Source organism: Serinus canaria, chromosome 2 (assembly GCF_022539315.1).
Source record: "Serinus canaria isolate serCan28SL12 chromosome 2, serCan2020, whole genome shotgun sequence".
Taxonomy (NCBI): Eukaryota; Metazoa; Chordata; class Aves; order Passeriformes; family Fringillidae; genus Serinus; species Serinus canaria.
This window is the reverse complement of record NC_066315.1, coordinates 9,129,362-9,273,540: the sequence shown is the minus strand read 5'-3', so window position 1 is coordinate 9,273,540 and position 144,179 is coordinate 9,129,362. Positions and strand designations below refer to the sequence as shown.

The 144,179-nt window shown below is 40.2% G+C and overlaps 1 protein-coding gene across 1 annotated transcript; it reads left to right on the top strand.

The window, feature by feature from the left end:
• Window positions 1-32,631: 32,631 nt before the first annotated feature.
• LOC103813070 (protein tyrosine phosphatase receptor type N2) lies at window positions 32,632-137,202 on the top strand. Its single transcript, XM_050970455.1, has 13 exons — window positions 32,632-32,739; window positions 33,464-33,592; window positions 33,694-33,999; window positions 54,235-54,429; window positions 77,653-77,800; window positions 85,260-85,333; window positions 93,488-93,565; window positions 105,598-105,717; window positions 106,860-107,026; window positions 112,636-112,689; window positions 114,703-114,767; window positions 130,729-130,802; window positions 135,492-137,202. Exons 1-13 carry the CDS (start codon window positions 32,632-32,634, stop codon window positions 135,561-135,563), a joined length of 1,590 nt encoding a protein of 529 aa, XP_050826412.1. The 3' UTR covers window positions 135,564-137,202.
• The last annotated feature ends 6,977 nt before the right edge of the window (window positions 137,203-144,179 follow it).

Genomic DNA, 144,179 nt, shown 5'->3' with positions numbered 1-144,179 from the left:
GTCAGTTTATGGTACAGAAATATTTTATTCTCCAATGCTAAACCACACTCTGTGCCTCTACCAGGCTTAAGGAAAATTTTACTGCTCCTGATCTAGAGCAATCTAGACTTCTCCTTTCTAATTATATATGTTCTAAGTACACTGTATCTATACAGTTTAAAATTAAGACAGATTTTAAATCTAAAAATAAAGATGAGGTTTTTGAATAGTCTCAGAAAAGAACAAGTTATTTTCAGAACTCATTCAACTTTTATGATCACTTCCATGTAATAAATTAAAGTTCTCCTAAAAATACTGATGTACCATTACCTAATTAAACTATTTCACGCAGTACAACCTCAGAAGCCTGGATGCTTCTAGATTCAATCTCTAGTAAATGTACCTTCCCACTGACAGAGCAGGGAGTTGGGAAAATACCTGATTTCAAAAAGGGCTGCAACTGAAATTATACAGTGTCTCATGCTAATACAGATCAGTCAGTATGGATGGAAATAGAAAAGGTCAACTCAAAAAGAGGAAATTTGTCGTCTTGCCACAGGCCTTTATTTGCATTCCAATTGAACCTATTTTGAAGATCTTTTTCTGTGAATCTAATGAACTCTTGTACAGACCTGTATAGAAGTGTGGACTTCAGAAATGTCCAGGGGGCTCAATGGAATGATAACATCTTTCCTGGGGATAGGATTCAGCCTTTCTCAAGGACTAGACAGAGGACACCTGGTATCTGATTACATGCCACAAATGTCCATGTTTAACTAGGATCTCATGGGCTGTTCTTCTGGGATCTCATGGGCTGTTCTCAGAAGGGATGGATATGGGGCAAAAATTCTCCCAGAAAATAAATCAGCTGCACCTTGATGTCTTATCTGTCTGATTTCTGCTAACTTTGCCTTCTCTTGGTCACAGACTCTATAAAGAAGGTGTGAAGGCATCATAGAAAGGCCTCAGTGGCACCACCAGTCTGGCAAGGTCACTTGCAGGTGACACAGCACAGTTCTGTGCTCAGGTGGGCCATCACCCCAGGTGAGCTCAACAGCCAGGGACAAGATGTTGCCCCTCTGGCCTCTTCTGGTCTGACCAGGAGAGATCAGCTCTGGCTCTTGGCACCTGCACACCTCAAAGAAAGGGAGTACCTCCTAATCACGACCTGCAAGGGTAGTGCTACTGCAGTTCTTTTAATTGTAATGTATTTTGTTTTTATAAGTAGTCAATGGCATGCAAAGATTAATGCTTAAAGCAGCATTTGCTGGCTGAGTGTTAGGAGTAGTGCTATTAAAAAGTGATAGTGCTCCAGCTATAAATGGATGCAATTTAATGGATAGTATTAGTAGCAGAGCTGTTCAGCTGAAGCCATGGCTAAAGGGACTCTGGTTTAATAACTTTCTAATTACATCTGTATAAGCTGGGTCACTTAGCAGCAAACTGACAGGTTTACATTTCTTTATATACTAGGTATTGCTCTGTGTATTAGCCCTACACTAGAATTGCAAATAGAAAATAATTGGGTTGCTTTTTTAGCCTCCCCAAATGGTTTAAATTAGTGGCAGTGCAGATCAACACAATGCCTTCATGTGTGTGACTTTAACCTTCATTGATTTTCACAGTTCCAGGGCAGCATGACATTGGCTGGAGAGCCATGCTGATGTGGTAGCTGCCGAGCTGAAAGGAGGCTTAGGCAGTATTAGATTAGTTCCTGGTATTCAAGAGCACACATTACAGAAAACCAAAGGCTCAGTTCTTCAAATTCTAAGTGTTTGGTGTCATTCCTCAGGGCACAGAAATTTAGTGTCATTCTGTTTATGAACGGCTGGCAGCAGCTTTGCACACAGGTTTGAAATCCCTGAAGGAAATCTGATTCCCGGCTGAGAGGCATCAGGAAAGTTTTCAGATAGGATAAGCAGGAAGGCTGCAGTAGCTATAAACAAACAGGTGGAGATTGCACCTACCATCTTCCACATATAGTGCACTTTAAATTGTATTAATTGCAGTCTTGCCTGTTACCATGACAGCTAGGTGCTGCAATTACCTCACACCTCGAGGAATTTCATGCTTAGTACAGCATTCAGAGTCTACTTCCTGCTATTTTGTTTTTATTTTGCTACTGTTCTTGTACTTTGGAGAAGTGTTGTAGAAAGCAGAGCAGAGATGTGCCTTGAAAGAAAAATGCATCTTTATACTCCCAAGGCACTATGAGCCCTGTTTAGCCATGTCCTAAGGAACCAGTAAAACATAATGATCTCTGTGGGGATCAAATGCAGTGACTGAGGGTGAGTTATCCCTTGTAACTGCCCAGAATGGCCAGGACTCATGAGAAGAGCTCCTCAGTGAGAGGGACATGCTGCACTGTAAAATGACTTTGACAAAAAGCTTTACAGGGTGAAAGCCACAACATCCCCTCATCCAGAGGGATTAGCCTGAGGTCTAGCTGTGAGCTTCTGCATAATCTAGGTATTTCAGCTTCAGGGTAAGGCCACAGCAAAAAAAAAAAAAATATTTAGAAAGAATGTCCTTTTCAATTGGGATGCTTTTGAATTGGAAAGCTGGTTGCAGTAACCAGGTGTGCTGAGCACTGGGGTATCAGAGCAGGGCAGGGACCATAGTGCTGCAAACCCAGAGACAGAAGGATAGGAGAGGGAAGGAGGCTCACTCACAGTGCTTGAGAAAATACATCTGTTAATCCCTTCTTTAAGGTGTTAAGCAGGCTCAGCTGTCATGCAAGCCTTGTGCTGGTGATCCACTACAGCATATTTCCACAAGTAGCTGATTTGAAGCTCACTTACTGTACAGTATCACTTTGAAGAGTGTTGTAAACAAAGAGGTATGGGCTAGGCAACATCCTCTGGGCAAGCATGAACCCTTTAGACTGAAGCTGGAGATCCAGGCATTTACACCCAACCAGCCACAGTTCATGGATCAGGTTTCCAACCTGCCGTAGCAGCAGTGCTGTTTTATTTGAGTCTGTCAGCATTTTCACATCATAAACCTCAATGTTGCAGTATATCTCAGCTGTTTCTAATCCCTGAGAACTGAGACTTGGCACATAAATTGCTAACCCATATATTAATTTGAGTAGAAGAGGATAAAGCTATGTCTAAGTTATACAAGGAATTATATTGATTTTTATTTCAGTTACACACACGCTGTCTGCCAAAACATATAAAATATGTTTTTCACTACAAGGAATTGCACATTCATTATGTTTTACTTGAATTGATGTATTTTATATTGTTTTAAATGGTTTTGAAATAGCTATTTTGTTTACACCAAATAATCTTTGGCTAATATTCTATTTTGTACATCATTACTCACTTATATTAGAATGGCAGCCATGAACTAAATGTAGATCCTTTGGCTTTGGCCTTGTTCTGAATTTACATAAAGGTTTGCTAAAACTGTCTTTTGAATCTGAAAGCCATGTATCACAGTATTTATTGATAAAAATGCACATGTCAGTGAGAGCCAAAAGATTATTCTTGTTCAAATGTCACAGCATTCAAATATTGGAGAGATTTCTAACAGAAATAATAAAAATACATTTTTTAATCTTGGGTATTTAAAGAACATTGGTTATGTTTTTGACCTTAATCCAGTTGCTGGTACATGTTTATTTACCTGTGTGCTGGGAGGAGACTTGATTGATTATTTCTTTAAAAAGGTGGAGGAAAAATCCCTGGCAGACAGAAAAGAACCTCCAGCAAACAGAAATTACGTACTTAGGATATGCAAAACATTAGTGTGCTCCATTCTGTATGTAACACTGCACTCACATGATAGCTTCACAAAATCAAATTTACTTCACCTGCCTTCTAATGAATTTTTCTGCATTCTAAAGAGATAGTGCTATTGTAGCCAGAGTGAGTAACATTTGGTATATTAGCATATACCAGTCCAGAAGCCACTGTGTTTTCTCATGACTAGGGAGCTTTTACAGAGATGTGAATTCAAACGTCACAATTGTGAGACAAGTCAGATTCTCTGCTTATCTAAATCAACTGAGGGCTTTCTCTTCCCCTCCCCCCTCAACCTGTACAGCCTAAACAAACTACCAAGAAATAGCAGTTTTCAGCCAAAAAATATCACATGTCAAGTCTTTGGGATGAGCTGTCAAGTAATGGGTGATCCTGAGCTCCAGGTACTGTTACTTAGCAACTTCTAAGAATGGATTAACCTTCTGTGGGCATCCCTTGCACTGCTTTTTGTACTTGTTCATATAACCAGGTGTAAGTCTCCTGCAGATCAATCAAAGATTTCCCTGAAAGAAATCCAAGTATTGCATTGCACAGCCTGTGCAGTGAGCTGGGTGCAGCTGAGACAAACTGAGCAGCAGTCCCAGCACAGCACAGTTCATCTGCCCATGAACAATAATGCAGATGTACCTCAAACACCTTTTCCATGTATAGATCATCTTACTGGGCATAATCCAGGGCTTCACTACTATAACCATTCTTAGTTAAATGTATTTCAGTATAGCTGATAATGTATTTGTCATAGCACATAAACCAGAATAATCTGATAGGTGTGCAGTTACTTTTTCTCTCAGATTTCCAGGCTATGCTTTGGTCAGTCTCACCAACTGTTTAAAAATCCTCAGCAATAAGCCAGCTCTCCTTTTCTTCTGCTGCACCCCCAAAAGAGTGTACTTTGGAAAGTCATATGTGGCAAACTATGTTAGATTATAGAGTGTGGTGTGGAGACTGTTTGAAATGATACTCACTTGTAGGTGAGCATTGTCTATAATTTTGTTATCTGCTCTTCTGATGTAAATATAAAATCCCCATGAATATTAATGGTAGTTTCTTGAGAATTGTCTAAACAGGAAAGAACGGGCACTACAAAAATCAATTCATTTGACATGACTGGTAAAATTCCTTATGCTGTAGTAATTTGTCAGAACCATTCTTTATCCCTTAGAACAAAATTACTGCTTTCACAATAGCTATACTTTTTATTACCTTTTGTGTAAATACTTATATTCACCATGTTAACTTCCACTTAACATTATTTGGGGTCACAGAAATGGTGATTGGAAGGGACAGAGCACTCCTTGGCCAAGCTCCAGTTCAAACTGCAGCTACTGCTAATGCATTCTCAGGTCAGTCCTGGTTTGGTTCTCCTAAGTCTTGAAAACACTAAAGGTGGAAATTTCACAGCCTCTTTTGGGCTGTCCTAATCTCCCAGGCTATAGCTGGTGACCACTGTCCCCATATGTCATCTACCCCTGCTGCAGAGTTTGGCTTTGCCACCTCTCTCCTTTACCCTTAGGTAGCTGCAGGGTGCTATAGATTGTCCTTTTAATCCATCTTTACCAAGTGGTCAATTGATTTAGGAGTACAAGCATGCCTAATGTGCTTTTTGTTCATGTTGTTGTTTCTGGCCTGACTGTTCAATTGCTGTGTATGCTCTGCTCAAGCCACTAAGGGGAATTTTCTCTTGGTACAGCTTGTTCCCACAGTTTCCTGTACTACATCTTCTCTGGTGCCTGTTGGGAACAGAAGGCTAATCTGTGCAATCAAAATGTTCCTCTACCCTCTGATAACTGCTTTCAGTAGGTGGAGATAAAGATTTCAGTGATAGCAATAGGAAAAGCCAGGCCCACGTTGTAAATGCAAGTTAAGAAGAACACCGCAGTAATATTTTGCTCATCTGTTTTGGCACAGAAACAGTCAAGAAAGATTAGGCTCAAAGGCTTCCTGACTTATTTTTCTCCCTGCCTTTCATTAACCTGGATGGCCAGCAGGTGATAGCAATTTATGCAAATCCTTTTCTCTATACAACATTTTACCTTTTGACAATAGACAACCAAACAGCTTCAGACAAGAGGGTTTTGAAGACCCAGTTTAAAATCTGAGATACCATATATTTTTCAAAAGCTTTTCTAAGGATAAGATAAGGGTATAATCCTTAGTTTGGTGCAAATATTTTAAGACTTTGTGTTTCTAAAATCCAATTTGAAATAGCCTTGAAATTTAAAGCTGTTTATGTCTACTAAACCAAAAGGCACTGTGTGATGCATACAATAGAAAGTATTGTACAGTTTCTCTATTTCTCCTCCCCTTCTGACACTGGTCTATATTATTTGCCAAGAAAATCACCCAAAGGCAAAATGTCATAACTTCAGAAAAAAATCTAAAAGCTAGTCCCTATGCAACAAAGGACTTACAAAGCTTCCTTCTCCTTAGGCTTCTCTAGTCTTACAATTTATTAGGAACTCTTTGTCATCAAATATACTTAGAATAAACTTGACATTTTGGGTGAAGTTATTTCCAATATCATGTTATGTAAAATGCATCTTGATGTTCAGAACAGCTTGGACAAGTCTGCTGCACCTTTGAGAATCAGCACTTTGGGAATCTGCGTGCAGATGTGGCTTGTGAGAGGAGGGCCCAGCATATAATGAGATGTTGTCTTGCTCTCACTCCAAACCACACATTATTTGAGAATCAAGAGGAAAAGGTTGGGCAAACTTTCATGGATTCCTTCACTCCCAATCAGCCTGCCTGTAGTTTTGCCAGAAATGGGCTTCTCTGTCAAAGTTTGCCTACTTTCAGGATCTATCAATTGTTCACAAAACTCCTGATACTTTAGGCACTGGAGTAAATTACCTCTTTGTGACTTAGATTATTCCTTTAGATATAATACAGCTTTAATTTCTCACCAATGTGGTCAGAATAATGGTGAGACAATTCATGAGCACCATTTCTGAAAGTAACTTTCTTCTATGTGTTTTTAGTTAAAAAAATTCTCAGTAATGACAACTAGTTATTGACCAAGCCTATATGAGAGAAGCTCACCATGCAGGTTACTCTTTCAGTGTGTAGGGTTTGCAGATCCTGTAGATGAACCATAAAACTGACCAGGAACTGCCTAAGGAAGCCAAAGAGGATTAAGTCACATATATTTAAGGAAACAAAAAATCAGGAGATCAAGATGGGAATTAAAACCTTGGGGCTTATTCTGCTTGTAGATTTTTATCCATCAGACAGATTTCAAGGAAAAGAAAACAATAGTAGTTGGAGATATTGTCCATGGACAATGTCTTATCTTCTGTAGATCACCAAGAACATGGGACAACCAGATTCAATTTCCATGCTTTGAGAAATATACTGACATGTCTGGTCTCCTGGAAGTTTGTAACTCACCAGCATGTTCTCAGATGCTTTCTTTCAAGCTGTCCTGTTGAAGTTGTTCCATTATACATGGAGTAATTAAATGATTTTTGGGCTGGAAGGGGCCAGCATAATAAAATCATGTATTCATGGACTGATTTGGGTTGGAAGGCACCTTAAAGATTACCTAGTTCCAAACCTCCTGCCATGGGCAGGCACAGAGGGGCCACCTTCCACTAGATCAGGTTGCTCAAAGCCCCATCGAACCTGACCTTGAACATTTCCAGGCATGGAGCATCTACACCTTCTCTGGGCAGCACATTCCAGTGTCTCATCAACCTCCTCATAAAGAATTTCTCTCTTATAGCATATCTAAATCTATCCTCCTTTAATTAAAACTGTTACCCCTTTTCCTTTTATTAGAACTTTTTTCATCTCTTTTAAATGCCCCCTTTAAGTACTGAAAGGCCACAGTAAAATCTTCCCAAAGCTTTCTATTCTTCAGGCTAAAAACACCAACTCTCTCAGGCTTTCCTCATAGGAGGGGAACTCAACCCCACAGATCCATTGTTAAACAATGTGCCCATTGCTAAACAAGTATACATGTGGCTAAAATAAGATAAGGTAGGAAACTGTGGCAGTGCCTTTGACAGCCTTTAGAGTGGCATCTCCCTGAATGTTTTTTTTTATTTCAAAATTCATTTTAGCATGGATGGCAATGTAGACCCTATCCTGGGTGTCACCAAATCCCTTTTAAAAGTTGCAAGGATCCTCCTGGCAGAGCACAATGAGCACACCTGCTATCTGCTTCCTACATCTGTAGGTGATGCTTCTGTTCAAGGGCCAGTACCTGGTACAGCAACTTTGGATTAAAGAGCAGAGATGACCTACAAACTGGTGGCTTAACAAAAGAGACACTTAAAGCAAATGGATAATCAACAAAGCTTTATTTACAGGGTACCAGGCCATTATATTAATGTTTTAAATATATGGCTTTTTGTCTCATTCATCTATGCCCAAGTGGGAAAAAAATCTGTAACAAGTGTAGCTGCCTAATGAAAATAATATGAATAAGAAAAAATCTTCTTAGCTTTAAAAGTAAATGTCATGATCTATGTAAAAGTTAGTCTTTTGATACTGTTTGTGAGACCAACATCTTATTGAATTACCTTTGTGCTACTTTTCCACTCTCTAAACCTCACTCTTCAAAGCTTTGTGGCTGCACATTGCTGTGTGAATAGGCTTATGGATGCTATGAACTCTTAACAAAAAATCCATTATAATGATACTTTGCTGTTTCAGGGATATTCACTGTATAACAATCCTAATGGTTCTGGTGAAGCAATAGGTATGGAAATGCTGGGTAGAAGATAGCTTCTCCCTACTTGAGTTGCTATATGAAAGGTTCTGGCTCTGGTTATTGATGATCTAACCACCTGCAGCACTTAAACTTGCTTTTTACTTTTGTCCCCAGCAGTAGTCCCATTGCATTCAGTAGGACTGCATACATGATTAGTCTGATCAAGGTCTAATTAGTGAAAGAAGGGCAGCCACTGGGGCTGCAGACAGAAGGCTGTTCCCTGAGCCCGTCTTTCAGACACATTTTTAACCCCTGTACCTTTATCCATGCACCCACACAGGCACAAGCTGCATGCAGAATGTTATTCTGAACAAGCATTTAAATCCAGATGTAAAATAGTTTCATAGTTTGCATCCTCTGGAGAACCAGACAAAAAAATGTCAATTTTGATTCTAGAATATTTCAGCAGCCTAATCAGGATCATTTGGTGAATGCAGAGATCCCTTTCAAGGGGAAAGTAACAAGTGAATATTTATTTGTTCTGCTTTTGAAACAAGACCTTCTTCAGGCAGCAGTTAAGGGCTCAGTTTGTCCATGAAGTGATCAAAGAGCAAAGTTGCTCTGGCCCTGTGTGGAGCCACTGCAGAAAGGACAAGATATGTATCCTCAAAACACTTTAGCCCACAGCCAGGGCAGACTCATTATTTTCCATAGCCCCAGTAGCCTGCAGAAACTAGTTCCCCAATTTAACCAATCAGGGAAGGTACCTCAGGTTGGATAATCTCAGTTTTTCAGGTCTTTTGCTGCTAAGCTCCATTGCAAATGCACACTGATGGTAATGATTATCTGCAGTATTTAGCACTGCATGTTTTGCAGTATAAATAAAAAAAATTTTAAAAATAATAAAAAGCAGTGATTGAATTTTGGGGTCTGATGTGCCAAATATGCTTTTGTCCCATTTCCTAATGTGAAAGGATATAAAAGGCATTTAAGTTCTTGGGGAATTATTAAATGAATGTTTTAAAGGGTTATTATTTCTCTGTAAAAACTGTTACCTTGTAAAAAATATATTCCAAACTAAATTTTTATTCTCAAGATCCAAATTAGGATGCAGATGTTAAATAGTTGGAGTAAGCACTGGGAGTAAACTGTAGAACTGGCTAATGGAACAACTGGGAAGTAGGAGAGTTGGCTGCTGAAGTCTCATAGTACAAGTGTACATTACATGGGTAACTGCACCAAGCTGACTCCATAAATCATTCTGTTCATGAAAATGCTGGTGAGTCCTCAAAGCATTGTGAGCTTTTGTGGGCACTGAAAAGTCATGCTAAGTGAATATTCATGATTTGGTGTTGACAGTGACTTTCTTTCCAACCTTTGAAAAATTTTACTCATTCAGGATAAGGAACATAATACTGTGTTAATTAAATGCCCAACTAAATGACACAAATTGTGAGTATGTGATAATTAAAAGGAAAAGTTTGTAAAATAGTTCAGATAAAAATTTTCAGACTGAATATTTGGAAAATATTTATGAATTATAAATGAACAGCTAGAAAATTAATTATTGACTTGTGAATTATTTACTAACCAGAACAGATGTTAAAGTTCTGCATTATTTATTATGATGCATTTATTTCAGTGCTGAGTATAACCTATGAAAATAATAGTGATATTAAAACTGTATTATTTAAACAGGTTGATCAGTTGTAATTATTATCCCTATTTAACAGGGGAATAAACTAAAAAACACAGGGAGGGAGATTTTCAAAGTACCCAGGGGGTGAGGGTTCCACAAGTCTAATAAAAATTAATGAGAGTTGCACTTCTGAATCCCTCCGGTGCTTATGAAAAATCTTTCACTGGGAGGTTAAATTGCATTCCCAGGAGAAGTTAAGAGCTTTAAATAGAGCTGATCCCAACTTAAATTTGCTACTCATTGTATCTTATGTCTCCTCTGTTTTGGGGCTGGGTTTTTTTTGTCATGGTACTGGAATGTAAGAGTCTTTAGATATCAGGCTTTCCTAGCTAGAGCAAGCAGTTCATCCCTCTGACCCACCTGCAGGTAACAAATCCATTGTTCAGGTATTCATATGTTTGGGGTTTGCCAAGCCATTATTATCTCTTTATTATTTTCTTTCTCTCCAAAACTGCATTGAAACAGAAGGTTCTTTTTGTCATTTTTTAATGAAACTAACTATCCCTTAGCAGATTTCTCATTGAACTTTAGATTTTTTTGTCTTATGGGTAAAGTTGACTTTGCATATCCATGACATATTATAAGATCTGAGGAAGATTATGAAATTGCTGTGGTGGCACTGCAATGATACAAGGAACCATTCAGCCATCCTGAAGATCTCTTAGAATCCTCAGACACAAAACAAACACCTCCCACCAAAAAAAAAAAAAAATCATTTTTGTCCCTTAGTGTTTTGGTTTTGGTGTATTTCACAAAGACACCTTTGTTTATTCCTGCTTTGTGGCATTTGTTACAGGAGTCTGTCTGAACATCTGTCTATCAGCTGTGCTATTTAAATTAACTGCACTGTGTCCCTCTTGCTTATTGTTCATCCAGGGTAAAAATACTTGCACATCTTGCTTAATTTAATTTTATTTTTTCTGTGCCTGGTCCTAATTTCAATTTTTTGTTGGTAGTATCCTACCAAAGTCTTGCAGTAAGCTTGGAGATCTGAGCTGACATTCAGTGAGTTCATGTTACTTCTGTTTGCTAGAAATGCACGCAGACCAGAGGCAGCTCTCTTTGGTGGTCCCAAAGGGGAGTTGCACTTTCTTCAAAAAGGATGTGCCAGTTTCCAGTACCCACCTATAACTTTTCTGCTTGGACCACAAAGAAAAATGTAGAAAATGGCTATGGTAGCACAAGAAAAGCTGTATATGTGAGGGGTTTTTTTTCCTGCTGTTGCAATCTTCACCATTTATATGGTAACTTTTGGCTAAAAGCTTGACTGCATCTTATAAATTTTAATGACTTGAACTCTACAACAACCTTGTGAGGGATTGAAGTTCTGCCATGTCCATTTTACAAATAAGAAAACCGAGGAACTGATAAATGTAATAACAAGAAAGATTATACCAAGTGTCATGGGCAGACATGGGAAGAAAGTAAGAAACTCAATGCCCACTTATCACTTTAGCTTCCCAAGGTCCAAAACCATATGGAAATCTGTAGAAAAAAAAACCAGTTTGCTGACATTGCTAGCTCTGGAGGGCTTTTTATGCTGCTCTGATGAGATCTGGCTTGAATCTGAAGATGGAAATCAGCCTGTCCTCTTCTCATTCATCCTTTCATCTCCATCTGACCCACTGTGTGCCAACAAAATACTTTAGTTTGAAAAGGAGAGGATAATGTCTGAAATTAAGTATTTTAATTTGGGGATGAGCACCTTGAGGATTCAGAAAGGACTGATAAACCCTGTACTTAAGAAAGGTATTGATTTTCCTCCTCATCTGCAGTAGGTGTCCTGGTACTAATCCCAGCTGTGGATTTATTGGTCCAGCTGTGTGATGGTTTTTTGCCAGTGTGATTTGCCTTGCTGGCCAGGCCACAGGAGGATGAGCAGGGCTCTCCATGAAGGTGCCTTGTCCTGACCCCAGGCAGGCATCTTGATTTCTCCTTCTAGAGTCCCAATCAGCCCATAAAATCCACTATTCCCCTCCTATCTGCCTAAATGCCCCCAGCTTTAGCCTATAGTTACCAATAAAAGCCTATGATATCAACCTCTAGGCTTTAAAAGAAACCTCCTGTTGTTGTTGGGCTGGCAATACATAGGCACATGTAAGGAAATAAATAAAAAGTTTGCATCTTTTATTTTTCCAGAGGTCTTTGTAATCCTCTTTAATGTCAGTTGTTAAAAAGAAGATCCCATCTTTTCTTTAAAATCAAATGGAGGCCTATTCTTATTGAAATGAGGTGCATAAATCATTCTGCCAGGACAAGTTGTTCAGATCAGATCATCACAATAAAATAATAATAATATGCTATAGAGAAATTAGTGTGAGCACACATTTTCTACTGTGAGGGGCAATAGTGATCTACAGCAAGGAAAAAATCTCTGCTGGGATCCTTTTTAATAAAGAGAAGCAGCAAGCCACTGGAGAGGTGTTAAAAACATAGCACATCTTAGTCACAGGGTTTGAAGCTGAATTCCAACAAAAGAGATATTAAGGAATGGTTTGGTGTTCCTCTAAGTAAAATCTGCTTGCACCACACATATTTCATAACCATTTAGAGAGTTTTACTGACAAATAGATTGATATTAATATTTTAAATTAATGTATAACTAAGAGTCCTTGATTTTTCTCAATGATAAATAATCCAGCAGTTCAGTAGATGATGAATGTCCCTGCTCTGAGAAGCTTGAGAGCTGGCACTCTGAGGAAAATGCATAATGCAGCTGCTGCCCCAAAACCTAGGGCTGAATTCAGTGCAGGATTTAGGAGCCTGCATCCAAAACTGTAGTCCAGCTGCCCTCACTTCTCTCTCCTTCCATTATATCCATTTCTGTGTGACCATGAAGGTCTTGCAGCATTTGTGTTTGGTTTCTTCAGTGGTCACACACAGTCAGTGCCTGGTGAGGGCAGCCCAGTGCCTTTGGGAAGGTTTATCTGCAGCAGTTGAGAGCACAGCATCCAGTCTGAATCTGTGCCTGCATAGGAAAATATCAACTTTTTTAACTGCATCTGCAATTATTTGTGTTATCCACATGAGGTCTCTCTGGCAGTGGGCCTGGCTGGCCAGTTTGCCCCGTGGTGGCCATGCAGGGTTTCTGCTCAGAGGTGGTGATGGGCTCCAGCACTCTGAGTGAGAGACCAAAGCTGTGCTCAAGCACAAGCTCTCCCCACTCCACCCTTACACGGTTTTCTGATGCATGAGTCTCAGCATGTGCCAAAAAGACACTTCTGGGTCTGAGCAGCTGAGAGCAGCTTTTAGAGGCACAGAGGATGGTTCCAAGGTGATGCTTCTCTGCTCCAAGTGCCTTGATGTGCTGGAGCAGAGTTGGGCTGGAGCTGCAGAGCTGCCTCCTGCCCTGCTGCTCAGCGCCGTGCTGATCTCGGCTGTGCGAGTTCCTGGGAAGTCGTGACTCCCCTCCCTCTGAGCAGCATCACGTCTGCTCCCAGCAACCTTCTCTCTCTCCTGAAAAAGGGCACAGCTCCAGTGCCTAAGGAGCCCTCCCCCAAGGAAACACCGTGAGGGAGAGGGAAGGAAGGAATGCCCCCAGCTCTGAGCAGCAGGAGAGGAGCTGCAGCATCCCTGCAGCCCTGTAATTAGCTGTTACCTGCTGGTGCAGCCACAGCAGCCGATGGACCAACGCTGGCAGTCCAGGTTTCCTCAGCATGAACCTGAGAGACACAGTAGCTCAGCCTGTATTCACCCTTCAGGGAGTACACCCTTGAAAATTATCATTTGCAATTGTAGCTCTAAACCACACACCATAACTGTGAGATAGTACAGTCATCTGATTTCTTCCATTTAAAAAGCCCTTTGGATTTATTCCCTTTCTTAGCCATTGGGAAGAAATTTATAACATTATTGTTTCCTAGCTCTATATTACAATGAGGTCCAGCTCTCTGGCCAAATGTAGAGTTTATTTTGTTTAACATCCATTTTGATAAATGTGTTAACAAAATTGCAATCAAAACTGTATTTTGTTAATACACTCTTTGGAAATTCCCTTCCTCTCCTTAGCACATCTTTAGTTAGACACAAAACCAGGACTAAAGCCTAACTTTTGGATCTCTTAATTCAGTGTTGTAATGGGGTATAAAGCAGCAGAGGCTTCATAGTCTTGGATCCATAGGCTTCTCTTTAAATTCTGTTCTGCACAAGAGAAAGCTAAAGTCAGGGCTCTGTAGGAAACCCACAGAAGGACAGCAGCTTAAAAATAAATTATGACCTTGATGATCTGTTTGTTAGGTTTTCTGCTCATTTTCCTTCAGGCAGATGAATTGCCTTTTAAAATCTAAAGTGGTATGGAGAGGTTGTTTCAAAGATGTAAGTGGTGAGACGGAATGCCAAGAGAAATTAGAAACTGGTCTGATGTTCTTCTAGGACTTGTCTGATAGGGCAAAGAGGCAGAGCTTGTTCCTAAGCATCTCCCCTCTACTGCTCCATCAGCTGAAGTAACCTGGGCTTCAGAGTAAAAGCTTTGACAGAACCAAAGTCCTACCAAGGAAACTGAATAATATGCTGTATTTTAGCCTAGCTCTGCATTTATTGCAAATAACCAAGTGCAGTGGGGAAATTTCTTGTAAAAGAACCCAATTGTAACAAGGAGTCCTAGTGAAAGAAGAGCCGCATTAAATGGTTAATGCGGCTCTTAATGATGAGAAGCCATTTGTAAGCCTATCCCACCTCTTGTTTCCATGTGGATCAATGCTCAAACTCAGGAAGAGTATGTAGGATTCACAGTTTTCATGGATAAGACAGGAGAGTTCTGGTCTTCTTCCTGAGACATTTCCCATTTTGAGGGATCGCTCAAGTTGAGAATGGGGATCTCTACAAAGAAGCTTGATGTTCTTGTTTTAAGGCACTCATGTCAAATTCCTATCCTGAAGGAGTGGCTTTTCTAGAAAGGCTGGGATGAATCAATACACAGCCACTCTTCTGCCTCTCTGATGCAAGGGGATCTTTGAGGACCTGCCTACCCCAGCCCTGCTGTTGGTTGAAAACTGCAGTGTCACAAACAACTGAAGTGGGCCAAGATCCAACACTCACTCATGGATGAGATCAACTGATACATAAAGATACCATTTTTCCCATTTTTCTTTGCCCTACATATGATAGTCATGTTTCCAAACCCTGCAATTTCAAAATTGTGTAATTTTCATATAATGGTAATCATGGTTGTTACACTGTGTTATGTCTAGGGGGAAAAAAGGGAAGGAAATTTGTTCTGTGTGAAACTACCAGATTAAGGTATAGAGCAGACACATGAGCTTGTGTCTACATAAATTTACCCACTTGACTGCTTCCTAAATTTCATATCTGTTCTATCATCCTCTTAATTAAGCCCTAAGTAATTTAAAGCTTTGAGGTGGACTACTGTTTTATTTCTAGCTATGGTGCATGGAAGTGTGATTCATACGTGTGAATAAAAATAGATGAGGACAGACCTTCCCCAGTGTAAACTGTTACAGCTCCAGAGATTTGTCTGTCAGAGAGGAGACAGGAGAAGTGGCATAGAGATTTTTGTCATGTTTTAGGGCAAGGTTTGTTACTCATACATGGCAGAGGTACAGGACCACGCAGAAGGGGCTTCAGGGCTGAAGTTTTGAGTTAATCCCATTTTGTATCTATCTAAAGGCAGATGAATGATGAGGTAAACAGAGAGAAATTTTCACAATGGAGAAGTTAAATACATCCAGCTGAAGAAACAAGGTGAGGAGGGCTACTGAAGAAACTAGCACCTCCCTTTAGCAAATTTCTCACTTCATGTAAAAATAGCCTATGCTCAGGTGTGTGGTCAGTGGGAAGCTCTCTGCCAGGGCAGCTTCAGCACGTTACTCACCTCCCTTTGATATCCAGATACGAAGTCCAGCTCTCATAGGCACCCCAGAGTGTAATGGCACTGGGTCTATAAACCAAAAAATGTGTTTTGCTGTTCCAGACAATGCTGAGCAACTGCGTTTTGAAACAAACAGATCTATCGCTATGTGAAACTCCTTCTGTGGCACTGAATAGAAGCATAATTACCAAAGATTTGAAATCAACTTCCAGCTGAAAACCTGCCACAATATGCTTGTGTTTCATAACTAAACCTTTCCCTTCAGTCCATGCTGGCAGTGGCAAATTTCTGCCTCTTGCTAATGCCTAATGAGCAAAGCCTGTTATCAGCATGGCTGGGCTACAGTTTGGGGTAAAATTCAGAATATAACCCTTTATGAAATTGGTGCTGGTGAAAAATTATATCCAAGTATATAAATGACATCTAAATATTTCCAAAATCTGTTCTCTCATTTTAGAATAGTAATAAATTAAATCAGAAGCAAGATACCAAGGATACCTCAGTTACAGCTGAACTATGCACTGCCCTTCCTGGTTTTAGGATGAAAATACTAAATTTATCTTTCTGAGTGGCAGGAAATTTATAACCAAATCTTTAAGTAAATTTAAAGAGTAGGATCTCTTCCAGAATATGTTTGGTGTCTTCTACATCCATCTGTCCTGATAAGATACTGCTCCTCACCTTCACATAATCTCAGTAATTCCTTGGGTTCATTCTCTTTTTCCATGTCATATAGTTGAAGTGGGAACACAAAATCCAATTCTGATAGCAGAAAACCTAAAACTATATTTTAACAATCAGAGCATGCTGATTATATAGATTACCAAGTGGGTAGTGGCAAGTTCCCCCTGAACATGAGGAAGAACTTTTGTGTGAGGGTGGCTGAGCAGTGAAAGAGGTTGCCCAGAGAGTTTGTAGAGTCTCCTTCTGTGGAGATATCCAAAAGCTGTCTGAACATAATCCTGAGTAATTGCTGCAGCACAACCTGCCTGAGCAGGAGGTTGGACTAAATGACCTCTATTGGTCCCTTCCAACCGTCCCCATGTTGTGATTCTGTGTAAAAAACAAACAAACAAACAAGAACTAACAAACTAAACAATGAGATAATGTATTTGAAAGTTCTCTTTAATATGGAGAAGCTTTGCAGCATTTTTGGCAAATCTATGTGCTTGGTAGAAGCGAAATATTGAAAGAAAGAAAAATAGTTTTGTTTGGTGCTTTTTTTTAACTGGGTTTATTGTTTTGCTTATATCTGTCCTCTGATGGGTTTTTTTTCTCTCTTTTATTAAGGGAGGAAAAAATAGAGAAAGCAGTAAAAAAGAATGGAAGAAATAGGGCTAAGCAAAAATAGGAGGACTTTTACCACTAAAAATTCAGAAGCAAATTTCTCAGACTCCCTGCATTAAGAAAAATAAATGGAACATTTTTATAAAAGCCTGGAGAACAAAAAAAAATAGTTCAATTTTGTTGTTTTTCCTCATTTTCAGGTTGGCTCTACTACAAAGAAAATGAGAAAACTGTCATTATTATCATTAATCTGGTTCCATTCAGCCATGCTGTTTATCTACAGCAGACCCAGTAATGCAAAGGGAAGGCACAATGCCTTTATATTATTATCTCCTCTAAATATGCAAGAGTTTATGAATAAACTATTTATCAGCTTTCTTTGTGACCAGCTCTGAATTTTCTTTAAATTTACATTATTATTACTTGTGAAGCACCTTCCACTTTGACTACAGCTTATTTTCTTCTGCTTCCATATGATCAAAGTGTCTAATGCAGAAGGACCTTCTTCTGCTCTGCCAGAACATGTCAGAGTTTGCCAGCTATGCCATGGAAAGAGGATGGAGCAGCATTGTATGCGAGATTAATGTTATGCTACAGATTGGTACAAAGAAATGAAAATTAAGTTAGAAAGCCCAGTAGCATGGCCTGGATTACATTAAATTAGAACATTTTTCAATTTAAAATTTTCTTACTTTAAGATACAACATTAAAATTCTTTCTGTCTGCACTGTGTCTCATTTCAGACAATTTTCTTTCCATTCATCTTGTCTACTACCATGTAAATATGTTCTCAAAGTTATTCTTCCTTTCCAAGTAGCTTTTGTTGGCATTGCTTACATTCTGTGTGTTTTGTCACTCTTCATTTTTGTTCTCTCCTTCCTCAATCAGGTGTTTGAACAAGAGCCAACAGTGTTCAAGTTTTCTCTGGGGATGTAAGGTAGAAAAGATAAAATCAAAAGTTGGGTCATGACATTATATACATTTACTGAGACAAAAACATCTCTGTCCTAAAAGAGTGTATGTTTGTAGATGTATTTTTAAACTAATGACTCACTGGATGTGTTGCAATTTTTAATGGGGCATGAGTAATGCCTGGGAGTCTGTATTTAAATGTGAGGGAAATCTTGACATTTTTAAAGGGAATTCTCTGGTGTTGTTTCTATGGTAACTTTTCTAAGGGGATGACATTTTTTCATTTGATTTTTAATTGTGATCAACAGTAGAGTAACTAAAATATTGAACATAAAAGAAAAGAAATTATATTTGTTATAAGCCCTTTCAGACCAGCAGGAGCCCAAGGCAGTGGTTGCACCTCACTTAAGCCCTCAGCTTCTGTGATTCATGGACTTGGCCTGGAGTTTTGGAGGCAAGGGGGCAGGGTGAAAGGCACAAACATATTTTGGGGAACATTGATAGTGGGGTTACAGCCAAGAAATCCCCAGTAGTGCCAGTGAAGCTCAGTGAAGACAGGATAATCAATCCCAAAGCTTTATGTAGCTAGAGAAACAAAACTATTTGAACCAGTGAATTGGAGATAAAGAATATCTTCACACACCCTTTCATCAAAAGCACCTTCTCAATTTCCTTGAAGAGCTGAACAGTAAGGTTTTAAACTTAATTTTAATAATTAAGCTACAACTCTTAAAACTTTCTGTATGTGTATGTTTTTAAACAGTGCAATACTTTCAGGCATAGTTTCCTTTTTCCTGTGAAGTCACACCCTACAATGTTTTTTTCCTACCAGCAGGGCTAGGTAGAAGGAAAAGGTGCAAGCTTTGGTTGTGGCACACATTTCCTGGCCTCTGAGGTGCCTCTGGGAGAGTTTCACTTTCATGCACCAAACAATTGATCCAGGCACCAAGCCTGTAGCTCTTCCCTGGGAATATTTAAAATCTATCCTGAGATCTCCATGGTGCCTTTGGGAGCCCTGAGGTCTGGACCAGAGGGAGGCTGGAAGGACTTCCAGATGAAAATTTTCCATGAGTACTGTTCCCTATTAATTTCCTTGATTTTACAAGGAACTGTAACTCATAAAACTTAGGAGCAGCTGTGTTGAAGACTGTCTAATTCATTGTGGAAAACTAAACTCTAGATATAGTTTGGATGCTAAACCCCTGCATTTTCCTGAGCTCTGCATCTGAAAGGGCTGCATCCTATGTATTACTGGCAATTTAAACTTTGATATTGAATCAAGAGAAATCTTTAAAATTTATTGAAAAACTTTTTGTACAAAGTTATCATACACAGAGTGATTAAAAGGAGGGAAGAGGCAAGAAGGTCTTTCTTTCAAAGGACTGAGCAAATCACCCAAAAAAAAGTGATAAACAGAGCATCTCAGAAATTCTGGCTTTCCCTCTGCAATTAGCGTTGCATGAGAGGCTTGTCAGTGCATGTCTGCTCAAGCTTTGACATGACCCCTCCACTCTTAGCCCTTCTGAAACTCTGACAGAGTTATGGGAATACAGTGATGCAGCTCTTGGTGTCACTTGTAAGACCACAGCTGAAGATGAAAGCTTCTGTTGGTATAAATTGCGCCATTGTTCTTCTTCCACTAACAAAAGGAGACTTCCTGATAATCACTTCAAGCACCAAGTTTCTGAGTCCAGGTAAAAGCTCAGGGACCATATACATCTACTTGGGACATACCTGTGTCAGTAGAGCAGTGATTCTAAAGTTTTACTGGTTTAAATGGAATTTTGAATTTGCACTCTGTTTTGAAATCAACAAAAAACTCTGCTGGGAGTATATGTGCATGCCTCATGAAGGGGAAAACATAGGATAGGTGCTTTTCCAGCAACCTTTCTGATTTCATATGTAATCTGAAGCCACATATTTAAAGCACATATTTTTAAAATGACTATGTGACACATTCATGGTAGCACACTATCATTAGCATGCTATCACACATGATTGTTTATCTAGGTTTTATAGCTTGTGGTTGCATAAATTGATGCTGTCACCTTCTTTTTTTCTGTAGCCAGAAAAGGCAAAATTTTTCAATGTTCTCAAATGCTTGCATGACTCAGAGAAGAAAGGGACTTTCTGAAAGTTATGTAGTCTCTATCCTCCTTCCTATAAGTGTCAGGATCTTCCTTCTCTTTTTGGTAAGTGTTAATATTTTCAGGATTCTAGTTATATTACAAATGCCACAGACACAGTGCCCACTTGCTTTATTGGCTAAGGGCCTACTTCCAACGAAGAAGGGACATTTTGTCATTGCTTCAGTAGGAGGAGAAAAAGAGGAAAACCCTGGTAAATTGCTTTCTAAAATAGAGAAGTGGGTGTGAGTGGAGGTGGTGTCTTTATTAGATACAGTGAAAGTACATTTAGGATTTTATTGGGTGTCTGCCATCTTTGCCAAATCATCCATTGAAGCCCAGCTCCAGGACCGGTATTCCTGGTGATATTTCTAATGCTGCTCAGATTTCTACTGTTTCTGTGTGTCACAGCATAAAATCAAGGCTTTTATCAGGGACCCTAAATCAATGGTAGCATCAACTAGAAATCAAAATAAAGTGGAGTTCTACCAGTATAAGAACTTCAGTTGGCCAGACAGTGCTCTGCAATGCTGACTTTTCTCAAAATGTCTAAATGCTGTTTAAATGCTGTCTCCATCCATTTTCATAGAAGGCATTGCTGAATATTCCACAGAGATGGTTGTTCTCTGCAGTCAGAAATGGAAGGTCAGTGCCAAAAGAAACTCAGTGGGACTGTATGAAGCACATAAGAACTTTGTGAACCGTCTGCTTCAGAACTATAAACTATTTATGAAAGCATTTTATTAATTTAAATTTATAATGCAAACAATTTAAAGCTAATAAAAATGTTCTAACATCAGATTGAGGTAGGTTGAAAGTGAATTTGGATCAATATAATGAAGGACAATTTTCTAACGTAATCTGTGTTTGTCCTGAGGCTACCAGTATTAGGAGATAAGATAGAAAGAGCAATATCTGTGTCAAAGACAGAAAAACCACATCTTGATTTCAGATCTCCTTCAGATTTGCAGCACTAGCTGCTATTCTGAAAATACTTTTTCATAGTTAAACTGTACTAGTTTGTTTTCATCTCAGGAAAGAAGAAACAAACACCCTTTCCATTATGATATTAAAATAGCACTTTAACAAAGTAATCAGCTGATGTTACAGTAGAGAAAACTGATACCTCACAGTTCTCTGAATTCTTGGCACATACAGTACTGATGCATAAAAGGAGTCCAGCATTTCAATGATAGCCACATTTTGTTTTAACAAGATCACAGTGTAAAATCATGCATTTCTCATCATGTTTTGCCATTAAACATGTTTTAAGTTGGCATTTTTATAGAAGCTTCTTAACCAGGCTTTCATAAAATTAGTATTTAGTCTCATGTTAAAACAGTTTAATATTTTTATCTATATTCTGTGAATATAAACCTAATCACAATGGAATTAAAGTTTCAATAGTGCAAATTTTTTTTATTATTTTATTTTATTTTTATGTTTTTGTGAAATACCAATTTACATAAAGCTTCACTCTGAAAACATTTGCTACTGTGTTCCAGGTGCTATTCTGATTGGTTCTGTTGATGAATATTTGATTTCTTAAAATGAAGGGTGCAGGATTGAGCCCTGCAAAGACAGTCAAAATGTTCTATATAAGGGATAGATTTCAAAACACCTGCTGTGACTCCTAAGGTATTTTGAAACTTTGTCTTCAGTATTAAGTTTTCCTTCAGCTGATGCTGCTGCTCAAATATATGAAAGATAGAATTATTACGGAATTAGGTAGAATTACACTTGTTTTTTGATGTAGCTACTAATCAGACTCTTTTGCCTTGTCCTGTACTTTATCTCAAGAAAGAGGTGCACCTGTAAATCTAGAACACATCAGCTTTAATTAAGTTGATTATTAAAAATGCAATTTATCCACTGGTCTTTTAATATTTTGTTAGTGGATCAGTAAGCATCACAGGCAAGTGAATCAGAGTGATCTAACAGCTTTGGGGTTTTTTAAGTTACCTGGAAAAATGTAATACAGTAAAATCTTCATTTGTTTAAAAAAGTCTATAAATTCATCCAGTTTTATTTTACTAACTACCTTTATAAGCAATACATTATCAGGATGCCCCTTTTACAGGGCTACATCAGCCCCCTGGAAGACTGAACTGACCTTTTCAGACTGTTGGACCTCACTTCACTAATGGGAACCCCCAAACATTTCTGTATATCTTTCCTATTTAAAAATAAACAGTCAGGAGGGCCAATGTGAACAGAGAAGTAATCAACAAGAAAATTTGCATCTGAGTTTGTTTTGATGAAGCATAGAACTATTTTATTTATTGAAACTGTATTAATGTAATTAAAATAAATGGAAAATGCACTCTTTACTTAATTAATATTTTAAGCTGCCTCTGAAGAATAGTATGCAGCTTGAATTTAGTTATCATTTTTAAACTGCAAGACAGATTAATTAGATTCAAATCTTAGCCAGAATGAAATAATTTTCTTAATACAGCTAAGAGCTCTAGAATTTACTAGTAGAATGTGTCTGTTGTTGATCTTCACAGATGAGCATGAGAAGATAAGACATAAAACTCAGTGGAGTCTAGTGGTTAAAATTCTGCTAACTCTACTTTTAAATTATGGTCCTTGGTGTTGGTTTTATTTATAAGAAAGGTGTGGTGCTTTCAAGACATGGGAATTCTGCCTCTTTCTTAATACATGTGTTCCTAAAGTTAAGGTAATTTAAATGCATGTGGTATAGGAAGGTAACATTTGGAAAAAATGTTGTGTTCATCAGAATGAAGGAAATTCAACTTTGATTTCAATATCCACATAAACAGAAAATCTATGGAAAATCCTCCACAACATATTTGGATCTGTATTTAATGAGCAAAGCTCCAAAGGATAACTGATAAACAAAACAACAAATGAGATTAAATGGTGCTTTAGCTTTATCATACATGCTTTAAAAGAATGAAAATCTATTTCATGCTGTGCATTGTGCATGCTTTTGCAGAATGAAGTGGCTAAACTTAGAAGTGCAGACAGATCTGTAGTCAGAAATCAAGGCAAAATGGTCAGTGTGGTTTTCAGTGCCCAGTTATGAAGAATGGATTTTTAGGGAGTCCTGACAAACATTGGTGGTTCTCAAGCAAGAGTTTTGTTCTGTACAAAATGGGAATACGTCTCAGCATCATTTTCACTGAAATTGAAAGATTTAGAATATTTTGAGTTTAGGCATAGTTCAAACACAGCTCTTGAATTTGGATGAATGTTAATGTGAATCTTCAAAATACTGATATTTTTAGATGCGCTAAACCCAAAGAAACTGTCTCAAAGTCATTTATACTTTCAATGTCAACTTTTTTTTCTGAGAAAAAGACATGAAACTTTCTAGAAATTTTATAATGAAATGCTTTTGATGACAGGTTTTTTTTTGTTTTCCCATTTTTAATTAATTAAATCATATGAGAAAATTTATCAGTAAGTCAATTCACAGATATGTGACCAACAGTTCTATAGATACTTTTAAACAGATTTTAAATTTAAAATGAGTAAACAATTGAAAATTATTTCTTCTATCTCTCAACACCTTCTACATTTTTAATGAATAACACATTAAACAATCTATGTTTAAATAATTTCTCCCTGTGACATAACCCTCACAAGTATCTATCATTGCTTCAAAGGTCATATTTAGAATGGGATAAAAGTAATGAAAATTACATAAATGTGAAAAGTTCTTTTTTAATTTCACCAAAAATTTCTCAAAATCTCACTGTTAAAAAAAAACAAACTAGTATTTAACTAGTATTTTGCTGTCTCTTGACACCTGGCCAGTCAAATTCATGTTCAACCCTGACAGTTCTGAAAAGATCCAATATTTTTCCAGGAAATGTTAATGAATATATTTTTAAATACTAAATACAAACTACAAAGCTAATGGAAGTATTTATCAGTTTCAGACAGTTCATTAGAAGGATCAATATGCAAACACACGTGTCCTTTTAATGAAATCACTTGGCGGGTTCATTTATCTTTCAACTTAAGCAATGCAGGTTAGTGAGCAGATTATGCATGCTCTGGCTCTTCCGGGGGGCAGGAGAATATCAAACTGAGAGGGTCCTCTCAGCATGACAGACTGACAGAGCAATGCTTTCAGACCAAGCAATACAAACGTGGCTGAGGAAGTGTTTGGAGAAGTCAAATTTGTGTTAATCTGTGGGATCGTGAAGGAATTTGCATGAGCAGCAGCCAGGTGAGGAGAACCTCTCCTGCCTGGAAACCTTCTTTTCAGAAACGGTGGTGATGTAAAGAGCATCTTCCTCGCCCTGGAATGGGAAGGCTGGGTGTGGGTGAGATGTTAGTGGGGGTGAGCCCATGGCACAACCACTCTGCTCTTTCTGGACCCTGCAGAACGACGCTGTACAGGGAATGGTGATGACATTTCGATGCTGTCCTGCAAGTTTAACTGAAGTGTCACTCTGGGGCGGGGCTGGGATGCTCTGGGAACTCAGGTGGTGCTTGCCCTTCCTTGGCACCCCGCACAGGTGCATGTCCCTTACCCGGTGCCGGCTGCCGAGGGGTGCTGGAAGGATGAATCCTGTCGAGAGGAAAAGGGAGCAAAGGAATTGCTACCCGGCGCTAATGCGGTGTCCCCGGGACAGCCGCGAGGAGCCCGGGACAGCCGGGAAGGCAAAGCCCGCGGGACCGGGCAGGCGGCAGTGGCCGAGCCCCGGACGGCTGCCGGGACAGTGCGGAGGAGGCAGTGTGAGGGACGGGACGGCATGGCATGGCATGGCATGGCATGGCATGGCATGGCATGGCATGGCATGGCATGGCATGGCATGGCATGGCATGGCCGGTACAGAACCAGTCAGAACCACTGCCTCCTCCGCACCGTCCCACCGCGGGGGTCGCTCCGCGGCTGGGGAAGGCTCGGGCGGGACTGGGGGTCCCTGCCGAGGGGAGGCATGTGCAGCTGCCCGCCTGGGGGTCCCTGCCGAGGGGAGGCATGTGCAGCTGCCCGCCTGGGGGTCCCTGCCGAGGGGAGGCGTGTGCAGCTTCCCGCCTGGGGGTCCCTGCCGAGGGGAGGTGTGTGCAGCTGCCCGCCTGGGGGTCCCTGCCGAGGGGAGGTGTGTGCAGCCGCCCGCTCGGGACAGTTCTGCCCGGGCGCAGCCGCCGCCGCTCGGGCCGGGGCAGGCCGGGGCACAGCGGCCACGGCGGCGTGGGGGCGGGACGGGTGGGGAGGAGAAGGGGAAGGGAAAGGGGAAAGGGAAGAGGAAGGGGAAAGGAAAAGGACTGCCCCCTCCACGGACAGAGGAGAGCCGGCTCTGCCCTGATTGCCATCCCCAGCCGCAGTGACAGCGGGAAACAATGGGGACAAGGAAGCAGGAGGGCTGTCCACCGGCGGGGGAAGGGAGATGCAGGGACCTGTCACCCGCGCCCGGCAGCCCCCCTGCCGCTCCCCGCCCGCTCCTGTCCCGCTCCCGCAGCCGGGGCACTTCGTGGGCAGATGCTGGATGGGGGGGGAGGGGAGGGTGGTGCAGCGTGTTTGCAGGCGGCATGCGGGAATTTGGGGAGATGGGGAAGACTGCAGGGTCCGTTTCGTTACAAGGGTCGGTGCTGCCCCGGGCCCCTGCTCGGGAGCGTGGCTCTGCCTGGGAGTTCAGGGAGCGCAGCGCCGGGCCCGGCACGGCCGCGCTCACCCGAGCAGCGCCTGTCGCTATTTATCGAACTGTACTTCGTTACTGTCCTGGGGCTGGTCGGAACACACTTCTCCTTCCTAATTTCGTGTGTCATTTGGAGAACCAGGGCGAGAGGGGAGAAAGTTTGGATCTTCTTTGCTTGGCAATGTCTAGATTTTTTTTTTTTTTTTTGAGGAAAGTCTTTTCAGGAAGAAGCGTTGTGGTCTCCTTTGCCGTATTGTGATGCAAATGATTTGTAGCTTTTCCTTGCTGTCCTTGTTTGATTTTATTTTTGGCTTTCTGTCATTGTTCTACCCTCCACTTCCATCTTGCAAGAGAGACACCAAGGGAAAAAAAAAAGGAAAATAAAAAGGAAAAGATGGGGGAGGGCGCGCGTAAAAAATCAACCAAAAGGAAAAAAAAAAAAAAACCACACAAAAAACCCCGCACATCCACAACAGAAACCCCAAACAGCTTTTCCAAATGAGTGACACAGCCCGTGTCCATTCATCGCCGCACTCCGGCGAAGGGTTTCTGCACAGCCCAGACCTCCTCAGCCAATTGCTGCCAGCAACATGTGGAGGGGAGGCATCGCTATAGCAACCGGTGGATGGGCCATGTGCGGCAGCCGGCAGGGGCTGCGAGCAGCCCGATATAAGGAGGGCAGCGCCGGGGCGCGCCGGCATCCTCCGCCCGCGCCCCGCGGGGACCACCGGGCCGCCCGGGGCCGCCGCCTGCCCCCGCCGCACCGCGCCGGGAGGCGGCTGCAGGCTGCGAGGGGCGATTGTGCTGGCCGCCGCCTTTGTCTGCGCTGAGGAGGGGCGGGGGGGAAGAGGGGGAAGTTTTGGCACCGGAGGAGGATTGCTAGAGCCCGCCGAGGTGCGCCGACACCTCGCAGAGAGGGGCCCGTCCCGGCACGCCGGCAGCAGGTACATGCGGCGGAGGACAGGGTGGGGGGAGCGACCGCGTCTCTCGAGGCGGCCCGGCCGGGATTCGGGAGAGCCTTGTGCGCGGCGTGGGGGTTCGGGGGCGGCGGGGATGGGGCAGCCGCTGCTGCCGGTCGGGGCCGGGCCGGGTCTCGGCGGAGCAGCGCGGGCGAACGGAGGGCTCGCTTCGCCTCCGCCCGGCCGCCAGAGCCCAGCGCGCCCCCGGCCGAGCGCAGCCCCGGGGATGCCCCCGGAGCGGGGCCGTCGAACAGGCGCGGGCGGAGGGGGCAACGGGCCCGGCGGGGCGAGGACGTGTTCCCAGCTCGGGGCCCGAGGACGGGACCCCGCGGTGGGTGCGGGCGTGCGGCCGTGGAGCCCCGTCCCCGGGCGGGGACGGACGAGGGTCCCGACCCGGCTCCCTGCGAGACGGGGCGGCTGCTCCGCCGACGGATCCGCCGGCGCTTGCCAGCATAACCGAGAGCTGGCTCGTTTGCTGGCACTCGGCTGTAAGGGCGCCTTATCTAATCCCTGAATTATGTGCCTTCAGCATCAGCATTAGATCAGCACTGGCGCTGCGGCTCGTGTTTCTCTTGCTAGCTGAAGATATTTGATTAAACTCGGCTATCGCTGACCGACCTCTTGGCTCGGGCTCTGACACTCTGTGACTTAGACCTGCCGAGCCCCTCTCTTTCGCGGTTTTACTCTGGCTAACAAAGCCTGGGCTGCGGAGGAAAACCTGCTTCCTGGTGCACCCATTCTGCTGCTTTGCCCTAACTGCCCCCGAGTCCTTAGAGACGGGGATCGAAGTTTCTTCACCGTGGTTTCTTCACCGTCTCCCCGCCCTCCTCTTCTTGCTGTCACCTCAGAGGTGCTCTGTGCGGCTTCGGACAGGATGGGCCGCGCTCCTCCGCCTCCGACTCACCTACCTCTTCCACAGGCATGGATGTGGCTGTCCGGTTTCCTGAGTTGTGTGTTAATCCCTACACAGTGATGTCTCAGTGATGCTGTAGGCTTTTGTGCTTTACTCTTTTACCTAACCGCTGACTTCAAAAAATACCCAGATGCTCACGAACATCTTGAAGCTCATTGAATTTCCTCTTTCACAACCTTACTCCATCCATGCCACAAACTTCTTCGGGGTGCTTGGACATTCTGTCATTTCAGTACCACCTTGTAGTGGGATTCAGAATAATAGCTCTAATTTCTTGTAACTCTAACCAGAAACTTCACTTCTGTTTGCCTTTAGGAAGCCAGAAGAAAATATCTACCATTGATCAAGGGATCTTTGAACTCAGTGAATTCTTGATTGTATTCAGTCATTGTTCATGGTATTAATCCTACTAAAAGGTATAGAGACGCTCCAGAGTGCTTTGTGGTGTTGAAGGTTGTGGAAAGATCATTGTACCCCTACAGATGAATAGATCTGTGGCTTTTGCAGTGACCTTTCTCAGTGATTTGAATAAGCTGCAGTTCCCAGAAATCCATCTGCCTTTTGTGTTTGTTGATTTGTCTAATCTTTCTGACCCCTAAAAGCAGCAAAAAGTACCTTCCCATCCGATTTCATCCTCCCGAGTAAAAGCATTAAATTGACCTCCTTTCAGGTGATGAACTGACATTTGCTGAAAGTGATCCTGGCATCAGGTGAGCTTTCTGGGGAGAGAAGGAGGGGGTGTGAGCAGGGAGTCAGAAGGGAGCAGCCCTAGAAATCTCTCAGTAACTCCAAAGATAGTATTTAAAACACCAACAAGTAGCCTGGACCAAACAGCTTGGGAGTGCAGAGCTGAACTCAAGGGGTGTTACATACACAAAAGGTGAACATCCCCAGGCCCTGCTGCCCCAGCCTAACCTGACTGAGAGCACAGTAGGGGAGGAGGCACAACTACCAGAACTGGGAGACATGCAGCTGTTCCTTCTGCTTTGTTTTCTTACTTTATGAAAGGTAAAAAAATCTTCTCTGTAGCTTTCCTGGGGACTGATTATGGTAGCCAGCCTCCTCCTGACGTAAAGTGTTTCTCTGGTTTTCTAGTAACCTATCAAAACTTAACCAGCAGAGTATATCAACCTATGTCTCAGATAACCTCTGGGAGAGGGAAATTGCTAGAAGTGAATTTAAGTTTAGATTTATATAAATGAGCAGACATACAGGGATGTGTGTATACATACATATGAACACAGACACACATATTATATATATATACACACCCACACACATCCCTTTCTTCATGCTTTCTATATAAGGAAATAATATGCATATCCTTTATATTTTCATGTAATGTCAGTGGCTGCAACTGTTAACACTGGATATTCCTTAGAAAACAAACAAACAATGAACCAAAACTTATTTTAGATAAGTTTATTTTTAAGACTAATGATTTTCTTGTAGAATTCTTTTTTTCTGCCTAGGTACTTTTTTCCCTCCTTGAATGGCATATTTGCAAGTACAATTTCATCTGCACAGAGGAACAATAGCTTTCAGTTGCACAAAGGATTTCTCCCACCCTGAATCCAAACCACAATGCCTCTTGCTCTGATAATAGCTTCTGAAAAGATTTTGTAATGCACAGAATTAATACATGATTATTTCCGCCTCACTTCTCTCATTTATTAGATTCTGTAGTGAATTCCAAATTAAAAATAGCACCTCTTGAGTTTCTTAACATTCTAATATTTTGAAACAAATCATATTCTGAAGTTCCTCTTTTTGCCCATATTTACTAAGAAATCTTCAGTTTTTTGTTATCATTCAGAAACAAAGTTGTGTAATATAAATGTAAAAATCAAAGCATGCAAAAATTGCGGAAAAATAATAATGTTGAGTTGTTTAAAAATTAATTGTAGTGATTTTTCCATTGCTAACTGGAAGAGTGGTCAGGTGCAGTAACTGGCAAACTGGGTTTGAAATCTTTTTAAATTTATGAAGCAAAACAAAACCTCAACTTCAGTTAGAATTTTGCAAGGACCAGAATCATGCCCTATGTCCTAAAGTAAATACTGAAGTGTAATTCTGCTGAGGCATCTGGATGGTGAGCTTCCACATCACTGCATGGGGAGCTCCTCTCTGCTCTTACAAAGACTTTCTCCAACACTTCCAGCATAGGTGTGAGAACTTATTTACATGAAAGCGTACATTAAATATTTACTGACATTTGCCTGGAATTCGTTTGAAATGTCGACTGTTCTGCTGCATCATGGGATGACACCGCGGAACGGGACGCTGCTCTTTGATTAGAACAGTGATTTGTGACTCCAGTGTTATGGCTGCTCTAGTTAATGACTCACTTTTGGGTGTATATAAAATGTGTTCTGTCGAGGGACCGGGAAAGCCTACATGAGATCAGACACTAAGAATTTTCTTTCCTCTTAAAAAACCCACAGACCCTCACAGAAACAGTGTACTTCAAGTAAATACTGTGTGTGTTAGGTGTGCTGTTGTTCTTTGCTTTCTAGCATTTAAGCTAGGTCGGGCTGTTTCAAAGCAAGGCTGGATGAACGCCTCCAAAGCCTCTTCCGTCAGATTCACTTTCTAAGCCATTCATTTAGGAATTAGTTGTTTTTCCTTCATTGGGACTTCATTGATACTCCACACTTTTCGAAGGAGAAAATAATTCAGAGGAATGTCAATATATTCTGTTACATGAAGTTTAAAAAATGCATACTTACATGTAGCTGAGTTTAATATTTAATTGCGTGTAATTTATGTGGTCTATTTATTTGTTAAGTCTTGGGTGGGGAGGTAATTTGTTTTTCTTGTTATGCAATAGCTATTGTTCCTCTTCCACCCCAGGCACACGCACCATGGCACACGCACCACGGCAGCCCCAACCAGCACAGGGAGAGGTGTTCTGCTTTAAAAGACATCCGACTGTAAATGTCAAATTCATAAATATTTAAACACTTTTCTTTCAATTTCAAGTCAAGGCTGACAGGACGCCTCTAATTAACCCTGGGCTCCGTTTCAGGCTGGGGCCTTATTGCAGGGAAGAATCAGGGGGTTAGGCGAGGTGGGGAAATCTGTGCTCTTGGTTAGAGGCAGCGTGGGCGGCTGGGGGAGAGGCGGGAGGAGGGAGGGAGCTGATAACTAACACGTCGGATTAATTTTTACCCGTTTCATAATGTGATGTTTGGTCAGGCATCGAGCAGGATGAAAGGGCAGCGGTTTCCTCCAGCTGCTTTGGGGACAGTGCGGGCTGTGTCCTGATGGGACGTACCTGGGAGACCAGGCAAGCCTCTCTGGTTTCGGGTGTCCCCAGGCCGGGGTCCAGGGACGCCGCCGATGCGCGGCCCGGAGTTGGAGCCGGAGCCGAGCGTTGGGACTTTGCCGTCGGCCGCACCCGGCGCTTCCTGCGGGATGGCGCAGGGGACATCAGCCGCTGGTCCCTCCCGGGGGCGGCGTGGGGGCTGGCCGAGGTGGCCCGAAGCACCAGCCCCCCGCAGGCAGGGAGGGGAGAGCGGAGTCTTCCGGGCCCCGACGGCAGCGGCTCTGGAGCTGCTCTCCGTGAGGCGGGAGGGAGGAAAGCGATGGGAGAAGGGCCGGCTGCCCCGCGGCAGAGCCCCTCTCCCTTGGGCGGATCCGACGTGGCGGGCGCCGCCGGGCAGCGGGGAGCGGCCGTGCCCCTTGGCCCTTGGCCCCTCTCCCGCCGCGGGGCCTCCAGCTCCTCCCGGGGCACGGGGGTCGGGGCAGGCGTGGGCGCCGCTCCCCGTGGACGTGCAGGGGCTTTGCAAGCCCTCGCTTGCTAGAAGCCTGTCACAAGGGACAGGGCTACACAGACTCCCCCAGGGCAGACGCTTGCCGAGGTGTATGCAACGCCGAACGCCCTACGGAAGGTTTCTAACTCTTCCCCTTGCTTCAGGCTCCCGAGGGCAGCTGTACGCTAAAAGTATGGAGGGGGGGCTCTTCGAGCAATTCTTTTGTCAAGGGCAGCTAGCACTGGGGACGGTAGCCCCGGCTTTGCGGGGAAAACTGCCTGGCGAAGTTGGAAGCAACATCGAAAATAGCTCTAACTCCAGTGGGAGAAAGAGCCTGCCGCCCTTTCTCTTCTGCATGTTTACTCGGAGCTTTTGACAGCACTTTGTCAGCATCATTGTCATCGTTTCTCTCGCATAGCCCTTTCCCCGTGTGCTTGGTGCGGCTCTGTCACACGGCATCCGAAGTAAAGAAATCGTTTAAAACCGTGGTAGAGATAGCAGAGAAGTAAAGCTCAGGAGCAGTGCCCGAAACTGCCCGCCAGCCTCTTTCCTCCCGTCGGTACCCCTGAGCCCACCCGGGGGTCGAGGCGGCCCGAGCCGTCCGATGAGCGGGGCCGGCCCGCGGGGACTCCGGCGGAGCGGGGCTTGTCCCTGCCTGGCTGATGGGGGACAAACACCGCGGCGACAAGGATTAACGTCTCGGGGCGCAGCGCTCGGCGAGGGGGCGCCGGCACTTCGGCGGGAGCTGCCTATTGAGATGCATATTGCGACCCTTGGCCCCAGAGGGACGGGGCCTTTCAGAGAGATGCTAACGGCAGAGCGCAGCAGCCCTCTACCCCCCCGGGGCCGAGGCGGCGGGAGCAGCGAGACCGCGGTGGCTGCCGTCGGTGCTGCCCCTCCCGGTGCCCCCCGCCCGGGCGCGTTCCCCCCGGGGCAACCGGGGCAGCTACCCGGCTGGGGCCGCGGGGGCGGTGGCGAGGGGGCGGCCCCGGATCCCCCCGCGGCCAGGGCGGGGTGGGGTGGGGGTGCAGCCCCCTCCTCCTGGTGGCTGTTGGGATTTGGAGGAGGGGCCGGCTGCCTTGCAGGGGAGGGGAGGCGGCGGGCGCGGCGGTGGCTGCGTGGACGGCACATGGCCGGTGGCCGCGGCGAGCCCTGTGCCCGCCTCTCGCCGCCCCGCCGGGGCGCACGGACCGGCGATCCTCCTCCGCGCGGCGCATCCAGGCAAGAAAATCCGGGAGTCTGACTGAACCTGCATTTCCATTAACTCAGCCTCAGCCCCGGCTAATCCGCAGCACTGAAGGCAAGGAGGCTAATTAATGACAAGCTTTTACAGTCAAGACCAGCGATAATTGCTTTGGTGGCCTTTATGATTACAAGATAAAAATGGACCGGGCCTGACATAAGAGCCACTGTGTACACTGCAAGACAGGAGGAAATTAAGAGCTGGCTAGCTGAATACGGAGCAGAAAATTACTAATAGAGGAGAGATAATGAATAGGCCGGCTAGGCATTCATGGGGAAAAATCCATTTTGTTACCACGCGAAATTAGGTGGTGGAAAGGAGTTTGCTAATTGTTCTCGTCTTGTAGCAACCAGGACTGAGGCAGGGGCGTGCTTTTCAATTCATTTCCCTGGTAATTGTGAAAGGGGGAATGCAGGCCAAATGAGTCTTGCTGCAATTTGCGCGCCTGGTCTTTTCATTTTCATGTTGCGTTTTTAATTGTTGCTAATATAGGTTATAATGAAGCTAATGAGGGGAAATTATTGTACAACTTTTTAGCACATGGAGACAAGTGAAATGCACTAGAAGGATTCTCTCCTATTGCTGCAAAAATAATAGTAATCTGGAGGAGTTTGGAACTGTCGGGGGTTTTTTAAGCCGCTTCCCTCTACAAAAGACAAAAGGAAGGATCGCCACCCACTTTTCCTTTTTTTCCCTCTGTGTTTTATTTTTCACTAAGAAAAAAACAATACCGGATTTTCCCTTGCTGCGCCCCTCGCAGCCCCTGGCCCTCGATGCGGTGCGAGCGGGGCGCGGAGCCGCGGGGCGCTCCGCGGTGCTTGCGCGCATCCAGCGGGTCCGCCTCTCGGTAGTTAAGTGCGAGCCGCCGGAGGGGAGGGCACGGAGAGGGGCACGGCAGCGGTCCCGTCCCTGCCCCTCCGTTTGCCTCCCTCCCCGGCCGAAAGTTAGGGCTGCCGAGTGTTCCCCCCCCGACGGGATTCCCCCTCCGTGCTGCTCCGTGACCGCGCAACTCAGGCGCTGCCTCTCTCTCCTTCCCTGCAGAAAAGCAACGTCCCGCCGCTCGCGCAGCGCGGGGAAGAGGCACAGTCCGCGAAATTCCTCCTCCTCACCCTCCTCTCCCTCGCCTGCATCGCCGGGGTCCTGGCGGCATCGGGGGTCGCCTACTGCCTCCGCCACCGCGCCCACCACCGCCTGAAGGAGAAGCTCTCGGCTCTGGGGGCTGACGCCGGCTCCGATGCGCCCGCTGCTTACCAGGTAAGGACCAAGCTCTCCTCCTCCGGCCCTGCCCCGCTGCCCGGCAGACCCCCGGGGGGGCTCTTCTCGCGTTGGGAGTCGCGGGGGTGGGTTTGTTTCCGACGCTTCCCCCCCGCCCCCGTTCCATTCATAGTCCCGCGGATTCGGTGTAGCAGCTTTTTACTACTGGGTATTAATCTTGGCTATTCTGGTAGCTGCTGTAAATTCGTGCCTAATTAGAAACATTAAAAAAAAAAAAAAATCCCAGCCCTTGCCATTGAAATTCTCAGAAAAATAACATTAATATCCATAATCTGTCACCCCTGCCACTATTAATAACGAAAAATCTTTAACATTTATGAGGAATGGATTGCACGGTTATCTGAAGATGTCTCTCTTTTTGAGTAATCGACTTCTTCAGGGTCTGATATGAAAAGAGCCTTTGACCCGATCTGTTGCCACCTTCTGCCATTATTCAGATAAAATGAAATCTAATGCTGATAGATGGGAAGTAAACCAGGAGGACTGGTTCTAGGAGAACAATGATAGCAGATGTGTACCCAGTAATGCTGGAGGACTGCACTCAGCTTCTCAGAAATAAATCAGAAACCTCTGAGCTTTCTCTTTCAGTTTCAAAATTGTTGAGTGGAGAGAGACTGCATCTTCCTGAAGTTTGTTTTAGATCATAAGGCCCTTATTTCTTGGTGTGTTATTGGTGTGGTAGTGCATGTGTTATGGTCATATACCAGACATCCTTGGTCTGCTACCCAAAAATATTTGGAGTGTGACCAGGAAAACGAATCTGAGAATGTGTAAACATTGTTTCTGTAGTATCTCTGTCTATTGTGCACCCACAGGGCCTTGCTAACAGCACTTTTTTGTCAAGTTTTCTTTTACTTTCTTGTTCTCCTTAGGATCAGACATTCTGGCCTTTCTGCATCCTGGAGCTGAGATGAGATAGATTTAAATTGGCAGCTAAGAGTATTATGGGAATAAACTCATATTTCCTCACAAAGTTTGAATCTGTCTGTACCTCTTAGATATTAAAGATGTAATGCATTAAGTATATTTCCATAGGCTGGGTCTAGAGAGAATTAAGTGCAGAATAATAAATTTGGATGTTTCTGTAAGAATTAGTATTTTCAGGAATGGTTTTGGCTTTCACTTTTAAAGAAATGTTTACTTAAAAAAAAAAAAATCATTGGATCACATCTTTGTATTTAATGACTTCCAAAGCAAGACACTGTGAGAACAAGAGCATTTCCTGTAGACAAAAAAAACAAGTGTTCTCTGGGATGAAGTGTGAACAAAACAGTAGTTTGTAATTTTTGTTGGCCAGTGAGATTGTGCCCAGAAATATTTTTGTTTGATTTTAATAGGTGACTTGCTGTTGGCTTATTTAAAGTACAGAAGCAATAGGTAGGCTTTTTCTTCCTATTAATTGTGAATACAGGAATTCTTAATTTTTTTGAAAAGCCCTCCAGGTTCCAAAACCACACTTGAAACTGAATTTCTGATAATTAACAGGACAATCTTCCTACTGACAACTCTAATTAATAGTATCTGTAATTAAAATCGTGCCCTTCCAGCAGGAAAATTGTTTGAATTTCTTGGAGTGACCTTTTTTGCCATTTCTCCTGGGAGTGTAGTGGTTGATATTGATTTTATAATGAGCTCGGTTTGTTTAATAAGAATCTGTAATCCAGACATTAAATGAAATATGTGCTTCCTTTTTTCTTCACAGATTTTATATATATTCTAAAATCTTCACATTTAAATCTGGGAGTGACATTTTCTGTTTTGAAAACAACAACACTGCTTCGAGGTTGCTGCTCAGTTTTTCAATAGCAAGACTGTATTAATATTCTTTGTTCCTGACCTCTGGGCCCGGTCCTAACCACCTGACTTCTTAAACAGCTCCATTGGGTTTTCAGGAGAACTGTACTCATGAGTGGGAGGAAAAATGTTTTTCCTTAAAAACAAAGGTTTCTAAGAGCTTGGCTCTGTACCCATGGAAGTAAATGGGAATTCTGCCATTTGTTTCAATGACAGCAGTAGGAAGCCTTAATATAGGCAGACAAAATGCTCAGGCAGTTTTGATGCTGCTAAGTAGCATTTTATCAAAATGAATCACTGTCTCTGTATAATAAACTATTCCCATGGATTTGGAGGGAAATAGGATTGAGCCCTGTTTGCATTGTCAGAATCACCTTACGTTGAGCTGTGTTAAGTGTAATGGATATCTGGTGTGATGCATCTTTTGGATAACATCAATTAGGCCTCAGAAGGGCATCTGCTATCTTTTTTCATCTTCTCTTGTTACTTGTAGGGGAATGATGTAACCTGTGTAATACGGGGGTAGGAAAGAGGCAGGCAGCTTTCAAAACTGTACCTGCTTGGTTGTCCTCTGTTATATGTTTCCCAAGCAGCCACTCAGTTAACTCGATGTTTTTTAAAAATATGAAATATATCAGGGCTGCTGCCACTAGGCTTTGAAGCACGGTACTCCAATGTGTTGCTGCTTACAGCTGACATGACAATTCAGATTTTTATTTTTTTTTATTTGAAGGGGGAGAAATTGGTTGGTATGAAAGGGCCTGGTGGCCCAGTGTGATTCAGAGAGAACACAGAAATATCACTTCGATTCACATGCTTCTCAAAATGTCAGTTGTTTATATCTTCACATAAACAAGACTGACCTAAATTTTCAGCATTTAGTAGAAACATGTTTCATCCTAACCCAGTTTAGCCAGGGGAGTTCATTCAGGGTTTTACTCCTTCCTTACTTATCCTGTGAACTTGGAAGAGTTTTTTCCCATGGCTGTTTATTGGCAGGGCTTGAGGTTTTTTCCTTCCCTTTCTGGTTTGTGCAGGGAAATGCCATCTTGAGAAGGGGAAAACAGACAAACCACATTATCAGGGAAATAGCAGGTTGGCTGCTAAGTCTCCCCCCATACTGGAGGCGTAGCACTTGTCATGTAACATCACCCTCCCTCAGGCACGAGCACCCTCACACTTAGCTACTAACACAAGTATTTCTTGTGTAACTGTGTGAAGAGGGCAGGACAACCAGTACTGGATAAAAGTTGAAGCAGGCAAATTAAATTGCTGCAGTGCTCCTGATAAGCTGCCAAACCTGGTTATTCAGGTGTTGGGATAAGGCAAGCAGCTGGCCCTCAAAGTGTTGAAGTAGAGAAAGCCTATTGAAAGACTAAGTAACAGGAGGAAGGATAGATGCACAATTGAAACTTCATTTATCTTTGAATCACTAAGCAACAAAATTAGAGGCTGGTTTAATTAGACAGTGGCTTAGGAGCTTTTCAAAATTAATGGAAATAGTGTGTCTTGTAAAATGTTACGTTTTATCCATAAAGGCAAGCAGGTTTTGTGTCTCTCCCAAACACATCTCCTGTCCTTTCAAAGCACACGTGGAATGATTAGATAAGTCAGTGTTAGCATTCAGGGATGACTAAAAAGAGGCTCTTGGTGCCTCCGTGAGCCCCCGCGCATGCGCGCACCTGCACCCCTGCTTTTAATTGTTGCTGGCATTGCTTTGATCTTCTTTGAAAAGCAAGTTTAGCATTCTGCAAGCCCACTCTCTGGTCCAGGAGATTAGGGCAGAAGCGTTTTAGGAATTTTCAGCAGACGCTCTTTGATTTATTTCACAACACTGAGCAGATTTTCTTCATGCACTTTGAAGACTTTAGAACATAACCCAGAGAAAAACAGGCATTCAGGCATCAGGAGCAGGCAGCACACAGGGCCACTAAGTGCACATCTTACTTGTCACCGCTCCCATTAGCGAGCAATTTATTAATGTAATGAGTGTGTGGTAGTGGCTGCTACGATTTAGGGACGCTCTGTTTGATTCAGGGTGATGTATTTGTGAGTCCAGCTGAACCCTGGCTTTTGACCCCTGTGTGGGGAACGCTGGGGTGTGCATGTTAAATCATCAACATATTTTATACTTTGCACTGCAGAACTTTCCTATGAGCATGGTCTTCTGCATCACTGATAATGCTCAGCAAAACCTTGCCCATAATGGAATTAAAAGGCAAAAGTTAAAATGCTCTGAAGCTGGCTTCAGCAAGCTTGCCTTTTAATATTTTATGTCAATAACATTCTTTTTAATTTTCCTTCATCTCAGCCAAAAGAACTTCCTTTGAAAAGTGGGGAGGAAAAGACCAAACAGTTTACAATGAAGTTCTTTCTTAAACTGCCTGAGGTATTCGAGGTTACATGCAGATGGATTACATCATCAGCTGTTTTAAAAACTTGTCCAATTAACTTGATTTGGCAGGCATATAATTGTAAATTATATGTTAAATTCTACATTATTACATGTATTGTATTATGTATAAATTATATATTCCTTTGTCAAATACAGTCTTATTAATTACATTATCCTGCTGGATTCAAAGCCCCTAAGAACTTCTCCATGCTCTTACCGATTTGATCCTGCTGGTATTTTTTATTAGGGATGTTAAGAACACACTATTTGCAACAATTACAATAAATATTTTGCTGCAAATATTTTAAAAGGCTCCAACTGAAAGAATCTGCTGGAAACAAACCCTCTACTTAACCATCATGCATGGTTTGTGTGTTTAAATACAGATAACTCATTACCTCTAACATGGCTTGATATTTTACACTCTAGACTGAATTTCAAAAGCAAACTTGTTATTATGATATTAGATCTTAATGTTATAGTAGTACTGTATGTCACCTCCTTAGAAACTGGAATTTTGTAGACTAAGTGAAATGGGCGGGGAGGGGGAAAGGAAAATTTTGCTGTTCTTATTTATCAAGTTCTCAGTAATACTCCAATTAACATCACCCTTAGTACCAAGGGAAGCTGGTAAATGGGATAATTTCTACCATAAAGTATTACCTTCTACCTTTATAAAACTTAATTTTCAAGGACCCTCCTGTGCTTAAGCAGAAAAGATATCACTGAGGATGAGGTTATTCAGTACATGAGTATTTAGTAAACATTTCAGAAGGAATACATTTTGTAAGGATTTTGGATAGATGAAAATTTTGCCTTAAGGCAGAATGCTGTGAAGGGCTTGCTTGTGTTCTCTGCTGGGAAAACAAAGGGCATAATGCATTTTTAATCTTTTCTTTTCCTGTGTCCTTATTTAAAGAGGTAAAAAGAGATCATCTCATGACTATGTAAAGCTACAGGAAAAGCTGGAATTGTTTGTGATAAAGCATTTATGGCCTGGTATATGAGTTAGAAGAGTGTTCTTGTCCATTTGAGTCTGCTTATTGTGTATTATGTGAACAATTTTGTCTCTCTTTGATTGGCATTTTGTCTCAGAATAAATTCTCAGGAACCTGCAGATACTTTGTACATACAGTAGTTACATAAACCACTGTACTTTAAGGTGAGACAGTTTTCACAGTGTACAAAATATGTGTGACTACACAGAATTCACAGTAGTCACACATGGTGATTCTGGGAGAGAAGAAGAAGAGAGTGTTTAAAGGTGATTAGAAGAAGAGTTTGCCTTATGTTTAAACACTTCCTTGAAGTCAGACAAGTCAAAGCAGAATGAAGCAAAACAGGATGTGTACAAATCTGGATTTAACTTTTTAGTCAGTTTTTTATCTGATTAGTGTTCTGAGCTATCCTCCATTCCTGTGGTGCAGTGGACTCTGCTTTTCACCAACCTTGCTTCCTGTGGTAGCCACAAAATTGAGTTAAATGGTAGCAGTGTTCAAAATAGCATTCCAAAATACTGTATGAATTTATAAATCAGCAGAAATGTATCAAACTTGCTTGCTAATAAATCACGACACAAATAAATAGGGATTTTTTTGCTAACACAGTCTTTAAAATCACCTTCAAAATACTGATCAGTAAGAAATACTGCCCATCTTAAGGGCTGGAGCTTGATGTCAGAGATTTCAGAGGGAACTTCTGGAAGTCTTTATTTGAGCCTGTGGTGTCCCAAGGAGCAGGGCTCTCCTGTCACCTCCTGTCCCTGCTCTGCCCCTCTGCTCCAGCACACCCAGCCTGGCCAAGGGCAGCCCTGGGGGAACCAGGCAGGCCATAGGAAAGGGACTTGCTGGGCTTTTTACTGATGCCTCTCTCCAGCCTTTTCCTGTCTACATGAATAACTTCTGGGAATTACTCAGTGTTGGAGAAATGGACTAGCCCTTAAGTGGACTAGCTGCAGCAGTGACAGTGCAGCAACCCCTCAGAGTAAAATACTCTTTACATTAGAGTGAGCAGGTGAGAGAAAAGGCTTTTTGCAGGCGTGGAAAGAAAATGAGCATATATGCAAATCCTGGAGTGCTTGGATGAGAAAGTGCCATGCAGGTCTACATTTTCATTTAAAGTAGTTGTCCATTTTTCTGCAAAATGGGGCAAAGAGAAGGTGATGCTGACCCTCTCCTCTTAGCCAACTTTGTTTATTTTTCAAAAGTGCCATGCTTGAGCTTGGTGTTTAGTGAAACAAGAACAAACGTGCCCCAGGCATCCCACAAGATAATTTCTGTGTATCTAGGATGTAAGAAAATGCTAAGTAAAAATAGTAGGAGGCAAAATTTAGTTAGTGACTCATTTTAATTACTGGGAAATCCAGAGTCCTTACCCAAACAGGCATTTCTTAGAAAATGTGCTGGAGGTGCTCTGGACTAGCAGGCTGAATCTCACCTGGTAAATTAAACCAGTAAATATTTTGAATGGTCCTGGCCCCATTTCAGGTCATGCCACCCAACTTTCCCCAGTTTCTTAGCAGAGTAAGCACAAACCAAGAAAAATTCACTCAATAGATAGTTTTATTAATAATTTGGCTATAGCCACCTGGTTTTAGAGGGTGAGAATTCCTTTTGCTTTATCTGTCCTAACTTCCTGTCCTGGACCACCAAGGTCCAGGCTCTTGCTCCCAGGTTTCCAGCTCCTGAGCATTTTGCTCCTGCTTCTGAGCTCCTTTCACCCATCCCTGTGGTGCCACAGGCTGTTTGCCAGCTGAGCGTGGGCTGGTTCTGGATAAGTACAATGGATTGTCTCCCCCTGGTAAATTGATTGTCCCAGAGCCTGTATGTTATAAAGGAGCCAAAGATAACCACAGCCTTGCCTAATGGGCTGGAGAGTATTTGATTTGCAGTCCCAGGCTGTACATCATCTCAAGTGTCCCGATTTCTTTCTGGAATAACTATACTGTCTTCAATGGCTTTTTTTTTTTTTTTCCCATGTAATGTAGAGGATAATCAGGCCTGTCTTTCCTACACACTTCTAACCTTTTTTCTGTTTTAGGATTTTCCTTTTTCTTTTGCAGCATCTCTGTTATCACATTTCAGATTTGACACATTCTTCTATTGTATGTTCTCTGAACGCTCAGCAGCTAACACTGCAATCTGGCTTGCTGATCCTTTCATTTTCCTCCAGAGTGCTGCACTACAAGGAAAAAAAAATACATCTTTAAAAGTTTTTAACTGGAATGTTTTGGAGTTTTTTTTCAGGATATATCTTATACCAGGACCTCTGAAAGGGAGTAGAAATAATTTTGTATAAATAAGGAACTGTGGTAGCTGATGTTTGTCAGTTCTTGTAGGACCATGTTGCCTGTGAGCAGGAACAGGTTGCAGTTTATTCTCTGAAGTCTATAAGGTATCTAAAAGCATTCTTCCTACTGCTTTCTTCTTGGTGCATCTGCTCCTCCTGCACACCAGTCTCACAGGGTGGGGAAGGGAAGAGGGACAGGAATGCTGTGTTCCTTCCTTTCTCCTCTGCATGGGCAGGGAAGCTGTTCTGTGCTTGGCCCTGTGGGCAGAGCAGGGCTGTGTCCTGCCCAAATCTCCACCATCTCACCTCCAAACTCTCTGTCCCTGCTGCACTGTTTGTGCTTCACCTTTGGGAAGGGTTTGAGGCTGACTGCAGCCACCTGAGGTTTTGCTTTGCAAGCCCACATAGACTCGACTGCTTTGTGGGACGGATGGACAAAAGTGAGTCTCAAATCCTCCACTTTCCTCTGCCTGTAGTCCTGTAGGGATGTTGCCAAGTGGAATATTCAGACTGGACTGATAGCTTTGCTTGTTCTATTGTGCTATAAGCTATAGCACAAGTGTGGGTAGAGCAGGCTGGAGCTCTCCTAGGGCTGTGCTGCTCCAGTCTTCTTAAGGGCACAAGTGAGAGGTGACATCCCAAACAGCCTCGTGAGTGTGTGTGACATGTGAGGGCAAGGAGATCCATGGAAGGTCTGTGTGCTGAGCTACAGCAAGTCAGACACTGAGGGTGTGATTTGTACTGGCTGAACAAAAGGCCCAATTTAATCTCTCTCAACAGAGAAAAGCTCTGGCTCCAGGGATGGGGGCCTTCTATCCAAGATATTTTATTTCTCTTGTAATTTCATGCACAGCAAATCTTAAGTTTTTCTAGTGGTTTAAAGAACTGTAAAAGAGAATCTGAGTGATTTAATGCACACCAGCAAGGCATGATAAAGGACTGAGACAGCCCACCTGACTTCTTTGTTTTGTGGGTTTTTTGCTGTGACATGTTCTAAGCTGTCAGTGTTGCCCCTGTACCTTAATCCAGTTGGGGCATTCCTGCAGCTTTTCTCCTTCCAGTTCAGGTTTGCAGCTTTCAGTTCTTATCACTTGTATTCTCAGTGAACAACCAAACCAAGACTGAAGAAGGGAGACTGTAAAAGGATGTTCCTAAAAGTTAAATCCCTCAAAGAAACAAAATTAATTTGGAGGATGAGAGACAATAGCTTTTGAATGGGAGGAAATCAAATTTAGTGTAAGTGGCTTATCCAAAAGAGAAAATCCATGAGGTTTTCTCTAGCTTTGTTGACCAGTTTCTGTACTTCTTGCTAAAGACAAATGAGTGATGTTTTATTGATGGTTGTTTGGGATGACTGCATTCTGAACAAGCACAGATTTTGACCAGGGCAATTGTTTTTTAAATTTTTTAATCTTTCATATAGATAAAACCTTGTTGAATTTCAGTGCAGTTTTTATTTTCCTATCTAGCTGACAGTTGCAGGCTTCTTGATGATTCCAGCATTTTCCTTTTATATAGGATGGCTGTTGTTTTGCAGAACCATGTTCTGGCAGCCACTCAAGAGATCTCAGAAAGGGCTGATCTTGCTCTCCAAAGTGAGAACAGCTCAACATTATCCTGATAAAACTCACTTTTGGTATTGGGATTACATGCTTAGCTTGGCTGATTACAATCACTCTTTTTCCCCTCATCAAGAGTTGGGGAGCCATGCACTCCATGCAGGTTGGAGGCTTGTCCTTGGTCCCACTGGCAGCAGCAGAGGTGCCTGGTTTGAGGTGGCTGCACTAGAGCCCTAAGGACCAACACCACCCATTTTCTGGTACTGCTGCTCTCAACACCCCCCTGGCCTTCAGAAGTGTATTGGGGAGAATATTCCCATGGTGGAGACATGCTGATCTTCCCCATGCTTAGAAAAGAGCAAGGGAAAGATGAAAAGGTAAAATTTGCTATGTTGGTTCCTTTCTGACAGCGTGAGGAAAAGATACTTGGATTTTACTTTTTTCAGCTTCTCAACTGGAGTTCATTCTGGCTTTCTGGGAAAGAAAAATGCCTCAAATGGAGTGATTTGCAGGAAGAAGTTTTGCTGCAGTGGCTCAGCACAAGGTGCCAGTGGCTGGCTACTTACATCAAATGGAAGGAGAAATGTGATGGAGCTCAATGTATTTTTGGAAGCAAAACAATGTACACATATAAATTTATATTATATAGAGAAATTATGTCATACATCTCCCTCTGTACTGTGTGGTAAAAACATGTATAGTAACATGGGAATTGGAGCATGTAAATTCTGTATATTGTGACCCCCAAGAACAAAATAAAGAACTGCAGTTCCTGGTTATCCTCATGGGAAAGCACTTGGGTGTGAAGTTAAAACATACATAAGGGTTGCCTAGCAAGCTGTACCAAATTTCAGCTTCTTTTTGGAGGTCTGAGTCAACCCAATTGCTCTGCAGGCATTGTTAGCTAAGAATTCTGTTTGCTTCTTTGAGGGCTTTAGAAGTTAATTAGGGATAAATCAGTGCTCGAGGCTTCTGTGAGTGCTGGTCACTCCATTGCCAAAGGGACAATGCAGAAATGGAGGGAGCAAGGAAAAGGTGACAAGAATGATTGAGGGCATGGAAAATTCATATGAAGAGAGATTGAAAAGACAGATTATTTCTTCTAAAACAATAACAAGAAGTAGTGTAGAAAAGAAAAAAAAATATAAAATGAGAAACTGAAGAAAGAGTGAAACTTCTATTCTGTCTTTGGCTACCAGGACAAAGATTTTCAGTTATATTAAGAAAGGAAAATAAAAGACTAATAAAAGAAAAGCTACCAGCAGAATACAGCTGCAACAAGCAACACTTTCTGCAGAATGTCATTGATGCACACATTGATAGCAGGAATCTCAAAAACCAAAGGAGCCACATGAAATAAAAAATTCTGTGATAAAAGAGCTAATAATGTTTTAGGAGATGCCTGCAGCTTCATGCCCCAGGTCTTAAAATAATCCAGATATGAGTGTGACCATTTAAGAAATGGGCCTGCTTAGAACTTACCCTCCTGTGCTGTTCCCGTGGTGCATCTTGCAGACAAACTGGTGCTTGGTGGAGAGGTCCAAGGGAGAGCAGTGACCCCCTGTGCTTGTGTGGGTTGGAAAAAGAAAATGCAGAACCTCAGGAATGGCCAGGGAAGTCCTTTTATTAGAATGAAGGCACACATTAACCCCTTGCTGCTGCTGCTGCTGCTGCAGGGTGTTTAGTGCAACTGGTGCCATGGGACAGGTCAGGGACAGTGGAGAGGGCTGCAGGTCTCTTCTGGCCAGGCACTCTCAGGGCACAGCCCTGATCCAGCTGTACACAGCTGTACAGAGAGACACAGGAGAGCCCAAGAAAAACTGTGCATTTTTGCTGCTGTTGCTGTCTTCTCCAAAATATGAAGTCTCTCTCTGTATCTCTGACCATCAGTACCAACTATTAAATCCCTGTTAGTTTGTCCAGTATTTTCTATGACACCAATACAGTGAAAGTGTAGAAATATTGACCATTTTTTAATCCTTGAAGACTTTAGTGATGTGTGATAGAAAAAATTTCTGTACTCGGAGGCATGAGAAACTCATACATACTGTTTGTTCCCATAGATTAATAGGGTTTCTCTCTATTACCAAAGATTTGGCTCTTAATAACCTACTGTGACTTAGTAGCAACTTTGTTCTTTACAGATCCTTTTTAACACTTGTGCACTAAATTTGCATTTGGTCTTCCCAGCAGAGCTGATGAGGGATTTAATTTTTTTTCAGTGGAGAAAAGCAGTGAGTTTAGTTTTCAAATCAGGAGGGGGTAATGACTGGCAATTTTGACTGTCATGATAGATGATGTTATAAAAAAAAGTTTGTCACTGATGGCTATCTTTGCTAAATACTTCCTTTATCCTTGCATCACCTCTGGTGGATGTCGGCCTTCTGTGGAGAAAAAAATAAAGTATTTAGGGGTTTTAGAAGTTTTAGGATTTCTTTTCCCATTTCTCTGACTGCTTTTAGAAACTCTGTTACCATGAATGCAGTTACACAGATTTAGGGAGAAGCAATACTAGTTTTGCAGTGGGGTAGAATAACATTTTTAGACATAAACTAGTGGCTATTTTGTTTCTCTCCAGGATGGAAGTGTTCTCTGAGTCCTACTGGCTGCTGGGAATTCTTATTTCTAGCAGAAATGATCTTCCATTTTCAGTCCTGCAGGGCAATAAAATAGTGGACTACACAGCCTTAATGTATAGCTTTTCTGAGAAACTACAGCTGTCTTGGGACTGCATTTTTTGCCTACTTTGGGCCCCAGGCAACTATAAATGCTGGGAGTGAAAAAGGAAACATTTGTGGCAGTTATCTTTAAGAGCACTGGCATGTGCTGGAAGCTGGTCAGGCTTTGGGTGGGTTAGACAAAGTCAAAATCCATGATGGATTTCCACGTGGTTCAGCGTGGCCTTTCAGGTTAATTCAGTTGTTGCTATGGTTTATTTGTAACCCACACTGTGCTCTGTGGCTCTCACTGTGCTAGTGGGGAATTTTTTGTGCCAATTCATATTAAGGAGCAGCTGTGCCCTCATGAGCATGTATTAGAGTTAGTTAAGATGAACAAAACATGGCAAAGGTGAAGTTTGTTTTGCATGTTATTTTTTTATCTCTCTGGTTACTCCTTTAAGAAATCTTTCCTCTTCCAGATTCATACTTGCCATATACTCATATACTTGTAAAACATTACATGCCGGCACAGCTGAAATGTGGGAAATGCAATTTAGAAACCAGAACTGGTTGAAACCACTTTTTTTTGTGGCAGGTAGGTCAATGTGGTATACCATCACTTCCAGAATTGCAATTGCCTGAACTCCAAGGCCAGTAAAACTCTGACAACCTGAGAAAAAAAATTGGGTGCTTTTACACCAGTAGATCTCAGGTGACTTCAGGTACACAGTTTGCAGACATTTCCTATTCGGAACAGACACTGATTTCTTGGAGTCATCCAGGAAATTTTAAATTCTTTAAATTCTTTGGGAAGCTACCATGATGTCATCATGCAGAGAAGATACTCTTCCAAATCAGTCTAAAGAATCACAGCCCTTCTTTGTGTATCTCCTGTTTGTGAAGACCAGGGGGCTGGAGTCCTGTTTAGTCAGCATCTGTTTCATAAAACTTTTAGAAATAAAAGCTCTAAACTGTCATACTCATGCAGTCCCAGTCAGTGGTCTTTTGTGTTTTTGTATAGGAAAATATTCCCAGCTGAGTAACCTAAACATGGTCTTCAAATTTTACTGACCCTCTGGAAAGCAGTATTATCCCCAAAGATACCTGTGCTTTCCTGGCCTGGATTGCAGGGCAATATTATCATTATTTCAGAGGAAGAGCATCAGACTTATGCTGTCATGTCTTCCTTGGCAATGTGAGCTGTGTAGGAGATAGCTGCTTCCTTCAGGAGATTCTGGACTATTCAGATTGCTTCATCATTGATGCGAGGTTGCTGAAAGAATGAAAGTAAAGCTATTTTCTCAAGCTGTATTGCACAGACAGGATCTTTGGTTCTGTGCAATTTTCATGTCTGCTGGACACCTGGAGAGGTGTACAAGACCATGATGGCTTTTCATTCAATTTGGTAGGATAATACTGTGTAAATGTTTGAATTTAAAGAGAGGGAATAAAACAAAGAAAGCAAAGAAATTTTTTGAAAAAAAGGAAAAGTCATTTTTCATTTAAAGTTAGCCATGTTTTCTTTGCCTTTCCCTTTCTTCATGGCCTCGACTTTTTTGGGGAAAAGGGAATCATAATGACATGAGTCATCACCAGGAAACACACACAATGCTAAAATAATGGAAATTTTAGGTTTCACAGGTCACAATCAAAATCGAGGTTTTGTTAGGAGAATGATTCTCAAGCCTGTATTTGGCTGTGATGCTCTCAAAAAGAAACAGCATCCCTGGGTTTTAGAGCATTTAAAAATCAAGCAAAGTGATCCCCCCTGTCCCAAGGTTCAGAGTTATATTCAGATATACAGAGTGTGGTTCAAGAGGGCAGATAGTGAACTGAACTGGACACATGAAGGCTGCATTGACAGTCAAAGAAATTTATTTTGCCTTCTTCTTTTTTCTTTCTTTTTTTTTTTTTTTTGTTTCTGTTCCTCCCAAGATCCATCACATACTAGTCTAAATAAAAACGAATTGTCCAGAGTATGGATGTGTAATGATATGTTTGATGCTGTATCTTTCAAAATATTACTCTCAATCATTTTTTCAATATATCCCTTTATCCCTTTTCTGAAGGGACACAGATATCAGATATAGTTGCCTTTTCAGAGAAGGATAGAAAATATACATGCAAATATTCCATGTATGTAAACAGCTCTTTTATTCCTGGACAAAAAGTATGTTCAAATCAAGCTAAAGCTTGAAAGTATGTTTCAGTAACTCAAAAATAAATGGTAATAAAGCTGTAATTATCCCCAAAGCTACAAATAGAGTAAATAAGTTAAAGTCAAATTTGTAACACCTGAAAGCTTATCAAGTATGCAAAAGCAAAACAAAGGCAGCCAAATGACTTTAGCTCCACCCTGCAGTAACACTAAGCACATTTAGTTAGAGAATAATGATGTTGATAGTCCTAGATACATTTGTTAAAAAAAAGAGCTTCTTTTTTCATTTTTAAAATCTTACTGTGTTATGACTGCATCCATTGCAGAGCAGTGAAATCCAGGCTTAATGTGCAGACCTCAGTTCATCCTGTGAATAATACCTCTTGAAAAGGAGAATGAGACTTCTGTAGAATTAAATGAATTAAAGGTGAGGGGGGAGAAAAAAAAGGCATTTTAAAGGTCTTATTTGTCCATAGCTAGCATATAGATTACATATATTCTTAGTCTGCATTATACATTTTATTAGAAGGTATAGTCTTGAATAACTTAGAATTAATTGTCAGCATTTTAATTTGAAATATCTGCGAAATATATTTGTTTTACATATAAAATTAACACAGTGTTCTTGTGATCATGCCTGCTTAAGCAGATTTGTTTCTTGATTGATGGAATATTAGGCAGGTCAGGTTGGAAGGGCTTGGTGTACACTCAGCTATCACTTCTAATAAACAGTAATTTCTTTGTTTAGTGTCTCTGCATTTTCTTAATAATTATCCATGGAAAGCTTTATTCTCTCTTATATTTTGCTAATTCTAGAATAATTTTGCCACACTTGTTTCTGGACTAACTCAAGTGGTTTCTATTTTAATTTGATAAACAAAAAATTCATTAAAGTGTGGAAATGTTAGTCCCTATTTCCTGGGCCTAATTTTTGGTTTTGTGCAAATTTTGGGATCAGTTACAAAATCTATTATTTTCATTAATATATAGTAATGAAATTATGTTTCTTTTTCTAAATAAACTGAAAAGTTGACATTTCCATCAGATCCTAGATCTCCTGTTAGTCAGATCTGAGGTGACAGTGGCTGGGAAAGAAGAGCAGTGTTTTAGATATGAAGCTATTTTCGTTTGCTTTGGAGTGAACATTTATCATGCTCCTGGTGCCAGCTAGAAGAGAGTGATTCATGTGCCATCATCACTGGCTAGACTTGGAATACCTGAAGGTATTGCTTAGAGAATTTGCATTAAGTATTTGCAGCATCCTCTCTGGAGGCAGCATTTAGGTGGAATGGCTCGTGTTTAATGACTGCAGGGCTGAGATGAACCCTGGCCATGTCTTAACTGGGATGCTTCAGTCTGCTCTCTTGCCTGTACTGTCACCTGAGGTTCTCAAATTGTGTTTTTGCAAATAAAGCAAGGGGGAAAAAAATCAGTATTAGCCATTAGCCTCAGTTACATTGGTTTTAGTTCTACGGTTACCTATACTCATAATTCTTACCAGGGCATATACAGATATTTCTCTCTAAAACCAAATGTTTCAGTAAACTGTGTAGCTTCAATGGATTTTCCAGTTTCCTTAAGTGGATTTTCCAGTAGATGACAGATAAAAATTTCTCTGAGTTCTCTTTTGCTGCCTTGCCCTTCTGTGACACCAATGGCTGCTGTGCATCACAAAGTCACGTGGCAGAAGTCACAGCTCCTGTCACTGGCTGGTGACATGGCCTAACACTTCTGCTGGTGAGCAAGCCACAACTCCAAACCAGCCTGGACAGATATCTGTGAGCTCCATTTCTGACCAGACTTGATGCCTCCTTGTTTGAGAGTTAGAGTTTCTTACCTCTTCAGGTTCAGAGACCCACCTAACAAGACATGGTGGCAAGACTGGCTTTCAGTTTTGTCACTTCAGGAGGTGCAGCGAGTCTCTTCATGCCCTTCTTTAAATGTGGATAAGCTACATTTATGCTGCAGAGTGGTTCATTCACAAGTGGAGTGTATGGATTCAAAATCTATTTGTACCTGATGAAATAGCTGCACTTCATGCTTCTCCCTGTCTTTGTGTGGACAGCCAAGTATTAGGAATATTTTAGAACCTCATTGTGAAGAGGATTGGGGGGTTTGCAAGAATACTGTTTATGGTTTGTTTAAGGTTATCAATTGTGTGTCAAATAAAAAGCTCACTGCAGATGATCATGGTGCAGTACTTTGAACTCATTTAACTCAACATTATTTACAGAATATTTATCTTGGTTATGGCAGTTTTTGTCATGCAGCAATATTACTTCTCCATTATATACTGCATGTGACCGCCATATAAGTTTGATAATAAATGTTGGGAAATAAAAAACAGAGTAAGTGCCTCAGTATGATAGCAATTCCCATGTGATGGGAAATCATGTCATAAACTTCAAATTACCTTTTAAATAAATGTTTATGTCCAACCCATCCATTAGATCATAGCCTGAAGGTCAGGAGGATCGTTTCTTCATCTTTCACTGTATGCATTATGGTTGCTTTTTTAGGTGTAAATGATGTTTTTAAATGAAGAATGGCACTCGAACTATACACAAACAATGGCTAGACATTACTGAGTCTCAGCATGGCAGAAATAGCCTCAGCCACTCTGCTAAATATAGAAATGCAGCAGTAAATTGAATTCATTCTTAGAAAATATTTTTAATGGCTGAGACAATACAGAAATACAGTTTGTGTCATTCTCACAGTATGAAGCTTTGACATTTTAGTCAAGTTTGAATTCTAGTTGTGGTTTGGTAAATGGCTGATTTGCAAAATGCATGTGAGAGTAAATATTCTGGAGTAGAAGGCAGAGCATACCTGAGCATGCAGAGAAGTGCACAGGTAACAGATATTGTACTTATGACGTTCTGACCCATCCAGGGCTTTGTGCATTTTTGAAGAGATGCCAGCTCAGTACGTGCCAGGGGCTGGTGTGAAACACCCAACACTGTGAGACCCTCTTATTCCCAAAGCCTTTTGTAGGAGGGGAACACATAAAGACATTTCCCTGCTTTGAGCTGGATGTCCCTTGTCCGTATGTCCTGGAGGAATCCATATGGCTCCCCAAAACACCCCGTGCATCAAAGCTTTTACTTGTGGTGGTCTTGAACATGTTATCCCTGCAGTGCCAGGCTAGAAACCCAAGTGGGAGCTGGAATGGCTGGGCTGGCAGAGAGGTGGCTTTGGAGAAGCAGAAGCTGTAGCTGTGCTGAGGTGGCTGATGTGTGTGTGGGGATGGGGCAGGTTCCTCAGCCAGGGCTGGGCTGGCTGGGAGAGGGGGAAGGAAGAGCTGTCGAGGGCTGTCAGACTGATCTGGAAATCAACCCAAAACCTTCTGTTTACATGCAGGAGAAAACCCATTGTCATGGAGATTTAAAACTCCAATCAAGAAATTCAGGGGTGCTTTTGCTTCAGCTATGATTTGACCTTCCTGTTTACGTTAAACATTTTTTACAGCAGAATGCAGTGACGTGGTTGCTTTGTTTGAGGTATTTGACAGTTACAGCAATTCTGGGAATTATTTTTTCGGTTCAGGAAAGAAATATGTCAATGTTTGAGATAAGGTACATTTTTTTAACGCATTTAAATTTGTTATGATTCTCAACTTCACCTTCTTCCATGAGGACCATGAACATGTTAAACTTCATTTTAAAACATTTCTTAGTAACATATTAAATACTTTATGTCCAAAAGGATCTTTTAGTTAGAGGTTAATCTCTTCCAGAACCAATTGTCTATAATATTGTTTCTTTTGTCATTATAATTCATGTAAAAATGGTACATTAATTTCTTAGAGATCGCTTGATCTCAATTCTTTTTTGTTAACAGAGGTCTATAATCCTTTCCACAGCAACCACTTGTAAAAGCAGAGGATTATGACTTGAGGCAGGATATGAACAGCAGGAACAGATCAACTTAAAAACAAAGATCCTGTTTGAGTACAAATGCTATTGTTAGCACAGAGTTGGGGTGAGTCAAGTGGCAGGATGTCTATTAGAATATAATAAATTCAAATCAACGCCACATGGCATGCTAGCCAGAAGACAGATTCTTCTAGCAGTTATGTGATAGATTTCTTATTTTTATACCTTTACTTATTCTACTTTTGCTTAGTCCAATAAACCATTCCCTCTAGGAATGGCTGATGTCTAAACATCTGAGCAGCTTTTTGGTTTTTTCTAGATTTATTTTTCTGTCTAAAAAGCTTCCGCTCTGTTATACTTTTCCCAAAATCTGCTAAAAGCAGGGATTTGAAATTACACTACTGCAGGGTCATTCTGAGGTTAGTAATAGACATTGAGGACTATTGCTGTCCCTTCTTATGAAGTGTGTGATCCTCCAGAGCAAAGGAGAAGAAGAGGTTTTTTCTTTGTTCCTCTATTTAAAAATAACAGATACAATGACATTTTTTCCTTTATTAAAAAGTCTTGGGTTTAATACTGATAGTTTAACTGACCTATCTAACAGCAATATATGTGACTCAATTCAACATATTTTTGAATTTTATTTTTCTAATATTTTTCATGTTAAGGTTAGTAGGAAGCTAAAAAGTACCAAGTGACAGAATAGATACTACTCAAGTGTTCAAAACCCCTACTTTTGGTAAAAATTAGAAAAACTCTTTCATGGCCTAGACAAAATCAATAAATATACAAAAATGCAGTGATGGAGTCAGGTAGCAGTTTCACTTGTGACAGTCTTCTGTACAGTTATTCCAACAACTGACACCACATAGAATTAGTAATCTCTGCTCCCCAAGCTTCTGTTGACTGTATTTTTGTAATAGACACTGAAATATATTCTGTCTATAAATGATACAAATTTCATCTCAGTGTATCTTAATTTGTACATGCATACATACATCTCATTGTGTATACATCTGTGTATATATATATATACTGTATTAAATACTGTCAAAGTCCACATAAGAATCTCTAATGGCAAATAAGACAGAAGTTTTGGTAGAAAAGAATATTTTAAGGAGTCTTTAATCATTGTCATGTGGTGGCATGAGGAGACTCTATACCATGCTTTCAGGGAGTTTGTTTGAATGCTTGCTGCTGCATGGATTAGGATCCCCTTCAGTGTCCTGGAGTTTACAAGGTTAAAAAAAGCCCCAGACATAGTCTTACGTTATATTTCAAACTCCTGTCTGAAAAGAAGATTTTATTGAAGTTGATAAATAATGGGTTTCAGATCATCCTACTGATGGTACTTGGGCTGCAACTAAATTATCAATGAATAAGAAAACAGAAGCCATGGCATTCCGATGGTATGAATTTTTCAGCCTGTATTATTTTGTTAGCCTGAGGCAAAAGATTGTGCTCTTAGTACTCATCTGTGCAGAATGAGTAATCTGAGACAAATGTGTACCCACACTGTGTGTGCAATTTGGCCACATCCTATAGACTTGCCACGCAGCCAAGGACCCCTCGTGGACAATAGTCATATGTTAAAAATGATCATTTTATTACAATATCTGTGATCTCACCACCTCAGCTGATTTTAACAGCATTACAACATGATAGTGTGACTGTGGGTCTGCTCATTCTATAAGAATCAGAATTTTATACTATCGGGAGTTGGTTTTACCAGCAGGATTTTCTGTTACCTAACCAGAATTCTGTATATTTGCATTAATTCTGTGCATGAGAGCAACTGAAAATACGTATTCCCAGTGCTATCTATTTTGGTGTTTCAACATGACTTGCATTAGTGTGTGTGATAGCTTGAATTTTCTTTCTTCGCCAAAGCTGCTTAAACAATACAATGACAGATTTCTGCTTTTATTCTTCGTTAATGTCATTCTTCATCCTCTCTGCCCCACATCAGGGAGGAAGTGTTGCGAGTTTGCTATTTTAATGAAGAGAAATGAGGCATCTATCAACGAGGATTTACATTGGAGAGCACATCAATTCAGTTGCCTTGAGCTTGCTGAGTTTGCATATCCAGGACCAAGCAGTGCTCTCAATTACTCCCGTGCAACCCCATTAACTTCAGGAGGTTGTGTGGTTCAAAAGTGGCTTTGCAGAATGTGGGGGAGGAAAAACTATATATCTGCTAGAGGAGTCAAGCTCCAGAATATGATTTTTGGTTATCTATATGGAGATGTGCATGCAGTCATAATTGCACTTTTGAAAAGTTAGGGTAGTCATCGTGTCGTAATTTCATTGAGCATCCCTTTGTAGCTGTGCTTCACAGAACAGCCACCCAAAAATTACTGCAGTGAGGGGGAAAATACTTCCAGCCCTGGAAACATGTTGTAAATCATATGTCTTTAGTAGACTCTATCCTGTAATTACTCTTGACTGTGGGTTGTTTCCTCCTCTCTCTCTCTCTCTCTAGGAGCTATGCCGGCAGCGCATGGCAGTGAAGAGCTCTGACCGCCCAGAGCCCCTGCACTCGTCCCGAATCAACAGCGTCTCCTCCCAGTTCAGTGATGGGCCCATCCCCAGCCCCTCAGCCCGCAGCAGCACCTCATCCTGGTGTGAGGAGCCAGTCCAGTCCAACATGGACATCTCCACCGGTCACATGATCCTGGTAAGGCACTCCTGCCCTTGTGGCACAAGAAATTGCGACAGAATTTTAGGCACCTGCTCAGCTTTTGGAGCTTTAAATGACAGGGAAGATGTCTTTTCACAGGTGGAAAATATTCCTGAGCTTCATTGGTAATCTTAACTTTGTATATTTAAAACAGGCATTTTTATTTCCTTTTTTTTTTCCCTTATATTTTTGTTTTTCTTCTCTTGGGAACATTCTTTCAACGTGAACATATGAATTGTTTGCATGCTTGCTTTTAAGAAAAAAAAAAGCCCTGTGGTGTCCTCTTGTCCTATTCATGTTTAGCTCAGCTTGGACAACTGAAGAAAGCTCCCAAATTTCTGATCAGCTGACTGCTTTTTCTCATGTGTCTCCAGTGTGTGGAGGTATCTGAGCTGAGAAGGCAACAGAAGATTAGTGATATGGAGCAATTTATTTCTGTCACCTTAGAAAAGGGATCTGAATTTTGAGCCTTACCTGGGTTTTTTTTTGTTTTGTCCTTGGATGAATTTCTTCCAAGCTTGATTTCTCATGTTTGAAGTGATCTAAATATATTCTATTGATGGAGTCTATGTTGGAAATCTTGGGTTACTTCCAAGCACAGCTTGAGACCAGTATCAGTGTACAAGATGGACACATGAAGAGTTTTTTGTGTGTAAGAGTCAGAGTCCAGTGGTTGGGACTGGTGGAGCTTGTTTCTGTCCTGCTGGGAGAGCTGTAGAGTAATCCTCTATTTTTTGTGCCTTGTTTTCATCTTTCTTTAAATACTTACTGTCTCTCTAGAGTGCATTGGCATTAGCTGAGTAGAAGTTAGGTTGTGGTGAAGAATTTGACAAAAGTTGTGTTATTTTGCTTGGGTATTGGACTTCTGTTTCTACCTAAAGTAAGCATCCTTTCCAATTGATAGTTTGCCAAGTTTTTGGAAACTGCTTTCCATCATGCCATACTTTTGGGTCATAATTTTAAAACTTCTTTCTTTTTCTGGACTTATATTTGAAGGTTCTATCATCTGAGGTATTTTTCAAGTTCTTGCAAGCCAGCCTCACATAACGGTGAAAGGAATAAAGGCAGGCAAAACCCAAAACCTAAATTTGACCTCAGCCAAGTTACTGACCTTCAGCCTTGATCAAGTCAGCTATAAAAGAGAGCAAAAGCAGGGTAGGATTTTAAACCAGATGCTTCCTCAGAGTTGATGATCCTGGGTAAATACATTGCTGCCATCCCACTCCAAAAGTAATTAATTAATTATTATGTTAATATCTGGTAGACAAGTGCAGTTTGAAAAGGTTGTTCCCATAACAGAAAACCATTTGTTACAGTTTTTACTGTTCCACTGTTGCCAAACCATAATTAAAATTCACTTGATTTCCTTTCATAGTTAAGTAAAATACTTGGGGGCGGGGGGAGGATTGGGAACACCAAACATTTCCAGTTGCCCAATCTCAAAATAAATATGAATTCTGAGGCAAAAAGAGGTTTAAAAAGATCTAGGCAATATATTTGTATGGAAATTAGAGCAAGATTTCCTATGTAGATGGAAATATTCATTTAACATTTGCAAACAGTTTCAACTACTTCAAACTGAGCAAAATCGTTTTCAGTGATATTATTGGGAAACATAAAAAATCATCTGAAAATCATGCTTAAAGGAGAGAAAGTTGCTTAGGGGTACCACTTATTCTGGTCTGCAAATTTCTGCAAAATTGCAAGAAGCAATTGTCTTCATATGGCAGTAAATATACTTTAAAAATAGTCAGATTGGTCAAGATCATTGTTATGGTGCTCAGTGTCCATAATTCAGTCAATCCTGTTTAACCCTGGATGAACTCATACATGTGTTAACTATCTAACAGCAGATGTTATACCTTAGATGGTGAGGGTTCAAAGAAGGGCAAAGAAATGCTGTAGGGTTTTGAGAGCAAGCCACACAGAGAGAGGAAAACCAGTTAATTTGTTAAGTCTAACCAGAACAAACAAAAATCAGCGATTCAGGGGAGTCTGCCTATGTGCTGTGACATACAGGATGGGGAAAGATTGTTCTTAATGGACTCAGATGATACAATTAGGGAGAAAATATGTGTTGGCACCGAAATATGCATTTAGCTTTGCCATCAGGGCAAGCCTAATAGGAGGGTCAGGCAGGCAGTGGGATGTTTACTTAAGGAATCAGTTAAACCATAAATACAAGATTTGCTGAAGGCGAAGCTGGGTTAGGTTTACATGGAAGGATCAGCATCTCTCAGCTGCAGCTCAGAAGCAGATGATTGGGCTTGATCAGAAATGCTCATGTTTTGTGTCACTGGGGGTCACAATGAAACCAGAGAGCTGGCCCAGTTTATGTTCTGCTCAAAAATAAATGCACATCTCTGTAATGCCTTATTTACCTGAATTTCTCTCCTTCTGGGGATGCTGTGGCTTGTTGGACCTCAGCAACAGAAGCAGCTCGCCAGAGGTGAACTCTTCCTCCCTTTGCCTTGCAGATAAAAGTGGAGGAGAGTGAGGAGACAGTTTGCAACTTTTATACCATTCAATAAAAGACATTTTTCAGTTCTTCTAATTTCCCTCTGCCACAATCCTCTTCCTTTTCAATTTTTTAGATATTTTTTTTAAAAAATATCTCAGTGCCCCAAAAAGCCATGACAAATATTAGCAATGGGCCTAGTAAGAATGGCAAATACCCTCTGCTTTGCAGGGTAAATGCACTTAAAAGTCTGCAAATGTGTTTTTGTGCTCCACAATGTGCAGTGGAGGGGTAGTAAGCTGAGCTAAGGCTCCTCAGTCCTTATTGCTTATAGGTGCCAGGATCTCCCTAGAGAAAATAAAACAATGGATTAGTGTGTAAAGTGGCAGCAGGAAATAATTTCTTTTGATTCATAAACAGAATAAAACTTTAATGAAAATAGCTTAGAAGTGTGTGACTGCTGAATGACTCCATGTAATCTTATTCAGAGGTAGCATTGGTCAGAAATGTTTCTGTAAAGCTGTTGAATTTGCTGGAAAATGCTATCAGTCATACCTGCAGTCATATCTAAGTCATCTCAGCTTAGGGTTTGTTGGAGCTTAGGTTGGCTAAGGTACTGTTTTCTTGGAGGGCTTTCCACTTGTTAGCCCATTGTTTATAGTGCTCAAGGTGTGCAGAAACAGGGGGTCTTCCAAGCCCTGTGGCTGTGGGGCAGTCTCCTCACTTAGACTGAAACCAGCCTCCAAGGGGAAAAATCTGCATTTCTGCCACTTCCCTGTGCAGCCAGGCAATGCCTCTGCACTGCTGCCAGCAGTGTGAGGTGGTTTGAGTGTTGGCAGGAGGAAGCAGGGAGGGCTCAGGAGGCCCAGAAGGACAGTGATAACAACATTCAGAGTTTTTTTTTTTCCTTTTCACTGTCTTTTTCATCACATTTTTAACAGGAGGGTGGCGCATATGGCACATTTTGATTCTGTCTTTCTAAAAAATCCGAGCACTTTGGGAAGTGTAATTAGAGGAGCATGTTTAATGCAGTCATGTTTGTGGCACTGACTGGCTGGTTTCAGCAGCAAACAACTCAGGATGTGTGCCCTCCTTTTGGTCACCACTGGTTTTGCAAGAAAGCATCATTCAGAAGGTCACAACCAGGGAAAGAATAGGAACTTAAATTTCCACCCACTTTATTCTCATGTGTATGTCTATATTGCAGCTGACAAGAGAAGTTCTAATAAAGGGAAACAATTCCTTTTGCAGTCCAGCAAGAAAACCAGAGGGGGTTTAGAAGTGATCAGGAGAGATTTAGTCTCCCTAACTCGCGCTCCTGTGTTTTAGGCATTTAATGAAGTGTTGGTGTTGACTTGAGTCCATAAATTCCCTCTCCAGTTGATGAAGTGAGTAGGTGTCTCTGAAGGTCTCCAGAGAATTAGGAGACCTTGATGTTTGCAGCTTAGATGAAAGAGTCTCTTTTGTTTGTGCTGTGGCACAAGCTCAGCACCAAGGTGGATTGGATCCTACACCTGCTTCATGTATTACCATGCTTTTTTTGGTTAAAACAATTATGAAGTTTTAAATCAACTTCATGAAGTTTTAAATGAAGAAGAACTGCAAGTACTGCAAGAAAAGCATGTGTGCTTTTGGTGATAATATTATGAGGTTGTTATCTGAATACCATATAAGAGAGGGTATTTGGAGAAGCAGAAGTGATTTTCTGTGTTTTGCAGGATTTTCTGTGTTGTGCAGGTTTTTTCCTTGTAAAGACAGATGTGCATAATTTGGAGCATTATACATAAATTAGAATTTCAGGAAGCGTGAATTTACAAAAGGTCTTTTTCAGTATTTCTTGTAATCTGAAGTCTTAGGTGTCTTCTCCCAGAGGGTATGAAACTGCTTTATATATTGGAAATAATAATAATATGTAACTGTCTGTGATCGTGTACTTTTCAGAAGGAGAAGAAAGTTTCATACTTGGGCTGAATGAGGTGGTGGGAACAGATGAACTAGAGCCTGAAATCAGTGGCCTTTTACCTAAGAGATATAAATCTGCTTAATCCTCTTGCCTGAGGCAATATGCCTGTAACACCAGGAGGACACTCACCACAGAGAAGTGAATGGCCTCATGTGAGAACTTTCTGTCAAAGTCCTGGGACTTTGTGTCCATGTGTCACCTTCTGTGACACAACCTTAGCTGGGGACATGGGGTGGGGGCCTGGTGCTGCTAAAATGGGCAAATCTCAGATGCTGAATTTTACATTGACTTAATTTTGATGCTGAATCACTGACAGGATTGCTGTAGGACTGGGAAGGGTAACAGGGAGAGAATAGTTTCCAAGATTGAACCTGGGGGTTTTTGATGATATTGGTATCCTGTACTCTCAAATAGTAACTTTTTGATGGTTTCTTAGCAATTTCCCCCTCACTCTCATTTTTTGAAGTGAATTCTTTTTTAGATAAGCTCTATGGGGTAGCAGCTATAGATTCTTTTTAATTGAATATGGAAGAGTGTAGAACTGAGTGACTGAAGACACATTGCAACAAGAAAAGGTATTTGCTAGATCCTCTACTACATCTTGCTGAAATTCCTTCATTTTATCCCTAAAGCTGCAATAAAATTGGGAGCAAAAGGCAAATAAATACACTTCTCTAGATGAAGAGAGAAGCTCCAGTATGTAAGGACAAATAGCACTGAGCTAGAAGCAGGTGTACTTTCCACCTTGACCTTAATCCTTATACACACTGAGCATCTCCTGAGTGAAGCAGCATGCAGTGCACTGCCTGAGGACACAGATGCTGCAGAGGTGATTAATGCTGGCAGGGACAAAGGTGAGGAGTGCAGGTATGGAAAACAAGGTCTTTGTCACAATCATTTGTTTGATTATTAAATGGATTCTAATCTTTTTTTTTTCTTTTTTCCACCTTCTCCTTCTACCAGCATTAATACCTCTTCATGCATCTCAAAAATATAAATATCCTGTTTAAAAAAAGCTTGCCACTGAGAAAATGAAGAAGAGAATCCTCCCTCACATAGGAAGGGAAAAAAGTCAGTGACAAAGTTAAGCTAAAAGCATTAACTCCTTACAGATGTGCTAAGTGGATCTAAATCCCAACTTATCTTTCAGCTGTGCCAGTATAAATAGTTGTAGAAGTCTCACAAAATTAAGTCCCAAGAAAGCTTTGGCCCTAAAGGCCATTTCATCAAGAACAGTTGGACAGGAGGAGTCACAAGGGAAAGGGCTGTTATAAATTGTGTTACTCAGTGACAGGATAGCCAATATCCCAAAAAGACATAAACACTGTGGATGGGAAAATCTTTACCCATCTCTCCCTGAGTTGTCATGCTTTTAGGGACAAGCAGAGCTGGCTGCCTCCTGAAAGATCTTCTGCTGATGTAGTGTTTATCCCTTCATTTTACATCCTTTTTTTCCCCTCCCTAAATGTTGAAGTTGTTTTGAAACATTTGCCTGTGTTTGTTTAAAGCTGGGACTTGAGATTCAGGAGCAAAGAAAAGCTGCAAAGTGAAAAAAAAATCTCATGGCATATGGAAACAGCTCTACTAATAGAGCCATAAATCTAATAAATGAATGTATGTACTACATAGATTATATCAATAAAACTCAGAAAAAATATTCATGAACACGTTACCCTTTGATTCTTCCATTTTATTTGTTTCATAATAAGTTGCTCCCCATTTTCTATATTAATTTTGTTGAATGGGCCTTAGGAAATAATAACAATTGCAGAGTCAGTATTAAATTGAGAAAAACATTCCTCTTGAACATGGTATGAAATTGATTTCAAAACCTTTTTTTCCCTAAATTTTTCCATGCCAGTTGTTTTCCCCTAATGTATTCATGATTAGAAATAACTCACCAAATTTCTGTGACTACATCTTACTCTGTCATTTGACTGTGAAGTGTTTATTCCAGCTTTGTTTAAGCTGCTTTGGTTGAACACTTTTATCCAACTTACATCATTCCCTAGGGCTTTTAGTAGAAAGATGAAGAAAACATTTCCCTTAATATTCTAGATTAATGATTTTAAAAGTGTTACATTGGAAGAAATATGTGACACAAAAACTAGGTTATGCAAATGTGTGCACCAAGTAAAAAGTAAGGATCATTTTCTTGGTTGAAACAAATCTTGGTGGCTATCTGGACTTTCATCTGCTACACCCAGCTTTCTTGCATTTCTAGAGGACATCCAGGTAATGCCAAGACAAGTATCAGCTGTAGCAATAGATGGGGATTTAATGAAAATTATCTGAGTTTTGATACTTCAGGCTGAAGACAAGGAATCTTACCGTCTTCACATCTGAGTCCCATTTCTCAGTCATTGGATCCCACCACTCAGCTGCTTCTGAGAGTCTCATGAACCATGGAGTCTCCTGGAGATGAATATTTATCTGGGAGATCTTGTCTTTTGGCTTCAAATGCATCCTCAGTGATGAAGTGCTCTTGCTGTATTTTTCCTATTGTGCATGCTCACATCATGCATTAAATCCTTGATCACTCATTGTAGCAGATACAGCAGTTAATCATATTTTGGATTTAGCAGGTGGAAATGCCTGTTTAGAAGGATACTAGAAAGAAGGCAATTCAGGAAGACTTCTCAGGCAGGAGACCCAAGATGATAATATATGTTACAGAATATTTCTGAGCTGGTGGCAGAGTTCAGATGTGAGCAGGTGGTGAGTTTTGACTCACTGTGGGGTACAGAAATTGCTCACATGGGTTGCTAGACATGGCACACTGCTAAGATCAAATGACATGTGGTAAATGGGACTACAGCTTCAGAGCTCCTCAGAACGTGTAAGAGTTCAGGGTGGAAGTGGGACTTGCTTCATAACTTCCAAAGAGACATAATATTGGCTCTGTGTTTTTGCACTGCTGTGCCAGCTGCAGTTTAGGATACCCAGAAGAACTCCCATTGATATTTTGGAGAGCTCTTTCTCTTTGTGTGGGCCAGGCCAGCAAAAGTTATTGAATATGGCCTGGTAATTTTTAATGAAGACAGTTCAATCCCTCCACTGATTCAACAAAGTCTGATTCAACAAAGTTCTTCAGGGCAAGATTAAAAAAACTTGGACTTTGCTTTCTGCAACTCCTTCTGGGATTAGACCACAATTTGGCAGTGTTTTCTGAGTAAGGTAACAGAATTTGGGTGGTATTTGGAAAATTTGATGTGTAGGACACAGACAAAATGCTCCTGTGATGATCAAATTTTGCATATGCACCCACGACGCAGCTGTGGAAACATTTTTAAATAAGGAGATAAACATTAAAATAATCTGTGAAGTTTGCTTGGAAGTGGATGACATAGTATTTGCTGTTCAATAAAAGAGGACTGGTTTACTTTGTGGTCAAAACCAGGTAAAGTATTCCACCCTCAAATATTGCATCCTTACCCCAGTATGTCTTCATAAAAGACAGAATTTTACTGAGTTTGTCTCCTTTATGTAACTGTCCTTTTGTTTCAGACCAGAGTAATATCTTACTTTTTTTTTTTTTAGTTGGCAGCTCTCCCTCAATGCTGTCATGTCTCCCTTATCCTCTTCTCCTAAACGCATGAGCTAATTCTGCTTTAGGTTGCCAAGCTGGCCAAGAAAACCCTATTCATAGCAAGAATTATGAGCTGCCTCTTGTTGCTGGCTGTATGTTGGACCTTTGCATTGAACTGAGAATAGAAGGGAGGGGTGATAAACTGCCCACAAGCATCACCTCCTCCAAACACAACCTGCCATTGCTCTAGGAATTATTCTCTGGCCTTTTTCTTCCTGGAATGGTTATGAGGGTTGATGTCCAGGTCCTCCATTGTTTTTGTCCTCTGTCTGGTCAGTAGTAAATCCATCGAGGTTTGTTGAAGATGGTTGATTTTCTGGATTTAACCCATCTTTAAAAAATATTTCTGTGACTATGTATCACAACTGTGTTATTTTTAAGATGATTTATGTGAAGGCTTGCCACCTTCTGACTGGGCTGTTTGTAGCAACTAAAATATTCCCATGAACATCCAGAAACTCTACTGCACATAGCAACTAAGCTCTAGTAGCTGTCAGACTGCAGTGAATTGAAGCAAATTTCTGTACATCTTTTATTAAATATGTGCACACGCAGCACATTTCTTTAAGGAAAATAAAAGATGACAATGTCTCCTTTTTGGATGCATTATATTTGTACTTCAGCATTGAAGAGAGTCTGGTAATTATAAAGCTGTTTAAGCGATTTTATTTTAAAATTATAAAGGTACTGAACTTGAGAAAACAAATGCAGTCAGTTATTTACTACTGACTGCTTCTTTCATTCTTTCTGTATTTAATTTAAGTGGACTTTAGCTTGTTGAAAATAAAAATACTAAAGGACTAGCAGTGCACAGCATGATTTGTGTTCTTGCTGTCATGCAAATTCACAGAAAGAAGGAAACATATTAAAGAAATTTGATAAGACCAGGTGGTCTGAGTGAATAATTTCCCTTTCATTAACATATTCCCCTTATTAACTCTGTAATTAATTGTACATAGCTAAGGAAAGCTATGGAAATTGCATTTTGAGATGTATCAAAGCTGACTTTATGCTTCAGACTTCCATGCAATTTACTATTAATGAAGCAAGAGATGGAGGCCCCAAATCTATAATTATTACTTACTATTTGAATGACAAGCAAAGAATTTTATCAGCACAGTTTCAAATGAAAGGGGATTAGCAGCTAATGTTGAAATTGTTAATCTTTCTTATTAAAATAATTTTGACGAGAGTGTTTAGCCTGAAAGAGGTTTCTGGAACATCATTTACCATTAAAACAGCTATTTTCTGAGGCTCAGTATGAATTTGTCTAAGTTTGACAGCAGGGTGCAAATATTTTTTAAATGAATGAATATTTTATGGGAGCTAAGGCTGTTCATGTGTGAGCTGATGCTGAGCTGCTTGCTGTGTGCATATTCCTGGAATGTGTAGCAGGATGGTGGCTCAATATCCATCTCACCAAAGTGAAGATGTCTACTGAGATAACAAGGGGGGAAAAAGCTACAGCAGGAGAATCTGAGAGCTGAAATTGCACCCACGGCTGTGTCTGCAGACGAGTGATTAGCGGGTGGGAGCCCAGGCAGAATCAGGCCCTGGATCTTGGTGTTATATTTATGACACAGTGTTACTTCATGTTTATTTAGGCCTTCTTATGCCTTTAAATACTGATATATTTTTAGGGTTTGTATATTGGTTTTAGTATCATGTGCCTTGAGATGACTCTTCAGTGGTGGGTGCTTCATACCCACATGCAAATACCATGAAGAGCAATAGTATCCTCTATAGGTATAGAGAAATGTTTGGGAGCAGACATACAATATATACAACTTTTCTGTGTCAATGGAAAAATTTTTAGCATTTTAAATTTTAAAACTTTTCCTTGCAATATTTGCAATTTTAGTCTCTTACAACTGTGTATAAGTGAAGCTGACAAGGGTGTTTGTGCTCCTTGGGATGAGGAAATTGTGAATATATAGTGACATAAATGGTGAAAAGCACAGCAGTGATAATTTATAAAATTTAATTTGCAGTGGTCTCAGCCACATCAGTACTGGAGGAGATGTATGTTAAAAGAACCCTTTTAATCTGCCTGTGTCACATTACAGAGAAAAGCTAATGGAAAAGATGTCACATGTCTTTGCCAGTGACAAATTTTACCAGCAGAATAGATAGAGATCATTTAAATGCTTTAAGACATTATTTGCATGAGTAGATGGACTGTGTGTAGAAGTACCATCAATACAAAAACCCTCATGTACCTGCTCTACCATGAGATTACTCCAAGCTTTACTTCTGTGTGTGGAGCATGTGGAACTTGACTGGGCTCACCCCAAAAACTGCAGGATGCAGAACTAACCTTTTATCTGTGGTCCTCCAAGGTTCCTTGGAGCAGCCTTGCAGAGGGAGTACTGTTGCAGCAGGACATGTCCTGAAGTGTACATTCACTTCATTCATCAGACAATTCCAAAGGAGTTTTAGCTTAAAAGTAGCAGTTGATAAATAGCATGCAGGAATGATACCCAGAGAAGCACTTTCATATAAAATCATGTTTTGTATGTATTATAATTATGTGTCAGGCCAAAGGCTTCAAGGGTGCTTCTTAACCTGTAAGAATCATAACAAACCATGCAGACTGTGGCATTAAGAGACAGTCACCATGCCAGAGTGGTAGACTGTGGTGGACTTAAAAGATGGAATTTTTCAAGGATGAAGCTAATGCAGAATCCAAACCCTAAAGCTTTTATAAATGAAGGAGTATTTCTGATGCAGGTATTTATCTACTGCTTTATCTGCTGCTGGGAAGGCAGCTGGAAGGGTTGGGTTTATTAACCACTGCAAGCTAAGATGGCCAGGGCAGTGCTGGCTCACAGTAGAGGAGTGTCCTGCTGCTTTTTAGGTGTGTGTGTGTGTGTGTGTGTGTGTGTGTGTGTGTGTGTGTGTGTGTGTGTAATGCCTTCCTGAGAAAAGTGCTTTCTTCATTTTTCATTGCCTCCTTTGACCTTTTGGTGTCTTTATTTGCATTGGACTAGTTTGATTGAAAACATCATGATAGTGTCTAGTTGCTGTAGTAAATGTACTGATGGTGCCCAATACACTACTTCTTCTGGAAGCCCATAAATGGCTTATGTTTCATTTGAAGTTCTGTTGTACCAAGAAATCTCTGTGGTATCTGAGGGTATCCACCAGCATTTTACTTAGCATATGTGCATCCTCATAACTGAATTTTAGTCCTTCAGGTAAGATTCTGGGGCCTGACAAAAGAAATTTTGGGTAAAGTCACCAGGACCCTTTCAACTCACTTTAGTAACCAAAATAATAACAAGCCAATGCTTATTTACTGCTTTTGATCAGTAGAGTCAGAGCTCTTTTTAAAGGTTGCTATCATTATCCTGTTGTTTTAGTCCAGGAAACTCAGGCACAGACAGGGAAGCCTCTTCACCAAGACAAACCCTAAGGTTGGAAACAGAGCCAGGAGAAGACCCCCATTCCCTGGTGTCCCTGAGCTGACCTCTCACAACTCATCCTTTTGGCTTTAACAGAAAAAGGATTGTACTGAAGGATAATACTTTTGCCCTTTTGTGTCACTCATTACCCTTTATTAAGACATGAAAATATAAAGGAATTCTGGACTTGGTTTTGTCAGATTTCATTCTGTGATTTTAGTTATCACCTTATTATCTAAGAGCAAAATATCACATATTTGGAGAGCTGACTGAAAGGTATTAAATACATACTGAAAAAGCTTGTGAAAACCAAACTGAGGATGTGCAGTCTATAGCAAATAACTCTATGATGGAAAAGGATGTCTTCCACACATTTTTTGAGTCTCTTCTGAATTGATAACAGTTTTCTTCAAGCCCAATCTGCTAAATCCTAAGCAATCATGCACATGCACCAAATTTTAGGTTCTTTTTCTTTCTGTTTTACAGTCAGCTGTACTTTTACTGTCTACCCAAAACGACTGCTGTCACCCCCTCAAAGTATTCTCCTGGTTCAGCAGTTGAAGGGAAAGGTTCCATTCCAAGGAAAAGAAACAGCATGCAGAGAAACGTTGAGAGTTATCAGTTATGACCAAAATTTGCTTCTTCCCATAGCATTTAGCTGTGTCCTGGTTTTTGTTTTTCTGACTTTCTTCCTTTGCAGTATCATGTCTTCTTTCATCATTTCACTTCTTTGTTGACCTCTAGAGTATGTTCTTGGCTTCTTCTTCTCTCCTCTTTCACATTGTTTTTTCCTTGTTCCTATTTTGCCCTCTGTCACTTCAAATGTTTTCATCTGTGGATTAGACCAGTGTTCCTCAAACTTCTTTAAAGTGTTATTCTTTACTGGCTTCCATGGAAACCCAAGAGTCCCAGGAGTAGGCAGGATGTCTTCAGCTTATGCACTTCTAAAGCTTTTCTACCATCACTTCACAATCCCTTTTGAATGCTTTCATGAGAAAAATATTTGAGAATCACTGAGCTAGGCCAGCATCAGTTGGAAATCCCATGGTGCATAGATAAAAGGTTACCTGAAAAATGGGACACTTCCTCCAGATTTGGGAGCTGGGCAGATGCCAGCTGCATCTTGCTCCCAGCCAGCATTGCTTATTCTCCTACTGCAGGTTGTTTCAACATGGCTGTGAGTGTGACATGGCAGGGGTAGAGCAGAAGTGTCTTCTCCCACAGTCCTCACTTTAAGTCCTGCAAGGGCTTCTGTGAAAAAAGTTTCTTCATTTCCTACTGTCATAAAATCATTTAGGTTGGAAGAGACCTCCAATATCAAGTCCAACCATTAAAAAATCAGGTTTTCATTCAGCCTGCTTTCTGAGCTGTCTTCTCTAGTCAAGCTCTTTGTTTTTACTGTTGCAGAGTTTGCTCTGCATCCATGGGACTGGCAGTTCACCAATTGTGTTGCTTCTCTGTGTGCAAACATGGAATTTCCAAATTTCCACGGTTCCAAAATGGTCCTTAGTGCAAGGATGTGGTCATTGAAGGTGTTTGTGGAGTTTGAAGTGTCTGGTCTCTGTTACAGGAGATTTCTAAGGAAAAGGCTGATTATCCAGTCTGTTCTTTCCCTGCTTTTTCTCCCAGGTAACCTGATGGTCACTTATGCTTAACTGCATAGCCTGCCTCTAGGCTGTGGGTATAGCATGAATTGCAAGACTTCTTGGATTTCATATTGCATGTTCTCAATTTTCTACAACCTCTGTGTGTGTTTGGGTACAAACTCTATCACTTCAATATCTTACCTTGCCCCACCACCCAAAAAAAAAAAAAAAAAAAAAAAAAAAAAAAAAAACCAAAAAAACCCAAAAAAACCCAGAAAAGCAGAGGGGCTTTCCTTTATGAGTTATTATTTTTTCCTGAAGAAGCACTCTTTGACTTTTATTCACAAGTTTAAGAGTAGCAGTAAGTAAGTACTTTTCCCTTTGCTTTAGCAGGGGTATTATGTCTGTAAAAGAAATATTTTCCTGTCTGCCCTCAAGATGGCCAGTGTCTAACATAGTGATATTTTTCCAGACTATCTATAAATCACATCATCTTCTGTATCACTTGGATATACTTGGTCATGGTTGCCTGGGTTTTACTGGTCTCATTATCTCTTCAGAACTTGACCATGCTTGAAGAGAGGATTATTTTTAAACATGATGTTTTTAGAATTCTTTATTTATCTCTTGGTAATTTTTATATATATAGTAAAGGAAGATGACTATACAAGTGCTCTGAAAAGAAACACAGACTGTAATTCATTAAAATTTAAATTTGAAAATACAGTATCCAACAGGGAACCCAAATTTAGATGCTTAATTGAGTTAGCAGGGCTGTGAGACGAAGCCAGGGAATTTGGTTTTATGTTTTCAGCCAGGTAATTAGTGTGCAGTAATATATTTTTAAAGTTTTCATTTCAGACACACAACAGACGTATAAATGAATCACAAATATGTCTTGGATTGTGGTATGGTGTTAAAATATTAGTAAAAAACGAAGTGAGAAGGGATCATTAGAAAAATTGAGTTAATGTGTAAGAAGAAAATAGCAGTTTTCTGTGAGAATGGTGTTGGGTGTCAATATTGACAAAGAGTCAAAGGACTTGATTTGTATATTGTTGTTTAGTTTTTCAGCTAGTTTTTACATGCTTGTGCTTTTACATTTTAACAAAGCTACCAGAAATGCTTCCCAAAATGTCTCAGTTGATGAATTCAGCTGACACTCTCCTTGGTGCCAGTTCCTGTACTGCAGAGCTGTCTTTAATGGGGAGGTTTGGGCTGAGTTTTTTCTTGTTTTGGATTTATTTTTGGTTTTATAAAATGTCACAACATATCCCATGCTGGGAAATAGCAGTAATTGGCTAAGAGGTTTATACCTTAATTTTTTTAAGTAATATTGTTCCTTTTTGTGAAGGCTATTTATTATTTGAGATTTTTGTAGTGAAATCTATTATAAGAAGTACAGAAATTTTAAAAACTGCTTTTGGATAATTCATCTTTTACATACATATTATTTACTTTGGCATGTCTTTGCATAAACAGCATTCAGCATGTGCATAAATTTATCTACTCACCAGACACTTAAACCATGTACTTCTAAACAAAATCCCCAACTCAAAATCTGTACCAATTCCATCACAGTCAGAACATTTGGTATACTTGTCATTACTAAAATGTTCTCAGATATGGATTCATTAAGGTGTCCTGACTTTTAGCCATGTCTATAAAAATGATCATGGGGTTAAAAAAACAGCTGTCCAGAATATTCCTGCAAAAATTAGTGTTTCAGGAGCATATTCTGTGACCCTGGGAAATTCATTTCAGTGATTGTGCCCTTCCATTTCCCATCTGTGAAGCAGCAGTGATACTTGCCTCCCTGCAGAAGTAATGTGAGCACTTTCAGACAGTTGGACAAGAAGGAGCTACAGAAACACAGGGATTGTAAGGGAGCAAATTATATTCCCTTTTATGGCAATCATCTTCTCTTTTTTGTTGAGGTTTATTTAAAGCAAAGTAATTGCAGAGGTGAAAATTCAGAGGCATAATTTAGATTTCAAGAAAGGGTTGGTAAGGAGGAGGAGGTGAGGGTGGTTGTATTTTAAGACCTAGAAGACACCATTAAGTAGCTGATATTCCTTAAGAAGGGATTCCTTGTGGAGTGAATTCCTTTATCTTCTGCTATATTTAGAGAGCCAGGTAGAGTAAATATTTCATAATTAAGCATTCCATTTTGTGAGTGTTTAACTTAGCATTTAACTTAGCTGCATTTCTTTTTTAAAGTATACCTGCCTCCACCATTCCAGTTGAAGCAGTTCTTGGCAGCACATGTATTTTCCAAGATCTCTTCCAGAGATGACAACCTGTGTCAGTCCAGACCAGGCTGTATCCATCCATTTCACTGGGATTTCATTGAACACCTTTGGCAGCTGGGAGCTGTAAGAAAAAGGATTAGCAAGTGTTTGTGTGACACACACTGATCCCAGCACCTGCTGATTGGATTGAAGTAATCCTTTTACAGGTTACAAAACTCTATTATCAGGGCATTAGGAGAGGGAGGGATGGTGATGTACACTGCATCAAGGGTATATTAATTTAGGCAAACAGAACATAGGTAGCCATCTAATATGCTTGTGAATTAGAGCCTTTCTTGCCAAAGTAGCACACCGGTCCAGTCTGGTAGATAATGTCATACACTGCTTACAGTGCAGAGGTGATACTTCTCTAGCAAACCAGGGACAAAACTTTAACATTATTTAAGATGGCATGCTGAAAGCACAACAGCTCTTTGTGTGCATGCTTGGGTATCTACAATGAGCTTTACATCTGAAAATATGAAACTGAAACTATGGAATGTCATTTTTATTGTTGGCTGGTATCACCATGGAAGTTAAATTATTTCTGAATAATACAACCTATTTGAAGCAATCTAGGGATATTATTCTCAACCACACTGAATAGTTGCTTTGTCAGTGAATTGCCTCCCTCTGGCTTTTTTTTTTAAGTTTTCCTTCATCACCTACCACATTATGTATTATATTAGTAGTGTTTCATGCCAAATTACAAGTAGAGCTCCATAGTATTTTTCAGTACCTAACTGAAAAGCTTCAAAACTATTTTTTTCACTGGTGTAATCATGTCCTGAGAAATAGGAGAACTATTAGTTCAAAACACATCATGGTAGTAATATGGCTGCAAATGGAGGAGGAAAAACAATTTCTCAGTGTCTTTTGCCAGAGAAAATACAAATTCCCAAGTTTTTATTTCCCATATTTTTTTTATTTGTGGTTACTGTGAGCAGGAGATCTGGGATGGCCCAGGACAAGTTACAAAAGAGAAAGGAGCCTTCAGCCTGAAATGACTGATTAATCAGGTGATGAAATCCTGGTTCCAGTAAAGAAGGGATGAAGAAAACTCCCTGGGATTGAGAGCATGTGAGACTTTATAGCCAGATGGTAATTTACTGAGATTTTTTCCAGATACAGCTTCTGTGAGATACTGACAATGAGCTGCCACTACAGAATTTTTCATTTTATATGTCTATATAAACCAAATATAACTACCCCTATAAAGTCACACTTCTTTGCAGTTAATATTGAGAACTTGATGTTTAAGATTAAAGCAGGTATTTCTAACATTTATAGATTGAAGCTTCAGAGATGGAGCTGGTCTTGGTTCCAGTTACAGGTTCTGCATTATTGGGGGTTGGTTGGATTAGAGCACCAGAAACAACTGTGAGACTTCCATGAAACAATTTTTTTTGGCAAAAAATTATTTTCCTAACAAGCTCGTTGATGGAAAGACTGAAATTGATTGAGACAGTGCATCCTCTATTTATTTAAGGTCTGCTTTGCTAGGAAGAGAAGTAGGAGAGCATGGGCATAGTTTCAGCACCACTGAAAGTTTTTTCATGGAAATGTGTGATGAGCTCCCAGCCTTTTGTCTGTGCAAGGACACCAGGGCAGCTCAGGGAGAAAGACTGATCTTCTGCAAGCAAGACCCCAAAGTAACTTCAGTGTTACTATGAAACTGTGCTGGGAAGTGAGAAATGCTTAAAAAGCGTAGAAAAAACATTGTGGTGCTCTGCAGGACCTGAATATGGCTCAGAGTTGTAATAGTGACTCTGATCTACTCTGGACAAGTTTGTGTGCACCAAAATAGGAGAATAAACTAATAGTTTTGTAAAAGAAGAGTGGGGAGCAGGAACAGAGAAGAGAAATGGACTTTTCTGTTGCTATTCCCCGAGTCCAGACTCCAGCCCTAGAAAATAATGGAGCACATATTAATAAAGGAGTTGCTGATTATCTAGAGAGAGATTTTTTTGAGGGCATAAAAGGAAATGCAAGGGTGTCATTTAAGAGGGTGGGGAAGGCTGGAGTCTTTCCTTTGTGTATTTGCTAATCTCCTTCACCCTTTCCATTGGATAGTTGAACAATGAGTAAGAATATGCATAATTTCTAAAGAGCAAATCTAGCCTGGACAAACCTGATTGCTTTTTATTTAAGTAAAACAACAAAACCCAGTAGATGAAGTGAAAACAATGGATGTTATACATACAAATTTTAATAAAGTCATGACACTGTCTCATGAATAGTTAATTGAAAAATTAATACCAAATTTTTAGAGGACAATTATGTGGATGGAAATGAGGCAAAAGGTTGATATAGAAAAAGTAATGATTGAAAGCCATGTCTAGGAGTGTCTGGCAGAGTACAGGAATTGCTCTTAGATCCAGTTATATTTAACTTTTTAAATAATGATGTGGAAATGAGTGGAAGTGACAATGACTTTCATCACAGTCTAAAGTTCTGCACAGATGTGATGACAGAGGAGTAATTCAAAAGTTTGAAAGTGTTAAATCTGAAAACGTATACAACAAAGAAATTATCTTTGAAGAAAAGAGTCACAAGAAGACATATCTATAATTTGCATAGATCCATTAATTTATCATCTGTGAAGACACTGGAATATGTACAAGCAGAAATTGTGGAGAACAGCAATATTCTGAGCAGACAGACTAAAGTTGAAATACATGGCTTGCTGAAAATGAGTAGCAAATTAAGTTTGAAATAGAAAAACAATGTTGTTGACATCCCTATTAAAAAAAAATCACAAATAAGAACTAGTGGTCCTTATTGAAAATATTTGTGTATTTCCAGGTATGCAGTGTATAGTTCAGAAGAGTCAGAGTCCCAAGAAGTACTATTGAACTGTGCTTTAGGCTTCTGCTTTAGATACAGAGCAGCCAAATGTTAGAAAGATTCTAGTGAAGTACAAGAAATGACATTATTTGAAGACCTGGAAGCAAGTAATCAGATAGGCTACTTCTGTCTCTGAATTCTATAGCACTGTGAGTAATATGAGTGGGAACAGAGAAATTTACTGTGAAGCCACTAATGATAAGGTATTAAGCCAGAAAATGGAAGGACAAGACCATATGTGTGCTGAAAGCAAATTGGATTTATTCAGAAAAGTATCCCTCTTGCATGTAGTCAATGCAATGTGTTCTAAAGAACACTAAGAAGTTCAAACAGAGTAGCAAGAATTCTGGGGCATCCTGGGCCAGAGCGATACAACCCATGAGTTAGCAAGGAACAAAGGCAAAAAACCACATTATTTAAATTACCTGACAAGAATACAAAACAAATATTTTCAATTGTAGTCTTTTTCTGCACAATTTGCTATATAATAGCTAAGACAAATTCCTCTAGAATTTCCTCTCCTCCTTCTGAGGAAGCTTGGGAAGCACAACAGCACTGCCTGGCCCTGTGCACCTCTGGAAAAAGCAGCAGCAGTTTGAAAGGAGTTTCCCACGATGTTGGGTGGTTTGAGCAGTCACCATTCACAAGGATTAAGATAATTTCACATCCACATCTTCAGCTGACATTTGAAATTCGATTAGACCTGTCAAGGTCTGTCAATTTGAGAGCTGCACATATTTTCACTGAAAGATGCGTCCTCAGTCATGGAAAGGGTTTCTACTCAAGTACCATATTGGAAGTATGTTGTCAAAAATAATTGTGGCAACTGAACATCAGCTAATAAAATAGGCATTTTTAAAACAAATATCTTGACAGATGCAAACCATACTGTCTCTGAAGAAAGTACTGTGTCTCTTCAACCAAGTAAAAAGTGATAGGAGAAGAGGAAGTGGCCTCAAGTTGTGCAAGGGAAGGTTTAGATTGGATATTAGGGAAAATTTCTTCACCAAAAGGGCTGTCAAGCACTGGAACAGGCTGCCCAGGGCAGTGGTGGGGTCACCACTATCTCTGGAGGCATGTAAAAGACATATAGATGTGGTACTGAGGAACATGGCTTAGTGGTGGACTTGGCAGTGCTGGGTTACCAGTTGGACTTGATGATCTGAGAGACTTTTCCAACCTAAATGATTCTATGATTCTATGATTTAAAGATTGACCAGCCAGTTAGAATTTAATAGTTATATTTTTAACCTTATTTAGTCACAGAGCGTGTGTTGGACACCCTTCTTGATAAGTTAGAATTTAATAGTTATATTTTTAACCTTATTTAGTCACAGAGCATGTGTTGGACACCCTTCTTGATAAAAAAGTAAAGAAAAAAATGAAGAAAACCAAAGTAGTTTGACACCCTATTACAACATCAGCTGCACACAGGAAGCTCTAACAAAGCCATGTTTTACCAAAGCCAAGCTGGGCCACTGTGCTCTGTCTTTGTGCCTGTGTTCAGGCACATAAAATCTGTCTTAATATGTGCCACTGGCAGTGTCTCTTCAGCCCATTCATTGTCCCTGGGACAGCTTTTCATCCTCTTGCTGAAAGCTCCCCTTTTGCCTTACAACTGGCAGGTCTCACACAGTAATAATGGATTTTATAATACATCCACTCTGTCCTCATTTCATCAGCACATCCTCCTTATCCCCACAGCATGTTTGGCAGCAAGAGTGTCTCCTCTGTCTAAACAAGAGAAAGTAGGGACTGGGCTACCAATTGTCCTCATAGGTCAGGCCCTGTGGAAGGAAAATTAAGGTTAATGAAATTTAAGGTGCATCAGAAGACCTGTGCAAGCAGATGGTGTTTGTTTAAATAATAGCACATAGTTGGGATTGTTGTGCCCATATTGGTGAGGGCAGACCTCTGCTTTTTTCAGCAGGCTTGAGGAGCATTGCAATAACAGTGGTGACAACCTCTGTTTGTTTTACCTGCTGCTCTGGGACGAGGACAACCATGTGCATGTTTGACACATTGGTAATGAATTTCTTTTGCACCAGGCAAACATTGCAGAATGTCTCATCAAAACATCCTAATTAAGGAGTGGATTTGAGTAGACGTACAATCTCTAAAATATCAGAAGTTCCACTCAATTTAATGTACATCCAGCAGCTCCCAAGAGAGTGTTTCACAATCACTAAGCTTCTGTTTAGCAAAGTGGGGATGAGCATAGGGGCTCTGAAAGACTGTAAATGAAAGATTACTTAACTCTGAGGGAATTGTCTGGCTCCTGAATGTTTTAAAGCAAGCTTCTTCCTCGGTAGCTTTTAAAAATGTGTGTAAAGTAGATGTCCAGATTGGGCAGAGCCTTCCATGGGTCCATTCAAATTGTCAAACACCTCCTCGAGGTCTGTCAGGAAGTGCCCTGTGAATCTGATGCATGTGATGCAGGAATTGAAACCACACAAGAAATGGTTGGTTAAAATAAAGATTTCAGTGCATTTTCATTTGAAAATTCATGTATTTTTATACTCAAGATTACCTGAAAAATGAAGGTAAAAGTAATAACTTTAAAAGAACATTGAGTTATTTGAAAGTTCATGTGGAATAAAAGCAGTCAATTTACCTTAACTGTAAACTTTACCTTAACTGTGACAGATTTGATGGTTTAAAGAAGAAATTGAATTTATTTTTAAAAGACAATCCTTGAAATCATCAGAGAGACAAGCTGGAGTAAACAGAAAGCTCCTTACTTCATTCAGTCCTGCCTTAGGAATCAAATGTTCATGGCCCTTTTCCTACAGCTTTGTGGGCCTACCAGGATTTTTGAGAGATTCAGTGTTGGCAGATCTGTATATCTGCATAAAATGTCCCTGAAGTCTGTGGGACATTGGTGATGGGCATGTCAAAATGAATCAGATTATAAAGCTGTGGTTTCAAATGGGAAGATGCTACGGGCTGGTCCTTGACTGCCTGATCTCTGCTGCATGCTAAATAGCTGCTCTGAAGCCTGCAGTCTTGGCTCTGTGGTATTGTAAGGTTTTGCTGTTTTTTCCCTTTGCTTCATAAAAATTCTTATATACCAGCAAGACTCTGCTCTGGAGGGATTATCCTTTTTTTTTTCTTTTTCCCCGATGATTTCAGTATGCATAGCCAGGCACAGAATTGCTAGGAGAAAAGAGCAGGATCTTTAGCCTCCCTCCTTTCCCCAGTAGCAACAGCCTTTTGACAAGGACAAATAAACTATTAGAGGATGGTTTCCTCCTGTTAACTTGCAAGTTAATGCTGGGAACATGTTACCAGACCCACACCCTGGCTCACACCAGGGCCACGCCGCTCTCCCAGCTCCACGTCCGTCAGGTCCCAGCTCTGTCCACTGCAATGCTTCTTCCTTCATTATAGAAAAGAAGCAATCACACAGTAGGTGTCTTGATTGTATCTAGGCCACCACTATTTTTTACCTCCTTTAGAAACCTTTCTAAATGCAATATCTTTCTGTCTCCTTAAAGACATCCCTTCGGAAGCGTCGCTTCTTGAATTGGTTTTTCAGTACCAGGTTTGATTTACAAACCTTGTGGAAAGACAGCTCCCAACAAACCCTGCACCAAACAAAGCTGTGTGTCAGGGGCTCTTTTGTCATCAAAAAACTGCAACAGAGAGCTGCATCCTGCCCTGCCAGCCAGGTGGGAAGCACAGTGGCTCAACAGATTTGCAGAGCTCCTGTTTGGTAGAGGACAAGCTGCAAGCTTTTTACACCTTCTGTTAAACCTGTAGAGAGGGCACGAGAGCCTTTCTTCTTTAAAGCACATTTAGGAAGAACAATTCAACATCAGAAAGATTGTCTATGGAAAGGGTTTTCTAAGCAATTAAAGTGCTTTTTATACTTTACAGTGAGTCCTTTCTGGGAGCTTTTTCTAGACAAGGTTTGCTGCGGATTGGACTGTATTAGAGAAGGTTCCAGCAATAACCACTGTGACTCATGTTTGGGCCAGAAGCTCTGCTATTGACCCCAGCCCTGAGCCTGTCTCCTGAACAGTCTGTCCTTGTTAAATCTGTTTAGGAATATTAATTTCAACCTACCTAGTACAGGCAATATGGAGTTTAATTTGCAAATATGACCAGGTATAATGTGAGATGGTTCTGCTGCTTGTTGTAGAAGATGGCAGGCTCTGCAAGGTAATGAGTCTGTATAAGCAGGCTTAAAGTACCAGGTGATCTCTTTCTTAATTTTCATGTCAAAGGGAGGGCAAGATTTCTGGGTTCCCCCACTCTTCCTCCTTTCTGCTCTCCTCCCTTCACATACTTGAGTTATTTTCTGATCCATAGGGTGAAGGAAAAGAGTTCCAGTTCACTTTTCTCAAATCTTTGGAGCTGAATTCCTATCTACTGCTGGAGCTCTAGCCTTGGGAGATCTGCAAAACCTTAAGACCAGCACCAAGACACTTTGAGGCCCATAATTCCTGCCACAGACAGTTTTCCTTGGTTTTCCCAAAAGAAACTGTTAACTGAATGCAATGTACAATCTTTAACAACATATATTAATATTAATTAACACCTCCTCAGTTCAAGGCCCTCTCTGTGCCTGTTCATGTGCAAGATGAGTTTCTGATGACCCAGTGCTTGAGCTACAACAGTTCAGCCTCGCAAATTTTTAATGCTTTTCAATATTTCTATCGCTGTTGTGACATGCATATGTGCTTGAACTTTAGTTGTAAAATCCTTTGTTTTGACAGAAGTTGTTGTTTGTAATAATTTTTGTCAATGGAATTTTGTTTCTTTTCCATTGCCTGATGAAAGAGACATTTGGGCTTACATTTTCTAGGTACTGAAGAAGAAATCATTTTCTCCCAAAGCTCAGTGACTGGATGTTTGATACATTTCCTCTCTGTTAGCACTGGTACATTTTATCATTCTCATTTTTTATAGCACAAATAAGCTTGAACTCAACTCTCTATTAAGTAAATAAATGAACCTTAAAACTGAGCCTCTTTTTTTCCCCAAAGCTCAGGATTCCCACGCTTTGAGAAACATCCTTTAAGCTTAGCTTTCAGCCTAGCTAAGCCATTGCTTAATGCAGTGTTCATTTCATTCCAGTCCTACATGGAAGACCACCTGAAGAACAAGAACCGTCTGGAGAAGGAGTGGGAAGCTCTGTGTGCTTACCAGGCTGAGCCCAACGAGAGCAGCGTGGCACAGCAGGAGGAGAATGCGCCGAAGAACCGCTCCCGGGCCGTGGTACCATGTATGTACACTTCTCTTTCCATCATGGCATTTTGGTTCTTGATACATTCCCCAGGATTCTTTGCACAGTGGTGTGAAAGCTGCAGAGGGCAGGTGAACAATGTGGAGTGGTTTCTGTGTGTACTGGAAAGCTGTGGCTGCGATTTTGGGCTGGGTGCATGTCCTGTTGTCTTATGAGACCCCGTTTATCTCCTTGTAAGTCTCATATATGTTACAAAAATGCACAACTGTGTCACATAACACTGCTGCTGCAGCTGTGCTGTCTCACCAAATTCCATAGCCAGAGGGATTGTCAGTGCTGGAATGTGCTGTCTGTACAAGAGTGGCATCTGTAGCTATTCAGTAGAAGTCTCTTCTTTTTCTGACCAAGACAAGTTGGTCTCTTGTCCATCCAGCAGTAACACCAGCAGTCTCTAGGCAGAGCTAGATAATCTGCTTATCAGATACTCAGCTGCACTGAAGGAGCTCCTTTAGGCTTCAGTGGATAAGTTTGCAAGCTGGCTTCACTCTGCAAGGCTTCTCTAAACACACAAAAATAAAAATATTGTAAAAAAAAAAAGAACTGAATTTTATATTCCTAGAAACTGCTCTTTCCTGTAAGCAGCTGCCTTTTGAGCTTGAAATAAAAGTACCATATTTTTGCTATGCAAACATATATATATATATATCTCATAGATTACATTGGTAATGTATGGACACATATTTCATTAGGCAACCAATGAAACAAAAATGAAACTGAGAATATATGCATGGTCCACAGCAATCAAAATGCTCTCAATCAGCGTGCCCACAATCCAGCTGGATAGCTTGGCAAACATATATAGCTGGTTTAATTTTTAAAGTGCCATGAAAACATTAATTTTCCCTAAGAGAGTCTTGAGTAAGTAGTATTCCTCCTTTAGGAATGGAGAAATGACGGGTAACACGTTAAGTAAATGTCATAGCCAGATTTAGAGTGAAGATTCTTTGGAAGGACATGGCAATTTAACTGAGCCCATCAGTCCCTGCATATTTGCTTCAGCAGGGTTTGTCTCTTTTGTTTATGTAGTGGCTCTTTCTGCAATACTTTTCTACTCAGGAGAGGATTACAGCAACTTAGCAGTATTAATTCTTCTGAGTAAATATGGTGCTGGTCAAAAGCCTTTTGGGCAGCAGCAGTTTGCTGACTTCCATGTGTTTTGGGATCAGGTTTGTTGAGAAGTTCTAAAGAAGTCACCATGAAAGTTAAAGTAGTGCAAGCCTTCTGTGCTCTTTTACATCCTGCAAAAAAAAAAAAAAGCACTTAACTGACATGATAGGCACAGAAAATTTTCCATGAAAATATGTATTGATCCAAGTTAATCTTCCTGCTTAAAGTGTTCCATCAATATGGACTTACAGTCAGACCATCTTAAGATATTTCAAGTTTCTGCTCATAAATGAAGCTGGGCTGGTTTTGGTTACTGCCACAGAGATAGCACGGGAGCTACAGATGTTGCCAGAAATCAGTGCTGGGTATTTGACTGATGTAGAAACTGTGTCTTCATGATTCAATTATCTGTAAGACAGAAGCCTTCAGACTAGACTTTTCTACCTCTGAATCCAGAAGTATCATGGCTGTGACAGTGCTAAAGAGCGGAGGTTTTTAACTTTGGTGTCAGAATCATTTGGGTTGGGAAAGACATCTGAGATCATCACGTTCAGTTGTTAACCCAGCACTGCCAGGCCAACACCAAACCTCATCTCTGAATGCCACATGTGCATGTCTTTTAAATTCTCTCAGGGATGGTGACAGGTCTGTCACCATCTGTCTCTTTTCATCACAGTGTATGTACCTCATGGATGTATCAGCCAGCCCTGACCAGCCTTTGTTTCTCTGCCATTGCTTCTTTCCTGGCATGTTGTTATGCCATTGTAGTGATTTGGTGAAGGTATTGGGACGTGGATAGGGTGACTGCAATTTATCTGAAGTTTTAACTATAAGTGTTTTAGTACATTTAAAAGGGTAAAATGATACATTTGCTTTGTTACTTCAGTGTGGAAATTTCTATTACAAATATTAGTGCCCTGGGAATTTTCCTTTTTGACTGAATTGCACAAAATTACCTGCCTTCACTTTCTGAGGTTGCTGTGCACTGGTAAACAGCTGTCATGTTATAGATGTTTAAACTACTTACTACTTTGTTGATGGGTGGAAATTATGGCATGGAGTTTAAACAATATTAAATTTTGATAAGGTGGTGGTTATTTTAGACTCTAAGATTAGACTGAGATGAGAAGGCCCAGTTTGCCCACTTTTTTTTTAACTGTGTTAGACTTTAAAACTATAGCAAAAAAGCCATAGATTTGCTTCATAATGTATGAAGAAGCAAACCTGATATGCTTTTGATATTCTACAGAGCTGTTATGCTACATTCAGTGTATTCTCACAGAATAATACCATGTTAGTGTTTCCTTACCCCTTTCATATTCATAATCACCTTGACAAGGTAGAACAAGATTGCCAATTCACATAGAGGATTTCCTCATAGAAAGGCTTCAAAGAAGCTTTAATATGTTGTATTTGCTTTCTGTTTTTCTTTCTGAACCAGTCTTGAAGTAATACAATATTATTTTTACTGATTATATAACTGATCTCATTTTTATCACAATTTTATCATAGCTTACTCTTGCACCTAACTTTTCTATTTTCTATACAAACAGCTTTTAAAAGACTTGATAGCAGAACACCTTGACACTACACTTAACTAAGTACTAGTTTAAAAAATACTAACAATTCAAGTTTCCTGGACCTTCTAGATTAACAAAACTGTATCCTTTTATCCAATCAAGAAGCAGATTGCTATAATTTAGGGCACATGGTGTTTATATTTAGTGCTATAATCTAGTGATGCCTATTTTGTTTATGAATACATGAGCAGCTCCAAAAAAGCTTTCCAATTTTTTTTTCCTCTTTTTGCATCTCTGAAAAGTGAACCCATCTCAACAGAGTCAATACTGAATGTTTTCATTTATGTACACCATTAATATATACAGGTATTTTAAACATCTGGCAAACAACTTTGTGCAGTGAACATCTATCAAAAACTGTCCACCATAGCCATATCCATGGGCTGTGGTGTATATTTAAGCAACCTGGTTATCTCTGTGCTTTGCCTTTCCTCTAAAGGAGAGCAAAGCTTTTAGGGGCAGAACCTGCACCCAGATCTGAGCCTTGTTTGCCTTAAGGGCACAGCCTGGGGCTGTGCACCAGAGATGGGAACACTTGAGCAGAGGGTTTGTGCATTATCCATGTTATGAATACATGTGCAAATAGTGCTCTGAAATGAAAGAACTCAAGCAGTTCAGAGCAAAGAAAAGTTCCATTTTCTGCAGATCATCTATAGGCAAAATAATGATAATCAGCAGATTATGATTCTTTGTAGTCTTCAGTCTGCACCACTTTCATTTCTCAGTAGTTCTTCACTTTCTTAATTCAGTGGAGCCTGTGTAGTGCTTTGTATTTTAAAAAAATCCCAAAAATCAGTCTAAATCTAGAAGGAAGAAAATGATGATCCAGGCAGGATGTGCCAGGTTGATTGTTCTAAGATTTGCCTTATTCTGTGATGCCTGGATTCAGACAACCCAAATTTGCCCATATTCCTCTTTTTTTCAACCTTATGCTGGTTGATTCTGTTCCTTCAGAAGTATCTGATTAAAAGGAAACAAAAGGCACAGGGAAAATGTGAGTCTTACAAGTTTTCAATCTCCATCTAACAACAAAAATAATCTTCATTAAGTTGCAGGGCCACTGTGAGAAGAAAAAGATTGAGAGAAGTAAAAGATTGAGGTGACATATTACTGTAGTATTGGTCAACATGAATTATTAATAATTAAAAATAATTATTCAGATAATAATTCAGATAGTAATGACATTTTATGCTCGACTAAGTCATTCAAGCAAAGGAATCCAGTTGTTTGAGATGCCCAAAGTACTCAAGGTAGCCAGGCAGAACTAGTAGGTGTAACACCAGCTCTGTGGGAGACTTGTGACTGTCCTGCCTGCTAGCCAAGTGTCTTTAGGACTCTCAGATATCAGTGGAAACCTACACTGAGGCATTGAAACCAAGTTTCTGGGCATGGGTCTGTGAGATTGTAGATCAGGATGCCTGAATTGAAGTGTCTCCATGTGAGCCAGGTGTCAGAGCCCCTGAGGAGCCAGTGAGGAGCCAGTCACTGCAGTGACATCAGGAGAGCTGTGCAATGGCCACAGCTGGTATTTGGTTTATAGTGAAATTAATAGCTTTGGGATGCCACTGTGTATCCTGTGTGAGCTTCAGATGCTGGTCTAATTGGGTAAAAATCTTGGGGGCCTCTGTCCTGTCTGTTTTCCTTGTGCAATGTCTCATCTACCCTACAGTTTCTCAAACAGTCCATGTTCTAGTTTACAACCTAAATCAAGCTCCATTAAGCACTTCACATGAATATATCTATGAGTAGACGCCAAAACATAGCTTTTACAGTCTGTAAATTGAGATTTATTTACTGCAAACTCATGTGTGTTTGCTTATATCATGTCCTTGATGCTCTATCCTGTATATTTTATCATTTATATTTTACATGTATACAAAATCCAGCATAGTGCTGGGTTTCTCAGGAGCTACAGGTTAATATTAACCTTCTTATTTAGGAAGCCTCTCTCTGCCACATGTATCCATCTGTACATTTTGCTTTGCTTTCAGCTGTGGCTTGGCTGGAGCAATAGCAAATACAAAGCAGTTCAGCATTCAGCAGCAGCTATTGCAGATACTTAAAATGATGCTGAGTTGTAGCTTGGCCAGATTGCAGTAGCTAGTAACAGCATTTGTCTTTTCTCTCACTTCCTTATTACCACACCTCTCCTCTCCTATTTCTTCATTCATCTTTCTTTCTTGTTATTTAGGTTGAGCTTGTGTATCTTCCTTTTCTGACATACCTTCCTTACTTCTATTTCCTGCTTTTCCTGCTTCTCACATAATCAATATGCAGTTTGCCCCCCCAAAAAATGCTGTACATTCAGCATTTTCCCCATAGTTGCTCATTGTTAACATAACAATCTGGTGTCCATGGTATTCTGTGGGTTTTTTTTTTTTCTTTTCTTCTTCCCCTGCTTGTTTCAGAAGAGCTATTATGCCAGTTCCTAGAAGCTTTGAGGTGATAACAGGCATAGACAAGCACAATCTGTCCATTGTCAATATGAATGTTTGATGCTGCAACTGAAGCACACATGGGTGCAAACTCCTGATATATGCAGAAAAACGTGTCCAACCTTTTTTGTACACTTCCTTTTTCTAAGAGCAAATACAAACTCTCAACACCTTTTGACTAAGCCTTAACATGTTTTGCCCTCTAATAAACCCTCCAAGACTGCAAGATAATGACATAGCACACTAAATCAGAGGGTCTGGATAAAACTCTATGTTTTTTTAAAAAAAGGATCTGTAAGTTACCGATCTCACACCTGACTCTTATTGGAGAGTCACCCTGACATCTGTTTGCTAAGTACTGATGAATCACTGTCTGCTCTCTCTCCTTCATCCCTCTGAAAACATTTCACACGTTTCCTTTGGTGATTAGTTCAAACACTTTGGCTATTCAATGAACAGGGTTTATCCTGAGTGCTTGCTTAGCTTAAGGTATGTGAGATCACATTTACTGCATGTAACCTGTGTACCTCTTGCAAAGCCAGAAGGCTTCAAAGCTGCAATTCTTCAAGCACTCTGTGACATTGCTCATTGCAAAGCCTCCTATAAAAAACATTGGGTAGCCCAAGATCTCAGGTGTCAAAAGTTCTCATTTATGTTTTGGATTTTTTTGTGCAGTGGTGCCAAAGTGGGGTGGAAATGAATAATGTTCATGAACGTGTTCCCTTTCTTGTCTTCTTCATCCTCAAACCTTAGCAGGGAATGTAATTTTATGTGAATAGTAAAGAATATCTCTTCAGTTATTTGACATGACTTGTTCATCACTAATCTTATTCCAGGAGAAGATTGCTGACACTGTTGGGTGAGATTGAGTGACTGTAAACAACACTCTTACAAACATCCCTTTGTCTTGCTCATCTGCTGAGCTGCCATGGCATTGCTGTTGAATAAACCTAAGCAGAGCCCAAACTCTCTGTCTCTGCCTTCCTGTATGATCTCCAGAATGTTTGATAATTCATTTAATATTCCTCATGATTATAATAATGATTGGTACTTAACAGCCAACTTGGAATCCTGGTGTTGAGTGGCGTCTCAGGCCACTAGACAATGTGCTCTTACTTTGTCTATTTGAAAAATCAGTGGAAAGATCCTTAATCCTTTCAAAACATCACTCTCTGTGTTCAGCTGTAGAGGTTACAGAAAGGGCAGCTCCACAACCTCTTTCTACCATATTCTGTGCAGGGTAGGTTTCCTGAGAAATATAAATTGTGCTGGTAATTCTTATGTAGACTTAGACATCTCTAAAATTATCTGAGTGGGGTCTGGGCTTTCTTTCTTTCTTTAGTCAGTGGAAAGAAATGGCATTTCTTGAACACAATTTGGCCTGTTTGTGACAGCTAAATCAGGATAAAATGATTCATCACATAGAAATATTTCTTTTATCATAGCAGAAAGTGAGATTGGAAGAGATGCAGATATCTGCATTGTCTCTGCCTGAGTGCAGACAAATAAAACCCATCCATTATACGTGTTCTGATATAGAAATAATTTTTTTAATAAAGGGGACTAGAGTTTGGGGTGTACCAGCTTTAAATATAATTGAGCTAGCACCAGTAAAATTACAAGTTAAAAAGTGATAAAATAATTGTGGTGATGGACAAACAACAGGAGTGAGTCTCCTTTGTCCAGAACTGCTGTTTTCTTTACTGGTGTCTGAGGTGTAAGATGCCTCCAGCTGTACTTTAGGTGAAATTGTTTGCATTTTCTCTCTCCTGTGATCATCTCCAAGTCAGGTTGTCTCCCCACATCACTAGTGGAACACCATACAGCACTGGTCTTTGACCAGGACACCTTAATTTACTGTCCAGCTCCATGTCCTGTACCTCCATGTCCCTGCTCATCATATTTTAGAGAAGCCAGGTGGACAAAGTCCCATCAGCTTCCCTCTTCCATGACCCTGCAAACACCGGAATGTTTGTTATAATACTGGGGGTTTTAGTGATTTGCCTGGTTCAAATCTTAAACTCCCTGAACAGAAGAGATTCTCTTTTTTCTTCTGAGTGGTTGTAGCACATCACAGTGCATCTCATGAAGGCAGGCTTTGTGATACTGAGCCTCTGCAATACCCCATTGTTCCATGCCTGAGTCAGGCTGTGATGCTGTGGCTGTATCAACCCTATAGCTAGGCTGGGAGTCAGAAGGAAATATCCTTGCTGATATTTTCCTGTCTTGGAAAATTAATCTGACTTTGAATTGTCTAACACAAAATGGGTAGAATACTGATATAGAAACTTTCTCCTCTTGTTTTCTCCTTTGCAGATGACCATTCCAGGATATGTCTGAAAGGTGAAAGTAGCCACGACAATTCAGACTACATCAACGCCAGTCCCATTGTAAGTATGGTAACCTATGAGAAGTATTCCAAATAGTTGATCCTTGCCATTCCTTGTTGTCAAAATAGGGTCACTCTAGGCACCTCACTGCTAATCTCAGGTTGAGAGCACCCCACAACACTGGTGCTTCAGCCTGTCCTTTCAAATTGAAGAGAAATATATATGCATGCAATACCCTAAAAGTTTATTTACCAAGAAAAAGTCACTAGATAACCCTCGTTCTACCTTGTAATACTGTCAGTTTTTCTGTACTTGATATAAGATTTTATTAACTTACAGATTATAAAATTCAATGCTTTACTTTACTTGGAGCTTTTCCTTCTCCTGAGAGGTAAAAATAGCTTGTTCTTTTTTGCGTTGTCCTGCTAGCTACAGTAGGAGGAATGGCTTCTGTAGGCATGGAGAGCTAAGCCCCACAGACTTCTGAGCTTCTTCTGCATTAGGAAGTGACATTTCCTCTTACCTTTCTTACTCTGTTGACCTAGTGAAGCACAGTCTGGTGGTTCTGTAGCTCTCCTGGTTCTTCCATGAGCTTGCTGTTTGAAAAGAACAGGATCCCCTAGCCCCTTTACATTCATTTGAATGCAAAGTAGGTCAGTCCAGTTTTTGTGTACATATACTCCAGGGTTGCCCAACTGATGTTTGCCATGACAGTGTGAGCTGAATGGGAACCCTTATCTTGTCCATGAAATGTGATAGGGAAAATGGTCTCTATTTGCAGACACTGAACTGGTACAGTAATTGCAGTGGCATTGCCCTGTCATAGCATCTCAATGGAAGGGTCAGGATATCCAAGTGAAGGGGGGGAAAAGGCACTATGTCCTTGACCTTGTGGGACTGCTGGTATTGCAGTTGCTTTTTCTCACAGTTCTTATTCACATTAATTAGCCACCAAAAAGTTATTATCGGGCAACTGTGAGAAAGAGCTTAGGATGGAGAATAAGATCTCACTGCAGTGGGCTGTATTTGCCATTACTGGCTCATTTTCCTGGGGAGTATCACTCCCCCAGTTAAATAACTTTGTGTGGGCAAGGCAGCTGACAATTTGCAACAGCATGAAATTACAGGCTGCTTCCTTCCAATGTTGTTGACAATACTTTTTTCTTTAAAAAAACCCCAACAGCTACATAAAAAGTGTTCCCTGATCTTTGTTTCAGCAGAGTTCAAAGCTTCATTTCCTTCAACACATAAAAGTGCTTTATTCAAAGAGTTAAAAAACACACAGAATCCAAAAAACACCTTTGGGATATTTTTGTCTTTGGTTTAGGTTAGAGGGGAAACCAAAGCACCTGCATGTTGAGGGATTGCCAGTTTCCATTTCAGAGGAGAAGGGTGGATAGGCACAGATGAGAGTTTTTGGACTCCTTTTAGGTGTGTCTCTGACTGGGCCAAGTTCTGTCTGGCAGCAGGATCAGGGGATCACAGTAGGTCATGTTCCAAGGAATATCCATTCTGCTTGTAAGATCACACACAGAGGTCCAGCTCCAGGGCTTCAGTGCTCTGCCTGTGTCTTTGTCTTCAGGACCCAGCTGGTGAGTTATGTTTGGTCAAGCCTTCATCTGATAGTAGAAACTGAGAGGTTTTGTGGGAAGGACAGGAGTGGGAAGTGATAACTGGAAGTGAGATATTGCATTCTTGTAGGAGCTTGGTTGTAACTCACATGGCAACAGCGTGGTATCAAAGTGGAATTACAGCATCTGTAGACAGTGCTAAGTCGGGTTCAGTGTTGTCAGCAGTACAACTGCTGGGTTTTTACTGAAAACTGGGCTTCTGCAACCTGCCCAAAAGTCTGTGTAGACACAGCTCAACTAGTTTTAGTTCAGAATTTTGGCTGGAGAAGGGGGTAAATTCTTGCATGTGTGTATATGTCTGTTGCACTTGTAGTTTTGGATTATAGTGTAACTGTTTCTTTAATTACACTGATGAGTAAAGTATTAGATTAAGTAGTGTTGTAAGTGAAGAAACAGGACTGATATCCCACTGACAAAGCTGGGAAGAGGTTTGCTTTATCAGGATTCCCAAAGCTCATGCAAGCACAGGGTCCCTGCACCCACAGCTTAAGCTCTTGTGTTTTGACAAAGAGTTGTAATCTTGGCTTTCCATCCAGCTCTTAATAAGGGTCCTTCTGCAGGGTTAGAACATATTTCTTTTTTTGTTGTTTTCCCAGACTCAAGAGTTCTATTCAATACAACAAGTCACACTGATGAACCAAAAATTCTTATGGCTGTCTTTGTATCTCTTACAGAAATACTTATATGCCCAGAAATAAGTGGGTTCACAAGTGTTTCATTAGATTGGGATTAGTGCCCAGTAACTTGCATAGCCAAGAAAAACTGCCAAGAAAAAAATGTCAAGTTCATCTTCTTCTTGGTAGGATAGAGACCCTCCTGTGAGGAGAGAGTGCCACCGCTGACATTTGTGTAGACCTTCTATTCCAAGGAAAGAGATGCTCCAGTTAGTTGCATGAGTTTGCTGCACTAAGCCAGTAGTCATTTGGCTGTTTTGAAAGCAATAGATCCAAATGTGTTTCCTGGAGGTGATACAGTGGGGGGCTGATAGGAGGAAATCCCTACTTTGCAAGCCCATGGTCTGGAAGGATTCCCTGCAAACTGCTGAATTTCGAGCCAAATTAAATGTCCTGAGATTAGTGTAAACATATTTGTTAATCTGGTGTAGTTTTTGTATCATGAGGTTGAATATAGAAATGGCAGAGATATTCAGTCTCTGTTCTCCCCACTTCCCTACTGCAATGTCGAATTGGGCACTTGATTCTGCACTATTTACTGAGTTTATAGAGCTAGTGAAGCCTAAGTTGGACATATGTGCTGTTTCTACTGCTGTTTACTTGAGATCTTTCCTGGTAGCAGGCACACATTTAGTGAGTGTCCGTGACAGCACACAGTGCATGGGGAGTATCAATACAACTGCTTTCACTCACTCTTGCAAAAATCCTACCATTTCTTTCCTTCAGACTCTTTCAACTTAAATAACCTCAGTAATTGTCCTGTCAATGCAGTGATGCTCCTGGTGCATTTGCTCCTTGCAGAGCCTGGGTGAGGAGTGAGCACTGTTGTGAAATGGGCATTGACAGCACAGGATCAGTACAGGATGAACGGACTGGAAGAGCCTTTTTCCTCCCTGTGTGTGGGAGCTGTCTGGTGCAGGAAGAGTGTAAAATAAAGTAATTCTATTTGAGCTTCAGAGAGGGAGGCTGCCAGTCCCATACATGTTGCTGGGTATCTCCAGCCTCTGGGTCAGTGGTCCAGTCTCCAGCTGGGGCTCACTCAACCTTCACTGAAGTCTAAATGAGTGCAGCAGCACACCGTAAAAAAATCCCCGTGCTAGACAATGAGTTGGCCACCTGCCCACATGTTTCCTCCTTTGAAAAAATGCTGCCCCTCCTCAATACCTCAACACTTCACAGTAGGACGTGAAAACTGGGGTTATATTGGTGGCCCCACTGCAGCTGGGTGAAGAGAATCAGGAAAGATTTAGTCCAAATTCTTCCCATATGTCTTTTATTTCGCTGTAGCATGAGGCCAGGCAAAATGAGTCCTTGGGATAAATTTGCAGGGTAAAAGTGAGGTAGAAATCTGTTTCCCTCCTCTCTGAAATAACATAAAGTGCTATGATAATAACTCTGGTATCGGCAGCTGAATGAAAGGCTTGCAATTACAGCACAAGGAGACCCTGACTGTGCAGAATAAAACTGTGATAATTACTTCTGTCATATTTGTACTTAGTCCTCATTAAATTTCAGGAAAATCATCCAGTAGTAAATAATGTGCAATCTTTGCTTTTAAATCAGAGGTCATGAAAGTAAATGGGAAATTCTGTTTTTCCTCATAGGGTGTCTGAGAGAGAAAAAAATCCCATCAACTACATTTAAAAACTCAGTTTGCTTATTATTGAAGACACCAGACTGAGGAATGTCATTAGCATGACAGTTTGTTCAAATACAGCATACAAATTTCATCAGCAAGAATAGACTCTGAAATTCATAATGGCATAGGCAACCAGATTTGCTTCTTTCATTCCATTAGGGGCTTAAAAGGAAGGATTTAAAAAATTGTTTTAAATTTTAATTCAAACACGAAGATGAGGACTAGTCTACCTTTTTAATTTTAATGCTGAGGTGAATGATTACAAAGTTCATCTGCATTTGGTGGATATGCTTTTTTTTTGCAAAAACAAATACACTTCTTCTTTAAAGACTGTCTATACTTTTTGTAATAAATATATGCATGGAAGTAGATTTTCTTGGTGTTGTAAACACATTAAGTCTGGAAACCACACAGAAGTTTGAATCCATACAAATTTTTAAGGTGTTAATCAGATTTTGACTACCTTTCTGTTATATTCAGTCTACTCTGGATTTCATTCTGATCTCATGATTCAGGAATATTTCAGATGGACTCAAGGGCTTTAAATGAAGGTAAATATGGTGTGACTGAGACCAAATCTCACCCAGCATCCTTCTCTGTGGAAAGTAAAGATCTGACAAGCTAAAAGGGAAGGAATTCATCAGCATTATCATTTACATGAAATTTCAAAATGGCCATTGATGCCTATTGACACTTTTGCTTCAGTTTGCAATTTTACAAGACTGCTTAACAAGAATCTACATGTACCACTCTCAAGGATTTACTTCTACAATGTATTGATTTTTCTGTACTTCATCAGCATTATCAGTGAAATCGTGCAGCAGCACAATCTCTATCAAAAACTCAACAAAATTCAGCAGTCTCAAGGGAATTCCTGCAAAGTCTTCGAACAAGGCAGCTGGATAATAGAACTCTTGAGGGAAGAATCAGCTTTTATTGTGCAGTAAAGCAAAGGTAGAATCCTGGTCTGATGTTAACAAGATGCAGCCAGTTGTGATAATGTTCTTCATGCATTTTCCTACTTTAGGGTACTGTAAGTCAATTTATGCTACAAAGTCCTGTAGGAAAACACAAGTTGTGCCACTGAAGGTTTCTCTAGTTTTTTCCTTTCCAAGAAGAAATCTCAGTGCTCCTCATTTTTCTTTTCCTTCACTTTTGATACTGGTAGTGATGGAAGTCAGTACAATGAATTGCATGGCCCGTTATAGTAATCCTTGACCCCTAATATAAAATCATGGAAAAATAGATTGAAACTTTATCACCAGACTTGCCTTTGCTGTGCTGCAGCAGAAAATGAGAATTCCACCATAGCAGAACAGTTGTAATAATTGTAGGTTTTTCTTTCCAACAATGGCCCTTCGATCCCATTCTGATGTAAGCCTTGTGAACTTGGAGCTTTAAGGGGGAAATAGAGGGAAAAATCGTGTTCTTTTTGAAAAATTACTGTTAGGGTGATTTCTGAAGGTTGTTCTGATGTAAAATGTTAGCAAACAATCAATTTTTGTTTTAATACTTGATTGTATGGAGTCTGGAGTTCTCCATTCTTCTCTGGAGAATACATTTTCTATTTTATTTTCATGAAGTGAGAAATCTGAGGGATCCTTGAAAGAAGATAATGACTACTGACATTAAAAAAAAGCCTTTTACTGGATCCTTGATTAGTTAGTTTGAAACCCATTACTGACTTTATTTCTTTATTCAAACTTCTGTTAACTGTGATAGATTAAGATGCCCTCAGTGTTCTTGCTGACCTTGAGAGAATAAAAAAGAACAAAGCAAAAACATTCAAGAACTGTCCCTTGCCATCATCTACTCATATGAAATTGAATGTGACCAGTCTAGGGATTCTTCACACTTTTTTTGAAATACATGGTCTTTTAAACACTGCATGTAATACAAAATTGATGAAACCAGGAATTTCATTTAATTAGTTTAAACTTTGCACTTATTTTTGTTCAGTTAAAGATCATTTAATAGTATGATAGCATTTTCTGCCATTTTCTATTTGCTCCAAGCAAGAAGAGTTTCTGCTCATAATTGTTTTTTTGTGCAACACAATGTGCTTGGAATGTAATAATTGTAATTGTCTTTTGAATTATTGTTAAACTGCTGATATACTTCAGCACTCTGTGCTTATTGTAATGTTTGCCACGTTCCAACAGCACCTTTGTGACAGAGGTTGATTAATGCTGAAATGCCAAGATTGGCCTATTCCTGATTTATCAGCTGAATGTTGAAATGTATTTCCTTCATGGCAACACTATTTGCATCATCTTTGATTTCTTCTGCCTTTGTTTTCTGGCATATCTACATTTGAAAAAAAAAATCATTTAGGAAAAATTCAAAGTAAATTATATTTTTTCTAAAGTTTGGTGTATTTACTGTTGGTTGCATTTCCAAACCAAGCTCTAGCCTGTGGAGAAGTGACATCATTTTTGAGTGGATGCAGCCCACAGGAATTTCCAACAGGAGTAGCACATCCTCCTCGGTGTAGGTCAATTTTTCTAAGTTAAGATTTTTAGTTCAAGCATAGGAAATCATTTAACCATAAATTTAAATCTTGTAGATCTTTGGGATTCAAGACAAAACAACAGCAAATCATTGCAACTGTAATGGAGAATAAATAAACCCCCTGCTTTTAAGCTTGACTTTGCTTGATCACATTTGCTGTTGTTTTCAGCTGTGTTTAGTTCAGTGTCTCAATTCTTGCAAAACAAAACAAAGCAAAATAAAACAAAATCAAAAGAAAAGTTTCCCCTTTTGAAATTTGTCCTAAGGGCTTTTTTGTTAACACTGATTTCTGAAGAAAGCTAGTTTTCCTTGGTCTCAAAATACCCACAACAGTAAATGTCCTGCTATCAGAATTGCTTCTGTCAAAAGGCAAAGAAAGCAAGGTTGAAATTTTTTTGTGATCAGTTGCTTGTTGGGAAGCTTTATTTGCTGATAAGAGAAGCATCCCAATGAAACTTGGAATAAAATGATGCTATTATAGACATCCTGGTTGAGGGTTTTTTTGTAACTATGGTGGTGAATCAGAAGTAAACTTTTAGTCTAAATTGATTCAGTGACTTTTACCTGTGTTGTGTTGTCATGGAGAATTTTAATATTAAGTCCAGCTTAATTATACATCAGAAAATTAGAAACATAAAAGTTTTCTCTTCCTTTTTGCAACATTCATCATATTGTTGTTTTGTTAGAATAACTTACATCTGTTCTTTTATGGCTCTTCCCTCTTTTATGTTGCACATAATTATGAGGTGCCTTTTTTACGCTGACATGTACCATCACTGAAGATTTTGATAGGCTATGAATTAATTCAGGAGATGCCTTTTAATGCAAATGTGACTCACATTCATTCTTATTCAGATCTTAACTTATAGGACAGAAGTGTGTCTTGAAACAAATTCTGCCTTCAGCTACATGGGTATAAGTTAACACTCACCGATTTCAGTGTCACTGAGTCACACCCACAAATCTCAGAGCTGAAATGGGTCTCTTTTCTTTATGTTCAAAGTTTTGTCCTGCCCAGTTCAGGGTTAGAATGAGTTTGTTTGTTTTTTAATCCTATCAGCAGATCTTCTTTTTCAGCAGAATGGGTCCTAAGATTTAGAACCAAGAAAACCACCTATCAGTTCGCAAACATTCATTGTAACACACTAATCCTATTTACTCCTGATGGCTTTGTTTCTTAGATTCTTTATTTTTTATGCTCAGTGAATTTTCTGCTCCTTGAATTAAACATAATAATTAAGGTCTTTAAGCAGAACTTCCTCCATTGAAGCCTAATCCATGCATTTAGATAAATCAGCTAACCAGAAAAAGCCAGAAACTGAATTTGTTTCCCAATTTTGCTGGTTTTTAGTTACATGTGCCCTTGACTGGCATGGTGGAAATGGAGAACATATTTAGATGTGGGGAGCATTCTTAACATTCAGTGTAGAAAAATGTTTCAAAAGGCTCCTAGGTTGCTATGAAACCTCAAGTACTGATCTCAAATAAATGCCTTTGTCAGCCACCATAAATGATCTTTCTCTGCATATTGAGGACATGGGACATTGCTCATCACATGTGTCTGGTGTCATCAGTCTTTTGGGGGAGAACTTCTCCTCTGAGCTTACAAATAGAAATAAAACACATTGCTTGCCAATAAAGGGTGGAGGGGCATGAAGTCCTTCAGGAAGTCCCTTGTTCTGCCCTCTCATACTTTGTCTCCTACACTACAAGGGATTTCCTTTAAATAAATCCAGTCTGTTCTTCTTGCTTGTTCCAGATGGACCATGACCCCCGAAACCCTGCATATATTGCCACCCAGGGCCCTCTCCCTGCTACTGTTGCTGACTTCTGGCAGGTAAGTTAAACATCTTTTTGAAAACTGAATTTATGTCACAAGTTTTTCTGTGCTTCTTGAAATGTAATTTGTATAAAGGTATATTGTGCTTGAGCCACTGTAGGTGGAATAACCTTAAATCAAATGCCTTTATAAAATCTAGTACATGGATATTCAAGCCATTTATGTGTAATACAAACCCTGCTAAGGAATGGTTTATCTGAAAATTATGCTGAGAACCTCTGGGCAGGGTATTCATATTTTAGTGCCTGGTCTCTGTAACTAAATTACTGCCAAGGATTCAGTGATTTTCAAAAGGCCTGAAGAGTGTAGCCACATTTCATTGTCATTCTCCAGATCAGAAAGGACCTAACACCAAGTACCATGAATTTTCTATTGAAATCTGTTCTACACATGTCCCAGTTCTCCAATATGCTTCAATCCTGATGCATTTCCCCTTCTACTGGCAGTTAGGGTCCAGCTGCATAAATTTAAGTAGGGGCAGAATTCTTTGCTGGACTGGGACTAAATGGAGTAATTATTGATGCACAGTCAGGAGCTTACTTTGCATGCAGGTGTTTTAGTGCTGGTGCAGCTCTCAGGTTTGGACGAGCACACATTGCCAAGGTAGATGTGTGTGATGGTGTGATGGATACGAGTGTTAGATATTCCTCTGGAAGTGCAGAACTGTGTCTGAAAGTTTACAGAAGCTGCCTGGGGAGAAGGCCAACTGGGGCTTATTATCAGCATGAACATATGCTTTTATTTTTTTGTTTTGCATTATGAATTTAGAAGTTTTTGTTCTGAAGATAAGAGACTGTCTGTGTGACAATTTCAGAAGTGTCATTGTATTTTAGGAGCTGGCATCTGTTGAAATCATCTCTTCATCTGCATCACTTGACCTATCCTTAGAAATTATTAACTGATCCCTATTGAAGACTCTTTTCATGTCACGATTTTTCTGATGAGTGATCAGGAGATTTTCAGAAAAGTTGTTGAATTTTGGGTGCGTGGATTTTGAAGTGCTCAGTCCAGGATATTCTGGGACTATTTTCTAGAAGGGCAGAGCAAATGCTTTCTGCTTGAAGTCAGGTGAGCTTTTGGTTTGGCTTAAATTTTCAAGTAGCTTGTGATTTTTGTCTTCACTATTTGGTAATTGGCTAGAATTGAGAAGGCTGATCTTTTTTGCTTGGCACATGAGTTCATTCTAACAGGCATGATACTTGAAAATGTATTTGTTAAGTTACACATGCAAAATCCAATAGTATGTTAGCTATTTTTAATGACATTTTATGATTTCTATGGCCCAGGTTTTTAATTGTTTATTTTTTTCATATTTGTACATCTACACTGTGTGTTCTTTGACCTGTAAATGCCCCTTTACACGTTGAAGAATATATGTTCTCATTTTCAAATATGTTCTCATTTTTAAGAAGCCCACTTTGCGTAAGCATTGCAGAAATCAGAGTAAATCATACAAGCATAGTATGAAGGATATCTTTTGTTCTTCTCCCACATCACTTTGAAAAGTTAGGCACCCTGTTTGCATGGTCACAGAGACTACAACTTTGTTTCTTTGTTCTGTGGTGCAATCTTCTTCATTCTACTTCATACTTAAAAGATGTCTTTCTTTACTTTCTTTACTCATGCTATGTTGTGTGGTAGAATCTTCACTTTCCTTCTGCTCTTTTTGCTGTTTCTCTTCCAGTGTTCCATCACTGAAAGTTCACTCCAGCTCCCCACCAGATTTGCTGTAAACGTCTCCCTCCTCAAAAGCTGTTTGGGAGCCGTGGTTCAGCTTTGGTTTGAGTGTGGTTGTGTGCATTTCTGATGTGATGCTCTTTTACTATTTCTTCTGTTAGGTTCCATAGAAAAGGTGTTTTTTGACATTTATTTTGATGATGTCTGTCACTTCAACATAACAGTCTACCTATGCCAGTGTCCTGGTTTGGACCGTGACCCACTTTTCTTAAACTTCCTGCAGATCAGAATTCAATGTGCCAGTTCTTGTCCCAAACCTTTTACACAGCCCAGGGTATCAACCAGATATAATAGACAGGCCCAGAGAGATGAGCTCCTTGCAGAACACTGTACCCACAACCCCTGAAATGAAGAAGATCCAGTGTACAAGTCAAAAGCCATGGCTTGAACGTTTTGCAGTTTATGCCCAGTTGCAGGAGAAAAGTTAATTGCTATTTTCACCTAACTGTGCCTATTTTAATGTAAAGCATAGGAAACCTGAACTTGCTGTGGAAAATAGTCTTAACTGCTGTCAGGGCACAATCAGTTGATACTTACTTGAATTCAGTTTTCTGTAGTTTATGGTGCTTCCATGATGCTGCCACCAGGGATTGTTAAATGATTCAATTATTCATTCCTGATACATCTTCTCAGTGGTTCTCCTCCCTCTCCCTCCTCCACTTAATGCCAGCTGTTGCAGAGTTGCGTTGCTGTTTTCCCCTTTTTGTGCTCAGTGAAGCAGTTTTCTGACTGATAGTGAGAAGAGCGACTGACTCCAGAGAGATCTGGTACTGTTCTGCTGTTCCTTGTCTAAATGCACAATGTCATGCTTTAGCAAGTCAATCAGAAACTCTTGGAGCTTGACATCACCTTCCATGGCAATATTTACTGGATGTATTGCTTCCTATTTTTGCAGAGATTTGGCTGCTGAGACTCCCAGCAGTCTGGGTGCACAGTGGGCATCAGCCACTTCTTTGTGCCTTGGCTGAAAGGTTGCCCCAGCAAGAACCTGTTGTAATTGTTTCCACTCCTGAAGGCTTTTCAAGCTGACTTCTAGAAAACTCTTGTCTACAGAACATTTGCTTTCCTTGAAAGTGTAAGGCAACTTTCTTGGCATTCACAACACAGCTGATATCCACAATGAAATCCAAACTGCTTCTGATCTGTGCCCACTGTCTGCATTTCATGCTCTTATTCCAGATACAGTTTCTAAACCGTCTTTCTCTTAAGCTTTCATTATATTCTCCCACCAGTCAGTGACTACCTCTACAGTAGCAAGCAGTCTGGCCTGCTATGAATGGATTTGTGGAATGTCACAATACTTTGTTGGTTTTACCAAACACATAATTTAGTTTTGGGCAATCTTTTTTTCTAGTTTTACTGGCAGGCCCTTCTAAAACCTGTTATGTTGATCCAGTGCCCACTATTTTAGTGCAAGTGCTGTTAGACACTTAGCAAGCAAATTCCTATTTGCAGTATTCGAGTTGCCCAGATCCAAGCAAAGATCATAGTTAGCTCAGTGCCTTTGCTTTCTCAAAAGTAGGCAGAGATTTTTCATACAACATTAATGGTGCTTGGTCCAGGCTCATGTAGTTTAGCTTTTTTAGTAGAGGTGGGGGCTTAAGCTGTACCAAGAGAAGTATAGGTTGGATATTAGGAAAAAGTTTTCTATAGAAGAAAGGGTGATAAAGTTCTGGAATGGCCTGCCCAGGGAGGTGATGGAGTCACCATCCCTGGACGTGTTTAAAAAAAGCCTGGATGTGGCATTTGGTGCCATGATTTAGTTGAGGTGTTGGGGCTGGGTTGGACTCGATGATCTTTAAGGTCTCTTCCAACCCAGTGATTCTGTGAATTCTGTGTGATCCAAGCCTAGTACCACTATGGGATTGAGAGGCACCAGTTCCATTCATCTCACTAGTGACCACTTCTTGGAAGATTGTGTCTTTTTGGTAGGGTGAAGAGCAGGTATCATTCTTCTGTACCATTTAACTTGAGCCACTAGAGTTGGTCATCAGTCTCAGAATTTTCTGTAAAATTTTCTATTCATTTGGGTTTCCAAGTTGACCTGAGAGATCAGCTTGACAGAAGATTTTCTTTCAAAGGCAGGATGTTTGAGCTGGAGATGGTCCAGATGCCTGGATGCTGGTTATTTTCAAATGGTGTATGTGTTGTAAGAAAAATAATGATGAAAAGGCAATAGTCTTACACTGACTCTTCTAATGGCAAAAATTATTGGTTGTCTGTGTCCCTGTGGTTTACATCTCCAGCTCCTTAGATTCTTGGCATAGCTTCTCTAAGTCTGCAAGTGCCAAGTTAGTTCCAACTTTCCTGGCTTACCTATTTCTTTGAAAACTTTCTAGCCTGCAGGAGTTGTGTTGTCAGTCATCTCATTGATCTGTTTTGCCACAGGGCTTCTTAATCTGTCTGGATGCTCTGTGTTTGCAGCTCAAGCAGAGATTTCATCTCTACCCGCTTGTCATCTCTTGGACCACTCTGGAAATTTTCCAGCCACTACTTTAATTAATTTTGAAAAGCCTCCAGCTGATTTAAGTCGTCTTTTAATTTTATCTGGTCTTGTTTTCATCTTTTACCAATTACTATTTCTGAGAAATACATCCTTCATTGATTCTATTCTTGTTCAGTGGGAATTCCACCTCACAATTCCCTTTCTCGAAAACTGGATGTCTGTCCTCACGTGGTATTAATCCATTTTTACCTGAGTGGTTAAACAATTTGTCAGATCTGTGGGTTGTTTTCTTCTCAGCTGGAAAGAAAAGTCATCCTCAGGATAGGGTTTTGCTTTGATAGAGTTCCATTTTATTTACAAAGAAAGAACAGAGTTTTATTTCCTTGAACAAAGACAGAATCAAATAACAGTCAATAACTTGTATTTTCCCAACCTCATTCACCCAGTGTTTTACCCCCAACCTCTCTTTCAGCTTTTCTTCTACCAGGATCACAATGCTAGTTTGTTGAGCTGTGCTGGTGGTTTCTTTATTCCTTTTACACATTTATGCTGCTTATCAGGATTAATCATCTTGCCTTGATTAATGCTCTCTCTCTGCATTAAGCATATCAGTTTCTAGAGAAACTCATGGGTCCATATGCTTCGTGTTTCTCTTGGTTTTGATGATAACTTCTGTAATTTCAGTTATCAGGCTTCATAAAAGAGTTTGCTTGTTTCTTACATTTATCTTGAATGAAAGGTGATGATTTTGTCCAGCAGCTTCAGTGAGATTTCACTCAGCTCTTTCACATAGCGCTATTAAAATTCAACATCTCTTTGAACATAATTCAAAAGAAAGAGGATGTAGAACATTTCTGATCTATAACAAGTTTTCACAGCAGGAGTTCCATGTTGTGAATAATTCTGGAGGCATAAAATTTTATTATTTTCAGTATGTGCTGGGTTATAATTCCACAAAATATTTGACGTGAAGTACATGTCTTAACTTGCAAAGTATTCTAAGAAGCAAGGGATGATAATATGCAAGAAACTATTTCTAAGAGTTAAGATACTTAGAACCAACTGTACTTTCACAGAAAAATTTTTCTTAATTATTCTGGTTTTATAAATTGCATGTCTGCTAAGGTTCATCATCTCCTACATTTCTGGGGAAGCCATAAATTTTCTCTCTGAAAAATACCCCGTATCATGTCTTTCTTTCATAAGTCTACCCAAGTTTGCCCTTCTTTCAATCCCTCCTTCTTTTTGGAGGGAAGTGCATTTTCCCATTTTTTTATTTTACCACATGAAGTGAAATAGTGGGAGGGAGCAAGCACTTACTACCATGCTTTAGTTGCCTTGAAAAATGAAATAATATGTGACATACATGCTTCTGTAAGCATTTGTTGTGCTCCTGTGATGTCCTCCCTCCATGAAGAACATAATTAATAATTATCTGAACATTCTAGAAGTTCTGTAGAAGGGGTAGAGAAACATGATTTTCATCATTTTGCAAATGCTGGGTAAGGTACAGTGCACCTAAGTCACCTAGTGACCTGTCATGAGAGTAAGTTAAATACAGTCCACATTTGTAGTGGATACACTTGTAGTTTAGACCAGAAAACTCCATGAGTTTTGCCTAAACAGATCTGTAGCTCAGGCTAAATAGATCCCCCAATGCCTCAGTGTGGCAAGGATGGCAGTGCAGACTGAGCAGCTCCAAGTCAGACAGGAGGTGGAAGGCAGACTTAAAGTGCTGCCCCTTTGTGGTTGCTGTGCTCCTCTAGGAAGCCAGGAAAAGCTTCATCATCCTCCACATTCTGAGTCAAACCCATGTTTTTCCTTACCCCATCTTGTCCTCCTTACTTCCACTACTTGTCAGTACATGAAATGGTCTTGAAACTGGAAATCCTCTTCAGCCTTCTTGTTAATGCTGCCTGTCTCTTGCTGACAAACAGAGAGGGACCTCACTGGAGTGAAGGTTTGCACTGTGGTGGCTATAGTGACTGGGGAAACCTCATCTCTGTTCCCTTGATTATTTCTTTACTTTTATTGCCTGAATGTTAAATGTAAAGTGCAGAAGAGGTCCCAAGAGTAAAGCCCTAATATGAGCCAGGCAGTTCAACTGCCATTTGCTTTTTGTTGCCCCAGTCCTGCATTTCTGAATCTAAAACTTTTTACTTTTCTCTGCTCCTGTTCAGGAGTAAGTTACCAGCATCAGTCAGAAAAACTGACTGTTGGTTTTCTCCCAGATCACAATGGCATATTAAGAATTGATTCCTGAATCACAGTCTTGGGAACATGATAAATCTTTGCATGTCTAATGAGCAACACTTGCTTCTCTCTTCCAGTTTTGGAATTCAGCAAAAGAAATACAGAATACTGTCAGTTGACTGTTTCCTCTGTAAAAAGGATTAGCCATCAGAAGTCTCCAAGGGGCAAATCCCAGTAGTAGGAGACCATGTCCCCATAGCTGAATGGGTATTCCAGACAAATCAGTGTTCTAAGCCCATGGGCTGAGTAAGAACAACTGTACCAAACCCTTGTCTGCTCTAAATGCTGGTTTCTGTGCTCCCAGTTCAGCGCGTTTTGTGAGTGCTGAAATTAATTTACAGACTAAATTATTCTTCTGCATTTTGTTCTGTGCAGGCACAGTGCTCTCAAGCAGTTGTGATTCCCAAGTTTTATTTTCTTTGCCTGGAATGGGACTTCCTGCATGTCTAATCAGTTCTCACCTTCAGAAAGAAGAGCAGATGAAAACCAACAGAAAGCAATTCAATGTGTAAAATATGCATATTTTAATTTAATAAAGGAAAAACAGCAAGGGAGACATAGGCACAGAACAGTAGCCCCCAGAGCTCTAGTAACTTGTCAAGCCATGAGAAATAAATATAGCATTAGAAATTCCATAAGCATTCAGTGAAGGAGTCTGCTTTTACCACACTCCCTCTAATTATGGCTCTGGTTGGAGAATGTACTTAGAAATGGTCCCTTAAAATTTGTATCCCTTTATTGTTCAGTTTCCACATTTTCAGTACTGAAGGAAAAGCTAATTCCTGATGATTTTGGTGGATTTTTGCTCCTTTATGTGGTTTTGTAAGCAGTGCAACTCTAAACAGAGCTCATATTTAAATTATTTAACAATAAGGCTTGTTAGGACTCTTCTGAGAAAAATAAGAGCAGTTTATGTCTCTATGAGAAAGCAGAAAGAGGAATTATTGCAACACATACAGACATCTTGAATTTGCCTTTCCCTATGACTTCCAAACAAGTGTTGCTAAAACAGCAGGGGACACAATACAAGTGTGTATTTATATATGATCCTCTCTGAAGACATTTTACAGCTGCAGTCAGATACTTTTTTAATGACATACAGATTGTTGACCATTAAACTTCCAACCTATAGATTTGCTTAACTGGCACATACAGTTATGATTTTGCAAATGGCCATTCTTACCTTGCCAGATTTGGCCCATTTCATATTAAAATTATCTCGTTTGCAAACAAAATATTTCAGAAAAAAAGTTTGTATGACTTTCTGACTGGCATGCATTGTAAAGCTCTAGCTGGTAACAAAAATCTAAATTCAACCTAATTTTTTCCTTCAGTTAAAAGATCCTCATTTTTTTTTAAAGCTTGAAAGACATCACAGTTGAGTTAGTTATTTTCACAATATGTAATGGGATTAATGTTATCTGATGCAGCAAGGGTTAGCACCTTGCCTTGTTTTTTTAGGAGTCCTGTTTATTCACATTGAGTATTGATTATCCTCAGAAATTATTGGGTTCTCTTTGATTGTTCATCTCCTTTTCCAAGTCTTTGCATTCACCAGTTATACCAATTGTATGGGAAGCCTAAAAGACTGAAAAGATAAATTCTGTATTTTGCTGGAGGTCTCTCCCAGAGAGCAGCTGGTGTGATTTGCAGGTTATATTTAGTGAACTGGCTGGATTTAACTGATTATCCCATCTATTTTCTACTTTTAAATCATTGCATTTTAGAAACTTCTCCATTAAATGAAGAGTGTCTGGGCAGAGCTCCTATCTTGTCATTTCCCCATCACAAAAATGACAGAAATGGCTGAAAAAGGAGTTTGGGGAGAACCATTTATTATAAAGAGAAGCTTCAAAGTGATGAAGTGTCTCAAAAAGAAAAGGGGGTTCATATTAACCATTTTATTTACAAGCTAGTAAACAAGGACATTTTAAAGTATAAGCTATCAAAAACTGATGTTTTATCAGATTTATGGCATTGTTGTAACACTGGTTCTGCTATTTGTGACTGTTTTTCTCATTACATGAAAAACCAATTCTGTGCTCCTTTTCAAGTAATTCTTACTAAATATAATTCATCCCAAAGTGGAAGCCCTTTATATGGGGCTGGCAATGCTGGATAACCACAGCATGAGGTCTCTACACTTGGTGGATTTCATCAACAGGGAATTCTGAGGATCACAAATGCTCTGCTCATTTTGGCTTGCAGGATTCAGCCTTTAATTTGCAGCAAATGGAACAGGATGGAGTTATTCTTGTCCAAGAAGTATTCTGAGAATGATGCATCCAGCAGAACCTCATTGAAGACCATTAACATGTTACTCTCTAGGCCAACAGGCTGAAGGTGGACATGTCACACAAAATCAGGCAGTGTCCTCCCTTTCCAGCAAAGAATGCACTGCAGGCTCTGCAGTGAGCTCCTGTACAGATCTCAGGCTTTATTGCACCCATCCACAGGACTCCCTTCAACATTTCTTCTTCTCCTGGAAGTATTACCATGAATTACAACCATGAGCATGCCTGTGCTAATTGATTTAAATAAAATTAGTTTTATATATTGCAAATATATACGTGTGTGTATATTATATGATGTACATATATATATATAAATATATTTAGTTTTTGTAGAAGCTTAGAGTCTAAGGCTTAGTTTTGCTGGGCTCTAAATAAAAAGAAAAACCTGCCCTGAGGACCTGATGTCCTCTTTATTCTTCTGTCCCATTGTGCAAGCATGCAAAGTTCAGAAATATGTGAATTACTGCATATTTGAACTTCTTCCTCCATTCTCCAAGACCATTCTCAAATGTCCCTTTGGCACCCACAGGCTCTTCTTCAGAGGTTGTGCTGGGATTGTGCAGACCAGGTCTGGGCTACCTGTTCTTTCTTTCCCAAGACACATTCTTGGGGCCACTTTGTAGTTTATGGGTGTGCCTGGACACTGAGCACAGCCAAGTGTGAAGCCCTGGGAGATGCAGCATCTGAAAACCCCATCAATTACTTAAAGATGGGGGGCTAAACAGAAGACAGTGCAAAACTCTGTGAACTGCCTTTGACTCATCCTGCTTCCAAGATATTTGGAAATATGTGGTAATAAATATCAGGCTGATGGTTTAATATTTAAATTAGCAAGAAAACAATGGAAATGCTGTAGTCCTCCAGTCACAGGTGGTGAGCCTTAGTGAAAATCCCATCTCAATGGTAAGCACAGGAGATGCAGGGACAGTTGCTTGTTACAGGAATGAAGCCACTGGATTGTATTGCCTTCTTGATTTAGTAGATTTGACTTCTACTTTTCACACAATGACCTAAAAGAAATATTACACCCCAGAGTAACTTTGAAATTGTTTGTTTAAATTAACTTTCATTTGGATTTATGCTTAATGAAATCTTCAGAGATGCAGCCAGCCCCTCTCTAATGAAATGCTCTGTCTTTGAACCAATGAACAGGGTTGCCAAACTGTAAGGATTCCTCTCTAAATGAGTGGGCTTTTATAATGTTACACTTGGGTGGCACAAGCAGAGTGCTCGATGATTAGTTTATGGTCTAGATCATTGTATTTTTATTACACTCATAAAAACTGTGTTTCTCCTCATTTTCGTAATGGCTTCAATGAGCTTCTATACCTTCTAGAGGCACATTAAATCGTTATGTGATGAAAGTACTGATTTAGTGGGGCTAGTTTTAAAGTAAGATGCATGTTTTGAATTCTTATCTTAGTCTGATTGCTGGCTGAAAAAGGTGAAACTACTTTAGAATGAAAGAAATCTGTATCATCTTCCTTACATATAAAGAAGGTTTCCAGCTGTGGCCTGAAACAAATGTAGTACAAAAAAGAAGCAAATGATAAATATACATCTGTCTGTAAAGTGTCTATAATTTTAAAGTATGTTTAAATGGCTTTGTGGCATTGTGAGATTTTAAAGTGAGGTGGACGAAATTACGGACATTTTTATTTAAAAAACCTTTTTTAAGGTGTTAAAAGAAAAAAAAAGATTAAATTCCACTGTAATTTTTTTACCCCACTTCTTTTCAAAATGAAAAATAACCCTTTTCTGTGTAAACCCTAGATTCATTTCTCTAAATAATTCTAAGCTGGTTTTAAAAGTAGTTTTAATTATGTTGCAAAATGAAAAAAGGGAAGAAAAGCGTTATTTGTTTCTCTATATGCAAGCTATTCTTAAAAGAGAAGACAACATCATTATCCATGAATAGGAAACCTTTTTATTTGATATGTAATTTAAAAAATAATCCTTGAATTGAATGTATCATCTCATCTTTGCTCAGTTTAGACAAAGGCCTTTTTTGTTGACAAAATTTACATGTCAATACAGTTGCTTATAAATATTTCTGTGAAATAAACATAACCCTTCACAAAAAGAGCAGTTTACTCTTCATTTAGTAATTTTATATGCTAGCAAAAAGACAATGAAAGTTGTATGCAAATATAACATCAATGTACAGCATAATAATAACAGTTTTTAGTGATTATACTGCTTGGTATTAATTCATAGGAGCCTTTTTGTTCAGTCATGGGCTGTGTTTGGAACAGAGATATGCCAGACCAGAGCATCTCTGCTTGTTTGCTGTTTGTGAGAGACATCCTCAAATCCTTTGGTTGAGGATGTGCTTGATTCTTGTATCCTGCTCTGTGGCTGGTCTAAATTATTAAGTGATCATGTTGACAGTGAAAATACTCTGTTTTCCTCTCTTGCTGTACCTGTGCTCTGTGAGTGCCCTCTCTGCAGCACAGGTTGGACTTTCCTTCTACCTCCAGAAAAAAAAAAAAGCGGGGGAGAAAAGAGGAAAGCAGAACTAGAAAAGAGAAAGAAGGGGAGGGGAAAAAAAAGAAAAATAAAATAGAAAAGAGGGAAAGAGAAAGGAAAATAAAAGGAAAATTTTTTTAAAAGGAAAAAGGAAGAAAGAAGACAAAGGAAAGCTGGAAGGAAAGAAAGAAGGAAAAAGAAAGTAATGCACATTTGCAACGAATCTTTTATAAATGTGTGTTTGGAGGCATGGCTTCTCCATCCAAAATGTTCCTGGAAAAACAGATTTGCTTTGAATTTTCCCTGCCTTTTCTTCATTTCTGTTGTTCAGATGCAACTTTTATGATTGTTTCAGCAATGCAGTGCTTTAATGGCTTTAGCTACTTGGCAAAGTGAAAAAAGACATGGGGTTGAGAACACAAACAGGTTTCAGTACATGTGACTTTAGCAGGTCTGGGCTGCTCCAGTGATAAATATCAAATCTTAAAAACATGGATGTTCTGCAAGCATCATTCAGTGTTCCTTCAGTGGATCTAAAAGTTTGCCAGAAAAGCAGTTGAACATGGTACCAGGAGCAAGGAGAGATTTTGGGGATGACCTGAATTGAAATCGCAGGAAATTCTTTAATATTTCATGGACGCCTGCAAAATATGGTGCCAGTTTATTCAGGGATTTGAAAGCAGCTGCAGAGTAAAAGTGTCTAATGAAAATGAAATAAATTTCCTGTGAATGGAATAAATTTTGATTGTGTGTCTGAGTGCAGTAATTATACATGTCACGCAGTAATTAGGCAGTCACAATGTGGCCACGGTGTCTTTCTTTGTCTGCAGATGGTCTGGGAGAACGGCTGTGTCGTTATTGTCATGCTGACACCCCTCGTGGAAAACGGAGTCAAGCAGTGCTACCACTATTGGCCGGACGAAGGGTCAAACCTCTACCACATCTACGAGGTACCTGCACAAAATTTCTGGTTGCAAACATGACAGTAAGTGCTGATTCCACCCAGGGCAGAAGGATGCTGGAGATGCTCTAAGGCGGAGGTCGAGCTGCGGACTCTGAAATACTCCTGGTGTGCCTTCGGGTAGTTCTGCGATTAAAAAAAAATTGGAGTGCAGCTTTAACAGCAAGGTGGTTTCCACCGAGTAAAGTATAGTAAATAATGAGTGAAATATTGCAGTATTCAAAAGGACAATAATGTTTGCATTTTGCATGGTTTTGCAAGTGGTTGATATATGAAAGAGTGTATTTATGTTTTATAGGAAATAGTATTTTTAGAACTAGTGTATTTTGCCTTAGGATAGCCATATGTAACTCTTTGTAGAAAAACCTCTTATTGCTGTAGTAATTAATCCTATCTATTTTTATCTCTTGCTTCAGTCACAACAACAAATATATATTTTGATTTTCTGCTGTGCATTTCTAGCCCAAAATATCCTATCACGAGTTACGTTACAATGCAACATTGACAACGACTGTCAGATTTTTCCAGTGGTCCAGCTGTGTAGAGGAAGAAAATAATACCACAATGACAAATACAAAGAAATGTAGAGAAACTGTGAAGAAATGCTGGTTTTTAAACTAAAATGGGAATAAAGTCATTTTCTGCAAAGATGAGCTCTGCAAATAAGCTGCATTTTTTAATGCTTATTTTTCTTCATAGCAAAAGAAACTGAATTTTTACTTGTCATGTGAATTCAACTCAGATTTTTAAGATCTCTGAGAGTGGGCTGGGCAATGCATTTGCGGACATTTCTAAAAAGAAAGGAACTGCCAGTCTAACACATTTTTAATGCAAAATATCTTTTGTATTCACATAATGTTATAAAGATTTAATTCAGTGAGTTTTTCTTTTGCATTAAAATTGTCAAGATTTTTCCTATGTTTTCAATGGAAAAGCAATGGCAGCTAACCCCTTTCTGACAGCTACATTGATTGCTAAATTTTTTTTTTCCCTTCCATACTGGCTAATTTGCTAATAAAAATAACATTTTCATGCAATTCCATCATCCCAGAAATCTTACACGTGCAATCCCGCAGACGTGACTTGCAACCAGAATTGCTGATCTCCGTTTGTTCCTTCCTGTGGGTGCAGGTAAATCTTGTCTCTGAGCACATCTGGTGCGAGGATTTCCTCGTGAGGAGCTTCTACCTGAAGAACCTGCAGACCAACGAGACCCGCACAGTGACCCAGTTCCACTTCCTCAGCTGGAACGACCAGAGGGCTCCTGCCTCCACCAGATCCCTTCTGGATTTCCGCAGGTAAAGCACAAAGTATGGCGCTTCTTCTAAGATGAGACGGGTCTGAGGAAATAGTGGTTTTTTTTTTTTCCTTTAAAGATTTTTGGGTTGAAAGGAGGCTCCTCAGCCTGTGATGCCGCAATGCTAAACTAAGAGAAGTATCTTCAGTAAGTTGATGTTTTTAGTGTTTCCTTACACAGAGGTGTTGCCTGGGTTTAAGACATATTCATTTCACATTTAGAGATCAATACCTTTCCTCCCTTTGTATAATCTCAGTGGTTCTGTATTTCTTTGTTTTTCCAGTATTTATTCATTTCTGCAACTTCCAGGCTTTTTGTGTAGCTCCCCCAAGATCCTTATATCAGGACTCTCACAAGTAAATTAGGAAGTGTGAGCTTTAAAAAAGAATCACAATGGAGTCATATGGTGATAGCATCATTCCCATGGTACCATTTGCTCATAAGGATCCGACAGCGAGGTCTGCAGACCTTTGGCTGCAGGAAGGTGGAAGCTTGAGAAGGCAGATGAAAATGTTGACAAAGCTTACCCTTTGGAACTTTAAAGAAAGTCAGTGTGGCTTTAAAATACAAATATGCAAAGGCAAAAGCTGTGAAAGTCCTTGCCACCTTCTCTAATGTTTGCTGTGCCTATCTAAATTTTAATTTGAAAATTAAAGCCATGCATGATAAATACTGGAGCAAAATAATCTTCATTTGATTGCAAACCGTGCCCAGTGCATCACGTGTAGGTGTTAGCGTGTACCAGCTAATCCACAGCAACGCGCTTATGACTAATGAAAAGAATCTCCAGGAGGTTTGGGGAGTTGGTACTCCATCCACCAGCGGCCTGTGGGATCACATGTTGTTCTCTCTGCTCTACAATATTATCTACAACCCCCCAAAGTGATTATACGGGACTCAGCGCTCAAAAGATCCAAACTTGTTTCTTTCAAGGAGTGCTGGGAGCTCTGACTGATGCCAGTCGAAGTTGTGCACCCGAGGGGAGGAACTGGCATACAGCCAACAGGAGCTGGTTGCACAGTTGTCCGTTGGCAAAATTCTACCCTTAAAAATTTAGGGCTAAATGCCACCCTTCATCTACTCAGTATTCCTGTACATATTGCAAGGCTTTTCAAAGCAGAGAGACATCTCACACGGTGCAGGTCAGGTAATGGAGTGCAGCTGCTCTGAGTAACTTGGAGCTATGGCTAGGTGAGGATGTAAGGATGTACTATAGAGTCACAACACAGAAGCAGTAGTGGAGCAAGGAAGCACAGCCATGGGATGGAGTTGAAATTGTAATTGAATTTTCAAGGTTTTCTTCTCTGGGTTGAACTTTAATATGATTTCTATAGGTTAATTTCCCTTTGCCTGTGGTACCGGGGAAGTTGCCTGTAGTGAATTTTTGTAGTGAGAATTGTGACTCGGTCCCATTAAGCTGTGTGAGGCTGCAGCACAGAGCCAGTGCAGCGTCCGGCTTTGCTCTTTTCAAAGTTAGTGGGAAATCTGCTCACAATTCGAGCTAGAGCATAAATGAGCCTGTACAGCCAGGACATCTGAAGCTCAGAGCACCTCGCCTCTGACTTGTTTCAGTAAGGACTGAGGTCCCTGCATGAGCTGCAGGATTAGATCTACAGTAAGTCACAGTTCACACCGCCAGGAAAGCGCCTCTTAGAGTGACATTGTGTAAGGGTTAAATAGCCATGTGGAAGAAGTGTTGTGCAATACTTTGAAAAAGAAAAATGATAACTAGATGAGAAAAGTAGCAGAGCTGCCATTCTTTGTATTTTAAGCCAGTATGGGAATGAACCTGTTAAGATTTAATTGAATTCTGAGTGTTCATTTCACATGTATTCACAGTCCAGTGCAGGGTACTGTAATCATTTGCTACGTGCAGATTTTGTACAATGAACTCATAGTACTGAATGCATAGTAAAATTCCGCCTAAAAAGGAATTTTGGCATGCACAATAGCCTGGTCTATGAATCTCAGTTTTCTTGGTCATCTGATCTTCTGGTTGTTTTTTCTTTTTTGTTCTTTTTTAATGACAAAAAATCTAATGCACTATCGCTAAAATAATTTATTTGGAATTCATTTATACAATACGTGTTTTGCACCTGAAGCTTTCTATTGAAAGTACAGACTCTGCTGGATTACAACAGCTGAGTCATAAAGCCCCCAGAAAAATGTCTGACAGTGCTACCATACTCTTAGTAGGGTAGTGCTAGGAAGGGGCTGCTCTCATTTCTTTTAATCTTATCTATGTTTTTATGTGCATTCAGTGTGTTTGTATATATATATGGATATGTGTGTATATTTATATATTCACATACATATATGAAATTAAGCATATACACAACCAACCCTCTATTTTTTCATAATTCATCACCAAGAAAAATTGGATTCCCAAAATTACCTTGCCCAGAGTCTGTGGAAATATGGACCTAAACATTTTTATTGAAGTAAATTTTGCAAGTCCGTTTGGAAACTGAAAGCTTACATTTCTCTTATTCTGTATCAGACAGTGATTTAGATGATTTTGCATCTAGCAGATACATTAAACCTTGCTGAATAATCTATCATACTTTCATAACGTAGGAATAAATTGCCAAAAAGAGATTATTCTATATACTTTACAAATCTGTACAAAAGACAGTCCCTGAGAGGTGAGGCTACTACGGAAACCACTGGTCAGTTTTAAATGCTTCTGGAGTCCGAATTTCATTTTGAACAATAGACCAATCATTATTGCTCTGGACTAGCTTGTTAGTCATGCACTGATATGTGTCATTAAATATTTCTTAAGCCCAGAGGGAGCACATTTACACTTTAAAGAGGGACTGCTAAGCTAAAAGATAATTAGCATCACATGTGAGGGCTTTGCTTAAAATATATATCTATTATGCTATCACTTCTCGCTGTGTGCAATGGCATTTACTAACACTGCTCACTTTAAAAATGGACAAATTCTTATTTTGCCAGCTAATTAGCGGTTGCCAGTGTCATTTTTGTGATGTTGCAGCTAGTAATATGAGCCCAGTTGCATAGTCACAAAAGTGATCATTGGAAACTGTGACTCTGCTGCAGGGACAATGTGGGAAACCCCTTTTCTGAGCCTCTAACGACCTCTGACCTTTGCTTGCTGATGGTTTGCATGATGATTTCTTTTTCACTCAATGAGCCAAGGGTTGGTTTGTATTACTAATCATTCTTTCTAAGTTAATTCTTCCTGTATATGTATATATATATATAATATATATTTTCTTCAACATTCAAGAACTTTGCTTACTGATGAATTTTCAACTCACTCTCATTAGCCAGAACTAAGAATGAAATGCGATGTTGCTGCACTTCTAAATATTTTCATGAGCTATATATAGACAAAGCTATGAACCAGCTGGATTGAAACCCTTTGTTTTAATGTGTTTTCTGAAATGTGTGATAATGAAAATGTTTGAAACGCCTTCAATAAAACTGACAAACATAAGGTGTCTTTCCCTAACATGTGTCTCTGGCTGTCTGATTTACTGAGAGGTCTGATAGATTTAGACCAAGTTTACCATTGAAATTATATTAGGACTTTGGTAGATGGCTAGTCACAACATGCAAATATCATGTTAGTGGTGCCACGCAAGGAACAAAGGAACCACACAAGCAGAAAGAGAAACGGTAAATACCCCTCTGTAGTGATCAGCTTTTATTTAATATTTGAAATGGAAAAACAGCTCTTTACTAATGCTCTTGATGGGGGTGGGGGGAGAGTGACCAGCTGCAAGTTGGGGAATGCAGGCTGACTGTATCAGATGTTGGTACAGACATTTCAAATATAATTTACTGTACAATTAAAAAAAAATCAAAACAAAACAAAAAAAAGCCCCACCAAACCAGGAGCTGATCTTCAGGAGATGACCATCAGGAATTGAATAGTTCATTCATGTGAAAACTCTGCTGTAGCCCAATTTGTTAAAGTTTTGTTTGGTAGTGCCTGTATATAGGCATATTTATGGACATGTAAATGGTCCATTTAACTTCTGAGGTCATGTGCTTCTCAATGACTTACCACTCTTTTAATAAGATCATTGTTCTATTGCATTAATTACTTATATCCAGGGAATATAAATAGAGACAGAATGTCTCTGCAAGTATGATTTACATAAGTAAGCAAGAGAGTAAGAATTGTGAAAAGTCCCTGAATTCAAATGTTTAAAGGGAATCCCAACAAGAACTTAATATTGTTCTCAAGTCTGGTTAGAATCTTAAGTAACAAAAATAAGAATGTGAAAACATGATTTCATGGGATATCACCAATACCTCCATAGCCCATTTGGGTTGAGTTCCAGGTATCCCAACACCCTGTCAGAAGTTTAGGCATCTTCAGGCTATACTGTAAGCAGTGTTTAAAGATATGTGCATGTTTTCACAGCACAGATGTTAGTGAATAGATGAAAAGCCAAGAACTAAATGATTCAGTAGGTTAGTTATGCTTTAAAATTCGTAATAACATCACACCACTTTTGTTAAATTTAGGCAGCTCCCTCCAGTTTAGTTATCAGGATCCTGTGTAGCCCTTGAGCTGGGGACTGTTAGAGCCCCCCTTGGAAGCTGCCCTATGAAATTATTTTATAGGAAACCTTCTAGCTCCAGTAAACTCAAACAACTCATCAAATAATTTGAATGAAAGTTTTTGATTTCCTGAAGCAATGCTTTCCCATTTTAGCCTTTATTCATCTTGCCTTGTTAACATATGTGTGCATATTTTGTGGATTTTTGGCCTGTAACGTTCTTGACATGCAAAATATATCCTAGAGCAAAAGAGAGTGCTTGGGATTTTGGTGTTTGTAACGCAATTTAAATAGATTTAAACCAATTTTGTGGGCTCTATTCTTAGACTGAGTATCTTGGTTTGCTTCAGCACTAATTAATTCCTTCATTGAATTTACTCATCAGCTGACCTGTTCTGTGGTTGTACTTCTATTGATTGATTTCACATATATTCTCTTGCCTCTGAAAATGTTTAACCAGGAAGCTGTCAAAGACAACAATGTGTAAATATTAAACATATAACACCTTTGCAATAGAACTAAAGCAATAGAATCAAAGTTTACTGATGGGTTTAGTTATTTTTACTATGATCAGATTACATTTTAGAATTTTTAAGAAGCGTTTCAGGAGATTTGGCATTTGCCTTTCTGGGAAGAAGTGGTGTTACAGATCAGCACACATTGTACAAAGTGCGGTGGAATAGCCTTTTTTAATTTTGTATTCAGTTTGATGACCCTTGATATTTCCTTGAGCAAGCTCATGAACTCAAAGTTTGCCTCAAAATCAAGGCATCTCAAGATAATCTTAGTTTTGGGGCTAAGAAATAAACCATTTGAGAAAATAGCTTATTTGTTTTGCCCAGACAACAGTAATAATGGAATGTTTTCTGGGATTTCTTGGGCAGCAAACCAGAATCAAACTTTAAAGAAGATTATCTACCTAATTGCTTGTTATATTAGGAAACTATCAACCTGAGTATTCCTTCAAAGACAGTAATATTTGCATTTTCTTATTGCTTATTTTTGACAGTTGGCAAAAGAAACAGTACATAATTTGCTTAATTAATTTCTTGTGTCTGTTTTATTTCAGAAAAGTAAACAAGTGCTACAGGGGTCGCTCTTGTCCAGTAGTTGTTCATTGCAGGCAAGTACAATTTCTAAAATAGCTTTAGAGAGATCTGTATGTGTAAGAATTTAATATAGATATAAACAAAGTGTGCAAATTAAAGCTTCACATGAATCACTAACCAGCGAGGTAGGCTAAAAGTTTTAAGTATAATTCAATTGAATTTTAATGCTATTTAATACTTAGGATCTCTTTTCATCATCAAATTATCCTTCCATGTGATTTTTTAGATGTTGAGCCATGTCTTAACAATGTATGGCCACGCCTTCTAGTATAAGTAGCACTTCAATTTCATACATCTCCTTCAAAATTACAGATGTTCTTTGCATGCCCTCCCAATTTAGTCTGCTTTATTTTATTAACACTCAATTATTTTTTATTTCTTCTTATATTTGTTTTTAGCAATCAAGGTAAGAAGAGGGCAATGCCAGGGAGTGGAAACCTGCCCAGAGATTGAGTAAATTTTTAAGCACAGAGTATTTTTAGGACTGACAATGTGGTAGATGCACACAAAAGCTGTCAGGCAGTTCAGTGGAAAAGTTTACCATAATAACATTAATGTTGGGTTTTGCCATTGGGGTTTCTGACTTATTTATCAAAAATATCCTTGTAGATAATGAAGACAGAAAAAGAGCCCTGCTAAGAGGCAGGATGTTTGCCATGTGTCACTTCATTTGGGATGGGAGCGAGGAGGGAGGGGATGTGTTTCTCACGTGTGGCTCAGCCGAGTGAGGATGCAAGGAGCTGAATGCTCCAGAGGGGGCTGCTCTGCATTGTCTTCAGGAAACGTGAGAAAGAAACAATTTGATGCACAATGAAGAGCCTTCAGATTTCTTGCTATTTTCTTACTATGATGGATGGAAATATCTACCATGAGCTCAGGAGTTTTTGTTTTTATTGGGCCTTATTGCTGTCTTGTCTCTCATTATTCAGCTTAACTAATAAGATTGTGTCTTTGTTCCCTTCATAGACAGAGAAAAAAAAATATTACCACTAGCTCCATTTCTCTAAACAGTGATCCAGTAACTGAAAGAAAAAAATCTCTGTCCACAGAAATTAAGTTTCATAGCCTGACTGTAAACAGAATGCAATAACATGCTTCATGCTGTTCTATTATTTTTTTCTTTCATTAATTCTTTTACACAAATTGAGCTATCAATAAAAATAATGGCTTAATTAATAAAACTACATACCAGCCTAATGGGTCACACATGCACCTTTGTAAAAATTTTGGGGAGGGAAAGAAAAAAAGCTTTTACTTAAAGTCCTAATTATGTTTGCTAACAGCAGCTCTAAAAGAGCATCACGCTGGCAATTACACGTTGCTCTCTGAAAGGGACACACGCTGCATTCAGATTAGGGAGCTTTGCCCCTCCCGAGGCTTGGTCTCACATCTCTGAGGAAGGGCTGGGGATACACAAAGTTAAAGACATTTCTTAAAATTACAAGATAATATTTCTTTCTGGTCATTGTTTCTAGGGAAGAATTAAAGGGAAAGGCACAGAGGAAAAACAAACCACTCACATAGTGGAGAAAGATTGCAGTCCTCAGTAATTAAATATTTGTTCTTGAACAGATCTCTGCATTCCCTCTGACCACTGTGCTCAAATGCAATCTGCAGCATTTTTGACTGTTCTGGATAATGTTCTAGTCAAACTTACTCTGAGTTCTTCATCTCATATATGTAAGTGACTGTAAGGTCACTATATGTGCACTTTTTTAATAGAAATGGTATCCTGGTTTAGGGTTTTCCACTGTTGTTTAAAATGTTTCTCTTGCATAAGGACAACTTGGCTTAAAAAAATCAAAACAAAGCCCCGCTATCCATGCAGGGTAGAAGTTAATCTTCCACAACCAGCTTGTGTTTATTCAGTGCAAGCTTTCTCTCCTGTCTCAGTACCCTCCTTTAACCCCTCATTCTCTCCTCTCCCACCATGTGTAACACTATAACATTAAGGGCAGGTACCTTCATGTTGAGTCTAGATGCACACTGATAGGCTTTATTTTTTCTGTTTCCTTTTCTGTTGGCAGCGATGGTGCGGGAAGAAGTGGAACCTACATTCTAATTGACATGGTTCTCAATAAAATGGCCAAAGGTGAGAATTGAAAGGCTTGTTACTTCCTCAGTACTGAAATATGTGCTTGTGTTGCCATGACAACAGTGGGGGAGCAATATTCACAGAAAATCTGAGAATAAATTAGAGGCAAATTGTACTCTTTCCTGAATGTTCTGTAGTTTTTCTTTTCATACCAAACAGAAATGCTTTGTGAATGAGAGGTGTGTTTGTGTTCTTGAATTTTTAAATTTAGCATTTAAAATAGTTATTACAGTTTTTACAAGAGATGCCTTGGGGCTGTACAGCCCTAATTTAGTGGCTACAGGAGCTAGCTCCCAGGCTGTGTCGTGGCTGTTGCCCACCACCACGTGGGTGTTACCTGCCCCACCATGACAGTCAGATGTGATTATTTCCCTTTTTGGAGCTGCCCATTGCCACCACCACGTGTAGAAGTGGTGGTGCCAGACAGGACCTCATGTCTGGCACGGATTTGTTTCTTACAAGGAAAAAGACTGTAGTGAACAGTCCAGAGAACTGAAAATAAATCTCCATTGCCAGTTCTGGCACTATCTATTCAATGTTGAACAATGTATTTAACTTTTCAAGTCTCATCTGTGATATGTAATTTTGTGATGTGGGAAATAATCTGTCAACTAAACATAAACTTGTTCTTTAAAATGAACAATCTATAGATTTTCTTGAGATTGGGATCAGTCCTTTTTTTTCCTTGATTGGTAAATTGTTCATGGTGTGAAGTACTTGAGATACTTGGAAATAATCTTTGTTAGAACTGAACAAATTTTTAATGGTGATAATGTCTTCAGAAGGAAGGAGGGTGAGAGTGAGCATGTAGACGTGACCAAATAAACAAAAAGAATTTTGCCTTTATTGATTCTTGACCTGAGTTTTTAAGCCGCATCTGGCATTATGCGCACACGTGTATTTAATGAAAAAGCATTAGGTGTAAGATCATGCTAATTTATAGAGAGAAATAATATTTAGTTCTTTGAATTCTAATCACTGTAAAGCATTTGTTTAATATCTTCTAACATAGACTTATTTTTATATGTAGTTTAAAAATACTCTCTCTATGCTTTGCAGTCATCTGCTGCTGCATCCTGAATATTCCAGTCCTCTGGGACATGGTGGTATCCGGTCCCTTCAGAAAGAAGATTTTAGCTTTTCTTTTTTTTCTCCTCAGATTCTGTTAACATGTCTCATCAAACATGGACTGAATTTTCTGCCCGCAAGCATCATGTGGAACTTGCCACTGATGCTAAAAGAAGTTGTATGTTTGCTTTCTCCTTTGCGCTGTACTGAAAATAAATTTTTCAGTGGGATGAGATTAGTTTTTCATGCTCGTTGGAAAATAGGTTTTTGCTCTGTGAAGGAATATGGAGATAGTTCCAATGCTTGTTACTTGCCACGTGACAACCTAGACTTTAAAAACAGAAGCAATGGTGCATCGTAAAATTAATGTGGACCTTTGTTAAGTGTTTGTTCGCTCATTTCGGCTATCAGCAGTGAGGAGCCATAATGAAAACCAGATTTAAAGTATATGCAATTTATTGGCATATAGAAGTAAATGAGGAGTATTTTCTAGCTCGAGGCTTTCAGCCACTTAAGGGAGGGTTGACTTTGTTGTAAAAGCACTGAAGAATGCCATTTATTGACTCCATTGTACCATGTAATGTCAAATTCCATTTTAAGTGTGGGCTTAGCGCAGCACAATGCCAGACAAGTCATGTGAAACTGGCCAGAGAAAGGCGTCACAGGGCTTTTTGGAGATCGGTCACCCCCATTCTGTTCTTGACCTGCTCCCCTCTGCCCGTGGGGGTGTGCGACGCGAAATCCCCTGACCTGGTGCTTTGGCTGGAGTTTAAATGAAAGATCAAAGGGCAGAGCGGGCATCTCAGCCCTGCTGAGGTGGGCCTTTCCCAGGCTGTCACACTGTGCGGCCGCCAAAGGTTTTGTTCGGGCGGGAGCTGCGGCCCAGCCTGTGCGGCCGGGGCCCTCTTTGTCTGGCCTGAGAAGCTGGAGGCCCAGGTTGAGGATCCAATGTTCATCAAATGATCAAAGGCCTGAAGCCCTGGACATGAAATCTTTCTTTCCATTTCCTTTTCTTAGAGAATGAATTGCACGAGTGGCAAAGAATGCCCTTTCCAAAGCTTTTATGTGCAGTGCGAGGGCTAACTTCAGAGTCCTTCAGAGCTGAACATAAAAATGTAAGTGCACTTTCAATCTGGGCCCAGCTGCAGGGCCAGCATCGAGGAACCCTTCTTTCAAAAAGGCTTTTAAGGATTAAGGCCTTCAGTCTTTCAAAAAAAAAAAAAAAAAAAAAAAAAAAAAAAAAAAAAAAAAAAAAAAAAAAAAAACCAACCCAACCCAAAAAAAAAAAAAAACCACGGACTTTCAAGAATAAACTTAGAATAATTTGAGTTTCTTGTTCCATGGTCTGGTTTATTAGAAAGCAGACAATAATGCATTTTTAAATCAAAGTAAATAGAGGAGTACTTAGTTTCAGCAGTGGGAAAGTAGAAAGCAATCAATAAATACCTTGGCTCTTTAGTGGGGTCTTTAATAGGTTGGGCAAAGGAGCTCCTTTTTCATGTAATGATTTACTTCCCTGCATTCTCTTAGACAGTTAACTGTAAATGCCTTTGTCATTTACAATTTCTTCTACTGCTCATTGAATTAGTGCTAACACTTAGTCTATTAAACGCGTTATAAATTCATATCTTCTACTACCCTGCTGTTGCCAACCCTCATATTATTTTAGATGCTGAAAACCACCAACAAGGGAACTGTTCCTAAAACCTAGAGCAGGGGAAAAGAAACCAAGTTGGGGAGGATTTTGTGTTTGACATCTGCCACATCAATTTGACGGCCCCAACCTCTCTGAGGAAGGGAATTTTGAGGAATGAAAATTTAAAGAAGCAAGGCATCTCAGCTCAGGGCACTTGCAGGACAGTAAAAGTTGGTAACGAGGGCACAAATGCTCCCATGGTGTTCTTGGGGGGTTAATTGAGCTGGTAGAAGGATGAGCAGGAGCTCATAGGGGCACTGGGACAGATTTGCTATTGGGGGAGGTTCTTAGTGAATTTCACTGTCTTTGGTGCAGTAAATGCAATGAATGCATCTGTGCACTTATTCCCAACATCCACATGAAATAATCTGAGATACTGGAATAGGCAGAGAGCAGCAGTGTCTATCCTGTGCTAGCATTCCTTTGTCATATGAGCTGGAAGGTTCAATGCAAAGTAGGTCCTTATGTTTCATTGTTCCAATAATAAATGTAGCTATTTATCATGTAGTTTATTACTATAATTCGTTTTTCTTCCTAGCTTCATGTGCTGTTGCCTTGAAAGTTTGGATGAGTTGATCCTTGAGGTCCCATTCCAACCTGGTGTTCTGTGATTCTGTGAAATGCAGAGACTGTGATCCTATATCCATCAAGGCAATAAGAAAAATGAAACAGTGTTGAATCTGACCTTACAGTAACATATTTTAATACTATATAACAAGTTTCAACTATGGTACCTATTTAACTATGATAACTATTTGTACATGGGTGTTAAAATTTTAAGACAGTTAGCAAATCACCTCTCATTTCAATGACAGCCATCTTAGGACAAGCTTTAATTTTGAGTTAAAAGCTGAGAAGTGATTTCATTCAGCCCATGTGCATTTCATGATTTAAATAAATACAGAAAATGATAATGGATTGTTTTTGTAGATAACAATGCTTGCTGGATTTTTCATAGGGACTGTTTCTCTGAGGCTGATTTCTGCTGAGAATTTCAATATCCCTGATGTATTTACAAGTTTTATCCTTTGTTACTAGGGAAGATAAGATGATTTAGATTTAGTCTACTTGATATTTCTTCCTCACCTCAAACTCACAGTACTGCTGAGCTGATCAGATTTTTTTTCTTTTTGTGTGATCTAGAGAAAAGTTGAGAATTTTCTCATTTCATGTCTTTCCCGCAGGCTTATTGTAGTGACTAAAAGTGTGATATATTGCAAGACATTTTTATTGAGTGTTTTTGGCACACAAACACACACACACACACACACACACACAAAAAAAAAAAAAAAAAAAAAAAAAAAAAGATTATGAGTCTTCCCACTTTCATTTTTCTGAACTGTGAGGCTTGGATAGTGTAGATAATAGTTTGATTTTTAGATATTCATCCAGCCAGCAGCTGCTTAGGGTTTGCTGACCATCCATTTTCTTGTGTTTGAACTAGCTGAAACGAGATGAGTCAAAGGGAAGGCGAATATGAATTTTAAAATCCTTTTAAAGTATTGATTTCCAAATTCTAAAACCCGGCAAAAAAAGATTTGATTTAGCAAAGCCGAACCAACGGTTTATTCTCTTGCATTCAAAAGCTTGGATTATAATTGATGAGCACACACACTCTGGCCAGGGCTGGCTGTGGAGGTTATCTCCCCAAGTCCTTTCCTTGCCCCTGCTACCCTATTGTCTGAGGGTCTTGTGAGTCAGCTCCTGAGCAGATGCAGTTTATACCGTGACATTTTAAGGCAAAACAAAAGATTCCTTAATTCGCCTTCTGACTCATCGTGATCAAATGATTTGGGCTAATCTGAACCCTTGCTGAGGTTTTGCTTATCTGCTGTTTGGATTTAACAATCATAATGAAGTTGTGGGGTTAGCTCCTCTCTGAAAGGATTTTATGAAAGGAAATGCTTGCCCCTACTCGTGTTAAAATGGATTCAATCTGCTTATTTTTGAGTCCTTATGCAAAGTCTGAGGAAATTCTATTGTTCTGTTGTTCTGATACAAGTCTAGAGCTGACTATTTCTGACATGCTTTTGGTGAAAGAGGGAATATTTCCTCAGCCCAGCATCAAGCTTCTCCCATGAAAACAAAATTTAACATACTGCTTTCCTTCAGAGATTGACAGAATATATAGTGTAAATGGGAGATTTCTTTTTTCCTTTTTTTTTAAGGTAATAATGGTTAGAGGGTCAAAAAGTGGGATTAGAAATAGGTGGTATTCTGGAAAAAAATTTACAGCAGAAAAATCCAGGACTTAAAAATACAATTGTTTTCAGGGTCTAAGTTTGAATTAATTACATGGCTGGTCTTTGAGATTTCGGTAAGACAGATTATTATCTCTAGGAACACAGAAGAAAAAATACAGAGCCAAAAAACTGGGGTTTGTTTTGTTTACTGTTGTGCTGTCCACAAGACTGCATCAATTCTCAGCAGCAGTAATGCCAGCCATGGAAATGTGAAATGCTGCAGTTTCAATTTCCAAAGGAAGTTGCTCGTGTCCATGTAAACATATCGTATGTTATAAGGCTGGTTTTTCCAATGAGCTGCACTTATGTATTGTAACTTTTATGTAATGAGTTACCCTGGAAACACAATTAGGCAAATAGTGCTCGTTCTTGCAGCCTTTCCCAGCAGATAATTAATCACTATGAGAGCTGGGCCCCCAGCTACATGCACAAGTGTATAGGGAATGTATAGGATAGTTTTTCATGGTCCAGCCTGAGGTGCTCAGCAAACTCTTACTATTTAGAAAAAGCTGTTTAAAATCGTGTTTATTTCCTTTGAAAAACACATTTGGGCATCTGATGCTTTAAAGCTTTTTGCATGTTATTGCCTGTATGGAGTCATCGATTCGTAGTTCATAAAAGGAAGATTGAAATGTGGCATGTTCTGCAATCTTCTGTTCTGAAATGAATTAGTGACCATGGGGAAGGTGTTCTTGGTTGATGCTTCCCACTGTATGTTGTATGGTCTGCATTTTTAGGTGGTTTCCTTTACAGAATATAAGGCTTTCAAGCAAAAAGCAAACATGATATTGATACAATATCATATATTTCTTTAGCTTTTTTTTTTTCACTATATATATATAATTTATTGGTCAGGGGATTACCCTAAAAGAGCCATATTTCCTGAGTTACTTGCTATTCTGAGGATTTTATTGGAAACTACTTGGGAGTAGGAAAGTATGGTAGAAAGCAATCCTAATTATCCAGGGTTAGGGGCAAATGAATTGTGAAGAAAGACTGATCAGGCATGGGCTATTCCCTGGGAGAGGGAGCACGAAGGGGGGTCCCCATAGAGTGCTGGAAGACCCTGAAAGAAATGTATTGATGTCAGTAAGCAGCTTGAGATAGTGACTAATTTGAAAACAAGAGGTCATTGACTGAAACTAAGGAGGAGACAAGTAGATAAGGAATTTGTGCGGCGTTTTTCCCACCATGGGTAGGTTAGGATATGGAAAGTGAAAAAGCTGGGTCATAGAAGTACTGTGCTGCTGCTTTGAAAGCAGCTGGGCACATGTTTGGGAAAGGAAGTTTATATGCAGACAGTAAAACCATTTATTTTTCAGTAGCTAATCTCATGCAGTGGAGGAGTGTTCAGTTGACCAGTGGTGGTCTTCTGGCTGTAAAGGGTACAGTTTGGTGGCTAAAGTGTAGTTATTGCACAGTTTCTAGAGCTGGACCCGTTTAGTCACTTTTAAGGATAAACTCTGTTTAAAGAGTGAATCCATAACAGTTGCATCTTTTATTCAGGTCACTCCATGTACTGTCTTGTGAGAGCTTTACCACCTACGTGCAACATAAAATGAAACAAATGTAAAATGTAGATCTTACAATTTAATAGATTTATGTAGGCGAGCTACTTCTGTGTCTCCTGGAAAGAAAATGCCTATTTTCCAAAGGGGACTTCAAGATTTTTTTAAGGCCAAGTGAGACATGTTTTCATAAATGTCATTTTTGCAATAAGCATCTTAACTTTGTTCGTGTTTGATTCATCACGTGGAGATCAAATGCCTCTCAGGTAATGTACCAAGAGTTTATGGAAGAGATACTAAAGGCAGAAAATTGTGTAAAACTCCATGGGAGCTGATCCTGGAGAACCTCTATTAGCAGGAAGTAACAGCACATTCACAATACTTGCTCTGTATGTGCTTTGTGTATATGTGTGTGCCTGCACATGCACATGTAAGTTGAATTTAGATGCATGTACTGGTATTTTCTACAGTGACAATAGGTGATTATGGGATATTTTACCCCATATGGAATAAAACTCATTAGCATCCATTTCTATAGCAGTTCTTATGTAGTAATTTAGGCATATTCATTTTACTTTTAACTTCTGGAGAGGGTGGAGGAAATCTAATTGTAAAAGAGAAATAATTCCTATCGTGTATAGAGTGTGATGTGACAATTCTCACACACAGTGGAAGTGAGGAAGGATTGGTCCTCGAATTAGCATCCATTTGCATTCAGTTACAGTGAGTGGTTTCTGCATGTTTTTTTCTGCGTTGACAAAGGATATTAACTTAAAAACTGACATGTCAGCAGTGAATTTCTATCCCTGCAAGGCTGTTAAAAATCAGTGTAAAACTTAGAAGCATTATTTTTCTGTATAATTTTTTTAAATATTACATTGTGCCTATGTCTTCCATCTGCAGTGTCACCTTCCTTTGGATTGTGTACTGATAAAGCCATATTACATTTGTACATTTATTACATGCAGTCTTAAAGTATTAATACAAACTGTGTAAACAGTAACACATTATGTAATGCAGATATGTAATGGATACTCTGTGTGTGCATGACTGTCACAATAATTTTAATTACCTCACTTTTATTACTTTAAACATTCCCTTCTCCACTTACATGCTTGCTTTGCCTATTTGGTACTTCTGTTGAAGTTGGTTTTGTTTGGTTTTCTTTTTAATAACGGTAATGAAATTTTAATTTGGGTTGTTAGGTGCATAGAAGCACAAACGTATTTTGTCTGAAATTACAGACAGTTCACTGACTCGGGCGTAGGCTTGGTCCATCCCTACCTACACACACATGCACACAGATTTTGTTCATCTCTGACAGTGAATAAGCTTATAATGAAAATGCCAACCCGAATACATTAATCTTTTTTGTTATCTTTAAAAGTGTACCCCTCACTAGGATTTTACTGATGCTTTTCTCTTTCCATGAAAATTGTCAAATGATCCTCCTGGCCAAGAGCAGAGCTACAGCAGTACAGAACTACAGCAGTACAGACATCTGGACAGCTACAAATGAAAATTGCTTTTATTTTTGTAGTTTCTAGCTGATGGTCAGGTCTCTTTTTTATCTCTAATACTTACAAGCATTTTTTATTTAGTGTGCACTTAGACAATGCAAGTTGAAGGAAGGAAATACTGTTGTTTCTTTGCAGCAGAGCACTATACAAACAGCAGTACTCATAGGACACCTTTTTCACTTCCATGGCCTTCACTACACTGTACTGCTGGTTTGTCTTTTCATTGTGGTTCCATGTTGCCTTTCCTCTGTCATTTCTCTCAAAATCACCAATGTGGAGGTAAGGGAAATAGGGAAGGCTACAGACAGAAAGCACAGATCTCAAACACCGTAAGCTTTAGCAGATTCTGGCATTTGTGAGGCCAGAAGTGAAGAGCAGAAACTCAGCTCTTTCCAGCCCAGGTTCATTCCAGCTAACTTTAGGCACATAAAACATCCAGTGTTAAGCATCTCACCTAACCTAGTTGTCTGGGTCTCCTCTGTCATGAAGGAGAACGATACACACCTCTGGAGGATAATTCTCAGGCAAATGAATTGCCCATCAGAGCTTACCCTCTCTCTCTTAGCTGTTGAGAGAGGAGATGACTAACTCCAATTCCAACTTCAAGGATGGCTGGAGTAGATGAGATGAGGTTGGGCCTTTGAGACTGAGCTAGTTAGTAAATATTACCGGTTTGCTATTAAAACTAATGGTCAGTGAAGAAGTGGTGTTACACTCCCCCTAGTTATGACCCTTTTCTCTTTAATCAGATTGAGTTTGCCCCTCATATGGTGTGATTAAATGTTTTGCTGCAACATTAAGTACTCAATGGGGCAAACACTTGCTGGGGCAGCTACATGAGCCTTCCTTTAGAAGCTCTCAGTGGGAAGCTGGAGGCATGTAGGGCTTTAGGAGATTTGCAAATCTACAGCATATCTGTGCTATGTCCAGCTACATTAGACATTGGAAACAGCATGGCTGTGACAGTGTAGTAGTCCATGAGTGCTGATTTACCCTCCTAACTCCCCAGAGAGCCCACTTCTGTCTCTATGCACTATGGCAGACAGAAGTGTAGATGGGTGTGTTTGTGTATTAGGCTCCTGACAGACCCAGAACTATTTACTGTCTATCCTTTGGTCACCATCCTTCACTATCCCCTTGCTGTGGCAAAGCTGAATGCAGAAAAGGGCCAGAAAATGCAGAGCCAAAGAAAGCCTCTTTGTCAAGGGGAGGAAAGAAAGGCAGCGTAAAGCCACTGCGCGTCTGCTCCGACCGTGACGCGCCACTTTTAGACATGAGTCATGCAGCCATCACCCAAACATGACAAACACTTGTGTTCTTCCTAAACACAGGCACACTGTGATGAGACAGCTTAGCTGGCACACTGTGTTGTTTCCCCTTATTTTCTTTCTCGAGTGTATTTCTGCTGTTTCACGTTATTACAAGTGCATCTCCCCCAGCACTCCCGGCTGCCTGGGAATACTGAGCCGTGCAGGATCCGAGGCTAAAGGCTGTGATCAGCAGCATCCTGCAACACTAATTGGCTCTTTTTCAGCTTCTAGCAGCAACAGCATAAAGAAGTGTAGCAGGGATTGTTCCTTCAAGATTTTAACAAGCTAGTTTTTAATCTTAGCTAACAAGTCCCTTTGCCCTTCAAGGCCTAATTCAAAATCTATACAATATAATAAATATAAAAAGATGCATTAGGCAGGTAATAGCTGACTAGAATGGAGCTGAATACTTTCTGCTACAAAAAAAAAGGTGTTTGACAGGTCATTTCTGCATTGCTCTTAGTACTCCATTTTTTTCTGTTGGGATAAATGCTTATTCCCACACTGATCACCATAATTTCCTGAAGGAGAAGTGGTAAAGGTGCTAATAACCCCCCTTTACAGCTGCTCAGTACAACTCCTAGCTCATATATTCAGTATTGTGATCATTTTATGGTCAAGGAGAACAGAAAGAGAGCTGAAAGGTGCAAAAGGTATTGGGAAAAAAAAAAAAAAAAAAGAGGATCTATTTAGGTCTTCACCTCTCTAGTGTCCAAGTACCTTATAATCATTAATGGATTTGCTTTCATAACAACTCATTAGGTAGGGAAAAAAAGGGTTCATTTTATAAATGATGGTGTGAAACATAGGGTGAATTTAATGATTTAGCCCAAGTGGCTGAATCATTTAGCAGGAAGTCAAAATCTCAGTCTGCAAGAGAGCTGAAATCTATCTAAACATAGCCCCCTAATGACCAAGCCAGCCTTTAGGAATCACAGTAACAAATTTATAGCCATTCTGCAGAGTTATAGTCATATCTTTTTGAGGCATATCTGGAAGTTTTTCCCAACTAGAAAAATCCTTTTTAATTTAATATTTATGAGCAAAATGTATTTGTGAAACATTCACAAAGAAAATTCCTCAGTTTGGGTTATTTAAAAGGAAACCCCCCACAAATAAGTGCTTTGATGAAGTATTTAAACATCATTTTATTTTTATAAATACACAGGAAATTCAGAGCATCTAGAATCTAAAATATTCCTTTTAAGACAGAGCTTTAATATAAAATTCTATCAGCCTCACAGAATCTACACTGAACTTTTCATTAGTACTGAATAAAATAGAACATTTGAATTTGCTTTCAGTGTATGTTGAAGCCTGTTACATAAAAATCTCAAAATTACCTTAATTAAGCTAAAATTTCTCATGCATTTATGTAAAAATGGTGATTGTTCTTATAACTGAAAAAAAAACAACCCAGCACATTTTCAGATGCACAAACTCTGTAGTTTGCTGAACCTGAAAAAAAACTTTTTTATGACATTCCTTCATTTTTTTCTTCCCAGCTGATACATTTAAAGATGTTACTCCCCTTGACAAACATTGTCATATTGCTGTGCCATCACAGTGACAGCAATACTGCTACAATGTGGAAGGGACCATCCTCCACAGAGTGTTTCTCATGTGTCTTGTACATAGCAAAATAGGACCCCTGCCATGTCTAGGGGAATGAGAAGAGAGGGAAGCTTTCATTATTATAGTCATAAAACTAACATTAGGTAATTCAGGGTGATTTTAAATATTGGGAGCTGCTGGTCACCTCATGGAGCCTATTGCAGCAGAATTGGGCTGGGTGGTTATTTATTGCAGGAGAAAAGGGGAATTTACCCATGTTTTTATGACATGCTGGATACTCCACTTACACAACTGTCTAAGGGCAAACACTTTAACCCCTTGAGATCTGCTAATCAGGAGCACCAGCTGTTAAGTGCCAGCATGCATCCAGCATTCATGCCTGAGGGGAGAGAAAGGCTTGCAAAGGATATGACCCTAAACTTCAGAAACCTCTTCTCTCCTTGGGGGCAAAATATCATTCAGCTTGCATCTTCTCCTGTTTTCCTTTAGTTTATCCAGTTAATGTTCCTGATGTGGGTTGCTGTGCACTCACTGTGAATGCTTCAAGCCTTAAGGAAGATGATGGTTAATTACTGAAGTTAAAATCTGGCTTGCACTGGTGTGGAAGTGCTTTCAGAGGTATTTACTCAGCCAGCTCACTGAGCTGCTAGGGGCAGGGGAAGGCTGGCAGTATCTGGCTCACAGTGAATTACTGCAAATGTATGTTCTGTTTAAAAAACAATAGCACATTGCACAGTCATTTTTCCCCATGCTGTTGGTACAATATTACCTCAGTCTCACACTAAGTTACGTTTGTATGTTCATTTAAAAGAAGCAACGAAATCCATCATAAAAAAACCTGTCACAAACACAACCCAGATTTATTCCCTGCAAAGTAAAATACAGGCAAAAGGTGAATAGGCAGCATTTATTGTTTAAATGCTTCTTCTTCTATCCCTCTCTTTAGCTTCTGAATCCAGTGGCAGACACATATATACTGGTGGGAAGGAAAGATAGAAAATACTGTATTTTTGACATATTTTGTTTTCTTTTCCAAATGTCACTTGCTCTCCAGCCTAGTATTTTTAACCCTTCCTGTGGATTATTTGTTGTATGACAATAAATTCACATCTGCATCTATTACTGGACTTAATAGTTTAGAAGCCTAAGCAAAACACTTTGAATAATTGGATATCATTGGAATCAGTGGATCAAGCTCTTTTGCTCTAAACCACTGCATCAAATATAGTTTGTGTGGGCTTTCCAGATAAACAATGTTTCAAATACCTTAGCAGTGTGTGGATATTTTGCAGCCTCTCAATAAGAGCACGATTTGACCCTAATGTCCTTAGATGCAATATTCCTCTTTCCCGATGTCATGTAGCATATGCTGTATTTTTTTGTCACCTGAACTGGCTCAAAAGCATAAATAAATTGTTATTGGGTACTGTAGAATGTAATGCCATATTGTTATACTCCCAGATGAAAGAGGAAGCCTCAGCAGGGCAAAGAAAGTGTTAAATTTGTGTCAGATTTCAGTAAAATAATTCCAAAGAGAGTTGAAAGTTCATGCTGCGCTTATACAGTGAGCTCTTCTCACCTGTGAAGGCAGGTTGGGTTCAGACTTCCCTTTGTGCCTTGAAAATTTCTTTCTTTGTCTGTGTCTGTCACCAAAAAACTTTTTACAGACTATTGCACATGCCAGTGGTAGTGAGCTGAATTTACATAACCCAGCAGCAGAGTATCCTAAGCTTGAATAGAAAAAAGCCCTCATCACAAAATGAGATTTAATGGAGGACTAGCAGTATATATTTAAACACATTTGTTTTAGCCACAATAAGGGAATAGATGAAGAACATGGGGAGGCAGAGGAGAAAGAGAGGTTTACTCATGCAGAGAGAGAACAAGTCATGCTGGCTTTTTCCTATGCCATTGATTTCATCTCTTGTCCTGTGAATTTTCTTGTTCCAAGGTGTTTTTCTTCTGAAACAGTGTCCTGTCTTTGCAGCCCTAAGTTTCATTGATCATTCTCCCCAGGCACTTCCATATTTCCCATCACCACAGTATCCAAGGCATTCAGAGGTGGGAAAAAGGGTGTAGCAAACCAATCCCTGTCTCTGCTTTGGATTGCCTCTAATCCAATGGCATCTCAACAAGACACTTGATTTGCTCTGCTTTTCCTTAAAATTACCTGTGGCTGAGGACATCTGAAATGCTTTTGGGTGTCCTGCTGGTCACAACACACGGGCTAGGGACACTAGTGAGTAAAAACTGATGTTTTAGGGACTTTATTGACAAAACACTGCAGAACAAGCTTGCCATTAAGCACACCAGCCCACTAGAACTGTTCTTATGTTCCAGTGCATGCTTATGCTTTGGTGTTTTGCTAAATCAGGATTTTTTAATCAAGTGTTGTTCATACTATTAGTCATGTCATTCCCTTAATGATGATAAAAAAGCAAACATCAGTTCACTAGTAAATGCTGCAGTCTGCATCACAGAAATTGAGGAATTAACTCTTTCAAAGGTAACCTCAGCAGTCTGGCCATTAAAGAGTGTAACAATGTCTTGTCATAAATCTTTTCTCTTTTTGTTCTGAGGTTATTTTCAATTAAAGATCATCCCTCAGTGGTGGGGGGACAGAGATGTTACAGTCATGGGTACTTGAACCTGCCAGCTGCAGTGGGAGGATCTCTGGGTTCATCCTTGCAGCATGCACCTGGGAAGCTCAGAACTGTGCATAGCCTTGTCCAGGGATAGCAGTGTCTTAAATATTTCTCATATCCTAATTTCTGAAAGGAGAATTCCTCTTTCTTTAAACCAAGATGCTGCTGGAACTTTTTGTTTCCTGGAAACCAAATGAGGCTACAAGTGAGGCTGTAAAGCATGTGCAGCACTCACATAGCTCTGCTTCTATCCACAGCTGTGGGGAACAGGAAAATCCCATGAAATTGCACATGTGTGTGAGAGAGTAAACACTGAAGAGTGCTACTGTGTTTTACCAGTGTTAGGGTTTGTGAAGAGGGTTCCTTTAGTGATGCTTTCCAGATGAACTGACACTGCAAAACCTGCAGTAGATTTAAGGTATAATTACTGTCAGTGTTATCAGACTTTACAGTGTATGTAAGTATTGCTTTGCTCAGTTGTAAGGAGATTTGGGGTTTTCTAATTTTCAAATAAAACTTCTTATTTTTTTTCAAAGCTCATCCCTGTAAATCCTGGGGAGAGGAGCAAAAGGCATGCAATGCCCCAACCCATGGTAATTAGCAAAACTGTAAGATACCATTTCTAAGCTGTCACTATTATATTTACTGAAAGCATTCATTCAATTTCTGATGCAGCTGAAGAACATATTTTCATTTATTTGAAGAACATATTCCAAATAAATTATTTTTGTAGAGTTGATGCTATTTTTAAATATAATTTCATATTTTTTATCAAGGAAACCAAATGAAATCATTCTCTATTCATTGCTTTTCTGAATTTTTTAAAAGATGGTGCTGAGCTATAAAGCTGAGTTGGGTAAATGAGGAGGTGCATGATGTTTGTATTGATATGAGCCCAACTAGAGGTAGACAAGCCCTTAAATTACAAGAGTTGTAGGAAGAGTGGTAAGTATTGGGTCCAACTCTCCAAATCCAGTTCTGGGAACTACACAAGTGTGTTCTAGATGTGTACAGGTTACATTGCAGCAGCAGTGCTCCACATGGTGCATGGCCCACAAGTTGGCCACCTCTGTGAATATTTGGGGATATTTAAATGCCTCCAGAAGGAAGTCCCAAATTGGCAGAGGGTGGCTCAGGAAATTTGTAGGACCAGGCAACTGGAAGCAGTTGACAAGTCTTCTTCAGAGCACACCACTGAGTATCCCTGAAAACAGAGCACATTCCAGAGTTGTGGCCAATCCCTGCCCTTGATAAACCATCCAGTGACAAAAGTGAATGTACAAAAAAGGAGACCTGAGGTCAACAAATTTCCAGGCTCCTGTAGCTATGGGCCCACATCAGCCCTAGGAGAATGAACAGCTGCACGGGGCAGCAGGGATGGGGTGGTTTCACTTGCATTAGGGTGACCTTCTGCCCATCTGCCTGGTGCTTGGGTACCATGAGATGTTTTTGCAAGATGCAGAAGGGAGCAGATGCAAGAAAGCCAAATTCTGCATGTGAATTTTTCACCTCAAAGGATTTCCAGCCAGGCTTCTATTCTTGAAGCTCATACAGGAAGGACCAAAATCCTGATTCCCCCTCAATCCCTTCCTAAAACATCAGATTAGACACTTAAGGAAAATCAGAAGGGTGGTCTTGAAATATCAGTCACTGGAAGAAATTGAGGAGGAAATCAGCATCTCCCTGTCCCCTTCTAATCTTCGTGATTATAAGAAAGGGAAGAGGCTCAAGGACTTGCTTTGATCTCCATCTATTGCAAGAAAGCTCCTCCATGTGTGTGGGGCAGGGAGCCAGTCCCAGCCAGGCTGAGCCTGTTTCACCTCCCTGGTGCTACCCATGGCTACAGGGCAGCTGTGTCCAGACCCCCAGAGTGGAACCTAAAGAAAATGCCATGGACTGGCCAGGTGAGACAGTGGCCACGCAGCAAGGTGGTCTGACAGGTCCTGAACTAGGAAGCCACAGACAGGTTTTCTGGATGTCAGCTGCAGGTGACAAAAGGTCACCTAAATCTTGTTTTTACAGCATTAATCTTTGTGTGGTTCAGGCCCTTAATTCAGTGCATACTCTTAGAAGTGACAAAGGGGGTGCTCGGTGGCATTGCCATGACAGACCCTCAGGTTCCACAAAATATATTCTGCCCTGGTGCAGAGACATTTTTAAGAATTTGTTTTTCTCTGGCTTCTCTTGAATTAATGTTAGTAAAAGGTGCCCCAACCTCTTATTTTTCTATATGAAGACAAAAATTGCAGCTGCCTGCCAAGTCTGCTGAGAGATGGATGTAATAATTTTCAATTGGACTGTTAGCCCAAAGGGAACCCGATAGCAAGAGATTGACAGATGCAGCATGGATTATCTTGTGCTCTGAACTCAGCCCAATTTGTGGTTTGTTGCAGGTGCTAAAGAGATTGATATTGCTGCTACCCTGGAGCACTTGAGGGACCAGAGACCAGGCATGGTCCAGACAAAGGTACTGTCAATAAATCCACTGGGATTTTAAATACATTAAAGGTCTTTCACAGTAGTTGTTTTCATGACAGAAGAGAAAGGGTATGACCTAATTTAACACAGGTCGCTTGCTGATTACTCTGTTTGGCTCCCTACCAACTGAGGTTTATTTATGCTGAAGATTTATCTAGGTTACTTTCTTTGGTGTTTACTGTTCTTTCTTGTACCATCTCCAGCATCTATCTTGATTACCATATATGAACGGCAATCAAGACAACAATCTATAGCCTGCTAAAGAAAATGTGCATTTGAAAGAATGTTCTTGCTTTCATCCTGAACTATGGATTATTTTCTTAGAGTATCTGTGCTTAACTGTGCATGTAATATTTTTTTTTAAAGCTTCTACTCATTAAAGAGAATGTAACTGCTGCATTTGATATTTTTTTCTGAAAAAAAAAAAAAAGAACTCAGAAGTTTTGAATTAAAGGAAATAAAGTTTTGCAGGGAATCAAGTAATTTTTAGCATCTTTGAATGGAGGAGTTTGCAGCAGCCTTTATGGATGTAACATGGCAACTATATTTTTACACTTTGGTGAGATGAATGCCTTACTCTCAAATTCCTGTCAGTTGTAATAGTTTTGACATTTTTCTACAATGTAAAACTTTAAACATAGTAGCTGATGGTGCAATACTAGTGTCTAAAATTAGAAATGAAACTTTCTGTTATTAAAAATTCCAGTGATGTATGGAATGATATTGTGGTATATGTGCTGCCAGTTAAGAGCTGCAAATATGACAATAAAAAAACCTCTTTCATGGTATGAAGGTGAAATAAATCTGTTTATGGCCTCATAAAATATCAAATGATAGTTACAGTTCCAGACTGAGTAACAAGAGCAATGTGACAGCACTGTGTCTTGGCCAGGCTGGAACTGATAGGAAATTCTGCAGAGTTTAGGGAGTTGAAATTGCTGAGGGGCAAAGGTGAAATAAATTTGTGTTGCAGAAATCATTGGTTCATAATTTTTCCTGAATCTCTTCCCAATTATGTTATTTCCCACTAATTCTAGGGGAAGATACTGCTGAAGAACAGCTTGGGGAATGTTAATTATTATTTACCAATTAAGTAAATGCCTGAACAATAAAGATGAGCCAGTCAAAACTAACTAATCTTTATCTGCAAGGAAGACATAGAAGTGCACAAGTCTTTCTTCTGCTTTGATTGTTCCAACTGGAACAAAAGGCAAATAGCACACAGTATCCAATGTCATATGTATTTACTCTGAGGTAAGATGCAAATCCTGGACTACTCTGCAAATGCATTCAAAATATGTAGCAGCCCTGTGGCAACATAGAGCTCAGATTCCAGTTTCCTTTTCAGGGCAGAGAAATTATGGCTTGTTGCCTTCAAGAGAAGAAAAAACATCGCTCCAGAAGCAAAGAATGAGCTTGTGTGAACAACTTCTCCTACTTAGCTCAGCAATACTTACCTGAGTTCCATGAAAATCTCCCTCAAGACATGGTTTTTCCCTCCAAACATTTGTCTGGAAGAGCTTCAGAAAACAAATATAGCCTGTGTTTTCATCCAGGATGAAAAATTTTCTCAGGATATTGCTTATCTCTCCTCTTGCTCCTTCTTCCATCATTGTCATTTTCTCAAAACCACCCAAATCACTTATTCAAGCTAATGTCTTGCAAATTATAAATATCTGGTTACATGCTAGCAATGCATGATCCCCAGAGAATTTTTCTGATGGATTTAAACAAACCCCTGTGCTTTCCCAGCTGAATACAAATGAGGAATATTAGACTCTTGGAGTAATTTAAAACGATGGATTAAAAGTCAGGTTAGAAATGCCAATTACAGAATATCCCTAGGCAAAATAAACACCAACTTCCTTCAGCAATGTTATTTTGTTTCCAGCAGGCAGCGCTCCACCTTTCCAATAGGCATGGGAAAGATTTGTTTGCAGCATTTTGTCTTCTGGAAAGGATCTTTAATTCAGAAGCACTGTCTATAATAAATTGTAATGAAATTATCATAAGGATATTCTGCATTTCTGAGAAGCATAATAGAGGGTTTGTGGGTTTGTTGATTTTTTTTTTCAGGGGAATTGTAAAATAGAATTGATATGTCACATATGAGAGGAAAAAGTAATGAAGGAGGAAGTGTATTCTCTGTGATGGGAAAAAGATATATTTCTTATTTTTCCTGTCTCCTATTACCTCTCACAATCTATAATAGTAGATACTGTGTTATATATGCTACATGAACTCACTTTGTTTTCCTGGGATTTTTTTTTATCTGTAGACTTAATGAAACATAACCATAGTTATTTTTTATTAAGTATATTCTATTTTTAGAATAGTATTTTTAGAATATACTTTTTATTAAATATATTCTATTTATTAAGTATATTCTTGTCACCTCTGCATTATAGGTGAACTGACACCACAGAATGTCTGTCCAGCTCTGTTTTCTAGGCAAAGCTAGATGTTAAAATTCATCTCCAGGCAGTCTTGTATATGCAAATAGAATATGTGAATGGCAGTGTAACTGTACAAAGTAACAAACTGATCTTCTTTAAAAATTACTGACATTAATTTGCTCTAACTGCAGTTGTCCTCATGGAAAAGTGTGGAATGTGTGGGAAGGCTTTTCCTGGGAGGGTGGTGATGCACATCAGTGGAAGCTGCACTCCCTGCCTTTCACCTGGGTGTGTTATGCAGAAGGATGGAGAGGGCAGAGCTCAGCTGGCCATCCCTGACAAGCCATGTCCCCACACATCTCATGTCTGCTCTCCTGTCCCTTTACTGCAGTCAGTTCTGAGCTCTGGCTGTGCAGATTACACTCTGTGAATTGTTTTGCCTCGGTCATTAAGGTCCCACTGCCTGTTGCTCAGTCCCTGGGTGAGGCAGACACTCTTCCTCAAGCTTTTTGAGCTGCTACAAGCACCCAGTTTGGTTCAGCCCCAGAATGGCCCATATGTGCCCTCTCTGACCCTGCTGCTCTCCAGCTTCTTTCTCACACTCATTGTGCTCCAGTTAAAATGCAAGTGATGCTCCTGGATGGCCCCCAGCATTCCCAGTGTTTCCTTTAATTGCAGAGAGCTAAGACAGTGCAGGGAGCCTTAGGCAGTCATGCACACCATTTTCAGTGCCTACTGAGGATGAGTCCTACTCTTTAGGGTGAATTGATGTCTGATTAAAAGCTGTTGGCTGCAGTCCAGCAAGTGTACATGGATGCCACTTTGACAGCACCAAGCAGACAGCAAAATTCTTGAATGGCAATGTCGCTGAGAAATTATTCTGCGTTTTGTTCTGCTTTTTCTGCTCTGGCACTGTGCCCATCATTGCTTCTCTGAAGTATCTCCACATGGGAGCTGGCTGCAGTTGGGTAAGACGAGGCAAAGACTGGCACTGGATTGCAGGAATCAAGAGTCAGCTGCTTTTCTGACCTATGAGTTGGACATCTGTAGTTTGTTCTTTCACCCTTCCTGTACATTTCTGCAGTAAAATGAAACACTGTGGAAAATTAATGTCATTGGTTCAGTGATCACTTTTGGGGGTGGCTGTGTTCTTTAACCATCCCACACAGCCCCTGCCAGCAACAACTGAGATGCCAGAGATACAGACCTCCAGTTTTGTAATGGGAGACACAGACAATATCCCAGCAGTGATCTTGGGATGCTTTGCAGGGTGCATCTCAAGCCTGCATCCTCAGAGTCAACTCCTCATCAGCTCTTGACCCCAGCTGGCTTAAACCTCTGGAGTCCTTCCAGAAAATTCAGGAATTTCTCCACAGTCCTTATCTGGTGTCTTTGATTTGCCTATATTTTGAGAGAACTTTCCACTGGAAAGTTTCAAACTCCAAATCAGCCAGTCAGCTATTCAGTAAGCAACATTACTGAGAAAAAAATCACTTGCTTGGGAAATATAACACCTGTTAACCCTGAGGATTAAAAACTGCTTTGTCCTTCTGTAGGACTACACAGTTCAGGAGTGTGCTAGGGTTGCACTTAGAAGAAGTAGCCATTCATGGCTGTGTCCTTCACAGCTCTGCCAACCCAGCACAGAAGCTGGTAAATCATTTTGGTGTTGAGGTTACAGTAAATTAATAGCAGAGAAAAGCCTTCCCAAGTATTTCTTATGCAGGAGTGGTCTTAACAAAATTCAGTAATTTGTGAGTGTGGAAAGGACATTAAAAAGAGAGGTTTAAAAAGATCAATGACAGGTAAGCCTAAAACCAGATACTGTTCTATATAATAGATATCAGGGGAGGAGATATTTATTTTAGATTCTTTTAACTAGAAACAGTTCTGAGAAAAGCCAAAGTCTCTGCTTTACAGCTTCTCACTTACTTCATATTTCAATAATGAATTGAGTTCCCATCTCTGTGTCAGAAGGAAATGGCTGGTGATCAGCTACTCCCCAACCCTTCTGACCATGCAATGGCAATATATCATCATGTCCCAGTAGCTTGGGTTCTGCTCCTAACATTTTTCTCCATTAAAATGACTCCGGCTTCGAGATGCTGTCAAACATGTTATATGACATCAATAATCCAAGAACATTTTGTTCCTTCCCATTGCAGTGTACAGTTCATCCTGCATATTCACATTTTTAACAAATCAGCTGCAGAGCAGAGCACCAGGCTTTCTGGGAAGTGTTTTGTTTTATTATTCAGGGTGTGCGTTTGTTCTCTCCGCAGGAGCAGTTTGAGTTTGCTCTGACAGCGGTGGCAGAGGAAGTGAATGCAATACTCAAGGCCCTTCCCCAGTGAGCAGCTCAGTCTCCTGAAGGTTCCTGCAGAATTCATCCCTCGTTTTCCTCATCCTCAGTCCCTGTGAATGTTCTTGGAAACCGTGACCTGACCTTAACTGTGTATCTTCTGTTGTAACCACATAGTGATAGGGTCCTTACAAACTGCTTTAGCTGGTAAAAGTTCAACAGTTAAAATGTGTATTCTGTTTTTTTGGGGTTTAAACAAATTTTTAAAAGTACATCAAAGCCTCGGATTAAGTGACAGAACAATCCATCTAATTCCTCCTACATTCTTGAAGCCCTGAATGTCACCCTTTGAAAGCACACATTCATGTTCTTAATAGCAAATATACAATATTGTGGGTAATTAGTGCAGTCAATATAGTCTCAGAAAACAGTGTTCTGTTATATTTTGTAATTTCTCAAAGGCTGAATAAGAGTGGGGGCCTAAAGAGGATGGTGATTGTTCCCATACAGTGCCAAGCTGGAGCATGAAGCAGTGCTGTGGGTGTGAGCAAACACAGGTCCAGGCTCTGGCAAGGAGAGCTTGCACCTTCTCATGCCAGGCTTTGGCAAGCAAATGTTTTCTTAACTGTTGTTTACTTTTCAGCTTTGTGCCATGAGAGGAAGAAAGTCTGAACTGAGTAAAAGAGGCTTGCATGGTTGTTGCAACTGGGGAGAAAACATGTTGGTCACATTTATGGAAAGCCAGGGGATAATGAGCACAACTCTGACCATGTACCTGGCACTGACAGCACAGAAAAGAAGAGCATAGGCTCCCCTCAAGTGATGAGAAAGGTCCTGTCAGCAGTCAGGTAATTGTCTGGAGCTGTTATGGAAAGAGATTGTTGGTTTTATGGGATTACTGAGGAAGAAAATGGGATTCTCCCCTTTATATCTTTGCATTTCCCTCTGTAAAGCTCTGCTGTGCCATCCTTTTTAGCCAGGAAAGTGTATTTCTGTAAAAGCCTGGCTGAAGAAGAAATCTCCAATCTGCATTTTATTACTCTCATCGAGTTTGTCTGATCCAGGCATTTGTTGCAGCTCTCTGCAGAGGCTTTGCTCACTCCTTGTTCTGCAGGACACCTATTTGAACTGAGCATGAAGGGGTAAAGCAGCACAAAGATTGAATTTCAGAGATTCATGTGTTCTCAAAAGCCTAATGCCTACTGTTGCAAAGTAATGCTAAAATATGTCTGTAGATGGTTTGGATATGCAATCTTGCTTCTGTGATTTCACAGGTTCAGTTGTGGCACTCTTTTAAAGGAATTTACATTATTGATAGAAAGTACTTTGATACGTTTGAATGAAGGGCCTGAGAGTAAAATTACTGAAGGTACCTAAGTGATCTAGGCTATTAATTTCATTTTCAAAAGTGAATACTTGGATGCTTTTTCATCTGCTATCCTACATCTCCGTGACATAAGAATCTGGGGTGCTTTTTTCCCAAAATCTTATGAGTATTGTGTGCTTGAAACCATATTAGGCTAATTGTTTAACTTCAACACTGGAAAATATATCATTGAATTTAATTTGGGAAGGGGAGCTTTCATAAACTTCTAATCAGTGAAATGTTAAAAATACCAGTATCGTACAGTTTTGCTGGCACAGAGGTGATGAGCATCAATCAAAATCAACCATGTTGCAATTTTGTATTGTAGGTGTGGATATTGGTGATTTCTTCTTTTTAGCAATTAAAGAGTTCCTTAAAGGAAAAAAAAAAAAAAAAAAAAAAAGCAGAAGGCTTGTTACTTTTTGCCATACATTTTTGTATGCTTTACTTGATATATGCTGTTGCTTAATTTGTGCATCCCATTACTACAGCAGTGCAGAGCAGTTACTGCAGATGCCATCATCCTCTTAAGTACACATACTGTACATTAAGCCACATGTTTATTTTATGGCCTAAGCATTTTAGAGCTTTCCTAGCAATAACTAAAAAAACTAATGGAGTATAAATGAGAAAATTGCCTTTTTCATTTGATAATTTAGGTTTACCGGGATTCTTTTATTACTTTAGCTGACACAAAATTTCAGATCAGGGCAGATGAGATCAGTTTGAGCTGTATCAGCAAGTGTTTGAAGTAGATTTACTGTGAGCCACATACTGCAGCTTTCTGAAAATACAGGTGTATGCAAACCAACTGTCCAAAGAATCAAAACTGGGGTATCCCAAGCCAAGCCCTCTGATTACTGGGTGGAATTATTTTCCAGTGTTAGATGCTGTGCCATCACCCACTGCCAATGGGCTAATGGGGTTTTACCACAGATTTCTGCCCTGGGATTCATTAGTGTTTGCCTCCTGACTGTCCCTGTGCATACCACAAACATGACTGACAAGCCTTTCGTTGCACTTCAGGAATATTTTTTAATTGTTCTTTTGCAAATATTTGCATTTCATAATAGCAATTTCAGGGTGATCCCTATTAATTCACAAGCAGCTGAATGTGGGACTTCATGCTTCAGAGTTTATTTAGCGTAGATTAGAGGGCATTAATCTTCCCCAAGGATAATGGGGCAGGAATGTATTGTTTTACTCATCCTTGTAGAGCAGTTTATACAACAGAAAGATGCAGTTTTACTCAGAGGGTTAGAGTATCTCCCACTGACCGTCATGGACAATCCTGTTATTTCAGCCATGTTTTGTACAGTTCTTCCACAAAGAGGTGCAAGGCTTATTCTGTTATCAACCACACAGAATATTTCATCTGTGCATAGCACACTGTTCACACCTCTCAATAAATGCCCTGCTTCTGGGGGTGATAATCTGCTGCAGGGTCAATTAGTGAAACGCAGGTTTCAGGTGCACCCGGGCAGTCTAGAGGGATCTGACTATCCATTTCCCAGGAAGATGCCAAAGCCATGGATGAAGCCACAGAGATGGATTTGCCAAGCAGGGCGGGTATTTATTTTCACTGCAGTTAATTTAATCCTTGTGATCTGGTGAAGGATGTTATTCAGGCCAACCGCCAGTCACTTGCACTAGACGTGGGATGCACCCCATGTTCACTGTCAGGTTCAGCTGAGCTTCTGCCTGAAGACTAGGATCACCTGAGAGCTCAAAGTCAAATGAGACCCACCATCCTTCTCTGTTCAATTTTCTGCTGATCTTTAGTAAACTCATTGCCATTGAAGCTGGGGCTGGTGCCTGACTTGGCCACAAACAGCATGTGTTTAATATTGGACATGCTCCCATTCTTGACAGATGGAGTGTACAGGTTCTGTTTGTGTGCTTGAACCTTTAAATTCTGAACTGACATTTTGGGGGGTGACCTGCAGGAGGGCAATTTAACCCCACTGCTCCTCGCTGGTCAGAAGCAGAAATCCCCGTTTTCCCACAGGCAGCACACAGAGCTGCTGTCCCTGAGCAGGGCAGGGACCTGACCAGACCCCTGCTGATGCAGTCAGTGTGTCCAGATAGGAGGGACAGAAAGGTGGCTGTCACCAGAGTTGATATTTTGCAGGAGTAAAAGCACAGTTGCTTCCTCCAGCCTTTGTCCTTTCCATGACATGGGCTGGGATTTAGAGGAAGGGAAAGGCAGGACAGCACCATTCCCCAAATCCCAGATCCTTGAGGTTCAGCCTGAGGCACAGGGCTGAACAACAGTGTAGGGTTTGCTGTTGGCTTCAGGTGCTCAGGTGTGACCTGTAACCATTGCTGTTGGCCACTGCCGTGGGACCTGCTGCAGCCCAGGTAACTCCCATCCCAGTGGAAGTCCTTGGCTGGGAATAAATTTCAGCAGAAAATCACAAATCCAAATCTTAATCCAGTAGCAAAACAAGCCAGATTATTTTTATAGAAGCTACTAAATGTTTAACACATTTCAAAATATTTTTAGAATCTACACCCATGACTAAACCTTGTCCCTTGTCTCCAGCATGCATGCAGAACCAATCCCCATCCATTCCCAGGGGAATGACAGCTATAGTACCTGTAAGGAGTTCATGCTTTATTAGTCAAGTGGAACATTAATAAAACCTGGCCCACTTCATAATTTCCAGGATAGTCATTAATTAAAAAAACTGTTTATTGGAACAGAAAACAAGTATTTGATTAACTTTGTTACAGAACAATAGCTCTCCTCATTTTTATTCTGCATATTTTATTCTTTCTTTAGAAAGTTCTCTTAAGAAGCATTTGAGATAATTCGCTTTTTAAAACTGTACAGTTTCTATGGTTTTGCTTTTTAAATGAGAGTACACTTTGTAGATTTGATTATTATATTTTTCTGTTAATATTACATTGGGCATTACAAAAGCATTCCCCACCACAGTGAAAAGAAAGTGATCCTGTTGGTTTATTGTAAAAGAAAAAAAATAATTAAAACAAAATTGCAGAGCTGTGGCATACTCAATCCAATTAGAGCATGACTCTTTACTACTTTTCATTTACCACATGAGAAAAAAAATAGTTACACCAGCAAGATTTCATTTGAAGCTGTTCATGCATGCTGTTTGTACTGTATTTGATGGCATAATATTGTTTTGTTTACAACCTTTTCTTTCTCGTCATTCTATTATATTCTTTATATGTATATAGTTAAAAAAAAAAAGATTATACAAAGTATTTTGTTCTACCTCTGTAAAGATCATATTTGTGAATAAAGTCACGTTGTCTGTGGAGTATGGTATTGTGAATACAGCATTAACAGCTGGTGCTTTGCTTTTATTTGGGGGGTGGGAGTGGTGCTGATGTCTCCTGCTGGAGGGGGGGGTCTGACTATCCAAGGTGGGAACAGGAGACTCACAGGGAGAAGCACAAATGCCCTGCTGATGGCTGGATATGCACATTTCATCTGCTCTGAAAAGAGATTGCAGCCAACTCTGGCTCAGGTGTGTGGCCTTTAATACTGCACCTGAAGGGATCTTGATTGAGATGGATTCCTGTATTCAGGCCAAAAATGAAGCAGGCAAAAGAATCACAAAGTTACAGGGACCCTCCTTGTACTGCCAGGAAGTGGAAAAAGATCCCCTAGAGCCTGTCCCACAGAGTGTACAAGTTAACAAACAGATTAAATGGAACCTGCTTTCAGGAAAATTAAAGGCAGGAAATTTTCTTTGGGAAGGCTGGTGGATCAGACCATCGCAAAATGGCCGAGGATTTTTAGTTTTAAAATAGTAGAAGTTTATAGGAGTATTTGAACAGGTAATGGAAACTTCTCACTGTTACATTAAATAAGGTTAAGAGGAATAAAGTATAAGGTTACCACATAAACACAGCAGTCAATAAAGGGTCTTTTTCCTGGGGTATAAGAAGTCATTTTCCAATAAGTACTGTCCATGATATGAAGGTTTTGGATCTTCCCATTAAATACTCACTGTTAGCTGTCAGAGCAGTCTTTGGGTTTAGACAGCCCTGGCATGGCAGCTTCCATGGTCCTGTGTTATGTGTTGAAATTTCCCTTGTGTTTTGAAGAAGACTTAAAATATGTTTTCCACTTACCTGTAAATCACTAGAAAAATGTAAACAGAAGCGTAAAGTGCTCCTGGTCCAGCTTGCTTCCTTCCCATCAGAATAATCACATTTTACATTCTTTAACCTTGTTTATGTAGTTGCATGTTTTAATATCTGTGCCTTTCTCAGTGTAAGAAGGTGACTTTCATCTTGGAAGCAAAATATATGCACCATTACAGCTATTTTCCTGTTGGTGTAATTTAGGAGGTCTTTCATCTCCAAGACAGCTTTCTGAAAACTCTGGTAACATCTGATGGAGGACAAAAAGAGAAATGTGTTTAACTGTATAAATACTGAAGCATTGTGAATCTTCCAGGTGAAACCAAAGCCACCAGTTGTGCATTATTCATTCATGCAGGCAGTGCTGCTCTGGCCTCACACTGCACAGGTGCACACAGCTGTAAAAACAAGTGCTGATGGGACTGGTATTCCTGCTTTTGGATGCTAAGAAAAGAACTGCACAGCCACAGGGAGGGGTAGCAGGTAGGCTGGGATTTATGTGTGCTGGAAACAACTGAGTCCTTGGGCAAATTCAAACATTAATTTCTCCCCTTGAGAGTGCACCAGTTAACCCCCACATGCAGGTAAATCAGCAATACAGATAAAGGACTCAATGTGGCTGACCAGTCTGGGAATTCAGACTTTGGAAGGTTTGGGCTGTTTGGCTGATGTACTGCACTGCCCCAGAGTCTTCCTGCATAGCTTTGGTCTCGCTTCTCAAAGATACAGGAATGTGTTGCTCCCATTGTTTGCAGCATATAGTTCAGGTGGGATTCATCTTAACCAGCCTCCTAGCAGCTTTTCATGGACTTCCACAAACCACTCACTCATCATAAACTTCCTCTGTAGTCAATAAAGGAAAACAGAGCATTTTTAGAGTGGGAATCACCTGGTTTGGCTTCCACTTGACCATGAGGTGATTCATCCTATTCACCCCATACCCTGAAACAGGGAACATCAAAATTTTACTATGTGCTAACTACAAAAGCATTTCCCTTCTATATTGTTAGCCTATTCCTTCAAAACTGCATTGGATTACTTGTGAGAAAAAGAGAAGTGATTTCTGATTTTATAGACCTTGAATTTATGGACATCCTTATCCTATTCCTCCTTAGTTTCTCCTGATCCATACAGATGACTCATGTCCCCTCTTACAGAAGCTGTCCTGTGCCTTTGATCACCTTTGCTACCCTTCACCTAAACTTGACCAATTCTGTTTGTACTCAACTCCAAGGTACACAGGGGCCAGGCTGCAGTCCAGTGTCACTGTGATGTTTTTAGACATTTTAGATATTTTCCTCTTCTTTGAAATGTCTAAAGTTTTGTTGCCCTTCTCCAGTGCTAAGCATTGAGGTTCTGCTCACAGACACTCATTCACAGCAATAGCAAATGCTTTTCTTCAGGTCATCTTTATATCTTTATTGTTAAGATGTATTTCATGATATGGATTACGTTATCACCAGTAATTTCATCTGCCATCCTCACAGTCCTACAGTATCACAAGGTCTCTCCATGACACTTCACAGCTACTTTTGTTTTTATAATGGTAGGTAACAATGTCTCATTCACACTCTGTCCCCTCAGTATCACCTCTTCCTTTTTTGCTATTGTTTTAAATGGGGAATCACTATCACTACAAAAATTGTCCCTTTCTTCACAACGTGTTTCTTAACTTTTAATCCTTTATTAACCCCCAAAAATCTCCCCCTTAATGCAATGGCAACTCAGTTTCTGCAAGAACCTTTTATGAGACAGCTTTTGCCAAATGCTTTTAGGAAAGCCAAATACAAAATGATCACATACATCATCAAATTCTCTGATTTTTCAAAGTCTCTTTGGAGGCTTTTGCAACACAACTTGACCCTGCAAAAGCCTTGTTGCTTCTTCCTCCTCTTTACACCATCAGTTATGCAGGATCTAGACACAGGGGTATGGATGCTGCTGATAGAGTAGGACACATTAAAATAGCTTTGGTATCCTTATGGAGTCAGTGGAGAGCTACTGGGTGGACTAAAAATGAAGCTCAGGTAGTGCAGCCCCCACTCAACAGAGTCCTTGGAACACATGGCTCAGAGTCATTCCCAGGCACATTTTGAGTATCTCCAGAGATGCAGGCTCCTCTGGGACCTCTTTGTGAAAGCATCTTTTGAAGATCTCATTGAAATTTCCTTTGGAGATGCCTTGTGCAGACAAATCCCTCTCTAGGTTCCACCACCAAGGTTGTCACTGTAGAGCACACTCAGGCAAGTAGCACACATGGAAGGATTTATAAATAAATTCTTAATCTGTGAGCTGAAAACCACCCTCTGGGCAGGATTCAGTGCTTGCTGGTGAGTGGTTGATGTCACTGCAGATGCTGTGGGTCCTCTGCCCAGCCTGCAGCACTCCTGCCAAATGGCTGAATCTGAGGTCCTGTGGTTTGGTTGCCAGCCCTGTGCTGGTGGCTTAAATCTCCTGAAGTGCCTCAAATGATGCTGGATGCTTACATTCAGGGATCTGAGTCCCACATCATGTGTCTAGCAGTTGGATTCTGTATCTTCTACCAAAATTGAAGGTATGGAAGGGAATTTGACAGGAGAGCATCTTCCCAGATAACCCACCACTCCAAAAGAGGCAGCAGCATCTGAAAACCCTAATTTTGCTGTCAGGACTGGATTCAAGGCAGGGCTGTGACTCCAGCAGCATTACCTGAGTGTGTGCCAAGCCTGGGCATGAGGTGCTGCAATGACCACAGCAGGGCACAGCTGGAGAGCTGCCCTTGTGCTGGGTAGCACTAAAAGGCTTTGTGTACCTCACAGCCAGGGACAGCGTTGTGTGGGATCACAGGCACTGTTGCTTTCCAACACAAGAGGGCAAGAAAGGGAAAACTGGCCAAAAGCATGAGTTCACATAAAATAAAACCTAGCAGTGTTCCCTTAGCACTTGTTTCTAAATGTGGCATCCATTTCCTTCACACAGGAAGTCTGCTCTGTTTTCCAACAGATTTCATTTGTATTGTCCACGTTAGAAATGTTTGTTCCTGAAGGTGGATATTACACTAGAGACCATCAGCAAGAGCAGCTCTTGAGGTGTTCCTGGTGCTACACCTGAGCTGTTGAGCAGAGGACAAAGTGGACCCACAGCTTTGTGATGCTGATAAAAGCATTACCAAGGCTGAAAGGAAACCAGAGCTCTGGTAAA

Coding starts and splice junctions, on each gene's coding strand:
- LOC103813070 (XM_050970455.1), top strand. CDS start 32,632: ATGGCCGGTGGCCGCGGCGAGCCCTGTGCCCGCCTCTCGCCGCCCCGC. Junction 107,027..112,635: donor TCCCTTCTGGATTTCCGCAG/GTAAAGCACAAA, acceptor GTTTTATTTCAG/AAAAGTAAACAAGTGCTACA. Junction 112,690..114,702: donor CCAGTAGTTGTTCATTGCAG/GCAAGTACAATT, acceptor TTCTGTTGGCAG/CGATGGTGCGGGAAGAAGTG.